General features: G+C 55.7%; 5 protein-coding genes and 2 long non-coding RNA genes across 24 annotated transcripts in view; 3 read left to right on the top strand and 4 right to left on the bottom strand.

Annotated features, from left to right (window-relative positions):
• PICK1 (protein interacting with PRKCA 1) overlaps positions 1–18,726 on the bottom strand; it is a 21,724-nt gene extending 2,998 nt beyond the window's left edge. Inside the window, exons 1-11 of one of the 4 annotated variants that reach the window (XM_070599208.1) lie at positions 18,558–18,726; positions 16,028–16,155; positions 15,628–15,725; positions 14,424–14,535; positions 7,902–8,030; positions 5,694–5,760; positions 4,373–4,462; positions 1,878–1,931; positions 1,297–1,359; positions 464–597; positions 1–73 (exon numbers count right to left, since the gene is read on the bottom strand). The exon at positions 1–73 is cut by the window's left edge and continues 20 nt beyond it. In XM_070599208.1, coding sequence (XP_070455309.1) covers positions 1–73; positions 464–597; positions 1,297–1,359; positions 1,878–1,931; positions 4,373–4,462; positions 5,694–5,760; positions 7,902–8,030; positions 14,424–14,535; positions 15,628–15,668 — 763 coding nt within the window. In that variant the 5' untranslated portion in view covers positions 15,669–15,725; positions 16,028–16,155; positions 18,558–18,726. Of the gene's footprint in view, positions 74–463; positions 598–1,296; positions 1,360–1,877; positions 1,932–4,372; positions 4,463–5,693; positions 5,761–7,901; positions 8,031–14,423; positions 14,536–15,627; positions 15,726–15,877; positions 16,338–18,557 lie in introns of those variants that run through there. The other 3 variants (XM_070599207.1, XM_070599209.1, XM_008541964.2) reach the window with 3 other exon arrangements.
• An 8,490-nt stretch (positions 18,727–27,216) lies between these two features.
• On the bottom strand, positions 27,217–73,867 carry LOC139080189 (uncharacterized). Of its 3 annotated transcripts, XR_011534475.1 has the most exons (7): positions 73,655–73,867; positions 72,717–72,872; positions 32,807–32,946; positions 32,414–32,474; positions 31,920–31,973; positions 30,261–30,310; positions 27,217–29,181 (listed from the first exon to the last, which is right to left on the bottom strand). It is a non-coding gene; the product is annotated as an uncharacterized lncRNA (long non-coding RNA). The 3 variants fall into 3 exon arrangements; XR_011534476.1 differs by lacking the exon at positions 72,717–72,872 and having other exon boundaries at positions 73,655–73,805; XR_011534474.1 differs by lacking the exons at positions 27,217–29,181; positions 72,717–72,872 and having other exon boundaries at positions 29,501–31,509; positions 73,655–73,805.
• Positions 45,542–57,187, top strand: LOC139080190 (uncharacterized). The gene is made up of 3 exons (XR_011534477.1): positions 45,542–45,745; positions 47,665–47,801; positions 56,459–57,187. It is a non-coding gene; the product is annotated as an uncharacterized lncRNA (long non-coding RNA).
• Positions 73,868–75,272: 1,405 nt separating the features above from the next.
• On the top strand, positions 75,273–87,559 carry SOX10 (SRY-box transcription factor 10). The gene is made up of 4 exons (XM_070599206.1): positions 75,273–75,636; positions 76,126–76,634; positions 81,241–81,509; positions 84,264–87,559. The coding sequence occupies exons 2-4, from the start codon at positions 76,204–76,206 to the stop codon at positions 84,965–84,967; spliced, it is 1,404 nt and encodes a 467-aa protein (XP_070455307.1). The 5' UTR covers positions 75,273–75,636; positions 76,126–76,203; the 3' UTR covers positions 84,968–87,559.
• Positions 87,560–89,783: 2,224 nt separating this feature from the next.
• On the bottom strand, positions 89,784–99,168 carry POLR2F (RNA polymerase II, I and III subunit F). Its single transcript, XM_008544356.2, has 5 exons — positions 99,012–99,168; positions 97,337–97,406; positions 94,747–94,877; positions 90,472–90,543; positions 89,784–89,968 (listed from the first exon to the last, which is right to left on the bottom strand). Exons 1-5 carry the CDS (start codon positions 99,029–99,031, stop codon positions 89,878–89,880), a joined length of 384 nt encoding a protein of 127 aa, XP_008542578.1. The 5' UTR covers positions 99,032–99,168; the 3' UTR covers positions 89,784–89,877.
• C29H22orf23 (chromosome 29 C22orf23 homolog) lies at positions 99,152–105,869 on the top strand. 9 transcript variants are annotated; one of them, XM_008544360.2, is made up of 7 exons: positions 99,152–99,463; positions 99,673–99,784; positions 100,620–100,682; positions 103,860–104,042; positions 104,741–104,872; positions 105,083–105,183; positions 105,394–105,869. In XM_008544360.2, exons 2-7 carry the CDS (start codon positions 99,682–99,684, stop codon positions 105,463–105,465), a joined length of 654 nt encoding a protein of 217 aa, XP_008542582.1. In that variant the 5' UTR covers positions 99,152–99,463; positions 99,673–99,681; the 3' UTR covers positions 105,466–105,869. The 9 variants fall into 9 exon arrangements, with proteins under 9 accessions (XP_008542582.1, XP_008542579.2, XP_008542581.1 ...); XM_008544357.2 differs by having other exon boundaries at positions 99,164–99,369; XM_008544359.2 differs by having other exon boundaries at positions 99,174–99,474.
• Positions 105,870–106,945: 1,076 nt separating this feature from the next.
• Positions 106,946–133,376, bottom strand: MICALL1 (MICAL like 1). 5 transcript variants are annotated; one of them, XM_070599205.1, is made up of 16 exons: positions 133,099–133,376; positions 128,059–128,107; positions 127,538–127,679; positions 123,690–123,778; positions 122,445–122,587; positions 120,509–120,951; positions 119,154–119,211; positions 117,894–118,267; positions 115,995–116,410; positions 113,591–113,725; positions 112,850–112,976; positions 112,640–112,730; positions 112,414–112,487; positions 110,105–110,235; positions 109,863–109,909; positions 106,946–108,804 (listed from the first exon to the last, which is right to left on the bottom strand). In XM_070599205.1, the coding sequence occupies exons 1-15, from the start codon at positions 133,242–133,244 to the stop codon at positions 109,892–109,894; spliced, it is 2,436 nt and encodes an 811-aa protein (XP_070455306.1). In that variant the 5' UTR covers positions 133,245–133,376; the 3' UTR covers positions 106,946–108,804; positions 109,863–109,891. The 5 variants fall into 5 exon arrangements, with proteins under 5 accessions (XP_070455306.1, XP_070455301.1, XP_070455305.1 ...); XM_070599200.1 differs by having other exon boundaries at positions 110,105–110,219; XM_070599204.1 differs by having other exon boundaries at positions 110,105–110,219; positions 116,001–116,380; positions 133,099–133,375.
• Positions 133,377–138,177: the final 4,801 nt, after the last annotated feature.

Raw genomic sequence — 138,177 nt, 5'->3', positions numbered from 1 at the left:
CCAGGTACTTCTTGATGGTGAGGCGAGTGTCCGGGATGGCTTTGTTGAGATACGTGTTCAGGTCCGTCAGCATCTGGGAGGGGAAGACGGGACGGACACTTAGGCCCCCATGGGCAGGGGGCTCCAGGGTGACAAAGAATGGCACTGATGCATCAATCCTTCCAGCGGACTCAGGTGTCAGAGCCAAAGGATGCCCCCAGATGGCCTTGTCCATCTCAAAGATGAGAAGACAGGCCGGGCCAAGGGCAAGCCGAGACTCAGTGGTGGAGCCAGGACCAGAAACCAGCTGGAGGTCAACGCCGAGGCTGAGGAAGCAGAGTGACTTACCCACAGTCAGCTGTGTAGGCGACCAAGCAGAACCTGCAGCCAGGCGTGGCGACTCCAGTGCAGGACCCTTGCTGCATGCCACACTGTCCCCTCACTGCCCTCACCTGCTGACACACATGCACTCGACATGACCTACCGGCTTGACGGTTTTCAGCAGCCGGATGCCGAACTTCTCAATGCTGCGGTGGGCATCGGCGAACTTCACAAAAGCCTCGCTCGCGGCCGGCTGTGGCTCCCGCACCCCGATCACAGAGAACACGTCCCCGAAGGCTGCACGACAAGTTTGCCCTGAAGGCCGCCCCTAATCGACCCTTAACAGGGAAGCCAGGGATTTGACGGGTAGAAGCAGGGTGGGGGGCGTGGCAGGCTGGAGGCCAAGGTCTGCACCTCAAGGGAGCTGGGTCTACACCACAGGGAGCTGGCCCTCATTCCCCAGAGTGACCAGACCCTGGGAGAAGGCCAGGTCAAGGTTGGGGGAGGTGTTGTCTGAGGGCAGTGCACTGGTCTTGGAATCTGGACGCTTGGGTCCTAAGGCCACTCTGCCCCTAAGGAGCCATGTGACCATTTCTTCTGTCGGGGCTTCAATTTCCCAACTGTAAAACGGGGTGAACCGTAGCCGCCCTGCCCCGCTAACAGACCTGGGGGAAATGAGACCATGAATAAGGCAGGGCTCCTATGCTGTAAGTGGCAGTGCAGAGACGTGGGACGGGGCTGGATGGGTGACTGCACCCCAAGAAGACGAGCTGGTCTAGATGCTTGCCACTGGCCCCCGTTATTGCTACCTCCCAGCATCTAGACAATGCCCAGCCCGAACCTGGCCCGAGCTCAGATGCTGTGGTGTCTGTCTGAGCACAGGCGTGAGGGAGCTCCAGGGAGGAGCTCGCCACACCCTCACTGGATGGGGGCGCCGAGCCCAGAGCACAGCAAGGGCTTTCCCAGGGTCACACGGCAGGTTTGGGGCGCCCTTACCCCGGTGTGTCTGCGACAGCTCATAAAAAGCCCGTAGAAGGTTCTTGGTGTGTTCTGTCATCCCTGTAGGAGAGACACGACCAAGGAGGATGTGGGCACATGGTGGGGACCACACAGGCCCACAACATGGCCTCCAACCCCACCAGAGGCCCTCACTGTTACTGGGTTCACCGACTTTTCCCACAGCCCCACTGGGGCTCAGCCCCACCGTGAGGAGCCCCCATCAGACAGCGGAGCCGAGACTTCACGGGGCAGAGGGTGAGCAAGGCCTCCGACGGCCTCACGCCTCGGCAGAGTGCGGTTCTGGGGGCTCCCCGATGTTTACGTGTGCTATTATTTGAATTTTTATGAGTCCCTAGAACTTTTATAATCAGAAAAAGTATGTCTTAAGACTTTTTTCCCCTTAATAATTCTTAATGGCTATGGTCCTAGAATCTTGTAGGCTGGCACTCCTGTCCCCTATTGCCACCATCTTCAGAGCAGGGCTCTCAAGCTCTACCCCCAGGCAGAGCAGTGCCGGGCATCTCTGGACGAGGTCACCCCTACCCACCACCAGGTGCCAGTGTGGTGTGCCTGCCCACCTTTATACAGCTCAGCCGTCCGCTCCAGCTCCTCGAGCCTCTTGACAAGCCCATCTGTGGGGGTCGGAGAGAAGGGGCGGTCAGTCGGTCTTGGCGAGCCAGGGGTGAGGAACGAGAGCCAGGAGAGGCTGAGCCCGGCTTGAGAGGGGAGAGGCAGCCCCCAGAGGAGAGCCAGGATCAGCACCGAATGGGGCTCAGGGAGGGGGTGGCACCTCAGGGTCAGCTGGGCTCAGAGGCATTGTGTAAACAGCCCAGCATAGGCAAACAAGAGGCAAGTGGGGGACAGGCAGGTCACCTCAGGATGCTCCTGAAATAAGCCCCTTGCAGCCTGGGCATACTGAAGGAATAGAGAGGGGAGGACATGGGTGCTTCCAAAAGGCACGAGTGAGAAACAGTCGGGCCCTCCCTAAGGCCACACCTGTGCTGGCCCCACAGCCTGGCAGTAAAGGCCCCCCGGACTTCTAACACTGCTGTCAGCTAAGGAGGAGGGCAGTCAGAGACAGGAGAGCCGAGACGTGTGGACGACTCTGAGGCAGGCTCAGTGCAGCCCCTGCCACGGGAGGTGCAAGTGTGACGGCTCAGAAGGGAGAACAACTCGGGGGCGGCGGGGGGGTGGAATTCAGGAAGGGCTTCGAGAAGAGCTCACATCGGAGGACCGCGCCTTGGTGACCACCTTCATTTGCTTAACGGGTGTTTATCAAGTACCTACTGTGTGCAGACACCTACTGTGTTAGGCCAACACAGGCCAGCAGAGGAGACAGCAGCCAGGCACTGACTGGCAGTGACAGGAAGGACTGTAACTGAGGGGCAGGGGCGGCTGCCTCACCTGGAGGGCCAGAAATGAGAAGGACTGCATTGCCAGGGACGGCGCGGGCATTCCAGACTGGGGCGCGGCGGGGCGTGCAGGGAGCTCAGGACACAGCTAAGGGCCAGGGCAGTGAGGAGCTAGAACATTCAGGGCTCCCTTCAGCAGTGAGCGCCACCCTCCTCTGCTCCGATGGGGAGGAGGTCTGCACCCACCTGCCCACCGGGAGGAGCAACTGCTGGGGAGGGGCCCCATGTCAGTGGCTTCCTTGCCCGGCCACCCCCCAGGGCAGGGCCTGGCCTTCCTGAGGGACTGTGCTGAGAGCAGGACCACTCAAGGCTCCCTCCACAGAGCTCAGTCCTTCCTCCACATGAGCCTTTGGGGCTGGGAGAAAACTGAAGGACAGAGAGGTAAAGCAACTTGCCCAGGGGCACACAGCTGGGTGCTTTCTGAGCTGGGGTGCTTTCTGCCTCCCCGCACCCCCGTCTCCTGTGTTGACCTGGGTCAGGTTTTCTGAGCAGAAGGGGAGAGCGGGAGTAGCAGAGGCTGAGTCTGCGCCTTTCTCTGGGCAGGGAAGGCAGCTGTGTGTCAGGCCGGCTGGGAGGAAGGCTCGGGCTCCAGCGAAAGCAGGAAGCCCCTCGGAGGTCTTCAGGAGGCTTCGGCTGCCCAACTGGCCTCCAGGCCTGGCTCCCCGGAGCCTTGGCCCCCGGCCAGCCTGGCAGGAAAGGGGCCGCGTAAGCACCGTGCTGCTGTTTTTAGCTGGGTCATGGGACATCATGACAGCTTCAATTTTAGAAACCCTATTTAAGGCTGGGGAAATTGCAAGGTTTAGGGGGAAAAAACACAACAACCAGTTCTAATTTCATCTCGACGCATGGTAACTACAGTAACAGGGATTTATAGACACCAAGAGGCTGAAAATAGCAGCCACCACTTTTGTACACCACTTGGAACAAGCTCAGAGCCCACCCCCACGTCCCAGCCAAGAAAGCCAGTGTGCCCAGTGGAGCCTACAGTTTGTATAGGTATTTTTATCCACTCCCCACACACACGGCAGAGCTGCTGCTATTTATACACTCAGGCTGGTGATGGTGGGAGCAGGACCAAGCGTTCTACCGGCTGCCCTGGGGAGAGAGCATGTGTGCACACGCATGTGTGGGTGTGAATGTGCGTGTACATGGCTTTCCCCCTGCCTGAGGCAGCAGCCACCTCCAGCCCTGGGCAGGAAGAGCGGAGACAAGGACAGCAGCGCCACCTCCTGGAGAAAGGCCCGGGCTGAGGCGGGCAGTGTGGGCGCGTGTGCTGGGGCAGGGGGTGAGATGAGGGGCGCATGGTGGAATAAGGGCGGGGCTCAGGCCTGGCTACATGAGAGCAGCTGGGGGCAGCGGCACCGGAAGGAGACGTCTCTGCACCATGAGTCTGTCTCCGCCTGTGACCTGTGCCTGTGAATCCCTGCCTGGGGTGGGGGACACTGGCTGCAAGATGGCTTAGCTGACTGCCGTGTATGCTCTCTGGCTGCTGGAGAGGCTTCCAGGGATGCAAAGAGACGGTGGGGATCGGCCCCACAGGGAGAGGGTAGGCCAGGCCAGCGGACCCACATCAGCTTGGTGCATAGCTGGGATGCCCCTCCCCCTGGAAGCCTGGGCCTGAGCTCCCCAGCGCCCAAGCTGGGTGGGAGGAGGGAGCTCACCATTGCACAAGATGGCCCGGCTCAGGCCCAGGGCGTCCGCAGTCCCCGAGCTCATGTTCTCCACCAGCCGATGCTTGACCTTCTTCAACACTGGGAGCGGAGGAGAAAGGTACTGAGCGAGGTGGAGTCTGCAGCTGGGCTCCCAGGCCATCCCTGCCCCCAGCCTCATCCTGACTCCCTGGGAGCAGCACCAGGGGCAGAAGGCGCTGGACTGGGATGTCGGGTGGGGAGTGTCCAGTGGGCATACCGGGCCCCATGCCCTGTTCATTCTCTACTTCAGGGAGGTGTTGGGAGCCTGGAGGGAGGTTAAAATGTAAAGTGTGTGACCAAAAGCCTGGTACACTACGTTGCTGCCTGGGCCACTGGCTGTCATAGCACGCCCCGACTGCCCCAGGCTCCATGCTGGTGGACGGTAAAGCAGGGAGAGCCTCCTTGCCTCCCCTCTTCCACAGCTGGACCTGGGGGTCCCACACGAGGGGAGCAGAGACACCACCAATGACAACCGACCTCGGACCCAGACTCAGTCCTAGCAGACATGGTCACATACTTAGTCCCTGGAAGGGGACCAGGATGGGACCAAAGGGTTTTAGAGGAAGAACCTCCAGGACAGACCCCATCTGCTCTCAGCCTCTTTCCTTAAAAACCAGGAGCTGGCTCTGGCCCTGGCTGTTGGAAAAGGATGCTGGACTTGATTGCGGAGAGATCTGGGTGTGCGGTCGCCCAGGGAACACAGAGCCCACTCTGGGTCTCAGGCCCAATCTGGAATGGGGTGGCTGGTCCAGGGGACCTCAAAGCTACTGTCCAGCTCTTAAGTCTTGAAGCTTCTATAGAGCCAAGGTCTGGCGTCTCCAGCAGGAGGCAACTTGTCCCAGGGCATGCTGCGGCCAGAGGGCTGGCCTGTGACCCTCTGCCCAAGGCCTGAGGTCCAGCTCAGACCTAGAACCTTCCCGGGAGGAGGTGGTGGCGGAAGAGGCCAGGGCTGAGTGACACGTGCATGAGGTGCAGGCCAGGGCTGCACTGCCCTCCCTCTCGGAAGGGCAAGGGCCTGGGCTGCGGAAAGCGGAGGGGCTGGCCTACAAAGGACAACCCTAGAGCAGCAAAGTCCAAGAGGAGGTGGCAGGGGGCATGACAAACCAGGGACAGGCTCCTGGGAACAGCTGCAGGGAGAGCGCCCCTGGGCCTCCCAGGCCCTTGGGATCAGCTTCACTAGAAAAGTCAGAGACCACAGCCCCGTGGCTATTGACACACAGTCATAAGGAGACAGAACAGGGGCTGGGGGGCCTGTGGGGCCACCGGACGGCACTGCTCTGGCCCACCTTACCAATGTCCAGGGACATGCCCTGCTTGGGGTCCGCCTGCAGCTTGTTGTAGTGGATAGTCACCTCCCCCTAGAAAAGCAAGACAGGCAGGGTTGCAACAGAATCTCCTGGACCCCAAACCCCTTCCCCGGGGAGGCCTGTTTGCCCCAGCAGCTCTGGTCAGGAGAGATCCTGAGTCCCAGGAAGGAGCCGGAGTAACTATGAATTCAGGCCTGCCGGCCCGAGGGCTGGGACAGGGCCCTGTGTTGTGACCAGTCTGCTCCCAGGTCCCTCCCTTCTGTCACTATGTGCCAGGCCCTGAGGAATCAGCAGGGACAAGAGCAGACATGGTCCCTGCTGTCACAGAGCTCACAGCCTGGCGGTCTCTGATGTCCTATACTCCAGCCAGATCAGGTGCCCCAGCCCTCCCCATCAGGCCACACTCCAAACCTTTGCTATGTCATTTTTTCCCACACAGAGTACCTTCTCCTGTGCTCTAAATCACCCCCATCCTTAGGAGTCCCTCCTTCCACTCAACGAACATTTCCGAGCACTTTCTCTGTGCCAGGGGCTGGGTGCCAAGGTGCGGGGGCAGGGGCAGCCCCAGCCCCAAAGGCCCAAGGCCAGCAAGGGAGACGGATGCAAAGCAGGGAATTACACAAATCGCATTCTAGTGACGGGGAGAGAGGAGCCGGCTTCTCCCAAGAAGCCTTCCCAGCCCACGTGAGGCCACCACAGTCACTCTCGTCCTTGCAATCCTAAGACCCTTGAACTTGGGACTGAATCCATTCAAATACAAAAGAGGATTTCAAAACTGAGTTCTGAAGGGAACCAAAATAGCCCGACGCAGTCAGAGTCAGATGCACAGAGCTCTCTCAGGCGGCAGCACACCTGCCCGGGGGACCACCCAGAGCCGCTGGGGGGTTGAGGAAGGGCACTCCGTGGGAGGCAGACCTGGTTCTGGTCCAGCTGTGTGACCACAAGCAATTCCTCCCTCCCTCTGGGCACCAGTAAAATGGGGACAGTAACCCCTGCCCGGCACCCAGACATGGGAGCTGTGCACACACATGAAGAGCTCTGGTCCTCATGGGCAATGTGAGGGCTGGCGGGAGACAGGCCACAGAGGACGAGGGTTCTGAGGAGCAGAGACGGTGAGGTGGCGAGCAAGGGGATCCAGAAGGGGCACACACACCCCCGTTCTGTACCAGAGTGAAACACAGTCACCTGCTTTCCATGGTGAGCTCCTCTGCCCAAGAGGAAATGCCCGGGGCAGTAAACCCAGAGCAGCTGGAGCAGAGGAGGAGAATGAAGGGGAGAAGGGGAGAAGCCGCTGGCCCTGGGCTAAGGTGAGAAAGAGGGACTGTAAGGGACGCTGGCACCAGGTCTTTAAGACGCAGAGGATGGACGGGGTGAGGAGAGGTTTGGGTGGATGAGGTGGGGGAGCTAAAGCACGGCCGAGCTCAGTTACAGGCGCGGCCCCTGACTCCAAGCCTTTTAAATCCTCCTCTGGCTTTGCACCTCCTTCACTGTTTTGGTTTCCCAGGAGTTACAAGCAGCAGAATCTAGGAAATGGCAATAGAACTGCGCTTGCTTCCAGCTGGGCGCTGCCTGCGCTCAGGGAGGGAGACACCCTGTGGGGAGAGGCCTTGGTCTGGAGTAGCTGGTGGCGGGGGGAGCAGGGAACAGGAGATTGCGGTCTGAAGAGAAGACTGGCCGCCAGCCTGGGAGCTGCCCCAGAGCCCAGGAGGGTCCCTCAGGGTCTGTGAGCCCAGGAAGACCCACTGGACTGAAAGTTCCTATAAGGATGGGGAAGGGGGCTCCTCTTTCCCTCTTACGCTCTCCAAGGCCCAGCATGGCCCAGCTGCCATTGACTGGGTGTCACTCACCCAGGAAGGTTGGCCTGGGGCTTCTAGCTTCAGTTCCAGCCCAGATGGGGACACACTGGCTCACCCTGAGGCGTGGCTCTGACTCTGACAGCTCCCCTGGGAGCTCAAGGACGGGGACCCACTCTGTCACCAAGGCCCAGCACAAGTCCTGGAGCATATCGGTATTTATGCCATGAAGGCAGGAGAAACTGAGGGAGGCTGGAGTGTGGCCCGGGCCCTGATGCGCCGAGGCAGGGACCAGTGAGAGGGCCAGGCCCCTTCCAGGCCTGCTGGGGCCTCCGAAGGCTGGAGGTCTCTGAAGTGGCCTGGCGGCCTCTGTGTCCCCACTCCCACAGCAGCCCTTACCTTCACCTCCTGAATCATCTTTGCCACCTCCACCTTAGTTTTTCCTTTGATCGACCTGCCATTGACACCGGTGATCTCATCGCCAGCTGCCACCGTGCCGTCCAGGGCTGCTGGAGTATTGTCAAACACCTGTGGAGGCACAAGGAGGGCGGCGGGGGGAGAATAGGGAGAAGTGAGAAGAGACCTGGCAGGAGACGGTCGTTCCTTCCACCCCAACCCATACTGGCTCCAACCTCTTTCGTGGTGCGAGAGAAGGGCAAGGGCACACGGCGCCGGAACAGATGGCAATGACCACCCCACTTTCTTAGGGGCACGGGAAGGAGGACAGAAGGCAAATTCAAACTGATGAGATTTCCTTTTCTAACATCAGATACACCAAACCTCACACACCCATCTGGGTGTTTCCTTCTCCGAAGTCATTTCTTTAATAGATTTTCCCAAAAAGGCCGCTCTGAGCTGACTCGGAGCCCCAAAGCGCCTCTTGCCCATTCCTGCACTCTCCTCAGGCCCGGAGAGCAAGGGCCCTGCCGAGCCCAGGAGCCCCTTTCCAAGCGACCCTTTCAACCGGGTCTGCAGTCACTGGCTGTGTGAGGCCAGTGTGTCTGTCAAAGGTCAGACGCGTGAGTGAGACTCGGGGGCAGGGAAGTGGGCTCCCTGAGTGGGTACACAGATGGACACAGAACACCAACATCAGATCCAGAAAAACCACCAGGAGAGACACCCAAACTCTTAGCAGTGGCCGTCTGATGCTGCCTCCCCTCCAGCTCAGCTTCAGTTTCCACATTTTCTACACAAAGCATGTGGGAAGAACACTTCATAATGTTTCATATAGATAAGATTACGAGGAAAAAAATGAAACAAATAAGATAAATGCCTGATACCTTCCAGAAGTACACTAAAAACACAATAATGAATGGTCAGGGAGACCACAACGAGAGATGTTTAACTGTTTTTGGAAGACGGAACGGTGGGAATCCAAGGGCGTGCACAGGGGGGTTAACAAGGGGGATCTAATCTTTGCTAGAAACTGCCAGAAGGTCAGGAAGTGGACCTCTGGAAACAGCTGCGAGGGTGGGTGGAGGGCAAGGTGTAAAAGCAGGGGGATGGACTCAACTGCAGTCCTCCTCCCGCCCACACAGCCCCCACTGCTCCTTCTCGAGGGGAAGATGGGGGCTTATTTCCCGGAGAAGCTCCTGACTCTGGGGCCCGGGACCGAAGGAGGCAGAAGTGAGGCCCTGGACTGAAGGGGTTAGGGGTTACGAGACGGGAGATGAAGAGTGAGTCTCAAAGCCCCTTAACCCCAGCGGGGTCTCCAGAGTGCCAGCAACCAGACCTACTGCCCCTCTCAGGAGACTGGAGGACCCCACTCTGAATGGCTCCATTGGAAAGGCTCCATGTGGGGACCCTGGGAGATGCCCCACAGCTCATCTGATGCCTGACTGCCCCACAGGGAAACCCCTCGCTTGTGCGGCCTGAACACAGAACTTCCCAACACTGCAGTGAGCGTGAGGCCCCCTCTTAAATCCAGACGGGAGAGGATTACTGGGCACTTGAACAAAGGCTCCCACAGGAAAAACACCAAGCAGGAAAAGGAGCCACAGGAAAGAGAAACAAAGCAGGAACGACACAAAAACAAAAGAAAGCCATAATTAACATCTTCACAGTGATCAGAAAAACAAGAATAGGGTGATGTAAAAGGATCGATTTGAAAATAGGAAAGATCTCTTAGAAATGCAGAATATAATTGAAATTAAAAATGCCAAAGAAGCTATGGAAACCAAGCAGAGGAAAGTGAAAAAGAGATGGACAATCAGAAAAAAAGAAAAAGAATATTAGAAGATCGATTCAGGAAGCCCAACATTCCACCAACAGGAGTTCCACAGAGGGAACTGTGCAAAGCAGGACGTCATGAGAGATACTATATGAGACTTTGACGGAAGACAAAGACACAGGGTCCCCAGGGAACCTGCCCTGAGGCTCCAGCACAAGGGACAGAAAAAGATCCGTGCCAAGAGCCATCATCGTAACTCTTCAGAATGCCAGGGACAAGAAGAAGTTCCTAAGAAAGAATACAACACATGACAAATTCAGGATCGCAAACAAGAACGCCATCATCAGACACAGCGACAGTGCTGACGGCAGAAGATAATGAAAGGACGGCATTGAATTTCTCAGTGACAAGTATTTTCAAATTTGACATTCATTTTGAATGTGACCTGCCCAAGTGTCAACTGAAAGGAATATGAGAATGACAGAATAATGGCACTTTCAGAGACACGAGGTCTCAAAAAATTTACCTCCCATGCAGCCTTTCTCAGAACACTACAGCAGGATGTGCTCCACCAAACGGGGAAGGGGAAGCTCAAGGAGAAAAGACCACAGGGGGAAACAGAGAGATGATGGGAAATGTTTGACTGAGGAAAATATACTGAAAATAAAGGGAAAAAACCAACAAATTACTTTAAAGAAAAAAGAAAAGAAAAGACTGAGTTAAGAAAAGAAACAGAGGTTCCTCAAAATAACAAACCACCTCAACATAATAAAGGCCATATATGACAAACCCACAGCCCACATCATACTCACTGGGGAAAAACTGAACACCATCCCTCAGAGAACAGGAACAAGACAATGACACTCACTCTCACCACTCTTATGCAACACAGTACTGGAGGTTTTGGCCAGAGCAATTAGGCAGGAAAAAGAAATAAAAGGAATCCAAATAGGGAGTGAAGAAGTGAAACTCTCGCTGTTAGCAGACAACATGATCTTATATATAGAAAACCCTAAAAAACCCATCAGAAAGCTACTAGAAGTAATCAATAATTACAGCAAAGTTGGATGGTACAAAATCAACTTACATAAGTCAGTAGCATTTCTACACTCTAGTAATGAACTAACAGAAGGAGAACTCAAGAACACAATGCCATTCACGATCGCAACAAATAGAATAAAATATCTTGGAATAAATTTAACCAAGGAAGTGAAGGACCTATACAATGAAAACTGCAAGACTGTCCCGAAAGAAACTGATGACGACATAAAGAGATGGAAAGACATTCTGTGCACGTGGATTGGAAGAATAAACATAGTTAAAACGTCCATACTACCTAAAGCAATCTACAGATTCAACACCATCCCAATCAGAATCCCAATGATATTCTTCACAGAAATAGAACAAAGAATGCTAAAATTCACATGGGGCAACAAAAGACCCCAAATTGCTAAAGCAATCCTGAGAAAAAAGAACAAAGTTGGAGGCATCACAATCCCTGACTTCAAAACATACTACAAAGCTACAGTAATCAAAACAGCATGGTACTGGTACAAAAACAGGTGCACAGATCAATGGAACAGAATTGAAAGCCCAGAAATAAAACCACACATCTAAGGACAGCTAATCTTCGACAAAGGAGCTGAGAATATACAATGGAGAAAACAAAGTCTTTTCAACAAATGGTGCTGAGAAAACTGGAAAGCCACATGTAAAAGAATGAAAATTGACCATTCTTTTTCACCATCCACAAAAATAAACTCAAAATGGATCAAAGACCTAAAGGTAAGACCTGAAACCATAGGGCTTCTAGAAGAAAATATAGGCAGTACACTCTTTGACATCAGTCTTAAAAGGATCTTTTTGGACACCATGTCTTCCCAGACAAGGGACACAATAGAAAGAATAAACAAATGGGACTTCATCAGACTAAAGAGCTTCTTCAAAGCAAGGGAAAACAGGATTGAAACAAAAACACAACCCACCAACTGGGAAAACATATTTGCAAATCATATATCCTAAAAAGGGTTAATCTCTCTAATATATAAAGACCTCACACAACTCAACAACAAAAAATCAAACAACCTGATCAAAAAATGGGCAGGAGACATGAACAGACATTTCTCCAAAGAAGATATACGGATGGCCAATAGGCACATGAAAAGACGCTCATCATCACTGATCATCAGGGAAATGCAAATCAAAACTACACTAAGATATCTCCTTACACCCATTAGAATGGCTAAAATAACAAAAACAAATGTTGGAGAGGTTGCAGAGAAAAAGGAACCCTCATACACTGCTGGTGGGAACGCAAACTTGTGCAGCCACTATGGAAAACAGTATGGAGATTCCTCAAAAAACTAAAAATAGAACTACCATATAACCCAGCAATCCCACTACTGGGTATTTATCCAAACAACTTGAAATCAGCAATTCAAAGAGACCCATGCACCCCTATGTTCATTGCAGCATTATTCACAATAGCCAAGACATGGAAGCAACCTAAGCGCCCATCGACTGATGAATGGATAAAGAAGATGTGGTATAGGGGCCGGCCCCGTGGCCGAGTGGTTAAGTTCGCGCGCTCCGCTGCAGGCGGCCCAGTGTTTTGTTGGTTCGAATCCTGGGCGCGGACATGGCACTGCTCATCAAGCCACGCTGAGGCAGAGTCCCACATGCCACAACTAGAAGGACCTACAACGAAGAATATACAACTATGTACTGGGGGGCTTTGGGGAGAAAAAGGAAAAAAAATTTAAAAAAAAAAAAGAAGACATGGTATATATATACAATGGAATACTACTCAGCCATAAAAAAAGACAAAATCGTCCCATTTGCAACAACATGGATGACCTGGAGGGTATTATGTTAAGCGAAATAAGCCAGACAGAGAAAAAGAAACACAGTATGATTTCACTCATACGTGGAAGATAAACAAACACATGGACAAAGAGAACAGATTAGCGGTTACCAGGGGAAGGGGGTTGGGAGGTGGCATAAGGGGTAAGGGGGCACATATGTATAGTGACTGACAAATAATAATGTGCAACTGAAATTTCACAATGTTATAAACTATTATGACCTTAATTAAAAAAAGAAAAGCACAACCATAGAGCACGCTAAGCTCGGTGTGTAAAGCAGCATGCTACCATCCTCCTACACTGAGCTCTGCGAGGCCGGGTCTGTGTTTTTTACTTCCTTATCCCTAGGGCCTGGCCAGGCCCTCAGCAGACATGTCCTGGACAAAATATCCTGCACTCTAGCTGCACTGACACTGAGAGCCAGAAATCACACAATCACTATGCTGGGAAGATGGAGTGAGAGGAAGCAGAACGGTTTCAGAAGAGAGCTGAATTCTCATCTACTGGACTGGGAAAAGTCAATGGACATTTACAAGTGACAGATCGAGAACTAACAGGATAAGTGTCTTACGGAGAAAAAAGGAAGCTCACAGCTGAAGAAACAGCTAAGAGCATAAAGTGGTGGTGCTGCTGGGAGGGGGTGAGGAGGGGTGGAGCAGCGGATTGCTACCATGTGACAGAGGCCTTCGCGTGCTCTCGACTTGTTCAAGCAAGTCAGAAAGTCTTTGACAAAAATTAAATCAAATTTTTAAAAAGCAATTCTATTCTTTTATAATCGTGGTTCATGCTAAGCAAACCTGGCCCCAACAGGTGAGGAGGGGAGGCGGCAGAGACTGAGCAGGACCATGACATGGCAGGGAAGCCGGGCCTGGGGGAGGCCCCCAACACCCCCAGGGTCAGAGGAGGCCAAATGGCTCGGGAAGGCAGCCCCCGAGGCAAGACCAGATCCTGGGAACGTCTGTCTTCACGGCCTAGAAGTGACTCTTTTGCAAGATCCTCAGAGAGACTGCATTTTCCCATCTGCCACCACTGGCTACTCGCTGAGAGGTCAGAACAGGGTAGAACCCAGGTCAAGTTTACGTCGGAGGTGGCAAGCGTCCTTCCAAGCCTGTAGAAAGGCCCCTACTCCGACCAGCCACAAGGGGAAGAAAACTGTCACCACGCCTGACACGGCTGGCAGAGCAACACCGGGGCAGCTGCTTCCACAAGGGCCACAAACTCGTACCTTACCGCTGGCAGATCACCTGGGAAAGTGAACAACCGCCATAAAGACAACAGCAGCTACGATTTAGTAGCGCCAGGCCTCGTGCTATGTCGTTTTGTATGGTGTTCCCAACAACCCAAAGATGCTCACATCTCCGTATTTTACATCTCCACTTTCCAGGTGAGGAAACTGAGGCCCAGAGAGGGTAAGTAACTTGCTAACAAGCAGGGAAACTTGTATTTAAGTTAGTCCATTATTATTTCACAGCTTGTCTTTCTACTATACTTCCCTCGTGCTAGCACCCAAGGCTGATGGTTTTGTTGATTAAAGACACTTTTACTGAAGGTCCACTCTACGTCAGGCATTGTACTAGGTGCTGACCGCACTGGACGAGCAAACCGCGATCCTGCCCTCATATTGCGAAGACTCTGGAAAAGTAGCGAGATATACACCAACCAGTGAGCAAAGCCATGATTACAGATGCTGATAAATGCTGAGACGGAAAAGAATAGACTGAAATGAAGAGAAAAACAAGGGCAGACCTACTGAGAGGGGATCATCGTCAAGAATGAAAAGAAGCCAGCTCTGCAGACTGGAGAAATGAACCTGCCTGTGTCACGCCCAAGTAGGGAGGTGGCTCGCCCCTCCCAGGCCCTTCCTCCCACCTCCAAGGCGCCCAATACCTGGACGATATAGAGGCAGGGGCAGTACTGGGCTCCTCCTCCAATGCTGATCCCGATGAGGTTCTGAGCATCCTTCTGCAGGGTCACCTTCCCAGGCACAGTGGGGATTCCGCTAAAAAGAGAAGCACAGGAAGCTGAATGTCCCGAGGAAGACGAGTGGAGGAAACGGGGCAGGAGACAGGTCATCCACAATCCCTGAGAGACTGCAAACGCCACACAGCCTTTTCTCGTTCTCACCTGGCCAAAAAGACGGCATTTTGTGCTGGGACGTGCACAGCTCTTAGAGTCACCCAGATGTGGGGTCAAATCCCAGCCGCGTCATTTATCAGCCACGGGACTTGGATAAGTCACCCTCGCTGCATCTCAGCTTCCTCATTCACAAAATGGTATGGATAAAAACGGCTGCTTTATCAAAGTTCTTGTAAGAAAGTGCATGGAAGGCACTTACCACCAACGCAGCCCAGAGCAGGCACCCCATAAAAATAGGTCCCCTCCAGTTTCCTTCATTCTACCTCTGAGATTTGAGTCAGACTCTGTCCTTGTCACCTTCTCAGGCACGTATGGAATATCATGGCCACCTCCTCCAGGAAGCCTTCTCCTGTTAAACTATCTGTCATCCATGTCTCAATTGCTCTACTCAATTACCTCTCAGTTTTCACTATAAATTAGCACTTATTTATGTTTTGTGGTAAATATTCTCATTTATTCCCTTATTCATTCAGCAAACATTCGCTAACAACCTATTGATGTCGAGCACCTTTCTGAGTCCTGAGGACACAGAAAAACATTGGACCCCATCCTTGCTCTGAGGGAGAATATGTTCTAATGAGACTAACTTAATTTTTGAAAATCTGTCCCACTAATCATCGATACTGGGGAGGAAGGTATGTTTATGATATCCCTATCCATCCTTCAGAACCTGGCTCAATTGCTGCCTCCTCTGTGAAGCCTTCCCTGAACACCCGAGCAGAGGCACTGCTCCATCTGCTCTGCTCTCCCTGCAGCCAGGTGGTTCTCCATAGCGCCCTTACGGCCCTGAATTGTAATCATCTGTCAACGCACCCAGAGCCCCCTGCAGACAGTGAGCTCCTGGAAGGTCAGGGTCCATTTCTGCTGGTACAAGACCTAATTCCCCGCTGAGAAGCAACAGTCTGGGGACCTGGGGCTCTTGCACTCTTGGGACTTGGGGGAACAAAATACTCACAGTTTATCCTCTTCGATATCATAGTCCAAGTCTGCAAACATGGTTCCGAGAGTTGAGGTGGGCTGGATAACTGTCCAGCTCGGCAGAGGAATGGGGAACTGGATCCGCGAGAGAAAAGAGCGCAGGGTTTAAGGAGCCGAAGTGCCTGGATGCCAACCCCAGCCCCGGCGACTTGGGAGAGCGGGCCCTCCCCGTCCCCCGTGGAGGATGGAGGAGTCCGGGGGTGGGGGCGTGGGGAGGTGATTCTTACTAGGTACAGGGGGGAGCTCCACGCCAGGGCGGTGGGCTCAGGTTCCAGAGCCCGCCCCAGGAGTCTCAGGCCCTTGGGAGCTGCCTCTGTCGCTCACCGGAAGCGTCGGTCCCCCTGCCAGGTCCCGGCCAGGCTGGCACCTGAACCCACCTGCCGTTCCACCTGTCGGCGGCCGCGACTGTGGCGTCACTTCCGGCAGGACGCGGAAGTCCCGCCTTCCCCGCCTGGGTATTTGCCCCAATCCCTGCAGGCAATTCCTCTCTCCCCGGCTCCCGGAGCTCCCAGAACCAGGAAAGAGAACAAATATTAACGGAAGCTCGCAGTTAGCATGAAAAAGCGGAAACAGAGGAAAGGTCTGGACAGGAGACAACGCTCAACCCCGCCCCTTGCCCTGTGGCCGCCGCCATCTTGGTAAGGGCAGGGTTTTTCCCAGCTTCCTCAGCGGGACGCCGGAGACCACGCCGGCTGGGCGGTTACCGTGGCAACGGAAGCATCTTTGGCCCTCTGGCGAAGTTCGGTGAACTACAAACCCCGAGACCTTCCCTTTCACGTTTTCAGCACCCCGTCCTTGGGTGCTGTGACTCGTCTACTAAAATGACAGTGTCAGAGCTGGAAGGACCCTTCGAGATGCCAGCCTAACCCTACTTTTGCAGAGCAGGAAACTAAGTGCCAGAGAGGGAACGGATTTTGTCCAGAGCTACCCATAGTTGGTATAAGATCCAGATCTTGACCCTGAGACTCCTGCCGCCTAGGCCAGTGCCCTTTCAACGCTTGCACACTTGTGTTCAGTGGCTCTGCTGTTAACGACAGATTGGTGCCTCCTTTCCCCGCATGCAAACTAAGAGCATCGAGGCAGATGCTTTCTATGGTATTTGCTGAAAGACTCCTTACACCCCATCCCCCTCCTTAGTCCTGAGGAGCAGCTCCCCTGAAGTACAGACCCCGCATACCTGAGGCTCAGGAAATGCCATCAGTGCCTCCCTGCCGAGGAGTCCAAATCTCGTCTCCCTGCCAACCTCTGCTGCCTCTGCTATTGTGTAAAGTGGGTTCCCTGGAGGGGGTTAGTGCTCCCAGAGCCACAGCGCTGGCATCCACCTCATGCAGGTAGCATGAGCCCAGGCCTGTCCAGCTTCTTCTCTAGCTGCCCCCAGGGGCAGCTGAGGAAGGAAAGATGCAGAAAGATGATTATCTACGTATTCCAGAGCCTGATGGGAGTCCCATCCCACTCCCTCCTTAGGGAGCTAATCTGAGTCTCAGTAGATGTGCAGAATGCCACAAGAGCAACGACTTTCCCATGTACCCACTGTGCTGTGGTTCGGATCACTTTCACAGGATTTTAAAGTTCACCACAACCCTGTGGGAGGAGAACAAGTCTTGGCAGCCACATTGTGCAGCTAAGGAAACTGAGACTCAGAAAAGCAGTTTCCTCTTGTCTCAGAGGTTTTTGGTGGCAGGGCGAGGGCCGGAGCCTCAAGCCCTGTTTGCGAGCCGGGATCTCAGTTTTGTAAAGTACAGCCTCCAAACCCAGATACTTTAACACGGCCTGTGGCTCTTCCACCCCACGAGAGTCCTCCCTCAGGCCCAGATTCTGCCATTTTGTAGCTGGGTGATCTTGGGCAAGTCACTGGCTGACTCTGAACTTCAGGTATCTATAGACTGGGGACAGTGATCCTCCTGACAGGTACTTGTGAAGGTCAAGAGCAAACGGAGAAACGGGGGCTGGCCCCGTGGCCGAGTGGTTAAGTTGGCGTGCTCCACTTCGGTGGCCCAGGGTTTCTTTGGTTCAGATCCTGGGCACAGACCCCATACTGTTCATCAAACCACGCTGAGGCAGGGTCCTACATAGCACAACCAGAAGGACCTACAACTAGAATATACAGCTATGTATGGGGAGGTTTGGGGAGAAGAAGGAAAGGGAAAAAAAGATTGGCAACAGGTGTTAGCTCAGGACCAATCTTTAAAAAAAAAATAAAAAGGAGAAACAGGTGTGAGTGCCTTGTAAGCAATTTACATGGCCAGATGTCGCTTGAGGCTCCTGACCCCCAGCCCGCTCTGGTCTCTCCTCCCAGGTGACGGCAAGACGCCTAGACCCTCTTTTCTGCCTTGTCCTCCCCATCTTCTAGGCCCAGCTCTAATTCGTCCTTTCCAGGCAGCTTGCCCAGACAATCCCAGCTCACAAATTTTGCCCTTTTTTTCTGAGCTCCTAAAACAGTTGTTATTTGAATCATTCATTTGGAATTAATTATGTATTGCCTTGTGAAATCCCTTCATGGCTTGCCTGAGCCAATTCTGTGTTAATTAACTTACTACATGATTGTATTTTGTCTGGGGAGGTTTCTTCCCCTTTAAAATTGGGGCTTAGGGCTCATATCTTGACAAATTGTAAATGGCTTCTCCTTGTTTCTCTTCTTCCTGAGTTCCTTTTCTGTACTGACTTTCTAATCCCCGGCACTCCCCCCTTCCAGAGGATGCTAGGAATCCATCGACAGGTGTCACAGTGACAAACAAGAAAAAGAAAATCGGATTACTTTGTAATGTCTGTGAAAATATTATGACTCACTTTATATGTGCCAGTGGAGGGGGTCTCCTGGGGCAGCCCACACAGCATGGGAACCTGTTCCAGTCAATTAAAGGAGTGAGGTTAGGACCATTTATTTGGGGGGAAAGAAAGTTCAAGTACCTTGTGCCATCACCAAAGTAAGCTCTTCGTGTCTTCCCACCAGACAGGAATCCCTGGGGCAGGTCTTGCCCTTCTCTGTCTCCCACAGAGCCTGGCACAATACCCAGCCGCGGATAAAGTGCCGTAGAAATAGCTGTGGCTTTATATGAGACGGGATGTCCTCTGGGCCCTGGAGGAGAGGATGTGGATGGACAGAGAGGGAAAGAGATGATGAGGACCTGAACCTGGACAGTGCCAGTGGCCTGAGCTTCCTCCACGGGGCTGGAATCACCAGACCGAGTATAGGACCTGAATTTTGGAATTTCAGTTTTTAGCAAGCAGCAAGCTCCAGACCCAGAAGCTTCAACAGAGATGGCAGCTCTCCCACCTCAGGACGGCCCCAGATCGAATCTGAGCTCGCTGTTTTGTAGCTGCGGGATCTCGGGCAAAGTTACCCTTTGCCCCTGAGCCTCGGGTGTCTGCAGAATGGGGATGGTGATCCCTCCCAAGACAGAAGTTCTGCAGACGACGACAAAAAGGAGAGATGAGTGTGAACGTGCCTTGGGAGTGATTCACGTGGCACAGATGCCAGAGGTTTTTCCTGTCATTCCTCATTATAATCATTTTGCCCGAGTCCTTCAGAGGGCAGTGCTGATGGCACACTAAAGGGCCATACAATGCTCGGCCCCCAGCATCAGACTCATCTGGGAGTGTCTCACATGCAGACTCCTGGGCTCATCTCAGACCTATCAGATCAGAGTCCCTGGGGAAGGGGGGATCTTGGAGGCTGCATTTTCACAAAGCGCCACAGGTAGCTTCAAGGACTGCTGCGGCTTGAGGACCACTGTGTCACAGGCTCAGAGGGCACAGTGTCTGTGCACACTCGGGGTGGGCCCATTCAGGTCCACCAACAATCCTGGCCTCAGAGACCTCACCATCCAGGAGGAGCCCAGGGCGTTATGTGGGCCCAGGGGTGGGGCTTCTGGCCAGGCCAAAGGCAGGGAAGTCTTCCTGGAGGAAGCGACATCTCAGCTGCGTCCTGAAGGAGGTGTTGGTGGGACCCAGGCCCAGAAGAGGGGCAGGATGACACAGGCAGAGGACACAGCTGGTGCAGGCGGCGGGGGGTACAAGGCACAGTCCCTGTCCTCTCGGAGTGACTGTGCTGGAGGAGACAGACAGTGGGGGCAGTGACAGGTATGATGAGGCCACCATCAAGTCCTTGTGGGAACATGGAGAGAACTGCCCCTTCGGCCCGAGTCATGGATGAGAGGGGTCAGCAAGGGCCTCGGAGGGGAGCTTTGAGCACCCTCCTCAAGGATGGGTAGGATTCCGGGGGTTGAAATTGGGGTGACGACATGCACCCACTTCTGGAGGCTGAGCCAGGGCTGGTGCTCAGACCCTCATTCTCCAAGCTTGCTCCTCCCTCTCCTTCCTCTTCTGCTCCTGGGTCCTGGGTCCGTCCAGGCAGGCGGGCAGCCTCTCACCTGGCTCAGCCCTGCCACCGAAAGCTGTGTGACCCCAGGCGGGCCCCAGCCCCTCCCTGGGCCTGGGTCCTCTCTAAGATTCCCTCAGCTTTCCTGAGCATCAGATTCAATGCGGAAAAAGCTTGTGGGTCCCCTGCAACCAAATTCCTGGGGAAGTGCTGCCTCCCAGTGGCCCTCGGGAGAAACAGCTCCTGGAGCACCAGAGCAGTGGCTAGAGTCCCCCCACCTTTCCACTCCTGTCACTGTCACCACCGGGCCCGCTCAGGGCTGGCTGGGGAGACCATGAGTCTTTATAGTCCATGGGCCATGGGGTAGGCTGGTCATGCACATGCCGTGCTGTGCCCACCGTGCCTGCCCCTCAGGGCTGCTGTGGCCCCAGCCCGAGGCCTGACTCCTCGCTGACTCACCACTGGCTTCCCAGGCCCCTGGAAAGGTCAAGAAATCAGGGGTAGGCGGGCAGATTGGGCTCAATTCATCATCAGCACAGAGAGTTAGAGCGTGGGCTTTAAAATCAGACAGATCACTATGGCAATATCAGCAGCAGACTCTTACCGGGCATCTCCTGGGTGCTGGGCCCTGCCGAGGACTCCATTCGCTCTCCCATGTGACCCTCACAGTGGCCCTTAGAGGTGCTGTCATTAGCTTACACACTCATTCATTCAGTAAGTATGTATGGAGCACCTATGTCTAGGCCACCAGCACACATGGGGGAACAGGAACAGCACGACTCGGCCCTGACAGAGCTTGCCTGAGTGGGCCCAAGTAATACCCCCCACTTCAGAGCGAGGCCCCAAATCAGAAGGGGACCCCGGGGGGAAGGGGCGTTATGGTGGACTCATGGGGAGCTGATGAGTGGGCTGGACAGAGAGTTAGCTCAGTGGCAGCTGTGTGACCCTAGAAAAGTCACTTGACCTCTCTGAGCCTTAGTCTCCATGGGTAAAATGGGTATCATGAGAGCCCGGGTGTTGGTTTTAAATTTGAGGCAGACCACGACATGCCGGGCTCAGACTCCTCCAACAGCTTCCCATCCCATGCAGGGTGGGCCCACGTCCTCAGCTAGAGGTCTGGGCCTGGCCGCCCCTCCAGCAAGTGGCCCGCCACTCCTCTCTGTTCACATTCTGTTCCAGGGCCTCTGTCCACTTGCTGTTCCTGGAACACGCTGGAATGTTTCCACCTCAGGGCCTTGACTCTTGCAGCCCCCTCTGCGTGGAACATTCTGCCCGGGGTATGCCCACTCCCTCACTTCAGCCATGTCTCTACTCACACGTTGCCTCCTGAGGGAAGCCCTCCATGAGCAGCAGCTCGAGTACAGCCCTCGGCTGCTCTCCTGCAGAACGTCCTGCACGACATGCAGCACGGTCTGGGGTACACGTTTGTTTTCTTGTCACCCAGCTTCTTGTCTGTCTCCCCACCAACTGCGAGGTCCCCGGGGAAGGTACTGGCCCATTGGGGTCACACCTCGATCGCCAGCACCTAGCACAGCACCCCCATACCTGCTCACTGAATAACTGTCACTGAGAGCAGGAGCCCAGAGACTGGGCAGTGGTCAGAGATAGCCGAGGCCTCACATTTCACAGAATCAGGACCCCAGACTCTGTCTGGCTGGGGGAGCCACAGGAGAGTAGCAGGGCAGGGCCAGGGCCGTCAGCTCTGTGCGTTGGCTGGAGCCCACTGGCTACCAGGCTGGAGAGGCCCGTCGGCGGAGGCGGGGGCATTGTCTGAAGCAAGGTGGGAAAGCGGGCACAGGGGCTGCCTGACTGGGAGGCTGGGTTGGGGAGGCAGAACGGAGCCCCGGCCTGGTGGGCCAGCCCTGGGGATGATGGGTCTGTGGGGGCCAGACCCCCCTAGGGACAGGGAATACTCTCCCACTAGGGCAGGAGTGAGTGAGGAGGGGGATTAGTGTGGCTCAGAGATATTTGCATCCTTCCAGAAGCCCATTCCCAGCTCTGATGCAGCCATGGACCTCAATCCGTGGGCAGCTCTCGTCCCTCTTCTCAACCGCCTCCTCCAGTCAGCCTCCTCTGGCCAGAGGTGGGACGTGGGCTTCCGTGGGGCCCCGAGTCCCCCCACCACCCCCAAAGTGGCTCTATTCCTGGCTCTGCTTGGCATGTAATGAGCTGACCCCTGACCTCCCCCACCCCCCGTGCTCTGCCCCCTGGGTTAGGTCAGTGATGAAAGTCCGTGGGAGACTGTGGGTGGACGGAGAGAGACAGTGCCTGGCTGTTTCCGCCCCTGGCAGCATGGCCATGCTGGCGGCCCAGTGACTAGCTCTTTGCTCTCTCGCTTTCTCTCCCTTTTCCTCTCTCTCTCTCTGTCGTTCTGTCCCTTTCTCTTTCTCTAGGTCAGGAGTTCTCAAACTCAAGCAGGAAGTTAGGGACCATGCAGATGCCAGGACTGTCCCAGAGATTATGAAGCGGCAGATCCGGCCTGGGGGCCCACGGTTCAGACACCGGGCTGGGGACCCCGGTAGGACCCACTTTGGAAAGATCCAGAAGACCCCGGGCATCGCTGCCCTCTCTGGGCCTCCACCCAGTGTGAAATGTATCCTGGGATGTGAGGAGTCAAGCCAGCCCCAAGGGAGGGCTGTGAGGATGACATGTGACACAGATGTGACTGTCTTCTCCCTCCTTTCCCCTCGGATCTGCCACGGCCCCGCTCAATACCCAGATGTGTCAGATCTGCGTCCGGCTCCCTGCTTCGTCCCACGGGTCCGGCGGGCCATCTTTGCACCAATAAACACCACACTGGCCTAATGAATTCGCTTCATAATAAGCCTTGGTTTTCGGTGGGGCAAATGCCTCCCTCTTCAGAGAGTCTCAGCTATTCTTAGGGCTTCGCTCTTTCTCACCGCTTTTAGAATCAGCTTGACAAGCTTCACCAAAACCCTGTGGGGGTTTGATTGGGACTGAATTGAACCTAGACATAAATTTGGGAAGATCTGACATCTTTATGATATTGAATCTCCCTCTACACATTAGTGGCTGTCTCTCTGCATTTATTTAGGTCTCTTTCTTTTACTTTTTTTTTTTTTTTGAGGAAGATTAGCCCTGAGCTAACTACTGCCAGTCCTCTTCTTTTTTTGCTGAGGAAGACTGGCCCTGAGCTAACAACCTTGCCCATCTTCCTCTACTTTATATGTGGGACGCCTACCACAGCATGGCGTGCCAAGTGGTGCCATGTACACACCCGGGATCCGAACCAGTGAACCCTGGGCCGCCAAGAAGGGGAATGTGTGCACTTAACCGCTGCGCCACCGGGCCGGCCCCTCTTTTACTTTTTACTAAGAAAAATTTCAAATGTACAATAGAGACAAGAGGATAATGAGTCTCTTTTTACTCGACACCAAGCTTTACCATTTACGCCTCGTGGCTACTCGAGTCTCAGCCATAACCCTGTCCATTCCCGCCCCTTCTCCCATCCCAGCATTCATTATTTCAAAGCAAATCTTTGGGGTCTTTAATATCTTCCAATAATGTTTTTTGTCTTAATTTTCAAATAATCATAGATTGACAGGAAGTTGCAAAAGTAGTACACTTTCCCCCAATGGTGACATCTTACATAACCATAGGACTTCACCAAGACCGGGAAATTGACGGTGGTACCATCCACAGACCTTATTCCGATTTCACTAGTTTTAATGCATTCGTGTGTGTGTGTGTGTGTGTGTGTATAGTTCCAAGCAATTTCATCACCTGTGTGGATTCATATAATCACCACCACAATCAGGATTAGGAACTGTGCCACCGCTGCAAAGATTCTCTCGTGATGCTCATTTATAGCAACATCCATCTCCCTTCCCTTTCTCCTCCCCAATCCCTCCAGCCAGTAAGCGGTTCTCCATCTCTACAGTTTCGTCATTTTGAGGAGGTGACATTAATGAATCTCACAGCAGGTAACCTTTCAGACAGGCTTTTTTCCCTCAGCGTAATTCCCTTGCGCTCCATCCAGATGGCTACATGTGTCAATTGTTAGTTTCTTTTATTGCTACATAGCGTCTGGAGCTTCTTATTTGTTTAATAACTCACTCACTGAAGGGCAATTAGGTTGTTTCCAATTTTTGACTATTACAAATTAGGCGGCTGGGCACAATTATGCATATTTCCTTGCGGGTGTGAGTTTTTGTTTCTCTGTAACAAACGCCCAAAAGCGTGGTTGCTGGGTCACCTGGTAAATGTACATTTAATTTTTTAAGAAATTGCCCAACCATTTTCCAGGATGGTTATACTACAGTAACGTTTTATCCTTTCCTCTGCAAATATTTTGTTAGATTTAATTTTTGTTATTATTGTAAATGAAGGATTTAACAAAATTACACTGTTTGCTCTGATATTTATAAATGCAGTTACTTTTTATTGAGACATAATTTACCCATATAAAATTCACCCCTTTAAAGTGTACAATTCAGTGGGTTTTAGTGCATTCACAAGCTTGCACAACCATCACCACTATCTAATTCCAGAACATTCTCATCACCTCAAAAAGAAACCTTTACCCATGAGCAGTCACTCCTCATTTTTTCCTTCCTCAGCCCCTGGCAACCGTTAATCTACTTTCTGTCTCTATGGAGCTGCCTATTCTAGAGATTTCCTATAAATGGAATCCTATAACATGTGGCCTTCTGTGTCTGGCTTCTTTCACTTAGCATAATATTTTCCAAGTTTATCCATATGTTGCGGCTGCAATTAGTTTTTGATATTGATTTGATATGGGAGTATCCTGTATCATCTCTGCTGGATTTTTTTCATAGTTCTGGTAATTCGTAGATTATTTGGGGTTTTCTGTGTAGATGATCATATCATCTTCAAATAATGCCAGTTTTCCTTCTTCCTTTCCAATCCTTCTCCCTTGCTGCTGTTTCGTTGTCTTACTGCCCCAGCTGGAGCCTTGGGTACGATGCTGAATAGACGCATGGATGAGGGCAAACACCCCTGATTCTAGAGAATGTGTCCACTGCTCCTTTAAGACCTGCGTGTGTGCTGGTGTTTGTAGATAATCTTCATGAGTCTACAGACATACCTTCTATCCCAAGTTTGCGAAAACATTTTTATCATAAGTAGATGTTGACATTTAGTGCTAGTGCTGAGACAATCATACGGCTTTGCTCCCTTAATTTATTAACGCGATGGATGGCACTCATAGGCTTTCCAGCGCTAACCCCCCCTTGCGTTTCTAGGGTAAACCCACTTTGGTCATCATGTATATGTCCTTTTTATTCATTGCTGGATTTGTTTTGCTAATATTTTATTTCGGGCTCTTGCATGGAATTTCACAAGCAGTACTGGTCTCTAATGTCCCTTTGAATGTCCTGTGTAAACTGAAGAGCCACCTCTGATCTAAAGCGTCTAAGCGTCTCTCTCGGAATGCCTCTGTCCCTGTCCCTGTCTCTCAGGGCCCCTCTCTGTCCCTCCCCAAATACACTGCTGTGGCTTGAGGGGTGCTCCCGTGGGTGGCCGAGGGTGAGAGGCACCAGCAGAGGATGGCAGCTGCAGGAGCGGGACCTCAGACTTCGGAAGGGCCGTAGAGCTGTGAGTCCCCCGCCAGCCGAGGGGGCCGTCGCTCCTGGGCCCCTCATTGAAGAGGGAGGTTATACAGGAATCGCCCCCTCCCTTCGCCTTGGGGAGGGGAGCCCTCCAGAGGAAATGGCTAGAAAGGGGCTGGGGTCAGGGGTTAATGACCCCATTGTGCTCAGGGCTGATGGATGGCCCAGCTTGTCAGTGGCTGTGGCAGAGCCAGCAGCCCCAGGGAGACCCCTTCTCCCTCCCTGCAGTCACCATCTGAGGGAGGGTCCCTGCTGGCCTTTGATAACCGCTGGGGGCCGCCCTCCCTGCTGTGCGGCGCCTGGCCAGCCTCTGTGGCGGGGTCTGGTCTGCTGAGGCCCAGAACATAGCCTCCACCTCCTCTGCTCCACACCCACCCCAATCCCTGCCACCAGGCGCTGCAGGTGGCCGAGGGTGCTGACCATGTCCCTTGCCCCCTCTGATCTTGGGCACCCAACACAGGCTGTCCTATGCCAGCCCTGGCCATCTTGTCAGCCACAGGGTCCTCAGAAGTGATCTGGTGAAGCCCAGCTCTCCCACATTTGGGACAGGGAAATGGGCACGACACGGTCAAGGCTCTCCTCTGGAGTGGGAGCAGGGGCAGTGCCAGGTCCTGTGACCTCCTTCTCAAACGTGCCCAGCCTGGGGCCAGCGTTGAGGGTGAGGTGAGTCAGACGCAGTCCTCCCTCAAGGGGCTCCCGGCTGGGGACCTGGGTCCAGCATGTGCACAGAAAAGCAGAACTAAGTGCAGTAAATGCAGTAGGCACGGTGTACTATGGGTGCAGAAAAGGAACCCCTAGCCCAGCCAGGGGCTGGGGGAGGCTTCCAGGAAACTGGGGCTGATTCTAAAAGGGTGAGTAGAAGTTAGACCAAAGAGGGTGGGGGCAGCAGGGAAAGGCATTCCAGGCAGAGGGAACAGCATAAGCAAAGGCACAGAGTAAAACCAATGTGGTGTGTGTGAGCCACAGCAGTTCAGTGGGGAGAGATGAGGCTAAGTAGGTCAGCTGGGCCAGGTTACCAGGGCCACATGTGCCATGTTAGATGTTTAGACTTGGCAGTTTGTCACTGGAGTGGGGAAAAGAGCTGAGAGCCTGGTTCTAATCCTGTCTCCATCCATCTTTATTCATTCTTTAGTCATTCAGCAAACCAAGGAACAATGTGACCTCGGGCGGGTCACTTCCTCATGAAGCCTCCTCCAGCAGGCCCTGCACTGGGCCCCCACGGGGAACCTAAAAGACCAGGCCTGAGTGAGCACAGGGTCTCCGATATCTTCTTGTCACCAGGCTGGGGCGGGGCAGGGGTGCATAAATGTTCTCAGTCCCAGCATGTTGAAAAACGGCCTGGGGGACGGGAGCTTTCGAGAGATGGTTTCAGGGTGACTAACAGGAGGTCTTAGCAGCCCCAGCGTCACAGCAGCCCGCTGCCCGGATGGCCTCATGGGGACTTCCGGTTACAGGGGACCAAAGGAAACCCGCGCCACGTGAGCTGGATTTTCTGCTATTTGTAGTCAAACGCATTCCTAACTGACTCAAGCTCCTTACCTCTGGCTGAAAAACATAAAAATACACTCCAAGATCTTCCACGTGCACGCGAGAAGCTTTTCCAGAGAAATGGGACTCTTTCTTAAAATACAGGAGACACTCCACATCCCCATTTCAGTAACTTTAAAATTTGAAAGTGTTTATTGCAGAAATTTGGAAATACAATAAAACACAAAGCACTAAAAAATCTTTAAAAATCACTCAAAATCCCACCACCCAGAAATAACTAAGATAAGGATTTTTGTGTTTTCTTTCCGTTTTTTTCTACACATCTTTAAAAGAACTTGAGCTATATGTTTCTTTTTGTTTTGTACTGAAGTTATGTATATGCATATATTGTTTTATATCCTGGTTTTTACTTAAGATTATACCAAAAACAATTCCTATGTCACTGAAATTCCTCATCAGCATCATTTCTGGTGGCTGCGTTATATTCTGTCATAGAACCACGCTATAATTCATTTCACAGGCCCCCCACAGCTGCACACTAAGATGGTGGCCAGCTGTTCACTAGTCAATGGGCATCTCTGGGCAAGACTCTTTTTTTTTTTTCTTTTAAGGAAGATCAGCCCTGAGCTAACATCTGCTGCCAATCCTCCTCTTTTTGCTGAGGAAGACTGGCCCTGAGCTAACATCCGTGCTCATCTTCCTCTACTTTATACGTGGGACGCCTGCCACAGCATGGCTTGCCAAGCGGTGCCAAGCGCACCCGGTATCCAAACCGTTGCACTGAAGTGGAACGTGCGAACTTACCCGCTCTGCCACCAGGCCGGCCCCTGGGCATGGCTCTTTCTTTAGACCTGGTTCACTTTAACAAAGTGTTATACAAGTGCAGCCTCCCCTTGTACCAAGTCACGACAGCAGCCGCTGAGCCAGGAGGCCATCCGCGGGTCCTCTGACAAGCAGCCGCCTCGCAGGGCCCCTGGGTGTCCTGTGGTTATAGAGTGGCTCTGTGTCCACCCTTAAAAGCAGTCTGCAAATGTTGTCATCAACAAGGCCAACTTAGCAACCGTGTGTTTTGTTTGTTTTGTGATAAGAACACTTAACATAAGATCTACCCTCTTAGCAAATGTTTAAGTTTTAGCAACTGTTTCCCTCTTCCTGGACCCTCCCTCTGTCCGTCCCTGCACCTTCTAATGACCTGTTATTCTGCTCTGGTCTAGGCAATCGCAGCACCAGGGTATCACAACTGCGCCAGAAAGAAGGGGGCTCTGAGTGGGCTCCCTCAGGAGAAGTGCCTGATGGGGGCGAGGGAACCACAGCAAGACCTGCTCTCGGAGCCTCGGGTTCCCGAGATAATTCATCTGCTCTGCCTCCCTCACGGGAGCCTGGCCCCACAGAGGTCCTGGGGGTCTGCCTGCTGACCTCCTCCACCAGAGAGACAAGGCCTGGGGCCTGTAGGGTAGGGGGCAGAAGGCGGGGAGCTGAATGAACCATATACAGAAGGGCTGAGGTGGCTGTGGCCACAGAAGGCCTGGGGCAGCCTCCTGCTCTCCTCTCCAGATGCCCCCATCCCCGCTCACACCCAGCGGGCCCCTGGAGCTTCTCCACACAACCCCATCCCCGGCCTAGGCCATGGGTCACTCACAGCCCTGGGCACCAGGGCAGTTCGGCCCTCCCACTCTCAGCTGGGATGTGAAGTCAGAAGCCCAGGGCATCGGCCTGATGGCGACCACCATTGGTGCCAGGAGGGAGGGGGACCGCCAGACGTGGGCTTTCACCTGGCACCCTCCGGCCCTCCCGGACTCCCAGCAGACACCCGGGTCCCTCTTGTGGGAGAGGCTGAGACTAAGCTTCTGGGTGATCTGTTGGCGGGGGGTCTCGCTCCTTCAGGAAGAGCAGTTGAGGCATTTTTCTCCCCCGTTATTCCTCCTTCTGCCCCTCCCACCAAATCAAAGGCAGCAAGCCTCTAAAAACTGCAGGTTGGCGGCTCACTGCATCCCGAGGTAGAGAGATCTCCACCTGGGGGCAAAGATGTCCAGGCAAAAGGATGCGGCGCTCCTCAGAGGTCTCCTCGGCCAGAAGCCCCCGTCCACCCGCAGGGCCAGGTCTCCCACCCATTTGGGCCAGGTCACCAGGAAACCTGGACGAACAGACCCCAAGGAACGTCCAGGTCTCATCCCCTGGACCAGCTGAGAGGACAGCACCCTCCTCCAACTTCTCACCCAAACTGCCTCGGCCCCCCCACCCCCCGCCCCCCGCCCCCCCCCCGCCCAGGCACCACCCTCCGCCCGCTCCTGGAGCAGCTCTTCCTCTCCTGCGCCTTCGAGGCAGAGTCCCCAGGGGCCAAGCCCCTGCCTCCCGGCTACTGGCTGGGCGACTCTCTCTCTGTCTCTTTTTGGTCACAGCTTCACTGAGATGTAATTCACGTACCATGCAATCCACACACTTAAAGTACACAATTCAGTGTTTTTCAGTATATTCATAGAGTCGTACAACCATCACCACAATCATTTTAGAACATTCTCATCACCCCAGAAAAGAAAGCCTGCACCCCTTAGCCATCACCCCCGACTCCTGGCCCCGGGCACCCACTAACCTACTCTCTGTCTCTAGAGATGTAGCCATTCTGGGCATTCCAGACTTGACGCCTCTTGCCTCAGTTTCCCCATCTATAAAATGAGGATGATCGTGGTGCCCCCTCCTAGGGTTTGTGGGGAGGATTCAGATAAGTTAATATGAAGGCTTAGGATCGTGTCCAGCCTGGGGTAAATGCTGTGTCACGCCTGCTCCTGTTACTGCTCGGCATCGTCTCCGGCGCTGGGCTCCTGGGCCGCCCGCCTGCCTTCCACTTGCCCTGTGAGCTCATTTCGTCCTTGTCCACCTCCACAGCCCAGACCTCTCTCTGAGACTCCAGACCTCCCGGCAGCCCCACCCAGACAGCCCTGGACTCAGCGAGTCCTTCCTCCCCAAGCCTGCCTTCCTGCTGTGTCCTTCGCTCAGGAAATGGAATGACCTTCCCCCGGTCACCCAGGCCAGAAACCCAGGGGCATCCTTGACGCCTCCGTCCCCCTGTGCCTGCACCCACCATCTGGTCCATCAGTCTGTACTTTGTCCCCCAACCTCTCCCTCCCCTGCCAGCTTCCCTGACCACTCTCCATCACCAGCTCAGTGCCCACAAGCTTGGTTCTGGTGTCCAGTGTATTTCCGTCCACCACTCACCTGCTGAGGGGTCTCAGGCAAGTTGCTTCACCTCTCTGAGCCTCAGTTACCTGGATGATAAAATAGGGGGGACAATAGTGCCTTCTTCATCAGCTTGTTTCAAAGACGACTCAGTCGCTCCTCGCCCGGGCCCCGCCTCCGTCTTGCCCACAGCACACCTGGCACCCCCTTCATAAGGCACCAGTTATGGAGCACTGACCACGCACAGAACACGAAGCGAAGGCCCCTGTGCGCTACTCCCTTAACCATCACAACACTCTCACGAGGCAGGGGCTGCCCCCCTCGCTCTACAGATGAGGAAACTGAGGCCCAAGGTCCCTGAGCTGGAGTTAACCACTGCCTCAGGGAACACTGCTGGCATTCTGCATTGATTCAAAACATTTATTGAGCACCTACTGTGTGCCAGACACTGAGCTCCATCCTGTGAAAACAGTAATAAAGCAGACTGGCATAGACCAGCCCACATGATCTTTCTAGAACACAAATCTGACCCCTCTAAAATCCTTCAGTGACAACCCCACTGCACTCAGGATCCAGTCCATATCCCTTATCAGGGCACCCTGGGTCCTCGGGAGCCCCCCTCACTGCCCTCTGCCCACCTCTCCCACCCTCCCTGCCCCTACTTGGCTTCAGCACACCGGCCTAGTGGGGCCTCTCCCCCTGTCACACACCATCCACCTTCTCCTCCTCCCCCCTAGTGCCAGCTCCTTTCTTACCCCTTCAATTTCTCTGCCTGGTGAACTTTTACTATCTTTTGAGGCCCCACCCACGGTCACCTCCTCCAGGAAGTCTTTCTTCCCCAACCTCCCAGCTGGGCGATGTGCTCCCAGGCCCCCATCTTACAGCACCCTGGCTCTTTACTGATTTGTCCCTCCTCTCGGACCGTGACTCTTTGAGCATAGGCCCGGGGTCTTATTCATCACTGAATAAATCTTCCCCCTCTCTCTCTGTCCCCCCCGCCTCCCATCCCATCCATCACCAAGTCCTCGCTGAGCCAGGAGGCCCCAGCCCCGGCACATGGTTACAGGTGACGCACGCTGCCAGCGCTGTGAGCGGTGGCGCTGCCGCTTCACGTGTCTGTGGATGCCGGGCAGAGGGAGGTGGAGGAATCCACGAACGTTTGGAGCACTTGAGCACAACCTCCTCTGAGCGCCGGCTTCCGCGATCGCAGACAAGGGGCCCAGGTTGCTCTGATCTGCCCAAGTCCCCTCCCCCAGGCCCTCGGCCTCTCAAGGGGCAGGCAGTGGCCCTGGAAAGAGATGACCAGAGCTGGAGTCAACTGGGGAGCCCCAAGTCCTGGCCGCGTATCCCCTCTGTGCCTCAGTTTCCTCATCTGAAAAATGGCGTCTGTCAGCCTGTCCCTGCCTGCCTTGCAGGGCTGTTGGGAGGGGCCAGGGGAGGGGACAGTGGACAGAGACTGTCTTCCCAATATCTGATGGGCTTCCCGACACGCCTATCTCGGACATGTTCTGTTTCATTTTCCAAACTTGCAGTACATTTGGTTTTAGGCTTTCTCCAGAGGCCCAGACCCATCTCGGTGCTCCCTACGGGTCGGGCATATTCTGAGGGCTCTTTCTTGGAGAGGATGGTGGGGGAGCACACAGCTTGGTCCAGCTGCAGCACCTGCTCAATGAGCCATCGGGACAGATGGACACTTACCCACTGAGCCTCAGTGTCCACCTCCAGAAGATGGGTGTCACTGCCGCCCCAGGGCTGCCGTAGGGTCAAGTGAGATGGTGGATGGGAAGGAGTCTTGCTTCAGTGTGGGGAGGCCGCACCGGCACGGGAGCTAGGGGGGGAAGGGTGCCCCCCTCCCTGGAGGACAAGAGGTACCCACAGGACCCATGTGGAGCCCCAGCGACCCCCACTGCGGCCTCCCAGAAGCCAAGGTTCTGCCTGGAAAGGCCGCTCTCAAAATGGCCGCCGCGGCCACAAGGCCCCTGCTCCTCCCAGGGCGCCCGGGGAGGGGGAGGGCGCCACGGCCAGGCCACGGTCACTCCTCGCAGCCCAGGGGTGCAGCGTGGGGCGGGAGGCGCAGGGAGGAGGGAGATGGGGTGGGTGGGGGGCCGGGGAAGAGCCCGAGAGAGAGGGGCAGGGAGAGGAACAAAAGGTCCCTTTGTGGCACGGGGCAGGGGGAAGAGGGAGCGCATTACCCAATGCCCAGAAGCCATGTTGGTAACAAGAGAACCATTCTCCACCTCGCTTGGAAAACAACTTGGAGCAGAGAGAGACAGGGAGAGAGTTAACCCCATGGGCGCGGGCGCAGGGGCCCGAGGCCGCCGTGGGAGGTGGGCAGGGAGTGAGGACCCACTTGGGGGCCTTTCGGGCCGTGCGAGGGGTGATTTCCTGTCTCCCAGGCCTGGTCTGCGGTTGACGCGACCAGAGTCCCAACATGGCCGCTTGGCCAAGCCCCAGCAGCCTGTGGACCCGGGGACTGGAGCCATGGCTTCTGCTGCCCGGGCCTGGCCAGACATGTGACCCCCGCTTGCTCCGAGCTCCAGGGCCTGGCTCACCCCAAGCTTAAGGGGACCGCCCTGAATCCTTACATCTTATGGCTTCAGGTCCTAGGGCTGGTCCCCGTTGCGGCCGCGGACGCCACTTGCCTCCTTTTGCAGACAGGGAACGTATTTCCTCCTGAGGAAGTCCCTTCCGTCTTTGCACAGTTCTGCCTGCTAGGAAGTTTTTCCTAAAATTTAATTAAATCTCTTTCATCTCCACCCAGCTCTCGCCCCTTCCCCCACCTTCTACCCACCAGCCCTGCTTCTCAGGCTCCACGAGACCACATCTGATAATTAGGCAAATGACACTAAAAGGAGCCACTGTGCTCTGGGCGCTTCACATACGCTCCCTTAATGACCATGGCTACCTCCGGACCCGCCTGGCTCAAGTGAGCTGCTGTCCACTCTGCTGAGGTCACTGTTCTAAAAGCCCCTAACCCAGGGCCACGCGTGGGAGGCACCCCATGGATAGAAGGCTGTAGATTGCTCTTATTAGCAGAAGAAAGAGGTCTCTCCTTCCATCTTCCTTCCTTCCACAAACACGGGTTGAGCACTGGCCATGTGCCCAGCACCATCCCAGTTCTGGGGCAACAGCAGTGGACAAAACACACACTCCTGTCCTCAGGGAGCAGATGTTCTTGTCAGGGAGATGGACAAGTAAATTTCCAAGCTAATGTCAGGTGACCATCGCCTGTGGCACAGACAAAGCAGGGTAAAGGGAGAGTGTGACAGAGGGATGTTACATTAGAGACAGGGGTCAGGGAGGGTCCCTGCAAGGGTGTGCCATTTGACAAAGATCAGAATGAACAGAGGAAGACTATCTGAGGGAAGAATGTTCCAGGCAGTGGGAGCAGCACGTGCAAAGGCCCTGAGGGGGAATGTGCCGGGGAGTCTAGGAACAGCCGGGAGGCCAGAGTGGCTGGAGCTGAGCGAGGGGAGACCTGAGAAAGGGGATCAGACAACTTGGGAATGCCGGAGGAAACGAGGTTTAAGGGGCCATAGGAGCTGTGAGCAGGGGGTGCTGTGGTCTGAGCTCCACTTCAGCAAGGACTCTCTGGCTGCCGTGTGGGGCATAAACTGTAGGAGGTCAAGGGCGAGAGCTGGGGACCTACCAGGACTTCCGCCACAGCCCCCCACCACTGCATGCTCCCACCCCTCGAGGCTACTCCCCCTAAGGCCGCCCACCTTCCCATCATACGGTCCAGTCGTTCTTTGAATCAGTGTTGACCCAGCACCTTCCATGTGCTAAGAATAGAGGCCCTTGTTCCTTTAGGATTGGGCAGGTTCCTAAAGAGCAAAGTTGCCCCGGGGCGGTGCACAAAGGCTGGGGTTCCAGGCAGCTGAAGGGGAGACCCTGAGGGGAACCCCACCTGGGGACGATGCCTCTTCCTGGGGCAGGCTCCGCGTGTCTTTGCTGGCTGATCCTGACTCACAGCTCAGAGCTATGCAGCACAGCCCCCTCTAGGAAGCCCCCCTGGACCCCAGGCCAGGTTGAGACTCCCTCCCCTGGGAGTGGTTCAGTCCATCCCAAGGGGAAGGAACTATCATTATACCCATTTTACAGAGGAGGAAACTGAGGCTCAGAGAGATGTCATCATCGTCCAGGGTTGCACAGCTGGTGTCAGAGCTGGGATTCTAATCAGAGAGGGGCCTGGCTCCTTTGAGCACTTCCATGGCCTCCCCCAGCCCCATCCTGTGCCAGGCACCTCTGTCTCCTTAGATCCAGCACTGGAGCCCAGAGAAGGGCCGCCACCACACAGCCAGGAGGTGGCCAAGCAGATTCTAAAGCCAGGAGTGACTGACCCCCTCCACCCACAACAGGTCTGAGAAGGCGAAAACAGGACTGAGATGCAGGGGAGAGCGAAAGGGGGGGAGAGGCCAGGCCTGAGGCCCAGTGGCCAGGGCGTGGGCAGCCCAGGAAGGCAGGGAAGATGACCAGCAGGGACGGCAAGCCCAGCGTGGCCAGGCCTGGGGGAGTCAGGGGAAGGATGATGGCCGGGGGCAAGGCAGCAGGCTCGAAATGGCAAGGCGGGGGCAGAGGAGGAGGAAGGGAAACTGGCGACGAGCTGAGCGGGGCGGCTGGAGAGGTCGGAGGGTAACTGGGAGAACTGGGGAGGCAACCTGATGAAGCCCCAGGGTTCTGGGGCGCCCCTGCCCTGCCCGGGGTTTGGCCCAGGTTCCTGCCCCCAGGAGGGTGCTGGAAGGGGGTCAGGTGGGGGTCACAGGCCTCTCACCTCACAGTCCCAGGGGCTGGGCCCACTGGAAAGTGCACTGGAGACAGCGCGGTCACGCGGGAAGTCACCCAGTGCGGGCCCAGTGCCCTGGTCCACGTCACACGCTGGCTGGGCGAGAGCAGGACGGAAGCCTCGAGGCCCTTCCACGAGGCACTGTCGTCAGTCAGGGGAGTCACATGGGGGCCTGGCGCCTTCCGGTGGCCTCCCACCTCCTCCTCGCCCCTGGGGATCCTGCCACGGCTCTTGGAAAACAACTGAGGAAATCAAGTGGAAACACAGATCCGCCACCGAGTCCCTCCCGTTCCCTCGGGCCAGACCCCTGCCCCAGGGAGGCCCTGGCAGCCCAGCGTGGTCAGCCTTGGTGAGACCCGGGGGGCACCATCCTTGGTCTCAGGCTCCCAGCAGCTGGGCCTGTCGCCCCATCTGTTCCCGCAGAGCCAGCCCCTCCCCAGGAGGACCTCGGACACCAGAGCTTGGGCCCCTCCCTCTCCCCTCTCTCCCATGCAGCTTCTAGACTCTGGGATCCAGGGCCAGGGAGACGCCAGGCCTGGCCCTGCCAAGGACTAACTGGTCACCCTGGGCAAGTCCCTTCCCCTCCATGGGCCTCAGCTCCCTCATCTATAGGACGGGAGCGAGAAGCCTGCCCAGTCCCACCTCACGGGCTGGTAAAGAAAGACAAGGAACTAGGGAAGGACGGTGTAAACTGAGAAGTGCTGTGCCCACGGAGTATCACTTTGATTTTTACAGAGAATTGCCTCCCAGGCTCGGGGAGTGAGCTCCATTCGGGGCACATGAATTACAGATGGCAAAAGGGGTCCCTGAGGTTGCTCATCTCTGACCAGCGGGGCCCCGGCCCATCCAGCCCTTCTCAGCCTCGCCCCTCCCAGCAGTGACCAGGCCAAATGCCTCCCAGCCCCTCTTACAACTCCACGGACAGGCTGCTTGCGCCCTGAAACACCCTTCTTGCATAGAGGGCCTCAGTCTTGGAGCCGCCATCAGCTCTCTCTGTGCAGCGTCCCGACCCCGGGCAGAGTGAGCGGCGCCCAGTGCACAGTGTGTTGGGTGTGCGCCATCCTACTCAGGCCCCGGGAAGTGTGTGAGCTCCGTGTGGGCAGGGCCTGGGTTTCAATCATCCACGCTCAGCACTGGGACTAAGGAATAGCAGAGTTTAAAAGAGGTGACTGAGCAGGTGTGCGCGTGGAGTATACGAGAACGTGCGTGTGAAGGTGGGCAGGGTGCTGGAAGAGCTGAGAAGGGTCGCTGATCACCGTGCTGCACCCTGTCCTCCACTGAGCCCCCAGTCTCCCGGGACCCTCGGCCTGAGGAGCAGCTCAGCTCAGCTCTGTGCTGACAAATTCGGGGCAGCGCAGCCCCCGCCGGCTGACAGCCTTGTGTCTCTAGGAGGAACGTGACAGCGGAAGGACAGGCGACACTGGCCAGTCAGAAAGTCGACAAATCACCCAGACTTCAGGCGGAGGGGCCTAGGATACCGGGGAGGGGACGTCGGACGTGAGCGATGCTTTGAAGGAAAACCTGCGGTGGCTGATGATTAGCTGCGGGGGGATGAAGGGGCGGATGAGTCAAAAATGACTCCGAGGTTTCACGCCTGGGTCGCTGGAGAACAGTGGAGCCATTGACGGGGCTGGGAAGCGGGTGGGGGCTGGCCTTCGGGCAGGATGGTGACTCGGGTTTGGAACATGGACACACAACATTTTTGGGCTGGAAGCAACCTCAGAGATCACCCAGGTCACACGTGACAAAGCAGAGGATCGGTGAGGAGCAGCTGCTTGGCCAGGACACCGCGTGGGTTGGTGTCAGGGCTGAGGCCAAGGACCTGTCCAGGGTCAGTCCCACACCCAAAACACAGCGTTAGGTGCTGAGCGCTGGGGCCCCGGAGGAGAAGCAGACCCAATCCCCACCTCAGGGGCTCGCTGTCCTGTGGGACAGACAGACGTGGCCATAACTACAGCTGATAGAAGGGGTACCCACTAGGCATGGGGAGATTCAAAGGGCCAAGCCTACCTTGGGGGAACATGAGGGGAGGGGGGTAACCAAGCAGTAATAATCGTGTCCCAGTTGTCAGTGGTTGGGCCCTCTGCGCCAAGTGCATCTCGTGTAATGCTCGCAACCAGCCTGCAAGCTACAGAGTACCATTGTCCCCATTTTATGGGTGAGGCTGAGAAAGACTAAGCAGACTGTCCAGGGTCTCACAGGTCTGACGAGGCCCAAACTCGCGCTCTTAGCCCTGCTTCTTGGAAGAGGTGTGCTGGGGCTGAGGCCTGACGGATGAGTAGGAGTTTTCAAGTGATAGAGAGGGAGGGGGCAGCACCAGGCTGAGGGACCAACATGTATCAAGGCCCACAAACCCACCTTTCCATTGGCAGAGTCTGAGGTGCTGGTGTTCTGTGGCCCAGGACCCGCCATGTGGCTCTCCCTGCCCCTCACCCTGTCCCCAGGGCTCCTCACTTCACAGGACCTGGCCTGCCCCACCCCCTACTGGTGATCTGATGAAGGTGTCAGGTGAATGAGCTGGGGAACTGACGCCCACCTCCCCAGGCCTGCCCAGTCCAATGCTGTCCCCACCCCCACTTCCCCACGGCATCCTCTTCTCATCCCAGGAGTGATCCCGCAAATCACCCCAGCCCAGAGTGGTGAGGGTTGGCCTGACTCACCCAGCACGTGAGCAGCTGAGCCAAGGCTCAGACCCACAGGGCCTGGGGTCTCAGACCGCAGCAGAGCCCCTGAGCCAGGACGAACCACAGAGTGGTTCCCCTCGGGCACTGTTCCGTCCTTGGGCTCCCATTTGCAGGTCACCCTGAGAGTGAACCGGGAGAGAAGGAGGGTTGAGCATTGGAAACTACAGCTTATAACCCAGGGTGCTGGAGTCAGGTCATACCAGCTCGTGAGAGCCAATTGCTAAATTTTCTGGAATTTTCCAAGCCTGTTGATGTCACTTTAGAAGCTTGAAATTGGCCCTGGTGAGAGTTTTTACATGGTGAAAATTGTCGATCTGTCCCTCCATGGGCACCCCCTGCCCTGACAGAGCTGGTTGTTAAGCACTTCCCAGCACACCACTGTTCAGGGGTCACACCTCCTGGCTCCCCTGGAGGCTTCTGGGGTCAAGCTCCCAGCCTAATCCTGGGCTCTTGGGGGACCCGCTCTTGCTCAAATCCATGAGCATCTCCTGCTTGCCATGGATTACAGCCCAAACTCCTCCCCGGGGCCGTCCAGCCCAGCACCAGCCGATCTTTCCAGCTGCAGCCTGAACTGCTCCCTTCATGCCCCTCTGCTCCAGCCACGCAAAAAGAGACGACACTTGTTGAGTAGTCCCTGCTTCCCAGCAGCCACACCTCTGCTCGTGCTGTTCCCTTCCCTGGGCCGCCCTTCCCTCATCTCTGCCTCTTGAAATCCTCCCCACCCTGTAAGGCTTACTTTATAGCCAGTGCCCAACAAATGTTCTTTGACTGAATGGAACAGCGTTGAATCGAGGCCCCGCAACCAGGACTGAACTGGGGTTTTGGAGAGGCTGGGGCCATTCCCCCGCCTCAGGACAGAGACACACCAAAACCCTCTTGCCGTCCCCAGCCTGCTTGTCTCCGAGGGGATGGAGTGTTAACGGAGGACAGACTGGTGGCTGCCCTCAGGGACAGCAAAAACTGGAACCAACTCAAACCACCCAGGCTACTTGAAAACTCATCCCTCCATTCCTGTTCAGCCTTTTGAACTCCTCTTCATCCTTCGAAGCCCAACCCAGATGCTACATCCACCAAGAGGTCTTGCCCAGATAATAGTCTTCTATTACCCCCTCGTCCCTCTGCCTTGTGCATGCTTTGAGGAATTACACTGCTTGTTGAATGAACTTGAATTGACTCCACCACTGTCTTGGGCAAGTCATCCCTTCTCCTTGGGCCTCAGTTTCCCCTTCTGTATAAACTAGACTTGAACTAGGTAATCTCCAAGGACCTCCTACCTCTCGAATTCTAGGATTCTGTGAATTTTGACCCCTCCCCCTCCTCCTCAGTCTCTAACCTTCCAGTCTCCTTCCCTAACCTCCCAGCCTTCGGTGGGTGGGCAACACCCCTTCCTCAGTGGCCTCCCCCCTCCCCCGACACATGCTGGTGCCTCACATCCCTGAACTCCATTTCTCTGGGTGCTCTTTTCTCTCGGACTATGGATTCCTCTGAGAGGGCAGAGGCCTCGCCACCCACCCCGGCGCTGCCCACAGGACAGGCCCACAGTCAGCATCCACGAGTGCCCGTCAACGGGCCGTGATGGAGCATGGGGACTTGCAGGCCTTTGGCAAGTCTCAGAGTCCCTGTTGAGACAGGCCCAGAACCACCTGCCCATCACAGCGGGGGGCTCCCCCTTGAGCCTCCAGGGCAAACAGCCACATCCCGTTCTGTGCCTGTCTCACCCCAACCTTCAGAGGGTGTGTCTGTGCACGAGTGTGCAGGGGGTAGATGGCTAACCCGACCTTCCTGTCCCATGCAGCAGATGAGCGTGGCTGCCTGGCCACTGTCCTCTCTCTGTCTCTGCCTTCTCCTGCATCTCCCGAGCACACTGTGAGACCGATATACACAGGTCGACCCACACACAGGCATACCCAGAGACAGATGCATGAGTGTGCATGTGTGTATGCACACACACACATGCACACGGAGGGTCATGAAGCCCCGGATCAGTCACCTGCGCCAACACTGGGAGCACAGGGAGGTGTCATTTGTGTCATCGGGTGTGTTGACCATAGGGGGACCATGTGGGCTTGTCAGAAGGGGCTCTGGATCCCTTGTGGGCCCTGAAATCCCAGCACCAAAGGCTGTCCCCACCCTGAGGCAGTACGGTGCAGCAGGAAAGATGTCGACCCCCGGCCCCCCACCCCCCACTAGCCCTGCTTTCTAAGTTCCTTAAGCCCCTCACAGCTCTCACGGGGCAACCTCTTGCAACTCAACCTCAGTGTCTCACCATTTCTCACACGCACGTGGGGCAGAGTCAGGGCGCAGGGACAGACCAAGCAGAGCAGGCTGCAGGATGTCCCAAGGACAGCCCAGTGCGGCCAGTCCATCCCAGAGGGCTCCAGGGAGCGGCGGCTCTCAGGAGATACAGACATAATGGTTGAGAGCCCGGCCTCTGATGACTCCTCCTCCCTCTCGGTATCTCAGTTTCCCCTCTGTAAAGCAGTGGTAGGCAACAGCACCCACTCAGAAAGTTGTTTGATTGAGCAAGTTGACAGACGTCGCCACAGCGTCTCGCATGCAGTCAGCGCTCGATCCCCATCAGCCGCTGCTGTCCTAAGTATAGAGGACAGGCGCCCAGTCTTCCTTGCTCCTTTCCTGAGCCCAGAGGTCTGTCCACGCACCCTGCGATGGGTGCTGGGAAGACACCCAAGGCCCCTGCCCTCAATGAGCTCTTGAAGATGGAGGAGGGTGCAGACGGGGAGAGAGCAGCTCGCAGCCTGCTGTGTGTACGTGTGTGCGCACACATGCAGCTGCCTCTGAGTGTGCCAGGGAGACAGACAAGGACAGCTGAGGCATCAAGCCCCAGTGGAGGAGGGTCAGGAGCTAGGAGAGGCCCGCAGGAGAGGGGAGGTGTGGCCTCAGAACTGCCAGGAGTGAGAGGAGGGAGTTCCAGGCAGAAGAACGCCGGCCTGAGTGAAGGTGCGGAGGGTGAGCATGGGAGGGCGCGCTGCAGAATCCACCAGTTTCAGGACCACTGCCACCAGCAAGGGAAGCTGCTCTCGACGCGCCCCCCCCCCCCGCACCCCGCCCTCCATTATGCACAAAGCCCCCAGCCCCAGGCAGGAGGACACACCTACTTTTCATGCCACTGCACCTTTGCTCATGAAGCCCCTCCCATAGGTGGCTTCTCCTCTAAGAAGTGTGTGAGCTCAGTGTGCTTTCCTGCACTCACCGGCGCCTCTCCATCCCTCCAGGACAGGTGTGCCCTCAGACCTGCACCTGGTGGGAACTCAGCAGAGATTAGTTGAATGAATGAACAAATGATTGAATGAATGAATAAAGGGAGTGACTGCCGTATGCCCCCTAGACACTGGTGATTCACCTGATGACTGGCACCATCCCGCACCCCAGGACCCACCACCGCACAAGCCGCAGGAACTCTGACACACACCCGGCCCGGCCGCCATCACACCCCGGGGAGCCACGTGGAAAGCTGCTCTCTCCCGGCATGCCCCCTCCCCATCCTCCCACCCACGCACACTTTCCCTCTTGCCTGGGGCAGCTGGTGGGAGGGTAGGGGCTTGGGCGGGGCAGGGCCAGAAGGGCCTCAGAGGCAGCGGGGGCAGGGGGCTGGGGGAGGCTGGGAAAGTCCAGGCTGTCTCTCCTGGGGGGCGGTGGGCGGTGTGGTGGGGAGCTCGCAGGGATGAGGGAGGGAGGAGGGTCGCGGGCCCTGTACAGCTGCGGTCCCCTCCCCAGCAGCCTGCGGGGGGACAGAAAGGCCTCTTTGTTCTCTGCCTTTAAAGGGTAAGAGAAACACTTATGCATGGCAAATTAGCCCAAAAATGTATTTCTCTAAAACACCCAATTGTCTCAGCAGGCCTGCAGCTGCAGGGAAGTTCCAGGGAGCCGGGGGAGGGGGCGGCTTTGGGGTGACCCTGGGGGACAGGGAGAGGTGGTGGGGAGAGAGGGGCCATCTCGTCTTCCCGCCTCTGCTCTCAGAATCCCACAGTCACAGAAGGGCACAGCTGGCGAGGGCCCTGGGGTCAGGAAGACCAATCCCCTGGTGTTTCAGAAAGGGAAACTGAGGCCCAGAGAGGCGGCGTGACTACAGTAGAGTGACCACTGGCATGCGACAGAGAAAGGGCTGGTCCCAGGTCTCCTGGACTCTTTCGTCTGTACCTACTGCCTCGGCCATGCTGGAAAGGAAGGGGCCCTGGGTCCCCAAGGTCAACCAAGCCAGCTGCCCCAGGCATGAAGGAGAGAGAAGGAAGCTGGTGGCTCTGCCCCAAAGCTGCCCACTCAGGGCTTCAGTGCCCAGCAGGATGGACAAGGGCACCAACCAAGCCCCGCCTCCTCCCCACCACACAGCATCTGAAGAACAGCGTGCCCAGGGGGCGATGGGAGATTCGGGCACAGGGACCCGAAGGGAGTTCCCCACGGAAGACTTCCCCCAGGAGCTGGCAGGAGAGCCCATTGGTCAGGGAATTGAACCAGAGGCATGCGCCAAGAAGGTTCAGGATTCTACGTGGTGCTTCCATTCAAGGCTCATTCTCCAGGAATCTGTTCTGTGTGGGCCCCAGGAGCACCCCAGGCTCCCAAAGATGAACCAGAGACAGCCCTGTCCCCAGGGAGCTCCTAGTCGCATGGGGGAAACAGATGCGTAAACAGACAGCTATCACGAAAGAGGCCCAAGGAGAGGGGAGGTCCACACTGAGGGACACACATGGAGGATGGGGATGTTCTGGGGGGGGGTCTCCCCCAGAGCTGGGCCCTGAGAGGTGGGTCTGAGAGTGGGACGGGGGCACATTCCAGGCAGAAGGAACAGCACAAGGACACAACCACGGCTCCTAAGACCAGCTGTCCGACGTGGGAATTCAGAATGGGTGTTTTCAGAGAATTCCCTGGGCATCTTCAGAGTTCCAGCCCATGTAGCAGACACAGGAGAAGGAGAAAACATGGTCCTGGCCCTGGGGGTCTTGTCAACTTGACGAAGTGAGTTTATAACAGAAAAAACACTGAGCTGGCCATGAAAAGTGCCAAAAGGAGGGTGCAGAGTTGGGGCCTTGGGACCCTGTATTCAGGTCCTGGCCCTACCAGCTCCTGTGAGACCGTCAACCCCGAGGCTCAGTTTGTGCATGTGTACAACCAGGTGACCATATCTACCCAGGACGACTGTCATGAGAAAACATGGGGAGAGCCAAACCCACTGGCTGACACCCCGTAGGTTCTCAGTGTATGTTAGTTCTGGCCCCCAACAGAGAAGTCTGGAAATGAGGGAGATGGGAGAAGTAGGGGACGGGGATGTGGATGTGTGTGTGAATGTGTTTGTGTGTGAGTGTGTGCACGTGTGATTGTGCGCATGAGTAGGTGTTGTGAGAGTGTGCCTGCATATGAGTGAGTTGTGCACGTGTGTGTGTTGTGGTTGTGTGCAAGTGCACACATGATGCATATGAGTGTGAGCGTGTATGTGAATGCATGTGAGCGAGTGTGTGAACGAGTGTGCGTGCATGTGTGTCTTCAGTGACAGGATCACATATGGAATGCTTCTTGGGAGACCTGATCCAGCTAAGCCTTGAAATGTCAAATGTATGAAGAGGCCAAGTGGCCAGGAGAAAGGCCTCTCAGGTGGCTGGAAGGACCAGAAAGGACACCAGGCCCCTTGGACCTGCTGGAGGCAGGGAGACACCAAGAAGGAGAAACCCACTGTGGGGTGGAGGCCTCATCTCCACCCAGCCTCCCCAGGTTCAATGTGGCACCAGCAGTGGAGCCAGACCCCAGAGTAGAGCAAGCCTTACCTAGGCCCCCTCTCAGGCTTATCCAAGAATCTTCCCTCCAGGAGAAACCCAGACTCCTCAGCAGTGTCAATCATGCCCTTCAGTCTGGTCCCTGCTGCCCTCTCTGCACCCCCGCTCCCAGCCTCCTCCACACCTTATTCTCCAGCCGGATCAACTCACCTGCTCAGACATACCACCTTCCCTCCCCCCTCCACCTAGTGGGCCTGGCGAATCCGGAGTCAGCTGCTAAGTGCCGGTCATCCCTCATGTGTCCTCTCACCTGCCTTCCTGCAGCCCTGTAATGTTGTCTCGTGCTCGCACATCACCCAAGACAGTCCTTACAGCATGCTGTAATTTATAAAACTGTGATCGCCAGACCCCAAAACCATGGGAAAACTTGCCAAAGATTTCTCTCTATAAAAGGCGCTAAGAATTGAAAGCGGGGACTCGAACAGGTATTTGTACACCTGTGTTCACAGCAGCATTATTCTCAATGTCCAAAAGGTGGAAACGACCCAAGTGTCAATTGACAAATGAACGGATAAACACAATGTGGTACATACATTTAATGGAATATTATTCAGCCTTAAAAAGGAAGGAGCTTCTGACATGTGCTACAACCCAGAGGAACCTTGAGGACATTATGTTCAGTGAAAGGAGCCAGACACAAAGGGAAAACAGTGTATGATTCCACTCATATAAGGCACCTATAGTAGTCAGCTCCATAGAGACAGAAAACAGAACAGTGTTCACCAGGGGCTGCGGGAGGGAGAGGGGAGCTAGTGTCTAATGGAAGCAGAGTTTCCGTTTGAGATGATGGAAAAGTTCTGGAAATGGATGGTGGCGATGGCTGCACAAACTATGAATGTCCTTAATGGCAGTGAACTGTACAGTTAAAAATGATGAAAATTTTATGTACAGTTTACCACTGGGGTTCGGGGGAGGCACCAGGCACAGATAGTTTTTCGAGGAAGTTCTTTTTAGATTTTAAGAAAACAGTCTTCTTTCTGTGTACCCTGGTGTGAATAATAGCAAAGATAAACAGACCACACCGACTTCTGTCAGGCAGATGTCGCATCTCCTTGTCTTTGGCGCCCCAGACCCAGCACAGGTGAGGGTGGGACAGGTGCACAGAGAGGCGTGTTTTTGGTCAACAAATGGCTTCGATGACGAGGTTCCCTCAGACCCTCTGGGACACCCACTCTGGATGCATCCTTCCCCGGCAACACCCCCCGTCTCAGCCCAGGAATCTTCTGAGTGTGGAGCACCCCAAGAGAAGCACAGTGGGGTGCCGAAAGAAAATATTAGCATGTCTTTCCATTCTTATTTTCAGTCCCCTTATTTTGAAACTTCGACTTTGTGTATGTTTAATACCGAAGTACACGTATATAGTTTGTAAATAAATAAAAAGTTATGCCTCAGGATCTGACTTAGGAACTGAATAGGTACTGAGAAATTCTTTCCTATATCTCTCATGATCCAAAACTGAGGAACAAAATGTATTTCAATAGTGGCCTCAATAACCAAACCTGGCATTGGATTCTTGCCATCCAAACTCAGGAGCCCAAGGGATCCTGATAGCGAGGAATACTTGTACATATTTGGGGACTGTGTGCCCCCACATTTTTACTGAGAAAGATGCACAATCAAAGAAGTCAGAGACAGATGCTTAGCCCACTGGAGTAGCGCAGTTTACGGCACAGGTTAACAGATGGGAGAGGCGAGACTCTCACATCGCCCCAGGAGACAGAAGCCATTATCCTCTCCTATAGATGACGAAACTGAGGCTCAGAGACATTCATGAGCTTCTCCAAGGTTACAGGGCTAGACAGTGTCAGAGCCAAGACTCAACCCATCTGGGTCTAACCCCAAAACTACACAGTTTCAACCAAAGTCCCTCTCACCAAATCATGAGGAAGAGCTTGGCAAAGGCAGCCCCGTGGCCAAGTTCCCTCCTTATCAGCAAGTTCTGGGCCGCTCCCCCACGGCACATACACACCCTGCCCAGCCACCTCCTTATCTACACACCTCGGCTCAAGGTTGCCTTTCCCCAGCTGGGCGCTCCCCTAGCCCGGCCTTCCCTGTTGGCTGTTGTCCTGCAGAAGCCGTGGGCTCCCTGAGGACTGTCCTCTGAGCCCTGGATGCTCCGCCAGGGACGCGGGACACAGTAGGGCTCAGCGGATGGTTGTGAGTGAAAGGACAGGCGTGACACACACTGAGGAGCCCTCACACTCGACCATATGTGCAGGCGTGGGACTCGGGTCCCTTCTGGTGCTGACACCCTACGATGACCCTGAGCCTGAGGTAAGGGAGTGTGCAGCGACCCTCAGACCAGAAAGAAACCCCAGCGGTAGGGTGGGGGTGCTAAGAAAGAAGAGGCGGCAGGCACAGAGAGTACACGGGGGAGAGGCTTGGAAGGGGCATCTCCCCATTTAGCCCCTGACGGTGACAGCAGAAAGAACCAAGTGAACAGTGGCAGTGGGAGTGGGGCGCAGCAGCAAACCTTCAGATCCCACCTGACCTTCTTAAAAGGCCACCGAGGATCTGCTGCCGTGGGCCCACCCCTGTGACGAGGGGGTGCCGCCCTCCCTGACCACTGCCTGACGTTGGCTGGTGCCCCTACCCTGCACCCACCGTTGCCCTCCCACGGGACCCCTCTGTCTTTGACTTGGGCTGGTCTAGTGCCCTGGGAATGTTTCTGTGAATGGTGCCAGTTTTAGGCTGTGCTCAGGCGATCTGGAAGGAAGGGTGTGTGGTCCATGGGGGTCATAACCATGACCCATAACCTGAGAGTCTCCTTCCTCCACCGCCTCCTAAGGATGGACGTCCTTGGAGAGGTCACGGACTGTTCCAGAGAGGGTGCTCCTGGAGCGTCTCCCACTACCAGACAGTGGGTCACAGGCTCCCAGCTGATGGGTCATCCAGGACTCAGAGGCCAGTCACGTGGGGATGGCCAGGACCCTTAGGGGATGCAGAGGATGGGGGCTAAGAAAGGGGCCCCAGCGGCGTGGGGATGGAGGGATGGAGAAGGGGGAGGACGTCATCCTACCGCCATCCTGACCCTGCCCACGTGCCCCCAAACACATGTGCAGGGACCAACACAGCCCCAGACACAGGGGCATCCACACGCACATGCCCACAGGCATGAGTATGTCCCTGTTGACACCTTCCCAGCACACACGCATGTACCCATGTCTACACACACGTTCACGTGTCACCATACAAGACATATCTGCACAGGAGGAAGGACCACATGCCCCTGAGATGGCTCTTTCTTCCCTCTCCCACCCTCTCCCACCCTCTCTCACTCCATCCCACTTCACCCAACCTGGCCATCTTCTCCACATCAGCAAACCACCCCCAAGAATCTGGTGGAAACCCCGAGGCCAGTGACCTGGTTCTCACGTTCCTGAGGAGTCAGGATTTCACCTGCCGCAGGCCATTCTGCCCTCCAGAGGCCAACTGCTCCCCCAGATACGACCCCCAGCCTTCCCCCTCACACACACCACACTGTGGTCTCCTCCCACAGGCTCCCTGGACAGAAGTGCCCCCTGCTTCATCTCTTTCTCTGCTGCGCTCTCCTAGCATACCCGGCGCTTCAGCTCTGGTGACAACTTCCAGAGACCCGAGCCTGCCCTTGGAGAGCTGGGCCAATAGGGAGCAAGATGCAAAAAACGCATACTCAGGGGTTTGGCCCCAACCTAGGTCACCTAATAGTCAACGATGCAGCCTCAAACTGAGTCCTGACCCGCATCACAGTCAAGCCCTGACCGTGGCCCAGCCACAGAGGGAGCCTTGACTCTAGTTAGAGACCGTCCGTCAAACCTGGGTGACAGCCTAGGCCTGGCCCCGACCCCAGCCAGGGGCCTGACCCGAAGCCCAAAATGAGTGCTTATAAGTCTTGAGCTTGGCCACAGACTGAATGCTGATCCTGACTCCAAAAATGAACACCTATCCTGGTCACAGCCTGAGCCAATATCCTAAGTCCAGACTAAACCATCTATAAACTGAGCCCTATTCCAAACCCTAGACAACCCCGACCCTGACCCCAGACTGAAGCTTTGTCCTTGTCTGAGCTTGAGCCCTGATCTTGACCCCAGGCTGCGCCCTCACCCTCTCCCAGAATGAACCTTTACCCCCTATGGCCTGAGCCCTGACCCTGACCAAATCCTGGCCCTTCGCCCTAAGCCAATGCTCTCAGAAAAGGCTGCCTTTATTCACAGGAGGAACGGTCCTCCCCTCTCCCAAGGACAGAAACCCCAGCTGAAGCCTAGGAGGACCTGGAGAACTTTCCACAGGATCCACACGACGGCTTCCGCTCCGTGGCCGGAGGGCAGGGCCTATCATTCCCATTTGACAGGTGAGGAGACGGATTCTTGGGGGGGATAACTTGTTCCATGTGGGTCCGAGGATAGAACTGGAACCAAAGGCAGAAGCTATACGGAGACAGATTTCAGAAACAACTTCCCCACAGTCTGGACTGGCAAGGACGGGGCGAGCTGCGTGTGGAGCGGGAGCTCCGTGTCACTGGAGATGTGCCAGCAGAGGTGGATGGCTTGTTGGCTGGTGCTACCGAGAGGCCTACAGGAAGCGGCAGGGAGAGGCCCATGGCCTCAGAGGGCCTGCCAGCTCACCAGCCTACCAGCCCCAAGATCTTACGGGGGCTTCACTCCTCGTTCAGGTGCCCTGAGCTCTTACCCCCAACCTAGTAGCCCCCTCGATACAGCCCGGACGGCCAGACCTGGAAGGCCCCAGAGTCTCCCATCTGATGAGGGAGAGACCCAGCCCAGCCAGGTGGGACCACATCCCGCCCTCCCCTGCTCAGGTTCCTCTCACTGCCCCTCCATTGTCTGGACCAGGCCTGGATGGGAGATGAGGCCCACCTTGCCAAGCTGGCATTGGGCACTGTCACTCTGGGGGCAGTGCCAGGCTGTCTGTCCCAGTGTGAGTTCCCACTCCGCCCTAGGCTCAGAAATACAGAGCCAGGACTAGGGAGGACAGACCTTGGGCACCAAGATCCAGAGAGGCTAAGTGGCCTGCCTTGGGTGGCACAGCCAGGCAGGGGCATATCAGGATGAGAACCCCAGACCCTGGCACCTGCCCCACTCACACGGCCCCACAGCTGCCCCAGGAGGGCAGGAGGATGGTGGGGGGACTTGGTGCCAGGCAGCAGAGGCTGGGGTGGGGGGCTGGATGGCCCCTCGTGCCGCCACCCCCCAAGCCCCCCGGCCGCCCAGCTGCCGGCACATCCGCCCAGGCCCAGACATCAATCCACACCAGGCCCTTGCTCCCTCTTTCTTCTCTGCCCTCCTCTTCCCTCCCCAACTCGCGTCTTTTTTTTTCTCCTCTCTCTCTTCCAACATGTCATTACAGTAGAAACAAAAAGCGCGGGGACAATGCGGGCATTGACGGCGGCCCCCTCCCGGCCCCCTCCCCCCACGGTGCGTGCCAGCACTCTTTCCACCCGCCCAGGGCTGGAAGCACTGCCAAAGGAGCCCTGCTAATAAACAAGAGGAACCAGATAAACCAGGAACACAATAGAGGGATTTGTTGCACTCAGAATGGTGGGAACAATGTCAACGTCGCGCGCAGCTGCTTCTAAGCCCCCACCCCACCAAGTCCTGCCAAGCAGCTCCCTCGCCCCCCAGCCCCTCTGATTTATGAAAGGTCAGAGGGCATCATGGCTAAAGGGCCCCTTCCTCGCATCCCTCTTTAACCCTTCGGACACAATGGTCCCTTCTCTGGGAGGTGGCGGGTGGGGGCGGGTGTCATGCACAGCACTTCCTGGAGCATCCTGGGGACGGCTGGTGGTGGCGCAGAGGGAGGAAAGGGCTCCAAGATGCCTTCAGGCCAGGGGCTTCATCCGGAGTGATGGCCTCATTGCAGGAGGCCTTCTTCTTGGTGACCCCCAAGGGTATGGCCAGAGCCCACAGTTGGGTCTACAAGATGGCGACCCAGGCTGATGCCTGAGCTGTGCTTTCAAGGCGAGAGAGATTCGCTGATGCCCTCATGGGTGCTGAGTCCCTCACTGGATGCTGTGGTGCGAGGATGAGCAAGACATAGTCCCTAATTTGGAGAAGCACAGGCAGCGGGTGTGTGGGAGCCCAGGGAAGTGGGCCTAATGCTGCTGGTGCTGGGCAGGTAGCAGGACGGCCAGGGGAGAGCTGTGAGGGGAGGAGATGCTTGAGCTGGGAAGGCTGCACAAGCTCAAGCAGAGGCTGGGAGTCAGACGCCCTCCTTCATCACTTCACCGCAGCTTTTTGTTAGTAAAATGAGAGTAACAATAATACTCACCTCACAGGGTACTTGGGAAGATTAAATGATACACATAAGGTACTTAGAACCGAGCCTGGCACATGGTAAAGTTCAGTAGGTGTGGCCATTATTATTACTGTTGTTGTTGTTGTTGTTGTGGCTGCTCACAGCCACCCTGAGCTTCATATCATGACCCCACAAAAGATGGGCAGCAGGGGCTGGGCCGCCCCTCTGCTCACACCTGGCATTTGCAGAGCCTGGTGTCCAGCCCAGGGCTCCATACTCCAAATGCAGGGATCTTTCCTGCCTGCTCAACTGCTGGGGATGGACGCTCAAAACTAGGAGCTGGCATTAAGGACAGAGGAGGGCCAAACGGTCTATTTGGGGGCCAATCTCGAAATTGGCTCTAGCCTGTCTTCCCTCCTAAACAAAGATCACATGGAATCCTTAATCACGTCACATTTAAGCCCAGACTGGAAGAAGGAAGATGTATAGTGAAGTCTCCTGTCACCCACCTCTTACAGGGGCCTCCTGACAACACCTTGACTGCTCCCTGCTCCCCATAAACCATCCCCACCACCCCCACTGGGGCCCGAGGCCCCTTCTGTGGGCACCAATTCTTTCTCCAACAGAGGAAAGTAGACATTCATAATATCACTAAATTCCAATCTTTTAGGAAATCCTGTTAGCTTTATTTTCAAAACACACTCAGAATGTCTACTCTGACTTCTATTCAACATTGTACTAGAAGTCCTAGCCAGTGCAATAAGGCAAGAAAATGAAATAAAAGACACACAGATTAGAAAGGAAGAAGTAACACTATATATTTTTTTTTTTTTTTTTTGAGGAAGATCAGCTCTGAGCTAACATCTGCTGCCAATCCTCCTCTTTTTGCTGAGGAAGACTGGTCCTGAGCTAACATTGCTGCCCATCTTCCTCTACTTTGTATGTGGGATGCCTACCACAGCATGGTGTGCCAGGTGGTGCCATGTCTGCACCCGGGATCCGAACCAGCGAACCCTGGGTTGCCAAAGCGGAACGTGCACACTTAACTGCTGTGCCACTGGGCTAGCCCCAAAATAACACTATCTTTATTCACAGGCAACGTAATCATCTATATAGAAATTCCTAAATAATCTACAAAAAAGCTACTATAAAAAATAAGTGAGTTTAGCAAGGTTGCAAGATACAAGGTCAATATACAAAAAACAAAATCAATTCTATTTCTATGTACTAGCAAAAACAATCAGAAACTTAAAATTTTTACATATCATTTAAAATAAAACCACAAAATAGGAAATACTTAGGGATAAATGCATTACAAATGTATGACATCATGACACTGAAGAGGGTGGAGAAGAAAGGCTAAGACCTGAATAACTGTAGCGTGGCGTTTTTACTAGATACTGTAAAGCTAAAGACAAAAATAACCATATACAAATACTGTATGCTGGTTGGTAAATTTGTTTCTCACAAGGCGTGGGCTAGCAATTCTGAGGCCACTTTACATATACGCTAAGTTTGAATAAATAGGTAGATATACAATAGATAATGAGAGCCAGGTTTCTCACTGGCAGAGAAAGAAATGACAAATAAGCAATGGGGAAAGGCTGGAATAAACCCTGTGGTGCTGGGGGTGGACCTGAATTTCCCTCTCCTTGATTGTGAGCCAGACTTAGTGACTCACTCCTAACAGACAGAGGATTAAAAGGGAAAATAGTATCTTTATAGGGGAGGAACGTGGCAAACACCACCTTAACCAAGTGGTCAAGGTTGACATCTCCATCATAAGGCATATCTGTATCGTGCGATGAGAAGGGCACATCCCCTACGTAGTGTTCTTCCCCTAAATCCATGCCTTCAGTCTAATAACAAGAAAACACCAGAAAAACCCAAATGGAGGGACATCCTACAAAATGCTTGATCAGTCCTCTTCAAAAATGTCAAGGTCATGAAACACAAGGAAAGACGGAGGAACTGTCACAGATGGGAGGAGACGAGACAACTAAATGCAATATGCGGTCCTGGCTTGCATCCTGGAACAAAAAAAAGGACATTGGAGGAAGCTGGGTGAAGGATATACAGGGACTCTTTGTGTTGCCTTTACAACTCTTCTCTAAGTCTAAAATTATTTCAAACTAAAAAGTCAAAAAAAAAAAGTAAAAAGCCTACCACTTAATCTAGCATAAAAATACAAAATACTTAGGGATAAATTGGACAAAAGATGAAACCTATAAAAGATCGCTGAGAGAAATTAATGAAGATATAAATAAATGGAGAGATATCCACATTCAGGGATTGAAAGACTCAATGTTGGGTTGTTTTGTTGTTTTTTTTAAGATTTTTTTTTTTCCTTTTTCTCCCCAAAGCCCCACCATACATAGTTGTCTATTCTTAGTTGTGGGTCCTTCTAGTTGTGGCATGTGGGACGCTGCCTCAGTGTGGTTTGATGAGCAGTGCCATGTCCGCACCCAGCATTTGAACTGACGAAACACTGGGCCGCCTGCAGCGGAGTGCACGAACTTAACCACTTGGCCACAGGGCCAGCCCCTCAATATTGTTAACACAGCAATTCTTCCCCAAATTGCTCTGTAGATTTAACCCAATCCTAACAAAAATCTCAGCAAGGTTTTTGGGAGAAATTGACAAGCTGAGTGGAAAATGTACATGGAAATGCAAAGAATCTAGAATAGCCAAGACAATTTTGAAAAAAGACAAAGTTGGAAGAATTATACTGTCTGATCTCCAGACTTATTATAAAGGTACAATAATCAAGACAGTGCGGCATTAGTGTAAAGACAGACAGACGGAAAAACAGAGAGCCTAAGAACAGACCCGCACATATGGTCAAGTGATTGTCAACAGAGGCACAAAAGACAAGCCGACAGGGAAAGGAGAGTCTTTTCAACAAATGCTACTCAAACAATTGAATAGCCATGTGCAAAAAAATGAACCTTGACCCTTATCTCACACAATATACCCAAAAAACCAATAAATGAGTAACTCAAAATGGTTCACAGGCCTAAAATCCAGAAATCTAAAACTTCTAGGAGAAAATCTTTGGGACCTTAGTTAGGCAAAGATTTCCTAGATATAGCATTAAACGCACAATCCATAAAAGAAAAAATTGATAAACTGGACTTAATCAAAATTAAAAATTTTTAGTCTTCGAAAGACATCATCAAGAGAATGAAAAGACAAGCCAAAGACCGGGAGAAAACATTTGCAAATTGTACATCTAATAAAGGACTTCGATCAGAACCTATGAGGAACTCTAAAAACTCAATAATAAGAAAACAACCCTATTTTAAAAATGGGCAAGGTGGTCGGCCCCGTGGCCGAGTGGTTAAGTCGGCACGCTCTGCTTTGGTGGCCCATGATTTCACCGGTTCAGATCCTGGGCGCAGACATGGTACCACTCATCAGGCCATGCTGAGGCAGCATCCCACATGCCCGAACTAGAAGGACCCACAACTAAAATATACAACTATGTACTGGGGGTATTTGGGGAGAAAAAGTAAAAAAAAAAGATTGGCAAGAGTTTTTAGCTCAGCTGCCAATCTTTAAAAAGAAAAAAAAAAAAGGGCAAAAGATTTGAAGAGACACTTCACCAAAGAAGATAAACAGATGGCAAATAAGTCCACAAAAGATGTGCAGGATGATTTGTCACCGGGGAAATGCAAATTAAAACCACTGCACACGAGACACTACTACACATTTACTAGAGGGCTAAAATTTAAAGGCCTGAACAGACCAGGTGTGGTCCAGGCTGTGGAGGAGGTGGAACTCTCATGCACTGCTGGTAAGAAGGTAAAATGGTACAACCACGTTGGAAAACAGTTTGATAGTTTCTTTTTTTTTTTTTCCTTTTTTCTCCCCAAAGCCCCAGTACATAGTTGTGTATCCTAGTTGTAGGTCATTCTAGTTCTTCTATGTGGGATGCCGCCACAGCATGGCTTGATGAGCAGTGTGTAGGTCCGCGCCCAGGATCCGAACCGGCAAACCCCAGGCCGCGGAAGCACAGTGCACAAACTTAACCACTGGGCCATGGGGCCGGCCTCTGATAGTTTCTTAAAAAGTTAAATATACACCTACCATACAACCCAGCCACTCCACTCCTAGGCATTGACCTGGTCAAAATGAAAGGATATGTCCACACGACTTGTACATCAATGCTCACAGCAGCTTTATTTGTAACAGACACAATTTGGAAACAACTCAAACATCCATCAACAGATGAATGGATAAACACATTGTGGTCTACCTGTACAATGGAATATTTTTCAGTAGTAAGGAGGGTAAACTATTGATGCACACAAACGACGTAGATAAATCTCAAAACAATTACGCTGAGTCAAAGAAGTCAAACCAAAAAAAAAAGGGAGACTATATACCGTATGGTTCAATCTAGACATAACTCTAGAAAATGCAAATTAATCTCCAGGAACTGAAGGCAGATCATGGGGTGCCTGGGGATGGGTAGGGGCAGAGGAATGGATGACCAAGGGGCAGGAGGAAAGTTTTGCGGCTGATGGCTATGTTCATTTTCTTGACTGTGGTGAAGGTTTCATGTGTGTATTCGGACATGTCAAAACTCACCCAAGTGCACATTTAAATATGTGCAGTATATTGAATGTCAACTATACCTCAATAAAGCTATTAAAAAATAATAACTTTTAAACAGGAGAAACACATACAAGCAGGAACCTGCCTCCTTCTCTCTGCCACATGCCGCCACCCTGGCCATCGGGGCCACCCTGGCCATCGGGGCCACCACCTGTCCTCTGAAGGACCTCCGCGGCCTCTCCTCCCTGGTCTCCCAGCTCCTGCCTGGCCCCTCAGGCCATTCTCAGGTCCCCCTCCCCCACTGCTCCTGTCCCTCGAAAGCCCCAGGCACACTCCCACCTTATGGCCTGTGCCGTGGCTGCTCCCTCTGTCTGGAATGTTCTTTCCCAGACACCCATACACCTAACTGCCTGAGCAACGCAGGTCTTCTCTCAGCGTCACCTTCTCCATGAGGCCTGCCTCAAGCACTCACAACTGTGAGCCACTCCCTTTCTCCTCCTGACACCCCTTTCCTGCTCCACTTCCCCCCATATCGCACCATAAACAATTAACTTATTTTGGGTTTAGTTTGTTTCCGTTGACTGGAACTTGTGTTTTTGTCAGAGCTCACTGATATAGTCTGAGGGCCCACTGTAGGTGTTCAATAAGCGTTTGCTAAAAGGGTGTTTCAGGTGTTCCAGACGCTGTGCTAAACGCTATTCCTGGATCACATTAACCCCTGAGAGGGGCGCTGTAATTCTGCCCACTTTACAGATGGGGAAACTGAGGTGCAGAGAGGTTAAGCACGCCCAAACTTACTCCAGAACCTTGCTCTTAACCTGTGTGCTGTGCCATCTCCTCTCCAGAGCTTGGGTCCCCTGGTCACAACTTCTGGTCACACCTGGTATCTGCAACCCGATGCCTCCCAGTGGTCTGGACCCCAGGCCCCGCCCCACCCCCATTCCAGGAGCTGACCGACATCTCACACGACAACAGGAAGAATAACCTTCTTGCTTTCCTCTGGGGTGCTCTCTGCCTGGGTCCAAAAGGGATGTGAAGGAGATCAGAAGGGTCCATAAAATATAAATGGCTTCATTAGAAATGGGGCAGGGGAGTCAAGGAGGGTGGGTCGGGAGATGAAGGGGAATGTGGGCAGGGCCCTAAAGGGCAGTGGGCAACATGCAGACCCCAGTGCCTCTGAGTGGGGCTCAAGTCCTGCTGACGGGTCACAGGGCAGCCAACAGTCCGCACTTCAGCGTCCTTGGGACAGAAACCACCACAGCTCCAACCAGTTTAGTTCCCGCCGCCCTCTCTCAGGCACGGGTTTCTTCACCGTGCATGACTCAGCAATTATTTAGGGGGCCTGCCGCGGGCCATGCGAGGCATAGCAAGGCACAGTGGGGCCCAAGGCCCTGTGCCCGGCCCCCAGAGGCCCAGAGGCATTGCTCCTGCCTCCTCCTCCTTCCTCGTGGAAGGGGGTCTTGGCGGCAAGGGGGCTGCTCCACGGTTTGAGCCCAGCCTGACAAGATTCTCCAGGTCCCTCCGAGCTCCTGTTCTTCTAGGCTGCCCTCAGCCACGGCCCCTGCAGCTCCCCCACCTCCTCTGAGAGGGCCCTTCCTTCTTCTGGCTCATCTTCACACGTCAGGACTCTTGTCCCTAAACATCGCACCCTGCAGGTGAGTGCCCCCTCCTGCCTGCCGGCCTCCCCCAGCTGCCCACCCAGCCAGCCCCTCAGGGTCTGCCCTGTCACCCAGCCTGCCCTGCCTCTGCCCTCTGCCCTCTCAGGAGGTGCCCCTACCCAGGCACCGTCCTGGGTGGGTGCTGACAGGAGACCCAATGACCAAGAGGCAGAGGGCCTGCCAGACACATAGTCCCTGCTGTCCAGGCGCTGGCGCTGCTCCCGCAGGCTCCTGGGGCACCGGCACGGTGTGCTGGGCCTCCAGTCGGGAGCCAGGTCCACGTTGCCACTCTGTGCTCACCCCTGGTGGCCTCAGGTACATCTCTTGCCCTCTTTGGACCTCTTGGATTTATTCACTGAAAAATGGAGCGCTTGCAAGTAGTAATATCCAAGTTCCTTCCAGGTTTCTGGAGCCTACGGCTTCCCAGAACATCTAGAAGACAGGAGCAGGATGCACGCTGAGAGCTCCAACGGGGATCCCAAGTCAGCCCACTCCCTCTCCAAAGCGCCTTCTAGTCAGGGTGTCATTTTAATTTCAGTTCTGCGAGGTGAGGATGAAGGACCCCAGGATGCCCGCGGTGCAGAAGAGGAAGCTGGAGCTCAGAGAGGTGGCGGGCCTCCCCAGGACCACAGCATAAACAGAAGTGATAGAGCTGGGACCACAGCGGCTGACTCAAGCCTGCTCTGTCCGTTGCCCTCCACTGCCTCTGCCCCGAGCCAGGCCCTTCCTGGGGGCTCCGTGTGGGTGGGACATATCGGGGGTGATAGATCAAGCAGGATGGAAAGGTTGTTCCTTGCTCCCCTAGCTGGCCCTGCCCCAGAGCTAAGTTGACCCCCCAAGTTGGGACTGGAGTGAGAGGGTGTCAGCTCCCAGTGGACAAGGACAGATCTGGCTTCTCTCCTCTACTCACAACACGTGCTACGGCGCCTGTCCTGGAGCATGGTTTGTGCTCAATAAATAGCTGCTGAGTGACTGGCTGGAGGAGGATGGCCCTCGCCATGGGGTGGGGGTCTATGGTCAGTGTTCCAAGATAGCTCTGACCCTCTGACCCCACAAATAATCCCAGGGTCCCTTGGGCACGTGCACAGCCACCCACACGCCTGCCCACGTCCCTCTCTGACCGGCTCGCTACCCTCCCTGGACACCAGCTGTCCCTCTAGGCTGGCACTTCAGCACAGTGGAAGGCAGGACAAACTTTTGTAAAGAACCAATCCTTTGTGGACCAATACTTTTGTAAAATACAATAAAATGGATTACTAAAAACTGATCACACTCTTGGAAATTGCAGCTATGTCCAATTGTTCCACGAGTTTCTAAAGTCTGTACCTACCTAAGTCCTGTACTTACCTAAATCCTGACCTTATCACTTTGGGAGTGTGCCAGTGCGTAGCCCTCACTTGGAGGGGGGCTGCTCCAGATTTCTTCATTTCAGGTGCTGGTATCACCCCTCCTATCCCCACTCTGCCTAACAACCCCTCACCCCACCACTTACACAGACCAATTAGTCACTAACTTCCTTCTATCCTAGGGTCTCATTGGTGGGACCCCTCCTCTCCAGCTCCCCAGGCCAGGACCCTGCTCTCCCACGTCTAGTCTTGTCCCCTAACCCCTGGCCACAGTGAGCTTGCAAATGCTCTGTAGTGCCCCATGGCCCTAAAACCCTTCATAGTTCCCAGTTGGCACAACCTGGCCCTGCAGACTCCCCATCCTCGACTCTTCCTCCATCCTCCAGTGTGCACACGCACGGTGTCAGGACCGCCTCCTGCGGGGAACGTGCTCATCCCAACTCCTTTTCACCAGCTAGGTCCTCCCCACGTGCTGCCCCAGCTTCCCCTCCCTCAGCATCCTTCCTCAAAGCCCCTTCCTGCTGCCGTCCTCCAGGCTCTAGGAGGCCCTCTCCCAGCCACTCATGTAGAAGTCGGAGCCCCACCTGGCACCACATAGTTCTGCACATTAACGTCACCTCATAGATCTTATAAGCGGCTGCTCAGAAATCCTTGCATTCTGCACAGCACAAGACCCTGCAGACAGTGGATGCCCACTCACAGCAACCTGTTATTTTTACTGCAATCGAATCACAGTAACTTTTCGCCTCTAATCACAGAAACTCTACGAACCTTTCATCAAATACGGAAATTTGCAACATTAAGGGACTCGCCCAAGGCCACACACCCAGTGAGCATCAGAATCAGGATTCCAACTCGGTTCTGTCGGCCTCTGGAGTTCAAACGTTTAAATATCTACACCGTATATTCATTTGCTGATGGGAAAGGCATATCAGGAAAACACAGATGATCAGGGCTTGCAACCTTATGACCTGACAGGCTACCTTTAGGCCAAAAAGCATTACAAATGATGAGAAAGTGGATTTCATAAGGCTAAAACCTAAAAATAATAAAGACATAAAAACATAAACATTTATGTGCCAAATAACATAGTGTCAACACCCATAAGGCAGAAACTATAGGAGATTCAAGGAGAAATTGAAGCACGTTGGGAACACGAGACTTGAACTCACTTCTCTCAGACCCTGACGGACCAAGTGAGCAAAAGTAAGAATCTAGAGGAGTTTGCTGACCGTGGAGCTGACGTCACCCCAAACACACAGATCTACACGTGGCTCACACGCACCCCACCCTCCACTTGGAGACAATCTCGCTGTCGTGCGTCTAACAGCTCAGACACAGACACATTCAGATGCACACACAGCTGCACACACGTAGGGATAAAAGTGTGGAAACATTTACACTGAACTGTGCCCACTCTCAGGACTATGAGATTAGGGGTGAATATTACTTTCTTCTTTTTGTGTCTCTATATTTTCTAATTTGTCGACAATGAAGACCTATCGCTTCTGTGTTTTCTGACGTCCTTTTTAAGTGCAGGGCGCATAGGATCTGGTTAGTTGAGGATCACACAATGCAGATTTTGGTTAAGGACAGCCCCCCCCCACCCCCCCACACCCCCCCACCCCCCCCACCCCCCCCACCCCCCCCCCACCCCCGTCTCTCTCTCCACCAGGGCAGGTGTGAGGACGGAGGGAGGAGACACCTCACAGAAAGTGCCGGGCCGCAGGGAGCAAGCGGGGGCTGCAGCTGTGCTACGCCCACCTGTTCCCAGCCTCTCTTACTCTCCTCCCCTCTCCCCGCCTTGGCCCTGTCCCAGCACAGGTCCTCGTCATCTTTCGCCAAGATTAACGTTTGGCCTCTTGACTGGCCTCCCTGCCTCCAGTCTCTCCCAGCACCTCCCTCCTCTCCCTGCTGGCCATGCTTCTCCCATGATGCTTTGAGAATGAACTTTAAAATAAAAAAGTTTGACCATGTCACCATTCCCATCTCCTTCTTAACATTTCGCCATGGCTCCCTATCACCCTTAAGATAAAGTCCCCTGTCAACCTTTCTAGTGTCACTCTGGCCTCTCTCCTGTTCTCCATACCATAAGTCCAAAATAGCATTCCAAACATCTTACACTTCTCCCAAATTCCCCATATGCTTTCCTTTCTCTGGACCTTTGCTCATGCATCTCCTCCCTCAGTTACCGTTAACCTACTTCTCTCTCTGTTCAAATCCTTCTCTCTTTAAGGTTTGACCCAAATATCACCTAGACTGGGAAGCCCTCCTTGATTGCCCCAGGCTCAGCCCCCTTTGCTGAGCACCCTCAGTCCCTGGTGCACAGGTTCACTTCATAAGACCCTTGTATGTGCCAGACTAACCCCACATCATATCAACATATTAAAAGGTACCTCTATCACATACTAAATATAATAGTTTGGCTATAAACAGGTTGTAAAGGATTTTTGTGATTTTTCATTTGAAATTTTGATTAATTTCTATTTTGCTGTTTTCATCACACACTTTGAAGCTTGTGCTTTTTCTTTGGTTCTCAAACATTTTTGTGGGCCAATAAAAAGCCTCTAGGCCCTGAGTGCCCCCTGCCAAAGGTTAAGAAGACTGCCCCCCAGAGCTGTCTCCACCCAGTGCTGGCCACTGTTGGGAGCTGTGAATTAGGTGTGTGTCCACCTACCTCCTCCACGGGACCATGGACCTCAAGGTTGAGGGCAGTGCCTGATTCCTCCCTGTGTCCCTGGTGGCCAGCAGACAGCCAGCATGGGGCAGGTGCTCAGGTGCTCCATTGTCCATGGAACGAATAAATTCATGAATTCCCCCCAAAATGTATCTTTGCCTCTCTGAATCTGATACAATGCAACTCATATTCATTTCTGTATCTGTGAACTGTCTATAAAATATTTCTATAATTTACACTGTTCTCTTCAAAGATCTCTGTTCATGTCACGTTGTTTGAGCGTCCTGCGTATATGAGAGCCTACTATGTGCTCATGTGTTACCTCTCCTGAGCTCATGGCAACTCCATGAAATAGGTCCGTTTATCCCTGTTTGACAGGTAAGGAAACTGAGGCTCAGACAGAGAACCAGCTTGCAAGCAAGAGGTTGTGGAGGGAGGCAGTGAACTGGGGACTGTCCGACTCCCAGTCCTTCTCTGACCTCCTCCCGCCCCCCTCGCTGGCCGCAGGGCCCACTGCCAGCCGTCTCTCCTCACTTGCCTCCCGTCCATTGCTCTGCTTCAGGCAGGACGCAGACCTCGCCTCCACCCGCACGCTTCGTGTTGCCGGCAGCAGGGTTGCCTCAGTGTCATCACCCCATTCAATCCCATAAACGTTTGCTGAGTACCTACTATATGCAGAGCACTATGCTGAGAACTAGAGCTAAAAGAATGAATGCCAAGGTCACCAGCTATGAGCTCCTCAAGGGCAGGGACCCAACATAGAGCAGAGAGACAGCAGGACCGCGTCAGCCCACCCTTCACGTTGAGGACGTTGGAGAATGTCCCATTCAAACACCTGCCACACCTCCCAAGCTGGGCAGAGCCCTGGGCTGCCCCACCTCTCACCATGTTGAGTCTGTTCCTCTGGGGGGGGCCTCTGTCCAGCAGCCTCTGGGCTGGGGGCACTAGCCACCCTAGACCCCTATAAGGGGTTAGTAGAGAAACACAGGGACAGGCCTGGCCCACCTGCCGTCCTCCTCCAGGGTCTCTAGGCCAGAGGGCCAGCATGTTCATGAGAGATCCCAAGGTGACCCTCCTGATAACCCCCCAAATACAGAGCACTTTACAGTTTCCAAAGGCTCCATCTCTTTCCTTTCCATTGATCCTGTCCCCATCCCAGGCAGGGGTAAGGAATTATCCAGGTGCACTTGGCTCCCAGAGGCAGAGTTCAGGCTGGGACCCAGGAGTCCAGGCTCCAGCCTGATGTAGAGGGGCCTGCAAGCTCTGTTCATCCCTCAGTACCTCGGAAAGGCCTACCTCTCCTCCAGACCTCAGTTCTCCTTCTGTGCCGTGAGGGGCCACGGCTGGACAGCCCCTAAGATCCCTCAGGCTTCGACATGCCCAGAGTCTACCTGGTGAGGAAGGCTGGGGGAGGAAACTGAGGCCTGGAGCTTTCCAGAGGCCCCGCAGTGGCTGCTCACTCTGTCCCCGCACCATGTTGTCAGGGGGAAAGGCACCGAGTGCCAGCAGGACCAGCAGGATGAGTCACCAGGTGTGGAAAGAATGCTGGCACAGGGGAGGCTTGGGGGCCAGCGAATCACCTCCACCGAAACCACAGCCGAGGAGCAACGAGGAGATTCCTAAGATTCCCCCAGGAGGGCACCAGCTGCCAGGCACAGATTCAGACAGTCAAATGGTGCAGCGGCTGCCTTTTAGCCCAAGGGCATGGAAGCTGCCCAGACCTCCAATAATAATAATAATAATCACAATAATAATAACAAGAGCGCTCAGCGGTTTGCCATTGTGTCAGGTCCTTTACACCTGTTCCCTTCTCTCGCCTCGCAACAAAGCTGCCAGGGGAGTGTATGATGGCTCCATTTTACAGACAAGGCTCTGGGCTCAGCGAGGCAGGAGCTCTGCCCCAGCTCACGCAGGCAGAAAGCAGGCGCCCTGCTCTGACCGGACCAGAAGCCCCATCCTCTGCACCCGCCGGGGGCTCTAGTTCTCTCTGCCCCGCGTAGTCGAGGCAGGTTTCGGCTCAGTGGCCTGGGAGGCCCTCGGCGGGGCAGAGTTAGGGCACTGGGCTGAGAGGTAGAAGGCCCTGGGGCAGGCGGGTGCCCACTCGGGCCTCAGCCTGCACAGCCACAAACCAAGAGTTTGACCTGGAGCTTCGCCAAGGCCCTTCCTTAGGCCGCGACCTTCAAGATATCTCCGGAGGCCTGCAGGACCTCACCCACAGGCCACAGCTGAGGGAGACACAGATTGGGGAGGCTGAGGCCCTGTGGCGGCTGACGTACCCCAGTGCCCCCCGCGTGCAGGCAGCTGAAGGTGCCTGCGGTCCCCGGGCAGGAACGTGGCTGAGCTGGACCTGAGTTAGGCCACTGGACTCTGAGTCAGAGAGTACACCTGGGGAGTCCAAGCTGGCACTCCACAGTGCCAGCCTCAGGCCTGTTTCCACAGGGAACACCAAGGACCTCCAGGCAAAGATGGGAGCAGACAGGGGCACCCAGGAGAGCAGGCCTGTTGGCTGGCCCTGACAAGCCCACAGCCTGGGCTGGGCTCCAGGCCTCAGGGGAGACAGTCACACGGGGGTGGAGGGTGCAGACATCCTAGGAAAGTGGGAAGACAGAGGGGGAGACCCTTGGTGAAGGAATGACAGGAGGGGGTCTCCATCCCGATTGGGGACAGGGGTACATCTGTGATGAAAAGCAGGACTCTTGTCTTAGGGCCGTGGGCCCACCCGCCAGGGCAGGCTCTTGTTAGCAGCCGGACCCTGATGCCCTTCCTTTGACATCTCTGCCTCAAGCCTCTCAACTCCCCCTCAGCCCCCAACTCTCACTCTCTCTCTCTCTCTCTCTCTCTGTCTCTCTCTCTGTCTCTCTCTCTGTCTCTCTCTCTCTCTCTCTCTCTCGCATTCCTCTGGGAGCTGATCAGGGCTTGAATGACACCCCAGATGACTCTTTGCTATTAATTCCCACACACAGAATGGGCCCCTTGTTCTCCTCTCCCGGAGGAATAGCCGTGGCCAAAGCCATCCCAAGAGTTCCTGACTTAACCCTTCTCCTGGCTGCTCCTCTGCGCGTCCCCACACCCAGGGCCATGGGGCCTGCAGGGCGTGGGCACAGAGAGAGAGTCTAGGAAAAACAGGGGCTCTTCCAGCCCAGACGGAGCTCCTGGAATGAAGTCCCCAGGGTGGTACAGCAGGACCACCCCACCTTCCCGGGAAGCCTGACCCTGGCTCCTCACCTGAAGCTCTCGGCCAGGCCTTGGCAGCCAGAAGCCCTCTCCACCGGAATGTGGGCGACCCAGGGTCACCAGCCTCCCTGGGGCCAGCCTGATGTCTCTGGCCCCCAGGGAGGCTCCTACAAGGGGAGGCTGGGAGCTCAGGCCCTTGGCCCCGCCCTGGCCCTGAGAGGGTTAACAGGACTGGAGGCCCGACACCACCTGTCTGGGCAGGTCACTGAGGAGAGACAAGAGTTGCCCATGGCCTCTTTTTTTTGAGGAAGATTAGCCCTGAGCTAACATCTGCTGCCAATCCTCCTCTTTTTGCTGAGGAAGACTGACCCTGAGCTAATATCCGTGCCCATCTTCCTCTACTTTATATGTGGGACGCCTACCACAGCATGGCTTGCCAAGTGGAGCCACATCCACACCTGGGATCCGAACCTGCGAACTTCGGGCTGCCGAAGCAGAACGTGCATGCTTAACTGCTACACCACCGGGCCGGCCCCCTACCCATGGCCTCTTTTGATCCTCTGAGCCTGGAGGACAAAGGAGGAACTGGTCTGTTGAGTGAAAGCCCACCATCCCCTCATTCTCTGTCCCAGCCCACCTTCACCCCTGCCAGCTTAGACACTGAGAGTGGGAAGAGCTTCAGAGGCCTCAAGGCCAGTCCCTCACTGCTCAGATGGGGCAACTGAGGCCCAGAGCAGGAGAGCATGGCCCCTGTCCCTCTGGAAGTCGGTGGAAGAGTCCCAGGTCCCTGGCTTCTGGACCAAGACAATTTCTCCTTCCCCTTCCCCCTCCACTTCCACTTTCCACCTTCTGCCTGCTTTGCCCCAATTCTGCAGGGCTGCTGTGTGACCTTGAGCAAATCATCTTGGCTCTCTGGGTGCTGGAGAGCTCATGCATGAAGGAGACACAAACACCTGCTCTACCATCAATATCCCGACAACCTTTGCCTCTTGCCCTGGGATAAGGTACAAATCCTTCTGTCTGTGACTCAGTGAGGACCGTCCAGGGAGGCTTGAACCCATCCTCCCACCTTATGTCCTGCCTGTGCCCCCAGACACAGTGGCCCTCAAGACACAGTGCCCTCCAAGACACTGTGTGGGGGAAGGGCCTCAAAGGCAAGAACAATTAAGCTGGAAATAAGAAGAGGGAGATGAGGTGCTGGGCACAGGACTGAGGGGGCAGCAGGGTGACCAGGGCATGGTGGAGGGCCGGGCAAGGTGGCCTGGGGAGAAGCTGGCTGGAAACCTGAGCTGGAGCCAGGCGGGAGGGCCTTGCCAGTCAGGAGAGGAGGCACAGCGCGCTCAGCCCCAAGAGCCACTCTGCAATCGTTTGCACAAATCTTGGTTTCTCTAAGTTGTCGCCTCTCCCCATCTCTCTCATTTTCCCAGGACTCTCCACCCCCTGGCAGCCTCCTCACATTTCCAGGTAGACAGGGGCAGGGCGGGTGAGGGATGGCCAGGGGCGAGGGGCAGGGACAGAGTGAGAGAAATTCGTGGAGAGAGAGACCAAGAGAGATGGAGACCTTGAGGGCAGAGCCAGGGGCTGGAGAGAGAGGGAGAGCAAGGACAGAGAGATGACAGCCGGCCAGGGGCAGAGAGGCCCAGAAGGGGAAGGACACTGAGAGACAGAAACAACCAACTGTGGGGTCAAAATTACGAAGCCTCCCAGAGAGAGGGGGCTGTGGACAGAAAGAGGAGAAAGCGGGAGCCATGGCAAGAGAGAAGGAAGTCAAGGCAGAGAGAGTGTAAAACAAGGCCGTGGACAAGGGGGCTGCTACGGAAGAGAAGCAGGGAGAAGGCAGAGCCAGGAGGAAGAGGAGGGAGAGGCGAAAGGAGGAAAGGGACAGCCCTGGCTGCCCTGCTCAGGGCCCCTCCCAGGCTCCTCTGCGTTTCTGGCAGGTCTGTGCAGCCACACAGGGCCCCCGCTCCCTGTGCACCTACTGTGCTCCAGCGCCCTTGCCTTCGGAGGCCAGGAGCACTTGCCTGCTCAGGATGCAGCAGTGAGGAAGGCATACGGAAGCCCAGGGGCATGGCCTGCCCCAGAGGCAGGAACTGAGGCTGGGGAGGGGGGCCTTAGAGACCATCTCTTCCAATAGTTCCCCTACGTGGTGCATCATAATCACGGTGGAGCTTTTAAAAAAGAGATTCTCACCCAAAGCTACAGCGCAGATGAGGCCTGGGAATCAGTGTTTATAGCAGGCTCCCCAGTGAACTTGCAGCAATGCCAGGTTTGGGCTACAGTGACAGATGAAGAGAATGCTAGTGGCCAGAGCGGGGCTGTGCCCATCCAAGGTCACAGAGCCTTCCGGGCCCCAGCCCAGGGCTGCCGGGTGGGTGCACACAGGGCCAGGCACACAGGAAGGGCCTAAGAGGGCAGTGCCCTAGCCCTTTCCCTCTGTCCGTCTAGCCAAGGGTCCAGGCCCAGCTCTCTGGGGCTGCCAGGGCAGTTGCCATCCTGCGGCCCAGAAATCAAATGGGGGAGAGGAAGGCATCGGGCCAAAATGGGATTTCTGTCCCCCATTTCCCTGCCCCCGTCCCCCAAGTGCCAAGGCCTGGGGCTGCAAGCTCTAGCCAGAGATGGGGGTGGAGGGGGGCATGGGGAGGGGGAAGACCCGAGTGCTTCCTGTCCCCCCCTTTACCTCGGCCTCCTTGGGCTCAGGGCTGGGTCCCCGGGGGCGGTAATATCTGAAGCTGACAGATCTGCCCTGTCCTTCCTGCCTGCTGGGGGGAGGGGTGGAGCCGGCTGGGAATCTGGCTCACAGCCTCCATCCCCTCCCCCACTTTGCTAGGTCTTCAGGGGCTTGGTGTCCCACTAAACCCAGCCTCTCCCCCAGGGGCCCCAGTTCCAGAAGCAAGAGCCCTGGACTGGGAATCAAGACGCTGCCTCCCTCACGTCCGGGGACATGACTCCTCCCTCTAACCTCACCTCCCTGCTCGCTTGCACCACCTCTCCAGGCCTCCCACCGCACCTCTCCACACCCGTCCTCCCCATGACGCTATGTTCACTCATTCAGCCATCCATTGGGCACCTCCAGGGTGCCAGGCGCTCAGCTCATCACCGAGGGTTCACGAAGCTGACATCCTTGTGGGAGGACAGACCGTGAATAACCAATCTCAGGACAAATATACGATCGTAAATTGCAGTGAGTGCTACAAAGGAAAAGGCCAGGGTGCTGTCAGAGAGAATCACTGATTCTGGAGGACCCGGGAGGTCTCTCTGTAGACGTGACCTTTAGGCTGAGCCCAAAGGAGGAGCCAACAAGGTGACGGCAGCAGAGCATTTGACGGACAGAGCACGTGTGGAGGCTCGAGGCCTGAGTGGAAGGAGGTGGAGGGCGGCCACTCTGGCAGGCATCTCGGGATGAGAGTGGGGCTGGGTCAGGCCAGGCCAGGCTGAAGATTCGGGACTCTGATCCTGAGAGCCATGAGAAGGAATCGTTTATTTGACCCAACTGCAATCCGAAGTTCTAGCTCCCTACACACACGAGTGTCTGCCACATCGGTGCGCTTTAGAACAAATGTGTAAATGGCTGACTGAGGAGAGTGGACGCGTGGGTCCTGTCTCTCAAAGGGCTAACAGGAATGGGATGACCCAGGCCAGGGGACAGGCTCTCTGGGGAGAGAAGTGGGGCAGGGTTTTAGTGGGTTCTCTCTCTGGCCAATGAGGTTCAACAAGCACTTACTGAGCACCTGCTGTGTGCCCAATGTCCCGCCCTCAGCAGCTGCGTTGGAGAGACAAAACCAGATGTGGGCCTTTCCCTATGGAACTCTAAAACTTCTGACAGTAAATCTGAAAGAACCCCCAGAGATCTCTGTGACCAACTCTCTCATTGCACAGATGAAAGAACAAGTGAGCCCAGAGAGGGCACTGACTTCCCCAAGGTCACACAGCAAGAGTTAGGACCTTGGCAGAGTAGGGAGCAGCTCCTCCCACTGCACCTGCCAAAGCAAGACTTCCACTCAGGATTCTAGCCCAAAACGGAGACACTCAAACTCTCTGACTTCTCAACCTGCCACCTGGTAGAGAGGCAAGATGCATACAAAACCCCTGTGCCTGGCAGCCTCATGGATAGAGTACAATTTCTGCTTGATTCGAAGCCCCTGGACACGCGAGCACACGCCCAGGGCTGTGCCTGGGTCCCCTGCTCTCACTGTATAAGTGCAGCTCTTCCCCCTCAAGAGGGAAGAGATTTTCCTGGGTGTATTATAACCAAGACATTATTACATCCAATACGTTAGCCATCCTACCTGCATCCTACCTGTCACCTGGCAGTTGAAACGACAGAGAAGGCAATTGCTATGTCTACATTTTGTCCCAGGCACCGTGCTAAGCACTTGCTATTTCTTGTTTTGCCTTTTTTTTTTTTTCATCTTCACGACGTTCCCATGAGGCAAGTATCATTGTCCTCATGGTACAGATGAAGAAATCGAGGTGTGGGAAGATCACATAATTGGTCCAATCCCACCACTGATTACTGGCGCAAGGACCAGATTTCAACCTGGTCTCTCTGGCTCCAGATCTCAGGCTCATCATCACCCAGCCCCCTTTTCAACACAAACTGACATCATCCAAGGAAAAGATGACCTTCTTGCGGGGAGGCCCCATGGAGCTCCCACGAACACTACAGTCCCGCTAGATCACCCCGTTTTCACTTTCAGGGGACAGAGGTGAGCCTTGTGGGAGCAAGCGTGTGCTCATCATGCCAAACTCACACGGGCGGCCTTGGCTCTGTTCACACCCAGCCCACCCCCGCCCCTCTGCATCCATTGCCCTGGTCCTGCTAATGCCCTGGCTGACGAGTGAAACGACAGGGACTCAGGGTGGGAAGACACAGGTCCAGTCCTTGCTCTGTCACCCCCTAAACTGGGCAATCTGGACCAGCTCCTCCCCTCAGGCTGCCCAGGTGCCTTCTGGCGGTGGAAGAACCAAGGCCTCTTGCCAGCCCCGCACAGCCCACTCTGCCCAGAGATTAAAGGCAGCTCCAGCCCCTCCAGGGGCCACATCAAGGGTCCATGTGATAAAGGCCACCTTGGCCCTCCCAACCCCACCTTTCCTTCCTCCACCTTCGCCCCTCTGTTCATCCTCACACGTGTCTGCACCACGACACCTAATAAGTGTGTGGGAATGGATGAATGGCTGAACCAACTCCCAGTTCGCCGACAAGCTCCCTGAAGACAAGCTGAGCACTCACCCCTTTTCATTACCCCACAGAGAGCAGAGCCTGGCTGAGGGTGGGTCCCTGGGGAACCTGGTGCAGATGCCATCACAGGAAGGTCAAGTTCCAAGACCCCAGTCAGTCGTGGCCAATCACTTCCCTTTCTGCTTTTGTTCTGAGGGACCACAATCCTACCCTTGCTCCGCCAGCCTCCAGGGTTTCTGGGAGTTGATGGGAGACATCTGATGACAGTACTTGGACAGGATAAGAAGCAATGACCACTGTCAAACCCAAGGTCAACCGACAGCCACCCTTTGAGGGCAGATCCTGAGATGCTAATAACAATAGCTGCCATTTACTGAGCACTGTTATGTGCCAGGCACTGTCCTAAGTGTTTACATACACTATCTGGTTTAATCCTCACCACAATCTGGAAGGAAACCGAGACTCAGAGATGTTAACTCAGGACACACAGCTAATAAGTGAGGGTGCCGGGATTCAATCCTGGAGCTGTCTGACTCAAGAGCACCACACCTTGCTGCCTGTGGATGTTCATCTGCCTGCAGGTCATTCATTCATCTACATCACTGTGTACCTTCCATGTGCCAGGCTCCATGGAGGAAGGTGAGAAAGACCCAGCTCGCAGGTACACATCCCAGCAGGGACGATGTCCTGCTGGAAAGGTGAGCAAGGCAGGACGCAGGGGAGGCTCCAGGCCTGGCTGACAGGCGAGGTGTCCTGTGAGCAGGGTTTGGGCCACAGGGCGGGGGTGGGGAGAATGGACATGGCTGCAGCTTAGGGCAAGAGCAGGGCCAAGGCGGGCTGTGGGAGTTGTGGAGCTCTGTGCTGGGGTCGTGGGGGCGCTGAGAAACTGAGGACAGCACCCTGAGGACGGCCAGGCCCTCCCTGGGTCAGAGCTCCCCACAGGAGCACCCTGCCTTCTTCTCAGCTCTTGGGAGGGAGGATGCAGGAGAGAAAAGGACCAGAGTCAGAGGGAAGTACTCAGGAGGCAGAGGAGTTGGGCATAAGTATTTTAAACAAAGATGCATTTCTCAAGTGCAGAACTTAGAGCTTTTACACCCTCACAAGCTCTGCTTCTCTAAAAAGAGGAAGTGGCAAGCAAGTACTTCTCGACTGCATTTGCCCCCAAAACTCTTCTCAAGAGATGCTGGCCAATGTCTGAGGGATACCAAGCATCCCAGACACCACTTTGGAAACACTGGGTCATGCACTGGCCTCTTGATTTTGGGGGGGCAGGGGGGGGGCGGTTTTTTGGCTGCTGGAGATTAGCCCTGAGCTGACATCTGTTGCCAATCTTCCTCCTTTTTTTTTTGTGCTTGAGGAAGATTAGCCCTGAGCTGACATCTGTTGCCAATCTTCCTCTCCTTTGTATGTGGGTCGCCATCACAGCATGACTGGCGAGTAGTGCAGGTCTGCACCCGGGATCTAAACCCATGAACCGGGGCTGCCGAAGCAGAGCACGCGAAACTTAACCACTATGCCACAGGGCTGGCCCAGAGGCCTCTTGTTTTGAAATATAACTCACTGGCTATCAAATTTGGAAACGCCCTCAGAGGTAACCTAGACTTCCCCTCCTTTTATAGACGGGCAAACTGGGGCCTAGGGAGGGACGAAGGCAGTAGAGGTGACAGGTGGCCCCCACAGCCCGGCTGGAACTTGACCCCCGCCCTGGGTCTCCAGGCGTCTGTTGGGCCGTGGAGGACCTCGGCTGTACCAGGGCTCTGGGTTCCGTGTAGGTCTCTCCCATCAAACTCTGAGCTCCTCAAGGCCAGGGTCTGGCTCCATCACCTCCCCGCCCTGGCTCCTGGCCCTGTGCCCTGCACAGAGGGTACATTCATGAAAGTTCACTGCAGCACGAGAGATTCAGGGGAGACAACAGGAAGGGCCTTCTGGCAGCTGAGTTTGGCTAACAGGAATGAGCAGCCTCCCTTCTCTGAGGGCTCCTAAGAAGAGGGCAGAGGCCGGCTGCCCTGAGGCAGCACTGGGCACTGGCTCCAGCTTCCTTGTTCCCGGAGAGGGTGGGGTTGGGAGGGGAAGGAAGACTCGGGCACTAGGAGCGGCCTTCCTGGCCCAGCTCCGGGACCCTGAACTTGGACCAGAAACAGGGACGAGTGAGAGCCCCTGTCGGGACAGGCCCTGGAATGCTGTCCTCCTCCCCAAGTGAGTGCTCAGGCCCTCTGCCTCCAGGAAGCCACTCCTGCCCACTCCAGCCTCCCTAGTCTTTTCCTCCTTGGAACCCTGACAGCAACTCAGCTCAGGGAAGACTCCCTGAGGTGGTGCTGTGCCCTGGAGAGGCCAAGACCAAGAGGAGGGCATGCCCCTGCCCTCAGGGCTCCCCCAGGAGGGGATGCAGCCCGGTCTGCGTGCCAGGCTGTGTGTGAGGAGATGAGAGAGGTGCAAAGCTATCTCCTTCTCCTCCACAGGAAAGTAAAACAGGAAAAGAATTCCAACCAAGGCGTCCAGGAGTGTGTCCCTGAAAAGAGGGCCTCTGAGCTGGGCTGCTGGCAGCGACTAGGGGAGCGCAGACAAGTGCAAAGCCTGGGGGGTAAGGAGGAGGACCCCGCTGGCTTGGGGTCTGGTGGCAGTCGGTAGAGCAGTCAGGGCTGGGCTGAGGAGGTAAACTGTGGCCCGCCCACCATCAGCTGGGAGAGCTCGGCCGTCACTGAACCTCTCTGTGCCTCAGTTTCCTTCCTAGAAGGAGAACAATGACAGCACCTACTCATAGGGTTGTTGGGAGGACCAAAGAGCCCAGCGACAGCAGCGTTCAGAGCAGGCGGCCCACTGGGGGCTCTGGAAGCATTGGCCTTCCCTGTTGAGGGACACAGATGGGCGACGCCCACCCACAAGGAGCTCATCACACACCACCCTGGTCTGACATTGGGATCTGACGGCAGATTATCAAGACCTGACTGCAGGTCCAGAGCGGCTGCTTGGGCCCCGGGTGCCCTGAATCGAAGAGCGCGTTCTTCTCCGCCTCCCAGCCCCACGTCACCGCTTCTAATCAGCATCCAGCGAGCCCCAACTGTGCACCGAACATTGAGCTGGCACTCATGTTTGCGTGTGTGCATGTTCTTATTTAATTCTCCCATCTGCTTGGGGATGTAGTGACATATATAAAATTATCAACATTTCACACATGCGAAAACCGAGTCTCAAGAGGTTCATAGCATAATCTGCCCAAGGCCACATGGGTACTAGTGGCAGGATTTCCTGAGTCCAAGTCCAGTGCTCTTTCCACTGCACCCCAAACCGAGGAGAACACAACCTGTCCAGAGGTGGGGGTGGCCTAGGAAACACTCAAGGGAGCCGCCCCCCAGCCCCCATACTCTCACCCAGACTAAGCTTCTATCTCAGTCCCTGCTGTACCCTTGACCCCTGGCCCGCGCCCCTCAGCCCTTGCCCTGGCCAATGCACAGCCCCGCCCCTGCCACACCCTGCAACTCCCTACACACCCCAGTGTAACTACAGCTCTGGCCTCCGGCTGTGGGGTCCAGAGCCCTGGTCCCCTGCCCCTCCTTGGAGATTTTGGGCCCTGCAGGGGGTCATCACAGCCTCACGGCTCCAGAGACCCCAGTAAGGGAGAGCAAGGCCTCCCAGGAAGTTTCAAAAAGTAAACACGTCTGGACTCCATCCCTAGAAACTCAGAATTAGCCAGTCTGCGGTGGGATCCCGGGTTCAGCATTTTTTTTTAACTCTACACATGACTCTAAAGTGCAGCAAGAACTAGAGCCAACGCTCTAGGCCTGGGAGCTCGGCAGGCCCCACTCCAGGCCCGCAGAGGGGGAGCCGGGTGATTCTGCGCACGTTTATGTGGAGAGGGACTGTCCTAGGCCAACCCTGACTTCACAGATCAGCATGGAAGGCCCCCTGGAGTGTGCGGGAGGCGGGCGGTGTGTGTTAGAGGCCCTGGGAGGGGCACAGGCCTGAGGAAGGAGTGAGAGGACCGCCTGGCCCAGCAGGTCTCACCCACACATGCCTAGAGATGGAAAGGGGCTTTCCCAGTGTCCCCTCCTCTGGTCCTCAGCCCTGCCCACTGAGGGAGTCAGGAAAAGAGTCTCATGCCCCACTAAGGAAACTGAGGCTGGGGCAGAGATTCAACTTGGCCAGCACCACGGGTCGCCCCTGCATGGCCCCTGGCTCTATGGGACAGCAGATTTCCCATCTCCTCTCAGTGGGTCCTGGGAGGCAGGCAAGGAGGGACGTGATCCACCCCAGGTGACAGATGAGGGGCTGGGCCCAGGGCAGGGAATCAAGGGTGGGGCCTTCCACAAAGCAGAACCAGGGCCCTAGGAAGAAGACTCAGGGACCCAAAGGGTTAAGGGTCAGTGGTGACCCTAAGCAGCTGTGCCAGGCAGGGTCATCGGGGGCTTCACGTTTGACTCACAGAATTTCACTCACTCTCCTCCTTTCGGGGGCCCGTCTGAGGAGTATATCTGGGACCAGCCTCCACAGAACCAGGTTGGATCCCAGGAAAACTCTGCTGCTCAGCCCAGGAAGGCAGCCTGGATCTCCACCGTCAGCCTCACGCTTGGGGCCCTCTCTGTCAGGGAGAGATGGCAGGCCACAGAGTCCACCTGTCACCACAGCTCACCGAGGATGGGCAGATTGGATTGGGGGGTACGGTAAGGGGGTCGCCAGCATCCTTGGGGAAGGGGACCCCTCCCACCCCAAGCAGGGAAGGGAACAGAAGGTGGCGCTGGCCCACCTGGTTGTTCTAAGGGCAGAGGCCCCCTGCCTTCACACAGGACCCCACGCCCTCTCCAAACTCCCTGCTCTGCAGGGATGACTATGGGTCCTTCACCTCCCCTGCTGGAGAAGGCTGGGCCCCCAGGGCCTGGGATGGGATGGAGATCACAGTTGCCAGCCTGGTGGGAGTGGTTCACAGCAGGGGTCCCCTAGCCCTGGGCCTCTGACAGCCTTCCCCTACACCCCTGCAGGCCCACCTGCCTCATCAGCACCTCTCAACAGAAGCCTGAGCACAGCACTGAGGAGACAGGCGGAGCGAGGGAGAGAGAGACAGAGGGAGGGGAAGAGAGAGGTCCCCTCTGTCCAGCGTGGCTTCTCCACAGACCGAGAGCACCCACTGCCACCCCCACCCCCATCCTGGCACAGCTGGGCCAAAGAGGGTAAGGGAGGAGGCGGGGAGTCGGAGAGGGAGCTGTGGGACCCCACACTCGGCTTCCTACGCTGGGCCCTCTCCCTCCACAGCCACCCCTCCCTGCCCTAGGGGGTCTCAGGCCAAATCACAGACACCACAGGGAGCAGGGAGGCCCTTCCCTCAAAGAGGAGGAACCAAGGGGTGAAGGGTGAATGGGGACCCACCGGGATCGAGAGATGCCAGGCAGGCGGGCAGCGGGCGGGCAGCAGCGGGTGTCGGAGACTGCTGCGGGCAGCCGGACACAAGCAGCTGGATGCTCGTCCCTCCGTCCCTCTGTCCATCCAGGGCGGCTCCTCTCTGGGCGGTTCTGAGGCCGGGCGGACGCTGTTAAAAAGCTTTTTATGTGTGTGTGTGTTAATCACATGATTGCCGTTCACCTGTATTTCGAACAAAGACAGCTCACTGTTTCAAGGCCCCGAACAAGAGTCTGGGCACAGGGAAGAGAAGGGAGGCGGGGGGAGGAGGGTTGGCAGCGCCGGGGGTGGCGTCGAGGAAAACTGGGGGGAGATTGTCCAAGGCCGGCAAGCGAGAGAAAGAGAAAACCCTTATCAAACTCCTAATTCACTGGGCTCCGAGGCCCCAGACACACTGGCCCGATTGTCTGGCTGGTTGTGTGTGTGAGCATGTGTGTGTGTGTGTTCCAATGTCCGCTCCCCCCACCCCCAACATGCCTTCGCCTCGTGTGACTACCTCATTGTGTCCCATTACCCACCCCCCTCCACCCCCTTGGCCTTTCCCAAGTATGAGGCCTTGCCTGGACCCCCTTTCCAGCCCGACTCCAGACAGGACTCCCTTGGGGTGGGCCTGGGGCCTTGCCCAGCTGCTGAGAGGCTCAGAACCATAGGTGGTGGCCAACTCGGCCCAGGCTCCATCTGTCCCTCCATGCAAGCCCCCACCTCTGCCTCGACACCCTCCCTCCCGTTGAGAAGAGAGAGGGGCTGTGACCTTTGGAGGAGAGACCTAGGAAAGAGGAGAGAAGAAGCCCTGGGTGATGGGCACGACAGAATAAGGGGAGGGGTCACCCAGCTGGGGAGGGGGGGCTGAGGGAGAAGTGGGCAGAGAGGAGGAAGAGGGGGATAGGGCAACTCCCCACTCTTTCTTGGGGTTGGGGAGGGGGAACTTCATGACAACCAGGACTGGGGACTCCTCCCACCAAGAGAGTGTAAACCTAGTGTAGAGAGAGTTGGGTGCCAGGAATTGGGGCCCCAGAAGCCTTTCAGACCTACCTGGGGAGGCCCCCTGGCCCAGCCCCATGCCCAGCCTCTGGGAACTTCAACCCTGTCTCTCTACCTTGAGCCAGCCTAGCCCTTCTGAGTGCCGGGTGTCTGGTGAGAGGGGAGCAGGGCTCCAGCCAGGGCATCTGCACTGGGCAGGGGGTGTCTGGCTGGCCCCTGCCTCAGCAGGTACGGACCTATGTTCTCTCTCTCTCACCCTAAGTTGAGGCAGAGAGGGCAGCCGGGTGTGGGTAGGAGGCAGAGTGAGACAGGGTGAAGCAGCGCCTGGCCGCAGGCACTCAATAAGGCACTCAACAAGATGTCTTAAGTGAAGCCACACAAGTCGACAGGCCACTCACCTGCCTTCTTCTCATCCCTTCCCAATCCTTTGCCAACTGCCCATCCTGCCACCTGAGGCAGAGGTTGAGGGTCCCAGTTGGGCCCAATTTTCCTCCAAGGAACAGGTTCTGACTCTGCCCACCTGCATCCCTTGGCTTTCCTGGCCTGACCATCCCCACCCCTCCGCCTCCCCTAAGCCCAGGCCTCAAGACCAGCTTGGGACAGCCGCACAGCGAGCTGGGGTGGGGGCTGGCAGAGGAGCCCTGAGTGTTGGGGATGAAGGCAGGCGCTGGAGGCTCCACCTTCTGCCCTTCCCTCCCTCCCCTCCCCCTCCCCCTCTCCCCCTCCTTCCTTCCCCAGCCCTCGGCAGCAGCTCAGCGCTCAGTCAGTCTCAGGCTGTCCGGCCAGGGTGGTTGGTGGTGAGGATTCAGGCTCCGTCCTGACGAGGCCGTGGCCTGTGGCTCAGGGCCCCCCAGCCCTTCCCTTCCAACCCACCAGCGTCACCCCCCAGCCCCGAGCTGGACCGCACACCTTGGGACACGGTTTTCCACTTCCTAAGGACGAGTCCCAGACTGGAGGAGAGGTCCGAGGAGGTGAGTGAGTGCGCAGCCCGCTCCTCCGCTCCTCCCTTCCCGGGCCCAGGCCTGGACCCTGCTGTGGGGCGTGGGGTGGAGGGAGGCTGACACCGCATCTGCCCCCACCAGCTCCTCCAGACCCGTCAGGGGCAGGCGGCAGGAAAGACGAAAGGTGAGAGAAAAGGTGGGAAATTCCAGGAGCCAGGATTAGAGCAGGATAAAGAGTCCGTTTTTCTTCCTTTCCATCAACAAACCTCCACCCAAAAGGAGGTTTAAAAAAACCCAAACCCACCCACACCAAGAGACGGTTGGGACCAGGTGGTGGGAAGACGCAGAGGCGGGAGCTAGGAGGCCGAGCCAGGGTCTGGCATGTGCGCGGGCCCCAGGCTGCAACGAGTCCAGAGGGAACAGGGCGGGCGCCACCTCGGGGCTGTGCCCGCGTCGCGTCCCGGGCGGCCCTCGGGGCTGCGCGCAAGGCCGCTCCATCACGCCCTCCTTCCCGTCCAGGTGGGCGTTGGACTCTTCGCGAGGACCCCGGCGGCGGGCCCCGGGGAGGCGGCCGAGGTGGCAGCGGCCGGGGGCGACATGGCGGAGGAGCAGGACCTCTCCGAGGTGGAGCTGAGCCCCGTGGGCTCCGAGGAGCCCCGCTGCCTGTCCCCGGGGAACGCGCCTTCGCTGGGGCCCGACGGCGGGGGCGGCGGCGGATCGGGCCTGCGAGCCAGCCCGGGGCCCGGAGAGCTGGGCAAGGTCAAGAAGGAACAGCAGGACGGCGAGGCGGACGATGACAAGTTCCCCGTGTGCATCCGCGAGGCCGTCAGCCAGGTGCTGAGCGGCTACGACTGGACGCTGGTGCCCATGCCGGTGCGCGTCAACGGCGCCAGCAAGAGCAAGCCGCACGTCAAGCGGCCCATGAACGCCTTCATGGTGTGGGCGCAGGCGGCGCGCAGGAAGCTGGCCGACCAGTACCCGCACCTGCACAACGCCGAGCTCAGCAAGACGCTGGGCAAGCTCTGGAGGTGAGCGCCCCGACCCGCCTCCGGGGGGCTCCCGGGCCCTCTCGCTGGGGTAGAGTCGGGCTGCACGGGCACTGCCCGGACCCTGCTCCCGGGGGCAGCCACCTCCTTGCTGTCACCGGAGCCACGGCGTGGGCAGCGGGCCCGCCCCTCCCCCACAGGTGGCCCCCTGGGGTTGCGCTGGCTCAGAGCTCCCACGGCCTAGGCCCGGCTCCCCACCTGGGGCAGTGGGCTGGAAGGCGCCCCCTCGTGGCTGGAATTCTGTCGGTGGCAGGCGGTAGGGCCTGGGCTTCTTCCTGGAGGAGTGAAGGCGGGCGCGAGGGCTGGGTGGCGGAGGATCCCACACCACAGGCCTTCGCTAACCGCTTCCCCACAGGCCCGCACACTCGGGGGGCCGCTGCCACGCTTCCAGTGGTCAGGAGCGTGCGGGGAAACGCTTGGAAAAGAACGGAAGGCCTGGCTGGAGAGGCAGGGAAACTGAGGCAGCCAGATGGAGAACTGGGGGCAGTTCAAGGGAAACAAGGAATTCAGACAGGAGTCGTTGAAAGAGTGAGGGATGGAGAACTGGCCCAGGGTCCTGTCCTATCCCAGCTGCCTTCACTGTGCCTTCCTGACCCCACCCTCCCTCAGACAGGGGCTTCTTCATCCCCCAGGGAAGGGGACACCCAGAAAGAAGCCTCCCCCTCCGACCCCGTCCCAGCGCTGCCAGGCTTGTCTCTCTGTCCCTCCCTCTCCCAGTCCGGCGCCATCTTCTTTTCCAGGGCCCCACCCAGCGCTGAGTAACCTCCTACCCCTCCAGCCGCGGAGCTGGAGCTGAGCACCCTGGCCGGGAGGAAAGCTGGGCCCCCTTCCTACTAGGGTTCCTCAGAGCCTCAGTTCCCTGGGACCAGCCCAAACCTCTGGGGAAAACATCTCCTCAAGGAGGAACTCCGCCACCCTCCCCTCAACTTTGGGGCTCAGCCTGGCCCCCTTCCGGGATATGTCGAGCAGGGTGAGCCTCCACCCCCAGAATCCTTGGCAGCTCCCAAAGACTACAGGGGCTGCAGGAGATGAGCGCCTGATTCCCCACTAGACTGCCCAAGAGAGCCCAGAAAGGCAAAGGGGCCACAGAGGCCATGTAACAGCTGGTGGCAGAGCCAGGGCCAGAACTAGGTCTCCTGACTCTTTGTCCAGCGGTCTTCCCTACACCATCCTTGGTGACAGCAGTGGGTCACCCCGTCACTCTAAGATGTGGTCAGGAGGTTGTGAGGGTGGGGGCAGAGAAGAAGAGAGCAGAAGTGAGGCGCCCCTGGGTTTCAGAAAGTTTGGGCTTTATCTGAGGAGCCTGCTTCCCTCCCCTGCCGGCTCCCAGCACAGTGGAGACTGGATGTAGAAGGCCAAAAGCTTAAAGTGGTGGAAGGAGCAGGGGGGCCCCAAGAGAGCCAGAGGGATTCCCATCCAGCCCCCTGGCCCCGTCCTTGCTGAGTGTTTGCTGAAGGCCTGGTGCCCTTGCCCTCCACCTCCCAGCCCTTAGCGCTCTGCTCATCCTTGGCAGGCCCTAGGCTCAGTGGACAGCCTGCTGCAAGCACCCAGCGGGTCCAGCTCTACCCAAGAACAGAGGTCGAAGCTAGCTCCTCTGCCCAAGGTCCATCCACACCCGGATAGGGCTCAGCCCAGGCCAGTACCCTTGGTGCTGTGGGACGCAGAAGAGCAAGTGAGAGGCAGGCAACCAGCAGGGAGACAGATGGGCAGACAGAGCAGGCCATGGGGACAATAAGCAGGCCACAACGCAAGCCCAATGACAGCATCCCACCACCTCTATTGCCCAGGATTTAAGATTGGACTCTCCACTGTCCCTGGCCCTCTTCCCCCAGGCCAGAACCCTGCGCTTGGGCTCCCTTGGGAGGATTTGTTCCTGGGCACCGCTCAAGCTGTGCACACAGAGGCCCAGGGTGCCCCCCAGGGGCCAATCTGGGATGGGGCAGTCTGGAGAGCAGGCACTGCTTGCTCAGGACCCAGCCCCGGGGAGAAGAGTGGTGGGCAATGGCACAGAGCAAAGGCTCTTCCACCAGGTGGGCAGGGCCCTGGGATCCTGGGTGGTGGCCCTGAGAGGCATCTGGATATGGGCTGGGCTGGCCAGTCTCTCCAGGGGTCCTCCTGAAATACCCCAGGCTCATGACTCCCAGGCCATCAGAAAGGGGGATGGTTAGGTAGGCAGAACTGAAAAGCAGAGGCCCTAAACCTGAAAAGAGAAAGACATGCAGACGTGTGGTATGCTGGAAGTGGGTTGGGGTCAGACATACCAGCGTCCAGGTCCTGGCTCCTACGTGGCTGCGTGCTTCAACTGTCACACAAACCTTCGGTGCCCGCCTAGGAATGACTGTTAGATGCTGATCCGGTGCTGGTTGGATGTTGGTTGACCAACCTGCAAAGAATAACTAGAGCCTAGAGACTCAAGGGGGTCACAGGCTGGAGTCTCTCCTGACCCCCAGGCCACCAGGCCCCTTCCCTGACAGGAGGAGCATATGGAGAAGCAGCCGGTGCCCCACCTTGGGAGCCCCTCAGTTGGGGTTTCCAGTTTGGGTGTGGAACCAGCCTACCCTCTGCCCGCCCCTATTCCAAACCTTAAAGACCCAGAGGACAGAGGTGAAGTGAAGGTACAGATGAGAACTGGGTTTGCAGTTAGAGCTGTGGGTGACATCAGGGAGGGGGGACAGTGTTGAGTGAGGGCCAGTGCTGGAGTCAAGATTAAACTTGAGATTGGGCCTCCGTGGTGGGGCAGGATGGGTCTGGGGTTAGGAGAGAGCCTGAACAGAGCTGAGGGTAGTCTGGATGAGGCTGGGCCTGGGGCTGGAGGTGGGGTTGGCCATCTGCAGCCCATGAGGGACCAGGCTGAGGTTAGGGCTGGGGCCAGGGCTGGTGGTGCCCCCCACCCCCACCCCACACTGGTGTTAGGTTTCTGTTGAGGTTAGGGTACTGCTGGGAATTAGATGGGAGGCGGCAGTAGTGTACAGTGTTGGGATCTTCACCCTCTTCTGGCCTTTGTCCCCGTTCAGCGCCCCCTGCCATTTTCTTGCTCATTCACACCCAGTTGCCAGCTAGACAGCACAGGGAAGGTTTGGGTGGGAGAGGGAGCTCAGGTCCCCAGCCATCCCAGGAGCCTCTGTGTTGGGGCCCACGGCTGGCTGAGCCTGCTCTGCACGCTCATGTGCAGCCCCCCCACCAACACACACACACATTTGGGGCTGCCCCACCCACTACCCTGAGCCCAGTGGCCTGGCTGGGAGGCATGGCTCGGGGGAGGAAGCATCCCACTCTGTGACCCCCAAGGTCCTGCTCTGGGGTCTCCATCCCATCACTCAGCTAGACGGACCCTTGGAGAAAGCTGGGCCAAGGCTGGGCTTGGGCGGCCTTGGGGGAGGGGGTAGTGGGGGAGGCTAAGCCGCAGAGGAATGCTGCTGCCGGCTAGGAGGTGCCTGGTGTGACCACCCCCTCCCGTCCTGGGCAGGCAGGGCTCCGTCTTCTGCTGACTGGGGGAAGAGGGCACCTACTAGGGGGCGGGGGCAGCTGGAGAGAGAGGCCCTTTGGGCAGCGGGACAGAGCTGCTCCCACAGAGTCCCTTATATCTAGGACTCTGCGAGTCTGTGTTTGTTCCCCTCAGCTCCCTCTGCAAGGTACCCACCCTCCCCTCCTTACCCTGGGGCAGCCAAGCGTTGAACACCCCCTTCCCCGCTCCAGCCCTGCCCTGGAGCTGGAGTTGAGTGGGCAGGGGCACTGCCTTCAGGGCTTCCCTCCACTGGCTGGTCTCAGGGACTGCAGAGAGGGTCTGTCTGCGCTGTCCCAGGGTCCAGGAAGACCATCCAGCTTCCTCTACCCTCTGTCACTCCCTGGACAAGGAGCTATGATGCCCCCCAGGAGGCAGTGCCCCCACATAGTGAAGAAGATTCACATCTGCCCCCCTGGTCCCACCACGCTGCAATTCACAAAATCAGTATTCCCGAGTTGAGAGGGCCCGCCCCAAGTCCTCCTGTCCAACTCCCCCGCAAGCAGCATCAGAATGGCACCTCTTTCTCAAGGCGCCCACCCCCCATCCCCAGGCCTGGTGCAAAGTGCTTCCATCCAGCCACACCCAGGAAAGTAGGTATTATCCTAGGTTTTATAGGTGAAGAAACTAAGGCTTAGAGAAGTGACTTGCCCACAGTCACACAGCTAGTAAGTAAAGACTGAGCTCTTCTCCCTCACCGTGCTGCTTCTCTGTTTGCACACCTCCAGTCCCAGGGAGCTCACTCCCTAACAAGGCAGCCAGCTCCACTTGTAGACAGTTTTGACAGTTTTGACTGAAGGAAGCTCTGTGCCCCTCATAAGCTCAATTTCTACTTCTAATTCCATCCTCAGGGGCCGCCAGGAGCAGCAGGCCCCTTCACACCCCAGCCCCCGACAGATGTGGAGGCAGAGATCACAGCCCTCTGAGGCCATTGTTTCTCGGGCCTCGAATCTTCCAGTCCATAAATCAAAGGGCAAGCCCTCAACCAGGCCCTGCCCACTGGGATTCCCACCTCCAGGCCTCATTTCTTCCAGGGAAGACACTCACGCTAGCCCCTCTGCTGTCTCCCCAACTGCCCCACCCCAGGCTGCTGAACGAGAGTGACAAGCGTCCCTTCATTGAGGAGGCTGAGCGGCTCCGGATGCAGCACAAGAAGGACCACCCGGACTACAAGTACCAACCACGGAGGCGGAAGAATGGGAAGGCGGCCCAGGGGGAGGCGGAGTGCCCGGGCGGGGAGGCGGAGCAGGGCGGCGCTGCCGCCATCCAGGCCCACTACAAGAGTGCCCACCTGGACCACCGGCACCCGGGAGAGGGCTCCCCAATGTCAGACGGGAACCCCGAGCACCCCTCAGGTGAGTGCTGGGCTGGGAGCTGGCAGGGGGCTGAGGAAGAGTTGTGGGTGAGGGGAGCTTGGGCTGTGGGAGAGGTGAAGGCTGGAAGGCATGAGACCCTGACACCCCACAACAATCCTGGGCTCTGGGAAGGGCTTGCCAGGCTGTGCGGTTGTCCCAGCTCTGGTGCAGGGCCCAGAGTAAGCTCAGTGGGAACTCAGGTGCCAGGGGAGGTGGCTGGGCAAGAGGGCTGTGGCGGACGGAAGGGGGCACTGCTGCTGGGTGAAGAGGCCAGTTAAGGAGGCCATGGAGGCCAGGGGGCAAGTTGCAACTAGCAAAGTGGGATCAGGATGATTTTGAGGAATGAGAGATCAAATGGAGGAGACACCTCCTGGTCTGATGGGGGAGCCACGGCATGTAATGCTGAGCACAGGCCATGGATGGGCCAGACAGAAGGCATCTTGTTTCATTCTCGTTAATTGAGCATCCGCTGTGTGCCAGGCACGGTGCTAATTGCCGTATGTGTGTTCACTCAGTCTATCACTCTCCGCTGTGAGGAGGCAGCCCCACCACCAGGGCTCGGCCTCACCTGTGTGGCAAGTTACTGTCATCTTACAGAAAACCTAGAGTAACTCAGCTGATGTCTAAGCCCAGACAGCGTGGCTCCGGGGCCTCTGCTGGCACCACAGCTGCCTCGATGGTATTCATAATGTACAGAATGCCGTGCAGGGGTCAGGTACAGGGAGGTCTTCGTGAGCAGAGCTCTGCCTTCAGGAGACATGCCCTGAGCCCTCCTTCGTGCCAGGCCTGGGAGCAGACATGAGGGGCACAAACAAGAAGCTGTGGTCCCTGGTCTCAGGAGCCATGGCCTAGGGGAGGAGCGGGATGACAAGTGAACTAAGCACAGGAAGACGCAAGTGCACACGAAGCCCGTGTGAGACGCAGAGGGGGCCTGACCTCTAGGGAGGAGTCATCCTGTCCATCTAGTCAGGTCTCGAAAAATATCCAGCTACCCGCAAGACTCTGATCAAGGAAGGCTTCCAGAAGAGGCCATGTCTGAGTTTGGTATTGTCTCTGTTTTACTGATAAGGAAACTGGTTAAGAGAAGACAGAGGTTTGTCCAGAGTCACAGCAAGCGACACAGCCAGGATTGAAACCCCAGTCCAGAGCACTTGGCCAGTGCAGGACTCAGCACTGCCTCTGGTCTGATGAAGGAGGCTCAGGCCTGCCCTCAGGGAGCTCCTGGTCTCATGGACCATGGACTGTTCTCTCTCTGATGGGATCCCCAGTCCAGCCCTCCCGCCCCTGCACATGTATGCCTCACCTTCAGAGATTCAGGGACACACATGCCCACCCGCAGACACAGACACACCAGAAGACCCTGGACCATGTACAGATCAACTGTCTCAGAATATAACTGTGGGCATGGCTTTTTCTGAGCCTCTAAGGCCCAGCTCAGCTCCCTGTCCTCAGTGAGACCTTCCCCATGTCCCCAGGGCAGGGTGGGTGGCTTCCTCCGCTGGTCCCCTGAGCCCTCTGCATATCTGTCATCACAGAAGGTCTGGCGCTGCGTGGCTTCCTCCGCTGGTCCCCTGAGCCCTCTGCATATCTGTCATCACAGAAGGTCTGGCGCTGCCCTTTAGTCGTGTGTAGGTCTCTGGATTTCCCCCTAGACTATGGGCTTCTGAAGACAGGGACCCATTTTATTTACGTTTGTATGCCCTGCACCTGGCACAGTGCCTGGCACTTAGCAGTGCCCCCTAAGTATTTGCTGAATGAATATGTGAATGAGAAAATGGACAGACAAGGGAACAGGGGTGGAGCAAGTTAGTTATCTAAGTGCTCTCCTGAGCAAGAGGGCAGGCAGCACAGCACAGTGTGATGGGCACTGGGGGCATGGCCAGTGGGACTGGGTCAGAGGCAACGTTTGCTGGAGTAAGGGGCATTTGAGCTAGCCTTGGGAGGAGGGATGGGGTTGGAAGGGACACATGGCTGTTGAGGGGCCAGGGCCAGAGGAGGCACAGGCAAGCCAGCCAAAGTGAAACAGAGGAGTTAAGAGTGGCAAGGGTAGGTGACATCAGCAAGAGCGACCAGCAGAGGCCGAGTGTGCCCTGCAGAGAGAGCAGGCGAGCGCAGACCAACAGGCCAGTGCCCCTCGGATCAGTAGCAAAGGAAGAATGGGAACTGGGAGGGAAGCCAACTTTAGCTGATGTGGGAAAGAACTTTCCAACAGGAAAGGTTTTTCAAAATGAAGCAGGCCCCTCCAGGAGGTGAGTGACAGAGGGGAGTCCTGCTCTGGGTGGGAGGCAAGACCCATCCCTAAGATTTGGGAATTTCATAAACAACTGGAGACCAACCCAAAACCATTATATAAATGAATGCCAACTCAGGCTGCCCAAACATGTGAAATTTACAAGGTCACATGGTAGGGAGGCCCTTAGCCTCCAGAAGGCCTCTTGTCTGAAGGTGAACCATCAGAATCCAGAAGCCTTGGACTTTGTTTCTCATTTTTTTTTTTTTTTTTAAAGATTTTATTTTTTCCTTTTTCTCCCCAAAGCCCCCCGGTACATAGTTGTGTATTCTTCGTTGTGGGTTCTTCTAGTTGTGGCATGTGGGACGCTGCCTCAGCGTGGTCTGATGAGCAGTGCCATGTCCGCGCCCAGGATTCGAACTAACGAAACACTGGGCTGCCTGCAGTGGAGTGCATGAACTTAACCACTCGGCCACGGGGCCAGCCCCTGTTTCTCACTTTTTCTCTGTCTCCTTTCCACCCAGGTCAGAGCCATGGCCCACCCACTCCTCCAACCACCCCAAAGACAGAGCTGCAGTCGGGCAAGGCAGACCCCAAGCGGGATGGGCGCTCCATGGGGGAGGGCGGGAAGCCTCATATCGACTTCGGCAACGTGGACATCGGTGAGATCAGCCACGAGGTAATGTCCAACATGGAGACCTTTGATGTGGCTGAGTTGGACCAGTACCTGCCGCCCAATGGGCACCCAGGCCATGTGGGCAGCTACTCAGCAGCTGGCTATGGGCTGGGCAGTGCCCTGGCTGTGGCTAGTGGACACTCTGCCTGGATCTCGAAGCCGCCAGGCGTGGCTCTGCCCACGGTCTCGCCACCTGGGGTGGATGCCAAAGCCCAGGTGAAGACGGAGACCGCGGGGCCCCAGGGGCCCCCGCACTACACCGACCAGCCATCCACCTCGCAGATCGCCTACACCTCCCTCAGTCTGCCCCACTATGGCTCCGCCTTCCCCTCCATCTCGCGCCCCCAGTTTGACTACTCTGACCATCAGCCCTCAGGACCCTATTACGGCCATTCGGGCCAGGCCTCTGGCCTCTACTCGGCCTTCTCCTACATGGGGCCCTCGCAGCGGCCCCTCTACACGGCCATCTCTGACCCCAGCCCCTCAGGGCCCCAGTCCCACAGCCCCACACATTGGGAGCAGCCAGTATATACGACGCTGTCTCGGCCTTAAAGGGGGCCCTGTCACCACAGCCCTGCCTGGCCTCTCTGGGTAGCACATCCCTTCCCCCAGCCCTTGCGCCCTGTTTCTCGCCCATCTCAGGCCTGGTGGTGGCTGTGGAAGAGGCTGGAGAGGCTGACAGCTGAGGGAAGGCTTTCTGTCTGGTTCACAGCCTTTGATGATCCCACCCCATCCTATCCAGGCTCCAACCCAGGCAAGGCCCTGGGCTACTAGGCTGGGCAGAGGAGAAGGAGGTTGATCGTTGCCCCTAGACTGAAAGATGAGGGGCTGCACCTTCCCCCCAGGAATGACCCTCGATCCCAGGACCTGAGAAGGACCCGCTCATCCTCCTCTGGGAGGAGGGGAAAGCATCTAGGGTTGGATGGGAACCAGAGGCCTTGCCACTCCTGTGCCCGTGTCTGCTCTTGCATGGAGAATGAGGGGTCTGACATAACCATGCCACCTGTGCCACATGCCTAAGAGCAAGGCCAACCAGAGACCTGCATCATTGCCTAGAGCAGACTACATCTGCCCCTCGGGCTGAGGACAACTTTGAACACCCTCGGCGGGTATAGGGCTGGGGTGGGGGCTCAGAGGGAGGTCTCATCCCCTCAGTGCCCCTTCCCCTCCTGAACACAGGAGGGAATTGGCACAGAGGTCCCCAGATCCAATTCTGTGCCAATAGCCTCATTCTTTGTCTTACTGAGAAAGACAGCCCCCTTCCTACTCCACTACAACCTCCCAGACCATGAGGGGTATCCCAGGAAGCGAGGAGGCAGGGGCTCCAGGAAAGGATTCCCAGACAATTCACGGAGCCTTCCTCCTGGGCTCCTCGCCAACTCCCTCTTCCCTCATCAGGCTCTGTGGCCCCTGCTCTGTCAGCCCCAACTCCTTGGGCTTCCCAGAGAGTTACAGCTGCTCAGGCCCAAACCCTCGGCTCCAGTAGGAGACGCAGGGCCCAGCCCCCAGGTTGCTGGCAGCAGGCTGAAGACACTAAACTCCTGATGTGTACATTCTGCCCTGGCCTTTTGCCCTTTGCCTCCCAGTGGTATTTGAATAAAGTATGTAGCTCTGTCTGCCCCTATTTTCCTGTTCTGCATCCCCCTCGATCCACATGTAATGCATTACTGCTCCCCTCTTATTTATCTCAGTAGCTTCCTCTCCCCTCTCCCCTCCCCTAGCTCCTCCAGCCCCTATTAACTCTGCATTAAGCATTCCACATAATAAAATTAAAGGTTCCAGTTACTGCTTGGTGGGCCTGACCTGGCCTGTCTCTTGGTCTCATCCCTGTACCAGTGCTTCCTCAAATGCTTTCTGGAAGTAGCTAGAGGTAGAATGCAAAGGACAGATAATCCAAAGTTCTCCTCTCTCCCTAAGAAGGTGGGGGTGATGCAGTGGGTCAGGACAACTGGCATCACAGTGGGGTCGGTCTGTGCTAGGGACTGAGGCCTCAGACAGGAGCTCTTCCCCAGCCCAGCTGTGCCCACACTGCAGGTGGGCCACTCCCTGGCTCAAGCTGGAACTCAGTGAGAGTGCCGTCCAAGCAGCCTCTGTGCTCATCCAACAGAGAGGGGGCCTTGCAAAGAATTCAAGGGAGCAGTCCACTCCAGGATCTAGCCGAGACCTGAGAGCAGCTGCCCATGTCTAAGTGTAAAGGAAGAATGGCAGACGTGCAATCTAATCCTTCACAGCTTGCTCCCCAAGAGCTCTTTCCTCAGCAGAACTCCAACCTGCATTCGGGGGCCAGGAGCCACTCCACCTCAGGGACAGGGGAAATCTCTTCACCACCTGCTCCACTGATGGACAGCTCCAGTGGTTGGACATCCTTCCTTATACCCAGCTCATAACAACCGTAGTAGCTGCCATGTAGCAAGTGCTCCCTGGCCAAGTGCTTTGTTATCAGGCCTATGAAGGAGTGGGTCAGACCGTCAGCTCCATTTTCCAGATGGGGAACTGATGCTTTGAGAGGTTGATGCTAAGTGCTGGTGCCAGAATTTGAAGGCAGCTCTGACGCCAAAGCTAGCGCTCTTAACCATCATCTCTTCCACCTGTCCATTGTTTGCCAGCCCTACTTCCACTTTTAATCTGAAGTGATGCTTCCCTCACTGCTCCAGATCAGCATCGCCAGCTCCATTACCCGTTTCTTCTAGCTGTGGGCTCCAGCCCCTCACCTCCTAGTCAGGACCTGGGGTAGGGCGGGGAGCACCAAGAACCAGCGCAGGCCTCCAGGGTGGCCAAACTCCCATCTCGAAGCTGCATCGTGTGAGCTTTTCAGGCAACCTCGCCAACACTGCTGGCTGCCATGAAGCTTAGTCTAAGTGCAAACCCCTGCTCTTGTAGACAATATCTCTGCCAAGTCAGATCACCCTAAAACTGTATATAAGCTGTTTTCTGGTGTTGTGTTTATTTTGTTGTGTTGTAGATAAATGCAGGATTTTATACTGATCTTTAACAGATTTCATCTTGTTGGATTTGACCATTTCCCCACTTGTATTAAATCTTTTGGAATTCTGAATCCAACTTATTAGCTCTCCTTCTGAGCTTTATGTATCTGCAAACTTGAATATCCTCATTCAAGTCACTAATAAAAAAGGTTGAAATCAAGAGGGACAGGCCCTGTGTACACCACTAAATACCTCTCCACCATCAATTCTATTATCTTACTCTTAGGAGAAAACTGTCCAATCAATTATGAATCTATCTAATTACACCATCATGAAGTGCAAACTTCTCCACCAGAGCCGGATGGAAAGACTGCCTGATGTCTTGCTGAAATGAAGATTCGCTCTATCTGTGGCATTCCTCCCACCTACCAGACCAGTAACCACTGAAAAAGGAAATTTGTTTCATTTGGTGATATTCTTACAAACCCTACGCTAGCTCCTGGATCTCCTCTTTATTATCTAAGTGTTTTCAAATATGCAATAACCTATTCTGGAATTTTGTTAGGGATCAATCAGTACTAATCTTATGTGCTCCTAATTGTTAGAACCCACCCTTTCCCCTCTACTGAAAAGCAGGACATTAGTCCATTTCCAGTCTGTTCGCTGCTCCTGCTCTCAGTGGGACTGGGGACATGGAGCTAGCAGGGCAGGAGGAAGGAGCTACATCAAAAAGACGGACCCACCACCTCCAAGACCCTACACCTCATGAGATCCACTGGGATGTCACTGGGGATACAGGAGGAGGGGAAATGCCTGAGAGGACAAATGACCCCAGAGGAGTCAGAAAACCTGGCTTGTGCTCATCCTAGACCCAAGGTTCCGGATGTGCTCGGACCTCAGTAAGGTAGTGGCTTCACATGTAAAGAGAGAAGGGGCCAGGTGTTTCTGGAGAGGATGGAAGAGACCATGCCCACGACTGGCCAGCTCAGTAGCAAGGGACTGACTCCCTGAAAGAGGAGCAGAATGGGAAGGGGGAGGTGGGAAGAAAACACCCCTTTCTCCATCTCCCTTACACCCTATCCCCTAAGGGTTAACCCCCTACTGCCTCTCCCAGCCCCTTCTCTCCTCCCCCCGCCAAACCCCATCTCCCTTTAATCACATCTGATACTGAGCGGCCCAGCAGGAACAAAGAGACCATTTAGAGAAACGGGGCCGAGAAAGTGACCCCCGCACTCTGGGGCGGCCGCCTGGATGCCAGCACAAAGGCGGCATTTCAGAGCTGAAATTTCAGCACCCAACTTGATTAAAGGATTCCACAGGCTTGGAGGAGGGCGGAAGGGGGTGCGAAGCGCACTGCTCCCTGAATTAACCCTTCTCCAGAGCAGCAAACACCCCTCCCATGCCTGTGGATGCTCATCATTCCCACCATGTCCAGGGTGCACCCACCCCGGGGACCTGCCTCCTGGAGAGGTCCAAGAAGCGCAACTCCTCCTCTTCCCAGAAGGGGAGCTGACAGTGGAATGGAGGGCAAGGCTGGACCATTCAGGCCACCAATATGCCCTCTGTCTCTTGATGTCTATATACACCCTCTCCCTGTCCCTCGAGGGAGAGAGGAACTGTGATTGGTCTTAGTGCAGGTGGGTAAGCAGGGTGGAGAAGAGAACAGGACCTATTAGAACCTAGGGCAGAGGAAGGGGAGCTCCAGTCCTGATTCAACGTCACATCTTAAACCCAGGAGCCCTGCTTCCCTGCCCACTGTCATCCCAGCACCCATCCCAGTCAAGGCCTTGGAGGATCATGAGCCCCACACAGAAGGGAAAGGCCATCTTCCAGAGGGTGGGAAGGAGAGGGTATGCGTGTGGCAGACCACAGAGGTGGGCCACAGAGGACAGTGTGTGGGCAGTGGCCTGAGGAGTGGGGACTGAGGGGAGCAGGGAGGGCAGGTGCTTGGTCCTTGCTCCAGCTGCTGACTTGCCCAGCAGGGCTTTGCTTGGGGAGGGCAGATCACTACATCCCCACGCTTCCTGCTGGGGCACCGCTCTTGAAAGGGGATCCGAGCCCACGATAAGAGGCTCGAGACAGGTCCCTAGGAAACAATGGGTGGCTTGATGAGACCTGCTCGTGATACTCCTGAGAAGGGAGAAGCCCCTGCAGCCAGTCCCCACTGGAAAGGAAATTGGGGGTTTCCGTGGCAACCAGTTCCCTGGGCACAAAGGCTCATGTGTCTGCTGGGAAGGCAGCTGAGGTGTCTCCCTGCAGCAGCCTTTGCTCTGGTGAACGGGGAGATGGAGGGAGGGATGCGGGGCATCCACAGGGGGTAAGAGCCCCTGGTGCTTCTTAAACAGCTGACAGTCACAGGGCCACTGAGATGGGTGCACACTCCAGGCAGCAGGGCAGTAACAGGGAAGCAGCAGGTGGGCATCTCAGCTAGCTGGAGGCAGAGGCGGGGTGAAAGGTTGTCTGGTTTATTATTTACACGTATAATGAATGTGAGACTAGAAACTGGGGGGGAGGCGCAGTCAGGAGGGTGATCCCAGGTCAGTCGGTGATGATGAGCTCGTCTACCCCCCAGTCTTCATAGCTCCCGTCAGGCAGGTAGCGGCGAATGATGATGGGGATCTTTCGGGCCCTGTGGCAGGGGAGAAGTCACAAGTATATGAGGGTTGGTGACCCCAGCTCTACAGCAGAAGGGATAGATAGTGTGCAAAATGCAAGGAAAGAGAAGTCTTAGGAGCATCCTCTTGGGACTATGAGTGTAGTTTGCAGGAAAGGAATTACAAGAAGAAAGTTCCTACACCGCTGAATAGTTCTGGGTCTGGAAGGGCTCTGCCATCCCATGGCTGAAGGGAGGATGGGAACAGTGGAGGGATGCTGGTAAGGCCAACTGCAGCAGGAACAGGCAGGGTTGGACAGACAGGAGAGGTCTAGGTCTCATCAGTGCCCGCCCCCTTTGCCTGCCCTCCTTGCCCTCCCCCTCCTTCCTGGTGGGCTGACTCCTGAACAAACTAAGGATCTAAAGGAACAAGAACTACTCTTCCCAGGCCAGGGAAGTGGGGGTCGGGGTGTGCAGCAGAGAACCCAAGGGATGCCTCCCAGGCTCTGGAGCAGTGACCCATGATCTGGGTGACTTACTTGAGCTCTTTCATGGCGATGAGCAAGGGATCTGTCTCCCCCTCCAGCTCCACCATCACAGGGGCACACATCCTGTAGGTATAGGGACAGGTGTTGGGGCAAACTACAAACGCAGAGAGAATCGGCGTCCTGGTCATCATCCAGAAAGGTCACCTTCTAGGCAGACAGGCAGGTATGGTGGCTGGGGATAAGTGGTTCAGGGCACCAACAGTGAGGGTACATGAGCCAGTAGACTGGATTCAAATTTTGCCTCCAAAGACACTGAATTTCTCTCAAAATCTCAGTATCCTCATTTGAAAATGAAGACAAAAACCCTGCCTTGCCTACACAATGATGAGGCTAAAACACTACCGGCTAACAAGCAAGGGCTCACCAAGTGCCATACGCTGTTCTCAGCACTCTTCATAGATGAGCTCATTTGAGGGGAGTACTACTGTTATTTCCATTTTACTGATGAGGAAACTGAGGCACAGAGAGGTCAGTAACTTGCCCAAGATCACAGAGCCAGTAAGTGGCAGAACCAAGATTTGAACCCCACATGCTCCTACCCACTGTGCTGTAACACCTTCCATTAATAAGCTGAAGATTCACAAACTTAAGACAGGTAGTGTGAATGGGACAAGTGTCATCACGTCAGCTACCCTGCCAAGGACCTTCCCCAAGGCCTATCACAGACTCCTGAGCCAAGGAGCCATGGCAGAGCATTCCAGCCCAAAGGAACAAAAGAAGGGCAGGTGCAAAGGCTGGCCCTCCTGACCACTCTAGCCCAACCTCTTGGCCCTGCCTCAGGGCCCACTGCACCTCAATGTCCCTCGGGGTCCTGCTATTCCAGCCTCACATGGGGCCTGATGTCAGGCACTCACCTGTTTACAACCCTTCCGTGATCCCCACAACCATCAGGCAGAACCCAGTCTGGCCCCTGCTCACCCTTCTGGCACCTTCTCACCCTACTTGCCTATATTTACCCTACATTCCTGCCATACCAAACCACTCCAGCTCCCTGGACAGACCCCATTGTTCCCTTTTTGACTCTTACAAGCTCTTCCTCTCCCTACGGGCCTGAGAGCGGCTCCAACGTGCCCACTCTGGAAATCACTTGCAGAAGCCTCAGTGCCCTGACTCATTCTGCATATGCTTTTCCATCTCACTGTACTGTAACCACTTGTTTGAAGTTTCCCACATTAGACCGTGAGCACCTGGTGGCCCAGGACCACATACCCTAGCACAACACTTGGCCCCAGGTGAAGCTCTAAAAACAAACAGGCACAGTGCCAGTTGTAGCTCCACCTCCTCCATGAAGCCACCCTTCATGATTCCAACTCACGTTTACACTAATGGATCCCAAACCTGAGAAGCATCAGAATTACTAGGAGAGCATGCTAAGTATGCTCCCAGGTCCTGCCCCAGACCCTCTGAATAGACTCTCTAGTGAAGGAGCCTGAGAACCTGCATTTGCAAAGCTCCCCAGGGGATGCTGATTATCAGCCAGTCTGAAACCCACCAGTTTCCACCAAATAATTTACTAATTTTATTACTAAATATTTTTATTTCTGTTACTCCCCAAAGCCTAAAAATTTCCCAAGGGCAAAGACCAAGTGTTTAACTTTCTCTATATCCTCTCTCAGTCAGTATCTACATTTCCCCCAAATTTAAAGCTTTAAAGGATGTGGCAAAATGCTTTTCCTGATCTGCATATGCCTATTTCTTTCAAGATGAATAATTCAAGAACACTCATTCTCACGGCCCTACTATGCCCATGCCCTCGGGAAACCTGAGTGTGCCCTTAGGTACTTTGTCTCGCAGCAGGGCTGGGATCCTCAGGAAGTGGCCGTGGTAAACATCAGCCGCCAGGTGGTGCTAGTGAACCAGAGTGAGACTTCACCCAAAAACTATCCAAGAAATGTCTGTTCAGCACCTACTAAGTGCAGGGTTGCATGCCTACTGCTACAGATAAGGTACAGCCCTGGCTGTCTAAGGGCTTACAGCAGACGGGGAACCCCCAGACAGCATCCTAGCCCTTAATCAAAAGGAGTACCACAGACTCGACTAGGCTGGACAGCCTTGCTCCCAAAGAAAAGCAGGATGCTAGGACTTGGTAGTGATCTGAATGTCTGTCTCCAAAGTTTTTTTTGGGGGGGAAGATTAGCCCTGAGCTAACATCTGCCACCAATCCTCCTCTTTTTGCTGAGGAAGACTGGACCTGGGCTAACATCCATGCCCATCTTCCTCTACTTCATATTTGGGATGCCTGCCACAGCATGGCTTACCAAGTGGTGCCATGTCCGCACCCAGGATCTGAACCAGCAAACCCCAGGCCGCCGAAGTGGAACATACAAACCACTACACCACGGGGCCAGCCCTGCCTCCAAACTTTTAAGTGCTGCACACTGTCCACCAAATGCATGCCAATCTTCTGAACTTGTCACTCAAGGCACTAGTGACATCTTTTCCAGCCTTGTGCCCCAAGCCTGCCATTACCCCACCACAAACCACACTTGCCTGCCTCCACCTGGATCTTTCCTTGTGCTGTTTCTGGCACCTGTCCCCACGTGACTTCTGATCCCTTCATGAGGCTTTCCCAGTCACCCCTGCAATGACCTCTTGTAAAGCACAAGTCCTGTCTGCCTCGGGTTCTGGGCATCTGTGATCGGGTCGGCCTCCCCCAGCAGACTGTCAACACCTGGAGGCCTGGGGGACTGTGTCTTTAATCCTCTTCACACCCCAACAGGATCAAGCACAGTATCTTATTCAAACTTGAAAGACTTTAACTTGCAGTCAGTCTATTTGTTTGAAAAATAACTTATGAATTATTCTTGTCTAGAGACAGCACTGCCCAACAGACTACGCTGCAATGATGGAAACGTCCTCTATCTGTGCTATCCATTACAGTAACCCCTAGCCACCTGTGGCGACTGAACACCTGAAATGTGCCAAAAAAACAACTTTTATTTAATTTCACTTAATTTAACTGGCCACATGTCTCTAGTGGCTACCATAATTGATGGTGCAGGCCTAGAGGATCCTGACCCCAGTGATATCAAAATTATCAGAGTGAGTGCAGCTCTAATTTCACCCAGACCAGCAAGGGGTACAGCCAGGCTGGTCAGAGGTCTCCTGCTACAGAATGGATGAGAACAATGTTGCCCGCCGATAAAACCCTTTATAACATGGACACGGTGGTCATCTCTACCCCACAGGACTGGAAGAGACCAATCCAATGCTGACTGGAAACGAGGGAAGGTAGGCATGGACTGGGCATCACTGCCCCTCCGGCATGCATGACTCCACAAATCTGGCCCCAGGTTTTCTTTCTAAGTGATTTTACACTACTCTCTACTTGGAGCAACCCCTCCTCCGGACACTCACCCTTTCCCACCCCAGCTTGTAAGAAGTTTGGGGTAGGGGCTCATTTCCCCAGCCTCGTGTTTCCCTGGGGAAGACGTTCTATTTGAGTAACAGTATCATGCCTGCCCCCTTTCTGTCCCCCACTCACTCCTCCCCAGAAGGAGGAATAACTTATCTGACAGGCATCTGTGGCGCAGCCTCTTCAAGAGTCCCTGCTTTCTCAAAGCCACCTGCCTGCAGAGAGGGCACTTTCCAGTCTGTTATTCACAATGCTCACAACCTTAGCAGGCAGGCCTGTCCCTGCACACACAGCCTCTGGATCCTGCACTGCCTTAATATGCAATCATCGGACATTGTGATCTCCACCTGTCTAGGGGCTATCTCCTGAGTCTTATTCTTCTTAAACTGGATCCAAACTTGGGAGAGAAAGCAAAGGCTGCAGATTTCGATTCCGTAGACCCCCACCACTGCTCTGTGCTCTCCCCCTCTCTAGCACAGCATCTACATGGAGGCCCTCCCACGCCTCTGGGCTGGCCACAGTACACCACAATCAAGAACCACCTTATGTCCAACGGGTGCTGTGGCAGCACCCCCAACTAACAGGCCCACAATGGTCATGGCACTCTGAGTTACATTCTCTTTTTTTTTCCTTTGCTTCATTAACCTGACAGGCAACCACTGAGTTCTGTATTTTTATCGTTATTTTTCTACATACTATTATTTGACTTCACAGGTGTTTATGTCCTATTTCTCCTACTGGATCACAAACTCCCCAAGGGCAGGGGTCCAGCACAGTGCCTGGCACACAGGAACAGCACCAGCCTTGTTTAGAATGTGAGGTCAGGGAGGGGAAAGGCTGGGCTGGATCAGCAGCTCGAAGGCTTGCTGTGGCCTGACCAATGGAAAGATGGGGAGGGGGCATGCACTCACGCGATCTGGAGGGCTCGGGTGCCCAGCACACGGGCTCGCTCATACTTGGTCATGTACGGTGTGGTGATTCGCTTCTGGTTGGCCTGCGGTCGCTCTCCAGAGGGGAGGATCTCAACGTTCTCCTGGCCCTCCTGGACACCAAGAAAGAAAAAAGAGAAGATCTCAGGGTGCATTTTTTGAGGTGATGGGAAGGATAATGATGACAATGATTATAACCATCAGAAGCAGAGTGCCTGGAGATGGCACAGTCCCAACAAGTCCTCGAGCCCAGACAACAAATCACCCTAAGCAGGAAGCAAGAAGCAAGCACCCCATCTTCCATCTTCAGACAGCGTAACTGAGTCAATGGGTCAAGTGGCTCAAAAGTCAAAGTGAAGCCAGGAATATACAAACACACACATACACATATTCATATATTTAACAATTACTTATTAAACATCTGCCATGTGCCAGACATCATAACAGGTGCTGAGACAGAAAGCTAAGAGTTTCTGCTCTCAAAAAACTCACGTCTAGAGAGGAGACAAGAGTAAACAAAACAGCAGGTGGAAGGAAGGTGTGCAAGTGTGCAACACAGTTACTAAGAAGGGGGGCATCTAACTCATACTGGGGGATAAGAAGATAGTCCAGAGATGAGACTTGAGCTCATCTAGAAGGATGAGCAGGAGCTGCCAAGCCAACAAGGAAGGGAAGGGCATTCCAGGCAAGCTGCATTGCATGTGCAAAGGCACATGGATGGGAGAGAACATACTAGGTTTGGACAACTAATTGTGGAGTATGATTAGAGCAAAAGGTGTATATAGGGTTTTAAGCAGGAGAACAAATTCTATAATAAAGGAATTAAGTCAACAAATATTTATTGAGTGTTTACTATATGTCAGATAGTGTTCTAAGTGCTCGGGATAGAGCAGTGAGTAAGACAGATAAAAATTCTTCCCCTACAGAGCTTACATTATAATAAGATGAGATAAACAATAAACAAAATTAATAAACAAAATATGTAGTATAAAAACAGAGAAAAAATGACAGGGAGTGCCAGGGTGGTGATGTGGGGGGAGGTGGAGAACAAGGTAATTTTCAATAGGATGGTCATGGAAGGCCTCAGTGAGGTAACACTTGGACAGAGACCTGAAGGAGGTGAGGAGTAGGTGGTGTGCCTATCTAAGGGAAAAGTGTTCCTGGAAGAGGGAACAGCGTGATCAAAGGTCCTGAGCAGGGGTCTGCTGGGCATGGCAGGACAGCAAGAGATAAGGTCACAGAAGAAGCAGGTGGCCAGATCATGGAGGATCTAGTACATCTTTTCGGCATTTACTCTGAATGAGATGGAAAGCCAGTGGATGAGGGTTCTAAGCAAAGGGGAGACACAGTTTGACTTAAGATTTAAAAGGATCACCCTGGATACTCTGTTGAGAATATTCTGTAGGGGGCAAGGGCAGAAGCAGAGAGACCATTTAGGGAGACCAACAGTAGTTGATTGTGTACGCATGTAAGAAAGATGACTCTGGCAGCAGGAAGGCAAACCCAGCAGACTGAAGGCACGAAAACTAGTAACACAATCTCTGCATTAATGCGGGTAAAGAGCAATGAACATCTAAACCAGACTAAGGCACTAGAAATGGAGAAATGGAACCGGGCTGAACCACATGTAGGAGGCAGAATCAACAGGACAGGGATGGAAGGGACCAGACGGATGGAGAAGGAGGTTTGTGACTCAGTGAATAGGGACCTGAGAGTGCCATGCAGAGAGAGGAAATCCAAAAAGAGGGCTTCAGCTTCCTAGCCTAAAAAATATCCAGGGATCACTCTCTCTCCAGGAGACATAAAGCACGTCTTCCTCTATCAGTCACACAGGACAGAAAGCCTTATTTTATTCATGAAGCTGGTAACCCATCCACCTAGTTGCTCAAGCCAGAAAGCCAGGAGTCCTCCTCGTCATCTCCCACTTTCTCAGCCCCACATCCAATCCACCAAAATATCTTTCATCTATTTTCTCGTCACTGACACTACTAGCATCCGAGTCCAAGGTACAGGTCTCTCACCTGGAGGGCTGAGAGTCCCCTAACTGGTCTCTCTCTAACTCTTGCTCCTCCCCAAGTCACTCCTCACTCTGAGGCCAGAATGTTCTTTCTGAAGTGTAAACTGGGTCAAGCCACTCCCCGACTCAAAACTGGTCAGTGGCTTCCTGCTACCTTTATGTTACAAAAACCTGCCTAATCTGTACCTTTACCTGTCCAGCTTTATCCCAGGTCACTCTCCCCCTTGCTCCTTATGTTAGCCCCACCCTGCAGAGCACCTGGCACATAATAAACATTTAGCAACTGTTTGCTGAATGAATGAAGGCGATATTTCACCCGGCAGTGAACTGACTGCCCCAGAAGCCACAGGCTGTGGTCCAAGTGGACAAAAGCCTTCAGGACCACCTGAAGGGCTTCTCCACTACCCAGGACCGGAACTCCGCTCTCTCTAAGTGGGGTGGTTGTGGCAGGGGCTGTGATCATAAACAGGAGACAGATGCATTCAGGTAATCATCACCGCTGGACTATCCGGCAGCTTGGGCTGCAGAGCAGGGAGCCCACGGCCAAGTACCGACCTCCTCGGCCTTCTCCAAGTCATCCAGCCCTTCATCCTCCTCCACATCATCAAAGTCGTCGCCATCAAAACTGTACGAGAAGAAGAGGCCAGTCAGTTAGAGCATCACTTGCTAGATTCCAAGAAGGCAGGGATCTGTGCCTCATCCCGTCTGTAGGAGGCGCTCAATAAATATCTACTTGATGAGCGAATCAAACTTCTGTTCCATTTACTCCTTCAACCTTACCCCATCAGCCCCTAAATTTTGCTAGGATTCAGGCATCACCACTGTTTCTCTCTCTGCGGGATCATTCCCGTCGGCATGCAAACATGTAGTTATTTCCCCATCTTAAAAAACAAACAAACAAGGGGCTGGCCCCGTGGCCGAGTGGTTAAGTTCGCGCGCTCCGCTGCAGGCGGCCCAGTGTTTCGTCGGTTCGAATCCTGGGCGCGGACATGGCACTGCTCATCAGACCACGCTGAGGCAGCGTCCCACATGCCACAACTAGAGGAACCCACAACGAAGAATACACAACTATGTACCCGGGGGCTTTGGGGAGAAAAAGGAAAAAATAAAATCTTTAAAAAAAAAAAAAAAAAAAAAAAAAAACAAACAAACAAAACTCATTTCTCTAGTCCCTCCCCACCGAGCCCTGTTCCCACGCTCCCCTTGGGAGCAAAATTCATGCGAGAGTAGTCCATCTCCGAGGTTTCCAATTCTTCTCTTCCCATTCTGTCATAATCTCACTCCAAGAAGATGTTCACCCCCACGGCTCCATCAAAAACACTCCTTTCAAGTTCGTTCATGATTCCCACCTCGCTACATCCAATGTACTATTCTTGTTCTCATCCGGCTTGATCTGTCAGTTGGCACACGAGATCCTCCCTCTCACTCAGTACATTCTCCTCACCTGACTGCAAGGACACCTCACTCTCTTCGTGTTCCCCCACCTCCCTGGTTGCTCCTTCTCAGCCTCCTCTTCCGGTTTCTCCTCTTTCCCCCCAAACACTCCACGCTGGAATGCTCTGACGCTCAGTCATCTCCTCTCCTCTACTGACTCTCCCCTGATCTCACCTGTAGCTTCCTTTTCACTAATATGCTGACGACTGCCCTATTTTTATCTCCTCCGACCCCCCACACGTCAGGAAATCTTTTTGGCTGTGGCTTCAAAATACATCCAGAATTCAAAACCACTTCTCACTTCCCTGCTACTATGGCCCTAGTACAAGCCACTGCCTTCTCCCACGCGGATCACCGCAAGCCTCCCGGACCCTCCTCTGGATTACTTCTATACTACATACTTCTACGACGTAATCTCACGCGACCCCGTATTATCTGTTTATGGGCCTGTCCCCTCTGCCAGAAAGGAGCACCTGGAGAGCCGGGACTACGCCTAATCCACCCCAGCATTTCCATTACAAGACACGGAGGCCGGCTCGGGGGAAGTCTGCTGAAAGACATCTCTCTCACTGATCCTCTCTGGTCCTCGAGCCTGGGCCTTTCTGTGCCCAGCCTCTGGCCAGGTCTGTGCTCCAGGCTCCCCGCCCTTCCCTCCTCCAGTTCCGCGGGCCCTCAGAGCCCCCAGGCCCCTCAGACACTGCCCCTCGACCTGGCTCCTCAGCCTCCTCGGACCCAGGCCCTCGCCTCACCCGCCCCTTCCGAGATGCCGCAAAGGCCACTTCGCTCCAACACTCACTTGTCCTCGTTGTCTGACATGCTTCCCGCGCCGCGGGGACCGGGCTCTGCGCCCCAGGCCCGCACGGAGCCCCGCGACGAGCACGCCTCCGACTCGCGCGGCGCCACGCGTACTCTGCGCCTGCGCCGTGACCCAGAGGCAATCACTTCCGGGAGGCAGGCCAGAGTGTATGTGCGCATGTGCTGAGAGGCGCGTGCTTGTTACCATGGTAGCCGGAGCCTCTAGCTGCCGGCTCCAGGCGCAGAAATCTCAAAGTATTTCTCCCGGGTGGTTCCGCGGAAGAGCGGTGGTTACGGTCTCCGGAGCCCGCGCCGCTGTCTGTGGGGACAGGGGCACCCCGCCGGGGTCTTACTTTAGAGTGAGGATTCAGTTTTGACGTACCACGCAACGGGCTCTATCGTGATCACCGCTACCCTAACGCCCCGAGGGGGCTTCCCTGCCACGGGCGCCGGGTCAGGATGAGGTCTCTGTTCGTGTGTGTGCATCTGCCTGTGTATCTGTTCGGGGTAGGAGGATCGGGGACTGCCGCAATGCTGACGCCCGGCGTCAGGATTCTCTTGCTGCCCGACCCCGCTCCTAGACTTGGGGTGGTGCTGAGGGGTGCGGGAGCAGAGATTGGACCTGAGAGACATGGGTGTGTCATTGCAGTTTTCCTCCTCAGGGTACTCCTATGGCTTCCCAGGAGAGGGAGGAGGCAGTGACCAAAGGAACGGGGTTCTGGCGCTGCCCTAAGCCGGCCACTTACACCCCGGGGACCTGTGAGCTGCTCAGAGGTCAGTGCGTTAAAGGACACGAGAAGAGGAGCAATGGTAACGATTACCCTGTGGAACTCAGTTCTCTCCTACATGACCTGTGGCTCAGCGATTGCTATTTTCATTTTACAGATAAGCAGCCTGGGGTTCAGAAATGTTCCGGGATCCTACAACTTACAAGTGGCCAAAAGTCAAAGAACTAAGAATTTTAGAGTGGTTAACTCCTGTGCATCCCTTAGATCACACTTTCAATTTCCCCACGGACGCCTTATTTCCTCCCGACCCACCACCACCGCAGTGCAGCCAACTGTTATGTGCCCTTACGCTACCAAATACCTTTTCCTTCACTGGACTTGGCACAACCTGTAATCAGATATTTAGTGTGTCCCATTGGATTAATATCCATCTACCACTCTAACTCATAAACTCCATCAGGGATGGGATTGTGTCTGTTTTGGCTCACAATTGTAGCTCCAGCCCCTGGCACATGCTTAATGAATACTTGTTCATTTATTCATTCATTCACTCAACAAAAAATTTTTAAAAGCCCACTGTGTGCTTTAGACATTGTCCTAGGTGCTGAGGATACAGCAGTAAAAAAAGAAAAGAAAACAGCAACAATTCTTGCTCTGATGGAGCTAATATTCTAGTAAGAAGGTAACAAATGATAAATAAGTAAAATATACAGACCTTAGATGGGGATAAGTGCTATAGTGCAAAATGAAGCAGGAAAGGGAGAGAGGGAGTACTCAGGCGCAAAATGGGGGTAAGAGGTGACACTTTTAAATTTCAATAGAGTGAGATGAGGGTGTCTGTCTGCAGCCCAGGAGGCCTCATAGAATGCTTTGTCTTGCAGTGATGATGAAGAAATCCAAACTGACTAGCTTCCAACAGCGCCACATCATGGACACCATGAGAAGTAAGAGGCAGTCTACAGAGGTTTCCTGGGCAGAGAGATATTGGGCCACATTTTTCATGCTCCTCCATATTAAGGGGTAGGAGACCTCTTTAAAAAGAGGTCATTTAAAAAGACTCCCCCAAAAAAGAAATGGAATAGTATTTCTGACCCTTACTCCTGGGGAATTGACCTCTTGGGGGCTTTGCTTCTTCCTCGGACGTGGGCCCTGACACAACAAGCCTCCTGCAGTCCAGCTGTGGCTGACCTTCCCAAGGGACCACAGCCCAGTAGAGGCTTCCTGTCTCAACACTGTCAAGTCTGCAATCTATCCCTTCCTCTTACACACGTACCATGTGAGACCCCAGAGAGAGGACGGTGTGTGTCTTATTTATCATTTGATTCATTGATAGCTTAGCTAGCAGAGACAAGATAATTGGCAGAATTCCAACTTAGGGAAACTAGGCAGAACATTTCCACAGCTCACCTCCAACCACACATTGTATTATTTATTTTTAAGGAAAACAAAAAGTGGAATTCCATGGGCACAATAGCAAGGGGCCCTCTACGATCTTGAAAAGAACCTTGCTTTCTAACATTTAACTGAATCGACATTTAGTGGATCAGAACACAGACCTGTAAAGCTGCCTTTAAGAGAGAGAACACCAGAAGGTCCAAGCCTGCCGAGTTTTACTTGAATCTACGGAGAGCTATTGCCTTCTCTCAGGAAGGAATGTACCTATCAGGGGAACATCTGATCAACCAAAGCAGCATAGGGAAGGGAGAGTCAGAGAGGCAAATACGGGCAGTGCCTGCCCAGCACTGGCCTAGGGAGGGAGGCTCCGTCAGGCCAGTTCAGAAGTCAGACCTCCTTCATTCTTGTGGACAAGGACAACTCAGCCTGCCAGAGCCTAGTGCCACAACACAGCTGAATTGCACAACTCAATCTCCACACTTGGTAGTCTATTAATAATTTGGTGTCCCCTGTGGCATGACTACAAAGAGAATGTGCTAGAAATTCCACTAAAAGTAAATACCAGGAGACCAAGGCCTGTGTCTGCCTTGTTCACCACAGTTGCCCCAGCTCCTAGGTGCTCCATATTTATTGAAAGACTAATTGCATTAGTGGTTAGGCCAACACAAGTAACCGGTTCAACTGGCAGGTTTATTCTCCTTAGAAGTTTTCTTCTTTAAAAATTGCCTCCAAGCATTGATGTTGAGTCTGCTTTCTTCTCCTAGAATCCCCTCTCACCTCTCCCCTCTTAACCAAATCCTACTTGTTGTTTTGAGGCCTGGTTCAAAGTCTGTAGCAAGCCACAAATTCCTCTCCTTCACCTGAACTTCCAGAATTACTCGGGCCATAATTATTTGCTGAGAATGGGCCAAAGGAAGGGGTAGCATTTGGCACTGGACAGGCAGAAATAGGGAGTGGAGGGAGCAGGAGGGACATTCTGGAAGGCACAGCGTCTCCTCAGAGCAGAGAAGAAGCCGTGGTGTGGCTCTAGGAAGAGGGTGTGAGAGAGGGAAGGTGGTGGGAAATAATGGCAGCTCCATCCTTCCAGTTCCTCAGGGCATCCTTGTGACGTCAGTGTTGTCCCTGACTCCTTTCTCTTTCTCCAAGACCCCACATCTGAGCCATCAGCAGTCCTGTGTGCTTGACTTTCAAACCATACCCTGACTCTGACGCCTCTGCCCCTGGCCGCCATCACTGTATTTTCAACAGTAGCCAAAGGGATCATGTCACTCCTCTGCTCAAACCAGGCGATGGCTTCCCACCTCACACAAAGTAAGAGCCAGTCTTTCCAGGGGCCTAAAAGGCCCTGTACTCCTCTTGTCCCCCATGACCTCTGCCCCCACTCTACTCCCCCCACTCCGTCCATTCCTGGCACCCTAGCCTTCTGGCTGTTCCTCAGACACTCCAGGCACATTCCCACTTCAGGGCCTTTGCTCTAGCCGTTCCCTCTACCTGGAATGTTCTTCCCCAAAATATCAGCACAGCTGGCCTCTTACCGCTTTTGGCTCTTTTCTCAAATGCTACCCTCTTCATGAGGCCCTCCCTGGCTACCCGATTTAAGACTGTGAACCCTGCTCTGGCCCACTCTGCCCCATCCTGGTACTGTCACCATCTAACATACAATGTATTTTACCATCATCCACACCCCAAATGTAAGCACCACGAGGGCAGGACTTTGTCTTACTCACCACTTTACCCCCAGTGTCCTGGGCCTGGCATGTGTTTACTGGGTCAAAGGTCAACAAGGTAGACAGGGAGGGGCCAGATCAAAATAGGGGGTGGGGCCTGCTCTGAGCTGGGCTTTAGGGCAACTGAGAGGAGGGGCCTGTCGGCCAGATAGGAGGTGATACACTTGGCTGGCCTGGGGGAGGAGCCCCAGATCTGGGTCAAAGCAGTGGGGTTGGACAGTAGGAGGGATTGGTGTCCATCACCATCAAACCATCCCTCCCTTCCTGTGGACCACGCAGGTCTCAGGAATCCATCTGCAGAAACAAAAGCACCAGCAGGAAGGCTCGATGTACAAGAATGCTTAATGCAGCGTTGGTTAAAGTAGTAAAACGAAAATGGAAACAGCCTGAATCTTCGAAACTAGGAGACTAGTTGAATAAAGAATGCATCCATCCTAAGAACTAGTATACAGCTATAAAAAATAAGTTATACATAAAGAGAGTGATCTGGAAGGATGTCCATGATAAATTGTCATGTGAAGAGTCTATTATTGAATATAATTCAGTATGACCCAGTGTTTGAAAACGAATCTCATATATGCACATCTATCCTTGAACACGTTCGTATACTCATCAAAAAGTAGGAAATAGACCACCAAATTGTTACCACTGCCCATTGTAGAGAGGGGACTGGAGGGGAGAAGGGAAGACTCTTCTGTACTGTTTGACTTGTTATAACAGGCAGGGATCACTTTTATAAAAAAAAAAAAAAAAAAAAAAGGGCAGCCCCGTGGCCAAATGGTTAAGTTCATGTGCTCTGCTTCAGTGGCCCAGGGTGTCGCTGGTTCTGATCCCAGGCACGGACATGGCACCGCTCATCAAGCCATGCTGAGGAGGTGTCCCACATGGCACAACCAGAAGGACCCACAACTAGAATATACAACTATGTACTGGGGAGCTTTGGGGAGAAGAAGGAAAAAAAAGCCAGGTGGACCCCCACCCGGACCCTTCCTTCCCCAGGAGGAGACCCTCTGCCCCTACAGTGCAGCCCAACGTCCAGCCAGAGGGTCGTGCCCTCCAAGCAGCCAGCCCCAGCCATGTACCTGCCTCCCATCCTGGCAGCCCGGTCCCGCCTCCGGCCAGCCAGCATGTGCCAAGCCAACGGGGCCTACAGCCGGGAGCAGTTCAAGCCTCAAGCCCCCCGTAAGTGACAGGCCTTGATAAGAGCCCCTCCTCTACCTCCTTCGGGGAGGGGGACAGGGAGGGGAGATAGTCAGGTGGGCAGGTGCTTAATCAAATTCTCACGCTGTTTATAGAAATGCTCTTGAGCTTTAGCACATGTTAGCTGGGGGGCATTCAGGGAGCAGGGGAAACCATTAGGTGGTCCTTGTAAAAAATTTTTCCAGAACTCTCTGGATTAGCTGGATTCTGTCAATCTCTGAGGAATCTTTGGCTGCAGGTTTCACGGCCACTGCTCTCAAGCTCAAAGGGGCCTGGAATCCGGGGCTCCTCTGCACCGCAGCCTACTTCACTGAGCCATTTGTCCCCCTTCCTACTGGGCACCTGACATAACTCTTGGCCCAGACCCTCCTACATCTGCACGCACGCTCTGTGCACAGGCTGCCACTAGGGTGATCACTGAGTTTCCTCAGCCTTGCTCTGCACCAAAGCAGTATGTGGATTTTGACCAAGTTCTCTTCATGGTTCATTCAACCCCTTCCTTCCCCTTCCCGCCTATCTTAACGTGACAAGCTCAGGATCACCCAGGGTAGATGGTTCCGGGGTTTGCAGAAGCCCCATCCACGTTACCCAGGTACCTGGAGCAGGTGTGCCCGCTTGGGGACACACCATAAACAGGGGTGCCCTTCACACCTTAACTAGGCCATTTTTGGGCCTTACAGGAGATCTGGAGAAGGAGAAGCGAAGACTCCAGAATATCTTAGCTACTGGGAAGAACCCAGAGGAACAGAAAAGAAAGCCCCCTCCTGTGCAACAGGAGGGCCCAGCCCCTGAGGTGGACCGGTTTGAAGAACGTAAGCCACTGATGGGCCACTTACGCTGGAGAGCGAGTGTGTGTGGAGGGGACCCAGAATCGGGGGAAGGGGGTAATCCTTGAGGGCCAAGTCAGAAACACTGTCTGACTGCAGACCCACCTCCTCTCTCGAAGAGGGGCAACCCGCCCCCTCCACAGGAGCCCACGGCCCCCACTGCCCTGTACACTGATGGCCCTTCTCCCCACCCAGTGGTGAAGGAAATCCAGGAGAGGAAAGAATTCCTGGCCGACATGGAGGCGCTGGGACAGGGCAGACAGTACCGAGGGGTCATCCTTGCCGAAATCTCCCAGGTAGGAGAAGCAACAGAGGGTGAGGCAGAGGGGAGCCGGCTATGTATGAGGGAGGGGAGGTGTCCACCATGAGTGTGGAGCACAAGACGTGAGTGGAAACAGAGGGGCCACTGTGGCCGAGGTTTCCAGAGTCCAGCTCTAGCCTCACATCTGTGTGGCTCCTAGAGTTCCTACCCTGACAGCCAGCTTTCCCTGATGCCCTATTTGCAGAAACTACGGGAAATGGAAGACATTGACCACAAGAGGAGTGAGGAACTTAGGAAGGCTCTCGCCCCGGCTTAATCTGTCTCCAGAAATGGAGGTGGGGTAGCCCACTCCCTTGCCAAGCAGGGTCATCCCCAGGTCAGCCCACCCACTCTGGCCTTCAGCCACGTCAAATGGTCGCAGCGCCCTGGCGGAGGGTACCCTGGGCATACACAGTGCCCTAGAAGATGGACCACATCTCAGAAAATGAGCTGATTCTCCTCGAGACTCTGCCCAGGGAGCCCGGGTCAGCTGAGCCTCTGAGACCCACAGTCATACACACACACACGACTTTGAGACTTTTCTCGGGGAAAGAGCCCACCCACAGTGAAACAAGGCCCACATCTCAGCATCTTGGGCATTTGTCTAACGGCATCCAGTGGGCTCTCTGCCGACCACCTCCACCCACCGTGTCCTGCACTGTAGTTTTCTGAACTCAGGAATGAGTGTGATTTCTTTCTTCCTACCTGTCTTAAGATCTGCTTCTTTAACCTCATACAGCCTTGGGCAAATGTTTAACCGCTATGATTAATTAGCCAATAAAACACATTTAACGTATATCATTACACACTGTTTTGTTTTCAGAGGGATAAGCCTTATTTGTTCAAGGAGTTAGAATTTTTCAAGCACAGATGGTTTCTAGCTGTTTGTGTATTTCAAGTAGAAATGGGAACGAACACTTCTGGGGAGCCCCATGGTAGGGCAGTGTGGTAGGTGCTGGATGTCACTCTGAGTTAATTCTCAGTAAACCCCTGTGATGGTTGGTTACCCATATGAAAAATGGAGCTTACCAAGATACTATAACCAAGGTCATTGAACTAGCAAGTAGCCTACTCAGGATTAAAGTGGCCTTTACGTCTTCCCACTAACCCCACGGCCCAGAGAGAGAAACACGCTGGAGGGATCCAGACGGAAAGAGCCTGGCTTTGGAGTTCCGGTCCTGGCCGGTGCTCTGTGTGCTTGGGCAACACCAGCCTCGGCTCCGACCGCTCGTCCGAGGCCCTGCCTTAAAGGGCTGCTGAGAAGACACATGAGCACAAGAGCAGCCCCCGGGGCCCGGCAGACAGTACACGGCAGTCCCCACATCTTCTGACAACCACGAGCCCTGCGTTCTCTGGTATTCTGTTATTTTCCCGTCCCCATAAATCAAAATATTTTGGAAGTTTTCAACAGTCTCTCCCACCTGGAGGGATTCATATAATCCTACAGGCCACATGACGAGTTTTGGTTTGCAGAATAAACACAGCCCTGCAGCCTCACACAGATAAGCAGAGAGGGTCAGATCAGGGCCAGCTCAGGAACATTCCATTGGAAGCCTGTGTCCACACCTGCCAGAACCTGAGGGCAGAGGGTGCCGCATGACCAGGACAGCCGTCCTCCACCTCAAAGGCCCAAGCACGTGGCCCCAGGGCAGCAAACTGGAGAACCCGGGACAAATTCAGCCCGTGACAACACTGCCTACCCTCGGTTTAAATTCAGACTAGTTGCCAACGTTTACAAATCACACACACACACAATCTGGATTTCTAGCTTCTTTTGAAAAATGGAAAGATCTGGCCACATGGGGCCCACATTCCCACAGGCTACAGTTGACTTAAGTGAGGAAGAACCTCCCCCTCTAGTTGTGGCAGACACCCCAGTCCACACCACCCATCTCCTGACACCGAGACAGCCTAAAGGAGCCAGCCCTCAGGTTACACGCAGCCCAGTTCATATGGGTTACCTGCTGGGCCCCTGAAAGGCCCTGGAGTTGGTGACCCCAGTCCCAGATCAACAGGCACTGTTGGAAGGAGACTGACTGCCAGGGGCTACACAGGTGTGCGAGCCACCTCTCCCTGCAGAGGAAGGGGGTCCTGCCCGGTGGCAGGCAGTGAGGCCAAGGCCCCTGTTGGTGGACAGCCCTACATGGCCCTCCTGGGCAAGCAGAGATGCCCAGCCACAAGGGGCGGTGGAGGCAGGGAAGAAGGCAGACCCGGCCAGGGAAAAGCACCCCCAGGCTGCCTGGCTCTGGCAGCTGAGGTTGTCTCCATTTATTGTCGGTGAGGAAAACCCTGGCGAGTCAATCCAGTGCGATCTCTCCCAGAGGAGTGCTAAGGGAAGGGGCCCTGGAGGCCCCCAGAAATAGCTTATAGCAACAGTGCTTTGACCAAGAGCTGCTGGACACGGTCCCCGGGGGAAGGCGGTGTCCCCTCGGCTCCTCCTCTCCCACAGCCATCCCAGTGGGGGAACGGCCATCAGTCCTTTGGTGGCAGGTGGCAACAAGTGGGGAGAGAACAGGAGAGAACAGACAACAGGCAGGCGGGTGGGTGTGAGGTGACAATGGACCCACCATCCCTGAGCCCTGGGGTAGGGGGACACAACTAGCCTAAATGAGGGGCCAGACTACAGTGTGTTAAAGAGCCAGGATTAGCACCTACGTGAGCATCAGGAACCAGAGCTGCAGCCGGGGCCTGCCTCCCAGAGGCCCCCGCCCACCCAGCACAGCCGCCACAGCCCCGTGTCCTGGGAAGTGAGGTTTTGTTCCTATAGAACGAGGGGAGATGAAGGAAGCACCTCCCTGAACTTGGAGGGACGGGGGAAGGATCTGTCCGCCAGGCCTGTTCGTGTCTGAGGACACAGTGACTAACTCAAACTTAATTAGAGGCTTCATAAATAGAGCTCCTGAGTGAGGAGAAAGATCCAGGGCCGCCTGCCCTGGAAAGGAAGGCAGGGCCTCAGAGGCAGGACTCGGGCAGCAAGAAGCCAGTGCGACCCAGCCCTGTGTGCTGGCCTGCCAAGGGGGAGGCCGGGCCAGAGGCCGACCACGGGCAGACCTCGTGGGTGGGAGGACCTTGGGGTCAGAACTTTGACAGCTAAGAGTCCCAGCTGGATGTGGGGGAGGGAAGAGGTACCAGGGAGCTGCCCATCACAGCAGGGGCTGGGCGGGATGTGGGCAGCTGCGCTCGGCCACTCCCGCTCCCTGCATCCAGGACCCTACTTGCTCCTTGGGTCAGTCACAGCATCTGGAGTCATCAAAACCAGGCTGGGCAGGGCTGAGCCTCAGCTGCCTGCGGCTCAGAGAAGAGGGAAGAAAACTCTTTGGCCCAGAACAGCCAGAGGACCCTGAGGAGGGGGAGGCCATCACCCAGAGGCTCCCTCCCCATAAGTCATCTTTCCTCTCGACTGATCCTGAAGGGGAACAGGGTGCCCCCCAGCGGAGCACAGCCCGGGAGCCGAGCCAGGAGAGGTGGAGGTCCCCAGCTGGCGGCCCTCAGTGTTAGCTCTTGTCCCCGGGGGACTTGCTCTTGGTATCACGCTTGTTTCCTAGCAGCTTCAGCACCTTCATGGTCTTGAACTTCCCCTTCTTCTTGCCCTCAGGCTCAGCCTCCTTCTGGAACTCTGCAGAGGAGAAAGGGGAGCCCATCAGGGCAGGCCACAGGGAGGGATGCAGGCCTGCCCTGCTCCACCCCCTCCTCGTGTGGAACCTCGGGCAGGTCCCTGCACCTTTGCGAGCCTCTGGTTCTTGCCTACAGAATGGGAACCACAGCCCTCTCCCACTGCTCTGGCAAGGACCCAGAGCTACACGCATTTCCCATTTTGGGAAACAATCTGGAAACTGTGAAGCATGGTATAAATTTCCCTTTATAAGGCTCCATTCTGCTCGGCTGGTGCTCACAGTTCCGTGGGTCACAACACAAACACTGACTGTCAGAGCTAGAAGAAATCCCAGAAATCATCTGTCCTGGCCCCCAATTTTACAGAGAAGGAAACCGTGGGTTTTGAAATGGACTAACCCCAACTGAGCTCTTTGGAGGGGCCAGGCCCTGGGCTAAGTGCTTCATACACATTATGCCAGCAGTCCTTACTCAGCACACGCCTGAGGGGGGTGCCTCCATCGCCCCCGTTCTGCAGACAAGGACAGTGAGGCCTAGAGGGTGACGTGGCTAGCTCAAAGTCACCCAGCTAGTAAGCGCCAGAGCCAGGGCTGGAATCCCAGCGTCTGACTGGAGTCCAGACTTAACCACAAAGCCACAGAGTGAGTCACTGGGGAAACCAAGATTAAGCTCAGGTCTCCTGACTTCCATCCAGTGCTCTTTGAACCATTCCAGGCACGATCTTGTTTCCCAGCAGGCACTGCTGTTTGAGCCCACAGACCCCTCCAAGACGAACTGCAGATCCCAAGGAGGAACGCAGAGCCCAAGGGAAAGCACACTGGGAGAGAGCTCACCACGCACCACCGTCCTCCCTGTGGCACCAGGGCATCCCGCACCCACCCTCCCTGCCCAGACCATGGCCTTCCCAGCCAAAGGCTGTGCCACGCACACACGGCCTTCCCAGCAAAACAGAGGCTGGGAGTTCGCACACACCATCCCTGTGGCGCCCACTCCAACCCTCTGTTCAACCTGCCCTGGCCCTCCAGGAGTTCAAGTGGACCAGAGCCCCAGGAGCGGCCTCACCTTTCCTCCTGATCATGGCTTCCAACATCTTATCTTCCTCTTCCTCCCTGAAACGAAAAGGGAAGCTGAGTGTCCCGCAGGAAGAAGGACCAGATAATCTCTCAGTCCCTCCAGCCTCTGAGTCCACCCAGGGCTGAGCAAGGGTGCGCTGGGGTCGCTGGCAGTGACGGCAGGGCTGGCCTCGTCTGCTGTGGGCCCCTCCCCCAAGGACCCCCAGGGGAGCCCCTCCCCAGCCATCTCACCTCTGCCGGTCCTCGTCCAGGCAGTTGACGATGGCGTTGCGCTGCTCGATGAGGGTCACAAGCTCCTGCATCAGCACCTTCTCCCGGCCCCGGTCCTCCTCTGTCCAGTCCTTTTCTGCCCAAGGAGAAGGCTGGGAGTGTGAGCGGTGGGGAAACGCTCCTGTCTTCCCAGGAAGCCAGGAGCCAACACCTGAGTGCTAAGGGGGCCGCAGGCCAGCCCCACGCTAAATCCTATGAGGACAGGAAGGAGGAGCCCAGACGGGTGGGGATCACAGGCTTTTGGAGAAATGAAGGTTGTTATAGAGGAGACCAGGGATACTAGGCTGCCTACCAAAAAACCCTTCAAGGGGCCTTGGAAGGACCAGCACAACACGCATTCTGAGAACAGAGACCAGCGTGGGCCAAAGGGCTTCCTGCTTCTGTTCATTCACTCGTTCAACCAATATTCACTGGTGGGTTTGGAGCGGGCAGGATCTGCTGGGCCTGCTGGGAGCCTCCAAAGGCGGGCTGGCGGAGCAGGTGGGTGAACAGGGACCCCAGGTCCTCAGGCAGAAGTAACACGACGGAAGTGGCATACTGGGGCATTCACCTAATGCCATGAAGGAGGGCAGACTAGAGGGTACCCTGGGGGCAGGGAGCCCGGCCAGGAGGTGTCCCTGACGTCTCATACACCTGCTGCCCCTCCAGCCTCCTCTCAAGAACCCGAGCCTTCCCCCAGGACCACTCTCTGACCCCACTCCCACCCAGCCCACAGGCCCCTGGGGGATGGATGCCCATACTTGGCCTTCGCCTTACAACATCTGCCACCACAGGCCTCCCCATCTCAAAATAAACATCCTGAGGCCCCTCAGCTGTGCCCCAAGCCCCTCTGCCTCATCCTGCCCAGACTCAGGAGCAGGGAACCCAGCACAGTTCTGGGGACAGCATGGGCTTCAGAGTCACCACTCCAGTTCAAAGCCTACTCCGTCACTTCCCAAATCTGGGGCCTGGGTAAGTTATGTCCCCAATCCGGGATGCGCTGCCACCACACACAGGACTAGAGAAGCAACAGAGTAAGCCCAGCGCCAGGCTGGCTTGGGGTACATGGGCACTGCGCCGACTCCAGCCACCGGGTGTCGCTGCGGCTCCCTCTGAGTGGCGGCCATGCCCCAGCCCGAGATCTGGGAGTGACTCATAGACGGCAGCAGAAGGTTGGGACATTCTGTGGCTTCCCCAGGGACACTCCTATCTCTGGGTCCCATCCAGCCTCGCAAGTTCCCCAGTCAACAGAGAGGCAGGGCCACTGTCCCAGAGAGGAGGGCTGTGTGTGCAGGACAGGCCAGATCACAGACATGGACAGCAGCCCAGCTCCACACCAGTGGGCAAAGCTCTCCACCTCTCTGGCTCTCCATTGCCTCATCTGTTAAATGGGAACAGGGATGCCGACCACGTGGGCCACAGGAAGAGGTCAAGAGCCCTGGTTCCCAGCTCTGGACACTCCACAGTCTGCGGCTCACTCCATTTCCCGGCCACAGACCCCCAACTCAGCCACATGCTAACCATCAACCATCAGCCTCTCAGAGGACAGTGTTTCCACGTCCACTGTCCCCTCATCCCAAGAACACCCTACAGGGTGCGTACCCTCATCCTATCTTACACTTGAAGCCACTGAGGCTCGGTGAGGCTGAGAAACCCATCCAGCCTCCCCTGTCCTCTGCCCCAAGCACGTCAGTGACAGGACACAGGACTGTCTGACTCCATCCCAGTCATCGTGCTCCCATTCGGAGCACGTCCGTCCCTCCCTCCTAGAGTCATTCTGAGCCATGCTGTGCAGGGGGTCCTTCCACCTCCCCCTCACCCCCCGCTGGTAAAGTCCATGCTCTGGCCTGATGGCTGTGAGCCCAGAGCTGTCTCTGGACAAGCATCGCTATCACCCACTCATCCGGGGCAGCCCTGGGCCCTGGAGCCTGAGCCCCTCCTCACTGAGGACCTGCCCACCACATGTTCCAGGAGAGGGGGCGGCCAAAACAGGCCAGTCTGCTCCTGGTCCTGCTCACTGTAGCCCCTCATCCCTGACACTACGTGTGCCCACACCCCCACACTGGCCACGCTGTTCCCTCTCCTGCTGTGGCTCGAGCTATTTATCACCTGTTACAACCCAGACAGCACCCCTGGTCCTCTCCTCCTCTGGCCCTCTTCCCAGAGTCTGCCTGCACCTCCTCATCAGCGCTGCATGTCCACTCCCCAGCCTGGAGGGGAAGAACGAGGCCCTCTCCTACATGGCCCCAGGCCCAGGCAGGTGCCAGAGGAGAGCGCGTGGCTGCACTCACCTGGCTTATTGAGAAGGCAGCGCAGCTCATACTCCACGTCGGCCTGGCGCTGCTCCAGGTGCTGCTGCTTGAAGCTGGAGGGTGGGAATAAGCCGACTATTAATTCTGCCCTGTGCACGGCGGCCCTGCCCTGTGCTGTGAGTGATGAGGGAAGACAGGAAAGCTGCTGTTCCAAGCCCTACGGATTCCGAGGAGGGGAGCAGGGGCCGAGGGCGGGAGGACTCACACGTAGATGAGCTCCGACTCCCGCCGCACCAGCAGGTGCTTCTCGTGGATGAGCTTGAACCAGTCCACCAGCATGTCGTCCTCACGGCCCTCTGGAAGCCAGACACCCACGGAGGCCAGGGTTGGCGGCAGTTCCCACCCTCGAAGGAGCCATCGAGGCTCCCCCGACCCCTAAGTCCCACCCTCCAGGCCCTCCCAGCAGCTCCCGCACCGTTCGCTCCACCACGCAGCTTCTCTTCCAGCAGGACCCCACGGTGTTCCAGGGCATCCAGCTGGCGCTCGATGGTGTCCATCTCTCCATAGATGTCCTCTTCGGGGATGTACTGGTCAGCCTGGACCTGCCCGACAGCACCCTGGTCACCTGAACAGCCCACCTGCCTGCTGCCAGGAGCTCTGGCATTTCTCCGCCAGCAGTGGCCACCACAGGCCTGGGCCTGGCTCTGTCCCACACCCTGGGATGGCCAGATGCGGGATCCCAGTGTGGCGCAGGGGAGAGCTATAAACCCTCCATGCCCTTGGCCCCAGCGCCAACAGGCACACCCAGAGGGAGGCAGAACTTCCTGCCTCTCGTGGCAGCCCCTCCCACTTCCCTGCCACTCCAGAAATGATGTCACGCTGTGAGAAGTGACCCTATTAGAGAGAGAAACTTGAGGACATGCTAATCTGTTCAACTAGAAGAATATCCTGTGAGCACTTGGACCCTTGAACTATTGTTAGTAACAAGTGAAATGCACCAGCCACTGCTCTCGCTTGAGAACAGCTGATCTGCTCGGAATCGCCCCAGGCTCCAAGTGAAACCTTCCAGCTGGACCACCCAAGTGCCCCCCTCTGACATCTGAGGGCAGCTGCCCAGGCAGCCCATCCTCTCGAGAGTCCCACAGGAAGCCTGAGGCTGCCCAGGGACGGGGCCCAGGCCCCACTGGCCGGATGTCAGGGAGCTCCCAGTTGGTACCTTGCGCTTGATGAGCGGGAAGCCGTGTCCTGGGGCCGGCGGCCTCGCTGGCTTGGATCCCTTGGTGACCTTCTTTGTGGTTGGGGACGCTGTGGGTGACGCCTTCCTGTTAAAAGGATTCTCCTTGCAGGAAGACTAAAGGCAGGGAGACATGACAGAGGATAAGTCTGGGGATGGGATGGGACAGTAAGGCACCCTCCCACCCCCACAGGATCACATGCGACTACGGAAAGCAGGCCTGGAGCCCAAGGCAGGAGGATTCGCCTACGGGTGAGGAGGGCCCAGGCAGAGAGCATCTTTCAGCAACCAGTCTCTGATGCACTCAGCCATTCGACAAACACTCCATATGTGAGCCCCTCCCACGTGCAGCCACTGCACTGGATACTCCAACACATTCTTACTTAGTTCTCACAACCACTCCGCCAAGTGGCTGTTCTAATGTCCATTTTACAGCTGAGGAAACTCAAGTTCAGAGAAGTTAAGTAATTGGCTCAAGGTCACGCACCTCCCAAGGGCCCAAGCTAGGGGGAAAATCTGTCTGTCTCAGGGCCAGGGCAGCCATCCAGCACTGGGGCAGCAGTCAGGAGTTTAGGGCCAGACAGAGCTATAGTGGCTCATTCAGGCCTCACAACCACACTCTTCTCAGAGGGGACACTCAGGCTCAGAGAGGTGAAGCTCTTTGCCCAGCGTCGCCCAGCCAGGAAGTGCCAAAGCAGGCATCCCACCTTCCATGTAGCCAGCAGGTGGAGGAGGAGGCTAGCTCCCTCACTGCCCAGGAAAGACCCCTGTCCTCTGCTGCCCAGCTCTGTGCACCCAGAACCCTGCACCTTTCTGTCCCTCTGGGGAGACCCCTGCCCTCTCTGACGCCAGCACCGGGACAGGGCCCTGCCTCCACGTGGGCAAGGCCAACGTCTTCCAACCACTCTGCACAGCTCAGCGGAAACAGAGGCCTCACCTGAGGCTGTGGAGTGCTCCCAGGGGTGCTCACCCAGCTCTCTACCAGTGGCAGGGGCAGCAGGAGGGAGCCCTATCACCTCACCTGTGCTGGCCCCTCCTGGGGAGCGACTGCCTCTGGTTGGTAGTTGCTGGGATTTCTGAAGCAGGGGAAGTGCCAGCCGAGTCCAGCATGGCAGGGACACAGGCTTGGGTCCCCACAGGCCAGCACCCACCCAAGACCCCCGTCTCCTGCCCCCATGGCCTCTGGGATTCTCTCCTAATCCTGGGGTTAGGGTGGGAGTGGGGGGCGTCCCAGAAGGAAGCCCACCTGGGGCTCTGCCCGCTGCCTCCACAGTCAGACCCCGAGGGGCCCAGCAGGGCCCAACAGCCCACGTCCTCGAGCCCCGCAAGGGTTCCCAGCCTTTTCTCAGTCACAGAACTTCAAACCAACCTTTCACACACCCCAGGACAGGAAACAGGTGTTTAAAGGGAACTGCCTAAAGTGAGGGCATCCAAAGTCAGCCTCCTCCCGCTCCCCCCACCACCAAGGAGCCCTGGGGCTCCTCAGAGCAGCCCGAGGCCCAGAGGGCAGGGCCTCCTCAAGGTCACACAGCAGCGGGTGGCAGAGCTGGATAGGAGGCTGCTGGCCGGGCCAGGGAAGGTTAAATGTCTGAAAGGCGCATGAGTGGGGGCTGGACCAACAGCTCAGCCCCGTCCCCAGACCCAGCCTCTGTCAGGTCAGTCAGCCCACGACAACAGCCCCCACGTGAGCTGTCCTGCCACCCTCCACCTGGGGCTGGACAAGCCTTGGGCCCTCAGAGGGCTGCAGAGTCCCGGGCGAAAGTGGATGATCAGAATGGTGGCCCAAAGGGGCTATGGCTGCAAGAGAGGTCCCCTCAGGAACCAGATGCCCAGAGGAATGTCCTGACACCCAGGGACCCCCAGTTCTTGACATGCGACTGAAAAACAGGTGCACAAACAGTCCACAGAGGTCATCTGGCAAACGAGCTCCCGGGAGGGGCGCCCAGCTGGACCCTCCTCATGCCCACACCACCCAAGAGGAGATGGAGCGCAGGGCGGGCCTGGGAGGGGCCTCGGGCATCAACAGGGCCTGAGTGAATGGAAGTGTGGACAGAAGGAAGTGCGGATGCAGGGTGGCTGGGGAATGCGTCCCAATGTATAAGTGCACGGGATAAGCAGGTAACCGGGTCCCTGGATGCATCAATTCACGGAGGACTGGTACAGGGGACAGGTGAGTAGATGGATGGGAGGTCTGGCCAATGACGGAAGGATGGATACGTGAATCTTTGCCTCAGTGAATGGAGTGGTGAAAGCGTAGATGTACACAGCCAAGGTCAGTCAAGAAGTCAGAGGCCAGCGAAGATGGAGGCTCTGGACATTCCTGCACTGGGACCAGAGCCCCATCCACAGACAGGACAGCAGCAGGTAACGGGGGAGAGGCACTCACCTTTACCTGGAGCTGCGGGGATGAGGTTCCAGGAGAAGGCACAGGGCTCTTGTCTCCAACCAACAAGAGAGGGGTGGGGGCAGCGCCACTGCAGGGCTTGGCTGGCTGGGGACCCGGGCTGCCCGTCGCACTGGGGGCAAGGCCAGGGCTGGCTTGAGGCATCCGGGCCACGCTGGGCTGCACCAGCTCCCCAGAGGAGGACAGGGAGGAGTTGGCAGAGACGCTGGTGGAGGTCCCAGGAGTGCCGGGGGCGTGGACAGCAGGCTCTGAGGAACTCTTGGGCACGACTGGTGGCTCCAGAAGCTCCCCAGCGGGGGTCTGGCTGGAGCTCTCGGACGACAGGCTCTCCACACTGAGGGCTGGCGACGGGGTAGCTGAGGGTGGCTCTGAGTGGGAGAGGCGGGAGGCATGGAGAGCTGTACAAAGAGATGAGCAGTGGGCACCAGGCGAGGGGCACAGTCAGGGCTTCCAGCCTCACCTAACACACTCCACTCTCAATAGGGCTGCAGGTGGCCCTGGAAACCCAAGTCCTTCCATATCCAGACGAGGCCATGGACCAGAGAACAGCAAACACATGAGAGGACCAAGGTCCTTAGTGGACAAACCATCCAAATTCATCCTGCGCTCTCTGGGTTCTGGCATCCTGCCTCGTGGCACATCGAATCCTGGGTGTCCTTACTGGCCCTGATGTCCTCGTCCAGCATGGTACTGCCTCCACTTTCCCTCCATGTCTGATCTGACCCAAAGCAGAGCCGAATTTAAAAGGCAAATCTGCCAGGGGAGGGGAGGGCAGACAAAATCGAGGCTGATCTCTCCTCTGCCTCCAACTCCAGAGCAGAGGTGGGAGGAGAGCAAAGGGGAGGAGCGGGCGCCCTGCAGTGGCCGGCTCTGGGCCAGGCACTGCCCTGCACCACTACAACCCTCACGCCCCTGACAGATACCATACTTCAAAGTATCGCCATCTGCGTTTTCCAGATGAGGCAACAGACTCAGAGAGCAGAAGGCACTTGCTCCGGCAAGGGCTGGGAGTGGACCCCGCTGTGTCTGACTCAGAGCTCAGCCCACCAGCTATACCCGCACACGCCCACCACCTCCACTCGGCCGACCACACTCAGCTAGAGGGTCCCAGGGCTCCAGCAGGGACCCCAGACCCCTGAGCACCTGCCTCTGCTCATCTCTGACATGCTCTCGGCCCCACTGTCGGAGGGGCTCCTCAGAGGTCTCTGAGGCAGCCAGACCCCAGCTGTGGTGGAAGGTGACTGGGCCCAGTGCCTAAGAAGACTGCAAGACGGTGACAGCCAAAACCACAACGTGGCTGCATGAGAGGCAGGGCCAGGCGGAGGGAGCACAGTGCCCTGGAGGTGGCCCCCATCACCATTTCCCAGATGAAGAGACTGAGGACAGACAGAGGCAAGGAATAGCTCAGTCACTAGGCCTGCATCACACACAGCCAGGCCAGAGGCTGAGGAGCCTGGCAGTTGAGGACAGTGACGAGCTAGGCGGGATGCGAGCCACCCCTGCCTGTGCTTTCCACAAGCCCGACTCTATTCACTGGATAGCATTTAATTCTCACAACAGCCCTGTGAGCTGGGCTACAAAGGGTCAAGAGGATGAAGTCTGGAGCCTGGGTTCAAATCCAGCCTCCACTGTAAGTGCTGTGAGCCCTTGGGCAAATCACTTACCCTCTCTGTGCCTCAGTTTCCTCACCTGCAAAATGGGGGTATAAAACCTACCTCACAGGTTTGCTCTAGGATTAAATGCGAGGAAACATATGAAACATGTGGCACCTGGCCTGAAGGGGGTCCTGCTGTGCCACATCCCCTTCCCCACCCGGGGCTGACCCAGGCACCCGAGCCCAGAGCTCTGACTGTCAGGAGGGCTCCCAGGCACAGCACTCACCGAGTGGGGACGCGCTGGGCGCTCGGGGAGCAGGGCGCTTCTTTGTCTTGGGGCTGCTGGTGGGGGTGATGCCATACCAGGGGTGCAGGGACTTAGGTGTGGACTCAGCGGGGGCCAGGCCAGGCCCAGGGGCCAGGCTCGGTGTAGCGGGTGGCTCCTCCTCCTCCTCCTCAAAGGGGTTGTAGGGCTTGGGCTCCGGGCCGGCCGCCGCCGGGCTCCCCTGGGCCGCCTCCTCCGGGCCACCATTCTCCCCCTGCCTGCTGTCGCGCCCTGGCGGCCGGGGGCTGCTGCTCGGGGGCAGGGGGGCGGGCTTCTTCTTTGGCTCTGCCTGCACCAGCGTGATCCATGGGGGGTCCTTCCTGGGGGCTGGCACCCTAGAGGGCAGCAAGAAGAGTCCGAAACCATTAGGAGGCAAAAGGGGCTCTGTCCTTCTCTGGACGGTTAGGAGTCCTTTTCAAAGGGGGAGGATGAGAAACTGCGCCCTCTCTACTCCCACCCCCAGCCCAGGGCGGCCAATCTGGGCCCAAGGCTGAAAGGGACTGTTACAGTCACATCCCAACTGGGCCCCTCGAGGCCCAGAGAGGGCGAACCTTCACATCACACAGCCCCATGAGCCCAGCCCAGGAAAGGACCCACAAGCGGCTCCCTGTGTGACCTTGAGAGAGTCACCTGCCCTCTCTGCATCAGTCTCCCACCCATGAAATGGGGACAAGATCATCCCTGCCTCACAAGGTCACTGTCAGGCCTGGCACAGAGCACGTGCTCACTGAGCGTTAACTACTATTCCGGCTGCGGCCCGCCTCTCTCCCTCACCCACCACGGGGAAGCACGGCTCCCAAACATCAGCCAGAAATAGACGACCTCACCAGGACGCGGGGCCCAGGGGTGGGGGAGGATCTGAGCCAGGGATACAGCGGAGCTTTTCTGGGTCTTTCTGTACTCTGCTGCTAATTGTCACAACGCTAAGAGCAAGGCCTAGGTCTCCCACGTCACAGAGGCAGGGGAGGCTGGAGAGGTGAAGAGACTCCAGAGGCGGCATCTCCACCAGGCCCCGCTGCCCAGAAGCCGGAATCCCAGGGGAGCCTCGGGGAGGGGATGTGGGCACAGCGCTCCCGCCCCACCCAGAGATAAGCCCTGCCCATTCTTGGGAGGGTGTGCTGGTGGGTCACGTGTTCACAGGAAGCCTTGCCCCTGTGGGGGGCCCCAGGGGAACCCCCGTTCCACCACCGGGGCCTTGAACGCCTCTCAGGCCCAGCATACCTCTCTGACAGCTTGGGCGTCCCTCTCGGCTTGGGGACGGGGGGCTCGTGCAGCCTTCCTAGATGGGAAAGGAGAGTGAGATGGGCCTTCGCCGGCAGCTGTGGCTGGGCAGCAGAGCGGGCACCCGGGGAGCCAACCAGAGTGCCCGCCTCACGAACCATGCCCCTCCTTCCTACCCACAGGTCGTGGCCTCCAGGTGGCCATGGCAACCTCACCTGCACCCTCACACTCCCAGCCCAGCACTCAGGGAGATCACATAAGCACCGAAAGTGACAGGTAGAGAAGGTCACAGGGACAAGGCCAGGACACCTGGAGACCCCATTTGCATTTCAGGTGAGAAGGGGGAACCCATGTGTCCCTCAGACACTTGCCCAATGTGGACAGGAAATATTGTCTCAACTCAGCCCCACTGCCACCTCCTCCTGGAAGCCTCCCCTGACTCCCAAGTGTCCTCCATGAATCTTGCAAGAGCCTCTGTGTCCCCCATCTCAACAGACTTCTACACTCTACCGACATCCCCGCGTGTGTACCTGTGTCCCCCTCAAGACTGGCAGCACCTCAAAGGCATATATAAGTCTGAACATATCTCTAACCCCGTGCCCAGCGCCAGGCTGGGCCTCCACATGGAACAGAACTGAGCAAGTCCCAGAGGGAGACCCTAGGAGCATCTCCCCCCAGGCCCCCAGGCATCACTGATATGGCTACCCAGCGCATCCCACATTACACGGAGCCTGTTTCCAGAGCCCATGGACGCCCAGGGAGGTCATCTGGGAAGGTCTTGCAATGAGGGAGTGGGGTAGGGTCTCCACCGCAGTTTAGACCAGCCCAGGGAGAGCCATCAGGGGCCCACCTGAGCAGGGACGCATCCTCGCCTGTCCCCTGTCCCCAGGCCCTGAGCTCTCCCTGCCTGACATCCAGCCATGGCCAGGCACACGGGCTGTGCACAGAAGGGGAGGCCACTTGAAGCATGCACTCAGACTGGCCAGGACACACAGAGTCCCAGAGACACTCGGGACATGACACACACGGTGTGCACTTGCTATACACCCCGAAACTGAAGCATACAAGACAGACACGAAAGAACAGCCTGATACACACAGAATGGGGCAGCAGGGCAGCGATCCGTGTCTGGTTTATTCGAGCTGTACCCCCAGCGTGGAGAATGGAGCACGGCACAGAGAGGCCTCAGTAACTATTTGTCACATGAGTTAATAACCTCAGAAACACAGAAATCCTGGCACATATATGGCATACATGGGCATAGAGTGTGGCCCCACAAATGCTCCCTGTGCACACGGACATTTAAATGCCAGACACCCCAGCAAGCACCTGGCCCCTGCTGGACCCTTGCTCACCGTTCACCAGGCCGCTGCTGCTACCCTGCTCCAAGTTCTCATGCTGCAGGCTGGACCGGGGCCGGGGCGTGGGGGGTGTCAGGGCTGTGTTCTCTGAGGCCTTCCTGGGGGCAGGCGTGGGGCGGCTGGCCGGGGGGCTGGCCAGCTCCTGGGGTTTGCCAGGAAGCTGGGGCTTGGTGGGGATCTGAGGCCGGGCCTCGGGGCTGGCCTTGGGCTCGTCCACCTCAGCCCCCGCAGCCGCACTGGGGTGGGAGCTGCTTCCCTCCACATCGTTGGCTTCTTCTGTGAGTTGCTGCTGCTTTGGTTGTGGGGGGAGCCCAGGCTTGGCCCCCAGCCGCCCAGCTGGGCCCAGCCTAGTGCAGTGCTCCGCACACACGAAGGTGCCCTCCTCAGGCCCGCTCCTGTAAGCTCCGGGGAGCAGGGTGCTGGAGCACTGCCGACACCTGCCAGGGAGAAGAGGGTGGGGGAGATTCGACTTGACCGGGCAGCCCGGCCCAGGCGCCTGGCTACCCTCCCTCCAGCAGCCCAGGCTGTTCCTGCCTCCCCTCTTCCCAACTGCCAGCCTACATCCTGTCTGATACCTCAGACTTCCCAGAGGAAAATGGAGATGGCAACTGTCAGAGTCACAGAACAATAAACCCACATGAAATCAGCAACACGCTTGTGAAATGTGCCCCCAGTTTGTGCTGCAAGAGGAGGCAAAGGTCCCTCCGAGCGGCCATCCACTGTGTGGACCACACTGGTCAGAGGCTCGGGAAATCAACTGAGTGGTTTTCAAGCAACCAAGGTTTTTTTGTTTTTGGTGAGTTTTTCTGTTTTTTTTTTAGATTGGCACCAGAGCTAACAACTGTTGTCAATCTTCTTCTTTTTTCTTTTTTTTTTCTGCTTTTTCTCCCCAAATCCCCCAGTACATAGTTGTATATTTTAGTTGCAGGTCCTTCTAGTTGTGGCATGTGGGACGCTGCCTCAGCATGGCCTGATGAACGGTGCCATATCCACGCCCAGGATCCAAACTGGTGAAACCCTGGGCCACCAAAGTGGAGTGCGTGAACTTAACCACTTGGCCACGGGGCGGGCCCCTGTTTTATGTTTTATGAAATAGAATAAAATACAATCTGTCAGAGTGGATCCCACTTGTTTTATGAATCTCTAATTCCAGCTGTGCATCTATTTACACAAGTTTTATTTCAGGGATATATTGACAACTGGTCAGAGTGTCAAAGTATTTCTTACTGGGGGTCACTATAAAAAGTTTTTAAAACAGTGTCCTCGCAGCCAGACATGACTCTGCTGGTGTACAGGTTCCCTGCTCAAGATTTTTCCCCCATGATACCTCACTTCTGCAGTGAGGTCCCTGGGTTCAAGGTTCTGCCGCCACACTCACAAACACACACACATTGACCCACGATTGAATGCATGTCGTAATTCTCGGTCCCTGGCTTTCCTGGACTAATCAATTTTCCTTACTGATTTCATTTTTTGTAACACATAAAATGCTTTCATACATTTTCTAAGTTATTTGTCTTTTCTTTGCCTCTTATTCCATTTTCTTTAAACTTGGCTTCCCCTGGGAGCCACACACTGGAAGCAAGGTATTACTGTGACTTTTTTTTTTCTATCCTTTCTTTTTTCAACAGCTTTTAAAGCACATTCTGCTCCTTAACCATCATCAGCTGATTGGCCTCAAAGAGCTCCGGGGCTGGAGGCAGAACCCCCGAGCTCCAGCCGCATTTCTGTCTCTGATTATGTGACTGAGCAAGTCATCTCCCCTCACCATGCCTTGGTTTGCTCATCAGTAAAATGGGGAGAAGAGGCTCCGGCATGAAGACCTGGCAAGACGCCTGGTACACCGTGGTGCTGAATCCGCGTGCGCTCCCTCCCCGGTACCGGGGTGGTGGGGGTGAGGCCCCTGCCCCGAGGTGCCCCGGCCACTCACCGGAAGCAGTGCCGGTGGTACAGCTTGCCCTCGGCCAGGTAACGCTGCACCAGGTGCACGTGCTGATGGCAGGCCGCACACGTGCTGCTGGGGGTCCGGCAGGCGCCCTGCTCTGACAGGCTGCCAGAGGAGAGCTCCTCAGCCTGCAGGGGACGGGGTGGGCAGACGGGGAGGGGGCTGTGCTCACCAGTCACCCTGTTCAAGAACACTCCCCCTTTCCCCTCCCCCAAGGCTGTTGTCCCCAAGTGCACACTGAGCTTTACGGTGGTAATGTGCTTCCTCAGAGCCCCGGAGAAGCAGAGGACGGGAGATTGTCACCATTTTGCAAAGGAGGAAACTGAAGCCCAGAGAGGGGAAAAGACTTGCTCAAGGTCACTGAGTCAGGATGGAAACAAAATTCCTGACTTCAGTTTCTGGGGCCCTCCCCCTAGAAAGGCAGCTCCTGGCTGTAGAACCCTTCCCCTTGGCTGCTCCTGCCCCTCGCCCATCCCTGCAGGTGGCCCTGACGGGTGACTGTCCTCTTAGACCCATGCCATCTGCCTTCTCTGCCTCCCCTCCTACAGCCACAGCAGACGCAAATCCCAGTTTCTCTACTTCGAAGCACCGTGACCTTGAGCAAGCTGCTGGCTCTCTGGGCCCTGGATTCCCACCTGCAAACTGGGATCCTACAACCCCCGCCCGCCTCAGCCCTGCACATACTCGCCGGGCACCTGCCCTGGCCCGGGCTCCCGGCCCTCGGGAGCTCCTGCAGCAAGGAGCAGATGGGAGCAGGAGGGAAAGCTCTTTGCACACTGGGAAGTGCTGTCCAGATGTGAAGGGCTGGGGTCACCCGCTAAGCATCTTGGAGCAGGGGACTGGCAGGATGGCCTGACTTCCCGACTGAGAGCCCTTGGACAAATGACCAAACCTCTCTGAGCCTCAGTTTTCTCATCTGTCTATCAGAGCACATAATACTGATGTTCAGGGTTGCTGAGAGGATTAAACAGAATCACGCTGGGAAGTTAAAGCTCTGTCTCAACAGGAGTCAAGGCGGGTATTTGCTGTCACACGTGTGAACCCCTCAGTCCCGGGACGGCAAAGTCAGTGCTGTGGACTGCCCTGCGCCCCCCCGCCCAGGCCTGCATCTCCTGCCCCTGCCCCGTGCCCTGGCCTCTGAGATTCTACTTCCATGGCCAACGAGACAAGGACCAAGGACACCCTCTGAGCAGCAGTCCTCCCTCCGCCCCAGCCCAGGCACCTGCCTACCTGAGCCCCGCCTCCTGGTTCTGATAGAGCAGGTGTTTCGGATGGCGGGGAGGAGAGTGCCAGGCCCTTTCTGGGTGGTGAGACACCGGCTGCCAAGAGAAAGGATGGAGACCCTGAGTCAAGTGGGGACCCTGGAGCTCAGTGCCATCACCTTTGGGCAGACCACCCAACGCAGCGGGAGCACAGCAGGCTCCCGCTTCACAGGCCAGAGGCCGCCTCCGCTGCCAAACTAGGTGCCGAGGGCAAGCTACCGCCTCTCTGAGCCTCCACAGGTGGGACAGTGACTCCCACTGCACCGGGCAGTGTGAACAGCGAGGCAACAGCACAATCACAGAACTCACAGCACCCAGAACGTGGCAGGATGGGCAGCTTCCTTCCCACAGGGTAAGGGGTTGAAGGAAAGGAAAAGAAAGGACCACATGGTGCTGGCCAGACGGGCCAGCTCCCTGGGGCCACCGGGGGCTGCCCTCCTACACCCCAGTGAGCAGGTGTGGCCACACCACTCCTATGCTCCCTCGCACCAGAAGAAACCCACCCGCCCCACTGAGCCTCCTCCAAGACTCCCCGCTTCACGCCTTCAGCAGACATGCACCGAGCACTTCCTCTGCACCCAGTGAGTAAAATAAAGGCCCCAAATTCAGAAACTGTGCACCAAAAAAAGGTCGGTTTTACTGTAGGATAATTTAAAAAACAAAATCCAAGCGCCTCACTGTGGTCTAGAAGGGCACTTACCGAACTTCAGGTCACAACGCCTTAGCGAGTCCCGAAATCAATCTAGTGGATTGCAACCAGCACATTTAAAAGATGAAACAGACCAGAAAATATCTGCCCACATCACATGCTGCAAGGGGAAGGGCCGTTTCCTGAAACTTGTTTCAGTCACATATGTGTGTGTGAACTCGGACTGTGATGGGAAACGGATTTCTTACCCTGAGTCGTGATCTAAGATTTTGGAAGCCCAGCAGCCTAATCAGGTCCCAGCCCCCTGCCCCGTCCTCATCTCTTCTCTCCCCCTCACTCCCCTGAAGCATACCGGCCTCCTGCTGCCCCCTTGCCTGGAACATCCCTCCCCACATCTTCCCATGGCCTCCTCCGTCTCCTTGTTCAAGGCTTAGCTCAAATGTCACCTCCTCAGAGAGGCCTTCCCTGACCACCCATCTGGAGTAGCCACTTCCACCCCCACTGCTTTTCATCCCATTACCATATTTTGTTTCCTTCATTGGACTCATCTGAAGTTATATTACTTATGACTTTGTCCTCTCTCCCTCTGCCACCCACCAGACTGCAGCTCTGTGAGTCTGTCTCATTCCTGGCTCTCTCCCCAGCACCCAGCACAGTGCCTGGTGCACAGTAGGGGATCCATAAATATTTGTTGAATGAATAAGTGCCAGGTGCTGGGGCTACATAGTTGAGAACTAGACAGAGAGGCACTGTATGGGAAGAGAGGAGAATTCAAGAAATTATGACCAGGGGCTCATGTGTTCACCACGGGGCAGGGGCTTCAAGGGCACCTGCAGTATATCAGGGCAGGCTGCTTGGAGGAGGCAAATGTGAAGATGAGAGGATGAGTAGAAAAGAATGTGCCAGGGGTGGGAGGGGAGGAAGGGGAGGAACAGAAAATGGAGTTTGGGGCTGGAAAATCAAGAAGGAAGGCTTAGCAGTGAAGGCATGTGGTGTATTCAAAGCAGCACAATGTACAGCTGACATTTACACAATGTTCGAAGCCAGTATGACCTCAATAAAATAATTTTAAAAAAAGGAAGCACAAGAAATTCAGGATGACTATAGTAGGGGCAGGGAGTGTGCGAGCTGAGTGGGGAGAGGCCCTCAGGGACCCCACTAAGAAGCTGGACTTTATCTTCATGACACCCGCCCCTGCCACCCTGCAGGGGCAGGCACCCCTCCTCAGACTCCCCACAGCCACTGGGCTTCCCTCCTCACACTCTGGTTGTAGACCAGACTGTGGCTGCTGGAGGGCAGGGGTCAGCTGAGCACCCAGGCTCACTGGCACAAGCTGAACACAGCACGGCGCTGAGGTGTCTCAGCCAGGGCCAGGCTCCAAGGCTGCCCAGACCAGGGGAAGTTGAGCCTGGTCGAAATCGCCCTTGAAATCCCCACTTGCCCAGAAAGCACAGCCACAGCCAGGACCATGTGGGGTGTCTAACAGCCAGCTCTGCCTCCAGGGTGGGAACACAGCACTGTGTTTCCTTTGACTGCACAGCAGGTGGGATAAAAATGGCTTGCATTTAGGGGCCAAGTTGTATGAAAAGCACAAACTGTACTTTTATCAACAACAATCCCCACAGGCCCGGGGGCGCTCCAGCCCAGGCACAGCTTGGGGGGCTGGGCCCACGAGGACGCCCTCACCCCAGGGTCCCCAGGGAGGACCCAGGAACAGAGCAGGCCCCACCGACAGTATTATCAAGGACCCCCCCCCCCCCGACCGCCCCCAACAGGTCCCGGAAGGCGGCCCTCCAGAGAAGAGCTTAGCAGAGAAAGAGTGGAGCTTGGTGACAGGGAACCCTCCGGAAGATAAGACTGACCCGTAAGTCTATGTAAGCAACTAAACTCTAACCAGTGGGAGAAAGAAGCCATAATAACACACTGAGTCCTAAATCACAGCCAGACAGGCTCACATCTCCTCATTCACTCCTGACATCAACCTTGTGAGACAGGCGCTATTCTTAGGCCCATTGCAAAGGGGAAACTGAGGCAGCAGGGGGACCATGGTGGCCCACTGTCACCCAGACAGTAGATGGCAGAGCAAAAAATTTTGAGTCCATGCTCTTAACCCCCATCCTACTGCTTCTCACCAAAGACTCGGTGGTTGAGAAATACTTTCACTTTGATTTCTGTTAAAATACACATGATGTTATCTGTTCAATCATGGCATTAATCTCTATCATTATGGGGGTAGTAACAGGTTATGCTTTTTTCTATGTTCTAAATTTTCTACAGTAAGCATGCTTTACTTTTAGTAAGAAAAAAACCCCTGACTTCACAGAATACTTTCTTTCAAAAAGATGGGCAGGGATTGTCCATATGGAGAGCAGAGGCAGGAGGCAGGACTGAAATGGGGCAGGGGAGGGGCAAGGAGGCCACCCCCTCAGGTCTGTGGACAGTAGTGCCCCGGCACAGCTCAGGACACCGGATTCTCATCCCAGCCTGACTGGTGTTCCTGCTGTGTGACCTTCAACTTCCTCCTTTCCCTCTCTGGGCCTATCTCTTCTCTGCAGAAGGAGAGGCCCAGTTGTCCCCAGGAGAGATTCCTGCATGGAGATTCTCCAGGCAGGAGGCTGGGGACACCCAGTGACCTGACTCAGGGCAGAGAAGTACCCTTGTAGCTCCCCCATCTTTGCCCCCCACCCCCACGCCCCCACCAGTTCCCCAGCCTCCCAGTTCCTAGGCCTTGAAGGTCACTTCTGGGGAAGACACTGCACAACAGTCCCACAGGGCCACTTCCCTGCAGGAGGAAAAAACCCTCAGGGAAGTGTCTGCAAACAGGAAGTGAGGCTGGGTGCCAGAGAGGTGAACTCAGCAGCGGATGAACTCGCCCTGCTGCCTCTCCTCTGACATTACTCTGCTCAATTACTGCTTCCCGTGTTTGTCGTCTGTCTCCCCCTCAGGACTGCCCGCTCCATGGGGCAGCCACCTCGGTCACAGCTGCACCCCCAGGCCCAGCACAGTGTGATTTTATTCAATAAATAGTTCAATGAGCGAATGAATGATCCAGTGAATGAATGATGTGCTGCCTCCCCAGCTGCCTGTTTGCAGCTCAGAAAACAGTAGGACACATCCCTAGCAGGGTCCCCAGGGCCAGCCTCCCTGCAGGGTTGTCCCCCTCTCACCTTGGCCAGGGCTGGCGAAGTGGTTGTAATACTGGGACACGTAGGTCATGATGCTGAGGCAGTCGGGGACGCTCATGGAGACCATGTCATTGGGGTCCAGAAGAGCAGGGATCCCCAGCTCCTTCTCAGCCACTTCAAAGGCCTGGGGGGCGGGGGCGGGGGTGAGGGCAGGTGTGGGGGTGGGGCCAGGTGCGGGGGTGGAGGCAGGTGTGGGGGTGGGGGCAGAAGCAGCCACAGCAGGAAGAGGAGAAGGAGGCAGGTTAGCGGGTGCCCCCTCAGACAAGGCCAAGCTTCCTTCAGTGGGATGAGGGGGACCAGGGCAGGGGTGGGTGTGGCCCACACAATGACCTAGAAAAGGGGGAGGCCAGGTACTCCAGGCACCCACGGGCCAGAGGGAAGAAGGGGCTAGGGAGAGGAGCGGCCAGGGACCAACTGCAAGCCTCAGCTCCTGCCCTGCAAGCCCCCTGCCCACTCCACCCCCACACACAGCCTCTTGGGCCTCCACCTGTCTGGGGACTCACCAAACGGTTATTCTCGAAGACATTGTCCTTGGAAAGCGAATCAAAATCTCTGCAAGAGGCAAAAGGGAGGAGGAGCGTTGAGGAGGTGACGGGGGCAGGGGTGTGGAGCTGGAAGGAGCCAAGTGGAGGTGACCTCATCCAAGCCAGCGGGGCGCAGCAGGGTTGGGGAGGCGTGTGTGGACTTTCAAGGAGGAAACTGAGGCAACAAGCACATGCTAATAGACCGGGGCTGCCAGGCTAGGGCAGAGGATGAGCTCATGGCCCCTGGAGGCATCCAAGCAGAGGCTGGAAATCACTCGGAAGGCGGGGCTCAAGTCCAAGCTTCCACGTTTAAGATCCCGTCCCTCACTGCAAGCCTGGACACCATTCCCCAGGAAGCCCTTCCCCAGGGAGCCGTGTCCTGAGTCAGTGGCACAGACAAAACCAAGACCAGGACTAATGCCTGTACCAACAGGGACATCCACGGATTGCGGGCCTCACGCTGGGCACTGTGCTGAGCTCCTGCCTAGAGTTTATTTTCAAAGCACCTCTATGTGGCAGGTTATTTACCCCATTTTGCAGACGAGGCCTGGAGAAAGGAAGCCACCCAGCCCTGGGAATTCACATTTCTGGCCCTTCCACTGCACGTCACAAACCCAGAGAAGCCACACCAATTTGCTGACTCCCCAACCCAGCCCGAAGATGAATTTTTTTTTTAATGGGGCCAGGAACAGAACAAGTTTGAACCCGACTGGAAATCATACAGACTCCAGAGCTGCCAGTACTGAGTGGCTGGCCGACCCCACTCAGCTACTCCGGAGGGCACCCTCCCTTGGGGAAGCAGTGAAGGGTTTCCCCATTTCTAAGCTGGGACAGGTGAGAGGCGGCAGGGCCTGCCTGGGGGACCCTGGGAGGGGACAGCTGGCTGGTCGGCTGGCTTTATTTATCCCCCCGCCCACTCCGCGCTCCAGGCTGCTGGAGTGGCTGACACCAGTGGAGGCGGCCCAGCCTTCCTGTTCGGCAGCCTGCTGGGTGTACCCACACGAGGCTTTGCCCATCTATGGCTGCAAACTACAGCCCTGACTGCCTGAGACGGTGAGCCCAGAGGCCAGATCAGGCAGCAGCATCGCCTCCAAGGCCTGGGTCCCAGGCCCTGCTCTTCCAGGCCAGGCTATGTGACCTTGGGCAGGTCAGTGGTCCTTGTGGCCTTCATTTTCCCATCTGCAAACAGGGCAAAGCTCAAGGACCACTCCCAGGCTGGTGGGGAGGACTGGTCAATCTGGGCTTGGCAAAGGGCAGGCCTCACAGACATAGGGAGCGGGCAAGCACCCCCGCCCCGGGCCAACTTCTCCAGCAGAGTCCAGGTACAATGAACCATGGGCAAAGGCAGGAAAGGGTAGCTTGAGAACCAGGAATGAGGTGCCCCAAGGCTGCCAGCACTGGGCAGAGGGGAGCTGAGATGTGCGAGCCTCGGCCGCCTTGGCCACCTCTGGCCAGATCACTTCCTTCTCCTCTCAGCTGGGTCCCTACCTCCCCTCGCTTTGCCACTGCCTGAGTGTGACCTTACGCCAGCTATTTAACCTCTAAACCTCAGCCTCCTAGTCTGTGATGCCGTGAACAAGTGAGGGGACACCAGCCCAGCCCCCAACAAGGGCTTGTTCCAAGACCAAATGAAACAAAAGCAACTTGTCTCGGCCATTTATTTCAGTCCCCCAGCAGAGTTCCTAGAAGGCCAGGGTCATGTGTGGTTCCCCCGTGCCCCCAACACCCTAGAGAATTCCTGGTACTTAGCTGGCACTCACTAAATGTTTATTTTATTTTATTTTATTTTTTTTGAGGAAGATTAGCCCTGAGCTAACTACGGCCAATCCTCCTCTTTTTGCTGAGGAAGACTGGCCCTGAGTTAACATCCATGCCCATCTTCCTCTACTTTATACGTGGAATGCCTACCAAAGCATGGCTTTTGCCAAGCAGTGCCACGTCCACACCCGGGATCCGAACCGGGGAACCCCAGGCCACCGAGAAGCGGAACATAGGAACTTAACCGCTGCACCACCAGGCCGGCCCCTAAATGTTTATTGAATGAACAAATGCTGGAAACTGTGTGAAAACGATAAAGGCCCCCAAGATACTACAGTTTTTCCTCCAGTTTCTTCCCCGCCCCCATCTCTGTCCCTAATCCACATCTGGGCTTTGGTAGCATAGATATTCTCTGAGAGTTTTCAAAGGCCAGTGAGGTTCTATTTCACTCTGGGGGAGATGAAGGACATCTCAGAATTCAAGAGTGAAACCCACATGGTCCCTGCCCTCAAGGGAGCTTAAAGATGCCTGGATTGAGGGGGCAGCAGTGAACCAGCTCCCGAACACTGCAGCAGAACCCTGCCCCCCAGCAGAGGCAGGCCCTCCGCCCCAGGAGCTTGAACCACTTTGGAAGATGATTCCTGACCTCGGCCCCTACCCAACCCCTATTTTTACGGACATCCTCCCCGGACATCCTCCCCTCCCATTGCTGAGGGCCTCTCTCTGCCTTGTGTGGGACCTGGGCCTCAGTTTTTCTCCTGTGCAATGGGCTGGCAGCCCGGGCATTGACCTGCCTTACAAATGAATGTCTGGTCATGATTCTGGATCTCTTCTCATGAGGGCGCTGCCCTCTCCTCCACACCTCCTCCAGCCACATCCCTCCCCTGCTTAAAACCCACATAGCGCCCTGTGGCCCTGTCCACCCTCCTTAGTCAGCAACAGGCCACATCTCCTGGCCCTCCCCATCGTGTGCTGTGGGCTCCAGCAGCGCTTGCTCCCTGGGTCTCGGCTCAGGTGGCCCTCTCTGCCCAGAACGCCCTTCCCTCAGCCGTCACCTGGCTCCTGCTCTCCCCTGGAAGACTATGTGACATCTAGGAGTCCTTCCCAGTCTGGCCCTCTGACACAGCACTTCCCACATGGAATTATCATCACTGCTTATACATCTGTTTCCCCCAGAGGCCGTGAGAGACTGTGTGGGGTTCATCTCTTGGCTGGTTGGTTGCCATCGACATCACCAGCCAGTGTCCAGCACAGAGTAGCAACTCTGTAAATACTTGTTGAATAAAGGAAGGAATAAGACACTTTGATCATCCCCCTACTGCCTAATAACACTACCCATAGTAACTAATGTTAATTGAACGTTCCTTACCTCATCTAACCCTCACAACGATCCTGTGAGGTAGGTCTTTTTCTTTTTTTGAGGAAGATTAGCCCTGAGCTAACTACTGCCAATCCTCCTCTTTTTGCTGAGGAAGACTGGCCCTGAGCTAACATCCATGCCCATCTTCCTCTACTTTATATATGGGACGTCTACCACAGCATGGCTTTTGCCAAGCAGTGCCATGTCCACACCCGGGATCCAAACTGGGGAACCCGGGGCCAGTGAAAAGTGGAACACGTGAACTTAACAGCTGCGCCACTGGGCCGGCCCCTGGTCTTATTATTAACCCTACTTTACAGATGAGGAAACTAATGCCTGGAGGGTCCGGTGATTTACCCAAGGTCGCACACCTAGGACATGGAGAAGCTGAACGCAAACCAAGCCGCCTGCACTTTGATGCCGACAGCCTCAGGGCCGCCCTGCGGCTTAGCTTGACCAAGTCCCTTCACACTCTGGCCCTGTCCCCTGCCTCCTGCCTCCCCGCCTGCCCCCCACAAAAACAGAAGCTCCCTCGAGCCCCCACTCTAATGCATGGGTCCAATTTGGGTGCCCTTCTCCTCCATCCTTCAAGCCCCCACTCCTGAGCCCCCCCACCCCATGCCTCTCTTAGTGCAGACGTCACACACCCCACAGCAGGCAGCGGCCCCCCTGCGTCTCCACCTCATCTTGTTCACGTCTGCATCCACGTCCCCCACAACCCTCTCCTCCAGGGCCCAACACAGGGCCGGCCCCACCACCCAGACACTGCACCACATGGTACAGAGTAAAGCAAGTGCATCTGCACCATTGAATCCTTGCGACAACCCTTTCCTTCCTCCCCTCCTTCATCAAAGCCCTCCCAGGTGCTGTCCCTGGGGAGTGCAGGTCTGGAGGAGACAGACAGAAAGACTCCAGAACCTGCCAGGCCCAGAGAGCCCTTCGGGGGCTGCAGCCAAGGCAGGCAAGGACCATGACTCTTGTCTTCAATTTGCAGAAGTGCAAGGAATGGCAGGCAGCAGATACACTTTCACTCAATGTCTTAATGAGTGATTGAATGAATGAGGTTCCAGGGCCCAAGGCAGAGGGAGCTGAGACAGAAGCCACAAATCAACTGCTCTGAATAAATTTTCCCATGAGAACATCTCTGGGCAGCTAGGAGCAAGAAGAGGCCATTTCATACCCTGGAGTAGCCGGCTGGTGGCTGTCAATGGGACCCTATGAGTCTTCCCAAAGCCACTCCTCCTCCCTGTCCCACGGAGGGCACCAGGGCAGTGGGGTACACACCTGGGGAGGCAAGTCTGTGTCCTAACTGAGGAGGATATTTACAACCACTCATCCAACCACTGTTAACCCAGGGTCCTCTGTGCCAGGCACTGAGCTAGTGCCCCGCAGAAAAGATGGCATCAGGGAGGCAGAGAAGGGGTTCACTGTACTCGGGGCAAGGGGGACCCACAAAGGGAACAGGCCTCAAGGCCTCATGGGAAGGGGTGCTCAGTGCGCCTGTTGGAGAGTTTAGGACGAAGAGGACAGGCCCAGGGTCCCCAAGGAGGGCTCGGTGTCTCTTCAAAGAGTCAAGGCCTTGGGGGCTCAGTCCTTTGGCGGAAATCAGAGCCCTGTGGGCGGGGCCCGGCCCCCCGCGGAGGGACCAGCCTGGGGGCGGTTCAGCGCCCAGTGGGCGGGTTCAGCGCAGCCTGGCGGGGGAGGGGCCCGGGTCGGGGGTCTCCGTGAGCCGCGCGGCGTCCAGGGCCAGTTGGCAGGGTCTGCGTCTCAGTCTCCGGGGGGCGGCGCCTGCCTCCGCCCCGGCTGCGCGTCACTGAAAGGGGCGGGGGTCCCGGCCCTGCTCCGCGCCGCCGCCCCGCGCCCCGGCCCGCCCTGCGCCCTCCCGGCAGCCCGGCACTCACAGCAGGTCGGGCCGGTGCCGGTGCAGGATGGCGCAGAAGGCCAGGCCGTCCCGGAAGGAGCTGCTCAGGTCGCGGATGTCCACGCCGCGGTAGCCCTCGCACTGGCGGCGGCACCAGGCCAGCAGCGCGCCCCGCGGCCCCGCCATGAGCGCACGGGACTCGGCCCGGCTCCGGGCGCCGCGGCGCGGGCTTCCCCGTCGGGCTTCCGGCCGCCGCTGCGGCTCGAGCTGCGGCTCCGCGCGGCCTGCCCGTGCGCTCCCGGCTCCGACCCGCGGCGGCGGGCGCAGGGCGGGCCGGAGGCGGGGCCCGGCCTCGGCGTCCGCGCTCGGGCTCGGCGCGGGGGCCCGGCCCGGCTGCCTGCTCCCCGCCCGGCACTGCCCGGACCTGCCCGAGCAGCCGCCGCCCGCGTGGCCCGGCCCGGCCGGCCGCCGCCGCCTCCTCCCGCCGCCGGCTCCCCGCGCTGTGGGCCGGCCGCGGACGCCCCGCTGGCCTCGTCCCCGCCCGCCGCCGCCGGGGAGCAGCGAGGGGGCGGTGGCCTGGCGCCCCACCCAGCGGCTGCTCCGCCCCCGGACGCGGACACCTCGCCCCGCCCTCTCCTCGGTGATCGCGGGTCCCCGCTTCCCCACGGGGAACCCCCAAAGAACTGTGGGACAGCCCCTAACCCCTCACCCACCGCAAACTAGCCCCTCCCCACAATGACTTCTTCCTCCACCCCTTCCACCCAGCCGCCCACCGGGAACTCCCTTTCTCTCATTATTACTGCCTCCCACTCTTTGGCCTAAGGACCTGCAAATCCCCCACACGGACTTCTCTAAACTTACCCACCTCCCGCAGCCTGAAACTCTGGGGAGGCATTCCCCTACCTCAGGGCCATCAGGCAGTTCCCCTGCAGACCGCCAAGCACGCCCTGATGGCCACCAGCTTCCCTCACCCTGTCTCACCGTTCCAAAACAGCCCTGTCCTCCGGGTAGTTCTGGCTTCCACATCCCCTCCCCCATAGCCTGCCAAGGAGGCTCCATGTCCCCCCTCCCCCATCAGTCCCGGGGGGCAGTCGGTGATGTATTGAGCTGACCACCCGTCCTGCAGGGTTCCCCAAACCCCCTGTGTAGGCTCAGGGATCTCCCCCCTCCCCACTGGGGCCGCTCTCCTCCCACCCTGATTAGGGCGGTGGTGGGTTGGGCTTCTATGGGAAGGATCTGTGGAGAGGGGCCCTTGTCTGGTGGGGCGCCAGAGTCTGGCCTTGGAACCTCATTCTCCATCTGCTCCCCTTTCAAGACCTGGGCCACCGACCACCCCCCCAGAGGCCTCTCCTGACCTCCAGGGGATGAATCAGCCTTCCACTGGCTGCCATGACAGAGTGATGTCACTCTGACCAATGCAGTAGTTAGCTGGGACGGGTCTGTGCTCCACCCGCCAAGGGAAGGAGGAGGGTCTTAGTCATCTCTGTCCCCCCTCAGCTCTTGGAGGAGTGGGAAGGACACGGGTTTGAGGGCCGGGCCGTATCAACCCAGGCTCGAATCCTGGCTTTCCCCACTCACTCAGCCATGTGATCTTGAGTCGCCCTGAACCTCAGTTTGCGCATCTTAAAAACGGGGATAATTCCTTTTAACAAGGAGGCTGAGAGGATTAAGATGTAACGTGCCTGTCCCTTTAGGCATCACTCATAAATTCTAACCATTGATACCTGGTCCCTGGTAAACATGTGGTATAATAGATTGGAAATTTTTGGTACTCAGCTTGTCACCTGGGCCTTTTTGAGTACGTTACCGAGGAGAGAGACTGACCTGGGGACTCCCACCTCCTCAAAGGTCCACTGAGTCCCAGCCCAGAACATACTTATGACCCCGGGCAGGAGACCCCGGCTTGCCAAACTGGGCCAGCCTCACACTCTAGATCGGTCCGAGGCTGGAAGGCCGCCATCTTGGCCCCGAATGTGGACTCTCAGGCTGCCTGGCCAGCCCTCCTGGCCCCTCACCAGCCCTTTGCTGCCACCTCCTGCCCTGCCCTCTGTGGGAAGGCAACTCCAGGAAGGGAGGGTTCCAGACACTATCAAATCAGAGACAGGACGCTGACACCAGCACCCACCTTGGCCTTCAAAGACCACCAGGACTCTTTAAAATGTAGGAGGGAGCGTATCCCTGTCCTCATCAGCCTAAGGGGCTCCCTTCAGGTCTCGGAAGACAGCTCCAGATCTGCCCTTGATCCTGTTGCCATAATAATAGCTTCCACAACCTTCTGGGCCCCCATTAGCCATTTGTGGGCTTTGTAAGCTCACTTTCTGAGTCAGCCCACCACAATAGGCAGCAAGGACCTACGTGACCACAGCTATGCGGCCGCAGGGCAGACAGCTCACCTCTGTGAAACCCAATTTCCTACCCTGTAAAATGGGGCTGATAATCTTTGCCTTGCCGGCGTCCCAGGGTTGTGGGTAACCAGGTGAGATAATGGCTAGAAAAGTGCTGTGCAGATGAAATCCAGGCTTCAGGTGGAAGGTGCGACCGTGTTTACAGGTGAGGTCAGAAGCCACAGCCAGCCAGGCAAGTCAAGCCACTGGCCCCAAATCATGCCGTAACTTCAGGATTAGGACTGAGGGATTTAGTGCTTTTCTTTATTTTTTAACAGTCAATTAAGAAGTGAATGCATTCTCCTTGTCAAAATTTACAAATAAAATAAAACTAAAGTTTCCGCTTGAGTGTCTCGCTCAGTCCCAGTGTCCTCCTAAGAAGGGGCCCTGCTTGTCAGTTTGCAAGTCCTTCCAGACCTTGTGCCTGCATTTATATTCAAACAGGGACTCCAGGAATATCTGCTGAGCGCCTGCTCCCCAGCTGGGGAGCTCCAGGGGAGTCAGGAGCGAGCAAGCCAGGCTTCCTGCCCTCAGGGAACTAACGTTCTAGTCGGCAAGTCAGGCAGTGAACAGGGAAACCAATCGACGAAGAGCCTTCCAGACAGTGAGGGGGTGCTCAGAAGAAAAGAAAGCAAAGCGTGGTGAGAGAGAACCATGGAGACAGACAGAGCAGCCAGGGAAGGCCTCCTTGAGGAGGGACATTTGAGCTGAGTGAACCCATCTCCCAAGAAACCAAGTTGAATGCAAGCCCGTGAGAGAGGCCATTGCAGGGAGAGTTTGAATCCTTTCTAGTTCATTCCAGCGTATCAGTTGCAGGTGCCCAGGCACCAGCGCAGGGAAGGGCTGGCCAGTCTGGTGAGCGACACAGACTCTTCGCTACTCTGTCCAGTGTGATAAGGGGCAAGGAAAAATGAAGCCCAGGGAACAACAGGCGTCCAGCGGAGCCTCTGACTAGTTTGGGTCAGGTGCCCTGCTTTCCACTCACCATTCTTCCTGCCAACCTACTTTGCAGGAGGGCCGTGAAGGAGAGAGGGGCAAAGGCAGGCTGAAAAACCAGAACCCACTGGGCAGTGGGAGAAGCTAACATGCAATAAACACTGGTGGGTATGAACCAGTGAATGAACGACCAGGACGCACGGTTTACATTTCTTTTCTTTTTTCTTTCCTCCTTTCTTTCTTTTCTTTCTTTCCTTTTTTTTTTTTTTTTTTTGAGGAACATTGACCCTGAGCTAACATCTGTTGCCAATCTTCCTCTTTTTGCTTGAGGAAGATGGTTCCTGAGCTAATATCCGTGCCAATCTTCCTCTACTTTGTATATGGGACGCCGCCATAGAATGGCTTGATGAGCGGTGTGTAGGTCCATGCCCAGGATCCGAACCTATGAACCCCAGGCCACCAAAGTGGAGTGTGCAAACTTAACCACTACACCAGTGGGCAGGCCCTGGTTTACATTTATTTTCACACAGAGATTTCAAGGTAAGTTTCAACGAAAGAGAAAAGGGAGAGGAACCGCCATGGAGGGGACCTGGAGAGGCTGTAGGGAAGAATTTCATCATTGCCACTGGGAACCTCTGGCCGTCGAGTCCACCTGGTTCTGCACCTGTTGAGGGGCTGGTGGGCTGCTTCTCTCTCAGAGGCCATGTGTGTATGAGTGTCCCTGGGGGTGGGAGGCGATGCCTGGCTGGCCCCATTTCACCCACACCTACTCTTTTTGCCACTGACTTGCTGGATGACAAGGATGACACCCGTCTAAAGTCCAACGTCAATATCTATAAAAGGTGGGGATTCGCCCACGCTGTGATGCAGCCTGCTTCTAGGCTTCTGTGTTCCAGAAATACTCCCCCAGGGGCCCCAAGAGGCACATACAAAGATGTCCATTGTTCGCTCACAGCAAAGCACTGGGAGCAACCTCGATGTTTGTTAGTAAGGGACTGGGCAATTAAGTTTCAACACAGCTGGACAACAGAGAACCACACAGCTGCTAAAGAGAATGTCATGCGAATACATCCTCAGAAGAAGTGAAAAAAGCAAGCTGCAGAATAACAGGCATATCAGGGGCCCAGTTTTGCAAAACAAAATTTATATGTATTACATATCTATGTTTATGTATCTCAACATTTACAGGTACATATATATGGAATTTTAAAACGTCAGGAGCAAAGGATACCTGCCCAAAAGCTGTCAGAGGGTAACTTTGGGAGTGAGATGAGGGGATGGCAGACTCACTTTTTGCAAGTGAGTCTTGTATTATGGTTTGAATTTGTAATGAGAACAGGTCTAACTTTTTTAAATAACAACTTTGAGATATAATTCGCATATCATAAAATTCACTCTTAAAGATTACAGTTCAGTGGGTTTTAGTATATTCACAGAGCTGTGCAACCATTACCACATTTGATTTAGAATATTTTCATCACCCCCAAAACTCTGTACCCACTGGCACGCGCTCCCGATTTCCCTCCCCGTCCCCACAGCCCCTGGCAACCACCCTTCTCCCTTCTGTCTCCGCGGGTGTGGCTGCTCGAGGCAGCCCATACACAGCGTTTGTTGCTGATGAATATTTAGACTCTCATTCTGGTTGTAGCATTAACCAGTCACTTGGAAAAAAAAATCATTTTTACTTTCTCATAGTAACACAACATTGTTTGCAGTTATAATTAACGTTGCTAGAAGCAAATCCCACTCTAGTTTTAAAGCAAAACCAGCTCCAAATCAGCAAGAGGAAATTTGTCCAC

This window comes from Equus przewalskii, chromosome 29 (genome assembly GCF_037783145.1).
Source record: "Equus przewalskii isolate Varuska chromosome 29, EquPr2, whole genome shotgun sequence".
Taxonomy (NCBI): Eukaryota; Metazoa; Chordata; class Mammalia; order Perissodactyla; family Equidae; genus Equus; species Equus przewalskii.
The sequence above is the reverse complement of the archived record's forward strand: the minus strand, read 5'-3'. Positions and strand labels throughout refer to the sequence as shown.

Bases quoted from the DNA above. Each gene is read 5' to 3' on its own strand.
- SOX10 (XM_070599206.1), top strand. From the start codon at position 76,204: ATGGCGGAGGAGCAGGACCTCTCCGAGGTGGAGCTGAGCCCCGTGGGC. The intron at 76,635-81,240 runs GTGAGCGCCCCG...GCCCCACCCCAG, and splicing joins ACGCTGGGCAAGCTCTGGAG to GCTGCTGAACGAGAGTGACA. The intron at 81,510-84,263 runs GTGAGTGCTGGG...CTTTCCACCCAG, and splicing joins GAACCCCGAGCACCCCTCAG to GTCAGAGCCATGGCCCACCC.
- POLR2F (XM_008544356.2), bottom strand. From the start codon at position 99,031: ATGTCAGACAACGAGGACAA. The intron at 97,407-99,011 runs GTGAGTGTTGGA...CTTCTCGTACAG, and splicing joins ATGTCAGACAACGAGGACAA to TTTTGATGGCGACGACTTTG. The intron at 90,544-94,746 runs GTGAGTGCATGC...CTATACCTACAG, and splicing joins ACCCGAGCCCTCCAGATCGC to GATGTGTGCCCCTGTGATGG.
- C29H22orf23 (XM_070599212.1), top strand. From the start codon at position 99,181: ATGTGCGCATGTGCTGAGAGGCGCGTGCTTGTTACCATGGTAGCCGGA. The intron at 100,683-103,859 runs GTAAGAGGCAGT...TTCCTTCCCCAG, and splicing joins CATCATGGACACCATGAGAA to GAGGAGACCCTCTGCCCCTA. The intron at 104,873-105,082 runs GTAAGCCACTGA...CTCCCCACCCAG, and splicing joins GGTGGACCGGTTTGAAGAAC to TGGTGAAGGAAATCCAGGAG.
- MICALL1 (XM_070599200.1), bottom strand. From the start codon at position 133,244: ATGGCGGGGCCGCGGGGCGCGCTGCTGGCCTGGTGCCGCCGCCAGTGC. The intron at 122,588-123,689 runs GTAGGCAGGTGC...CGTCCCCTGCAG, and splicing joins AACCAGGAGGCGGGGCTCAG to GCTGAGGAGCTCTCCTCTGG. The intron at 119,212-120,508 runs GTGAGCAAGGGT...TTTCCCATCTAG, and splicing joins CAGCAGCGGCCTGGTGAACG to GAAGGCTGCACGAGCCCCCC.